The sequence below is a fragment of the Eptesicus fuscus genome, chromosome 5, assembly GCF_027574615.1.
Source record: "Eptesicus fuscus isolate TK198812 chromosome 5, DD_ASM_mEF_20220401, whole genome shotgun sequence".
Taxonomy (NCBI): domain Eukaryota; kingdom Metazoa; phylum Chordata; class Mammalia; order Chiroptera; family Vespertilionidae; genus Eptesicus; species Eptesicus fuscus.
The window spans coordinates 35,491,807-35,635,985 of NC_072477.1; the positions used below are offsets into that span (position 1 = coordinate 35,491,807).

Here is a 144,179-nt window from a genome sequence, read left to right on the forward strand (position 1 = left end):
AATCATCCCCAAAGCTACATCACTGTCACTTTCTCCCAGGGTTAAAGAACTCAGGACATTCAGAAGTTTTGGAATTTGGCACAACAAAAACTAAACCTCCAACACTTTAAGCCACTATGTTCTGAGTAGTCTTTTACATCATTACTCTATTTAGTCTCTTTGAGTGGCTTTGAAAAGTGTGGGAGGATTATTAATTGCCCAGAATTGTTCTCCTTTTGAATGATTAACTTTTCATTGGGTGTTAAGAATGTTTATAATCTTATTTTTGGTATTATCATAATGTCTTGGAGTAATAGAATCATAGACCTATTTTGTTCTTTTGAAGCTGAGAGTAACTATACACATACTGACCCTGTTCCTATTTTTTTAAGCCTCATGAGGTTCTACAGTTTTATAATTCAGCATCCTATCTTTATATGCTTACTTCTGTCATAGATAGCGCTACTAAATTACTCAATATTACCTTATTTTAAAGCCTATTACACATCCTACTAAAGTTACATTCCAAATTCAACTCATATCTTTTATCTTCTTCTCAGTTGAATAAATATCCAAAAACATTAACAATCAATATTGCACTGAATCTAGTAAATGAGAAATAATGTCCTTTCAAAGATTCCTTAAAATGTGAATCTTATTTTCCCAGCTCCTTATAATCAATGGAAATGCCTTTGGTAATTGTGAATAGAAACAATAAAATAATTTTTTTAAAAAGTATAGGAGGGAAGGGTAATTCTATGTTTAACTTTTTGAGACACTGCTAACCTGTTTTCCACAGTGGCTGCTCCGTTTTACATTCATACCAGCAATGTATGAGGATTTCAGTTCTTCACATTCTTGCCAAAACTTGTTAGTTGTCTGTCTTTTTTATTACAAAATGATTTTAATGTTCATTTCCCTGATGACTAATGATAGTGCACATCTTATCTTATGCTTATTGGACATTTGTATATCATCTTTAGAGAAATGTCTACCCAAATCCTTTGCCCATTTTTACTTGGGTTGTCTTTTTGTTGTTCTGATTTCTTTTTATAAGTTTGTCAAGAGTCAGAGTCACATTCTATCAATATTTAAGTTTACAAAAAAACTACCATCATATGTATAATAGGGAGAAAAGAATTCAAATTTTATTTTCTTCCAACATAAAAAAGAAATATTAGGCTTCCTTTTTAAAACACAAGGCAAGCCTCTGAACCAAGATGACAGTATACACCAGTACTTGGGTCCTCCCACACCACATCAAAATTACAACTAAAATACAGAACAGCCATCATTCAGAACCACCTGAAATCTGAATGGAAGCCCTACAACTAGAGAATTAAAGAAGAAAGCACATTGAGACTGGTAGGAGGGGCAGAGGTGCAGAACGTGTGGTGTGTTTTTAATTGGGAGGGATCTCTTGGATGAGGAGGCCTCCCGTGAGGAGCAAGGGGTCCCAGCCCCACACCTGGCCCCCAGCCCAGGGTTCCAGTGCCAGGAAGAGAAGTCCCCATAACTTAGTACAGTTTGGTATATAGTAGACCCTCAATAAATACATGCTAAATGAATTGGTAAAATACCCAGTGGAGTCTCACGAGCATATCTGAGTTCCCTCCCGCTCCTCTTCAGAAAACTTGGAGGGAAGAATAATTACACTAGCAGACCCCTTTGAACTATCTGGAATGAGGTACTGCCAGGGTGTTTCTCAGCATCTAGAAGGGTTCAGGAATTTGGAGAAGGGCTGCGTGTAAATTAATAAAGAGACTAGACATGAAATATAAATTTGGAAGGCATTTTGGGGAGCCAGAGGAGACCTAGCTTCAGTAACCAAGTTCTCTGAATCTCTGAACCCCTAGATTTTTATTAACACAAATTTCTCTAAGACAAAGCAGATATACATATCAAAGGCAAGGTTTGGTACACAGTAGGCATTGTCAGGTAGGGGGAACTGCTTTCAGCTGTTCAGCTGTTTGGCCAGTGGCAGGTAATAACATGTAGATTGAAATGCCCTCAGCTGTCTGGCAGTAGGCAATAATATATGCAGATTTTCAGGTTTGGAAATGCTTTTGGCCATTCCAGCAGGCAGTAATATAATTCTTCAGTCCTTGCTGAAGACTCAAGGTCCACCAACCTTTTGATGAACTTCTTGCATTTATTATGACACTAGGGGCCCGGTGCACGAAATTCGTGCACTGGGGAGGGTGTCCCTCAGCCCAGCTTGCACCCTCTCTAATATGGGACCCCTCGGGGGATGTCCAACTGCAGGATTAGGCCCGATTCCACACAGGAATCGGGCCTAATCCTGCAGTTGGACATTCTTCTCACAATCCGGGACTGCTGGCTCCTAACCGCTCACCTACCTGCCTGATTGACCCCTAACTGCTCCTCTGCGGGCCTGATTGCCCCCAAATACCCTCCCCTGCTGGCCTGATCACCCCCAAGGCTTTTATTAGTATAGATATGACCCTGCACAGAAAATTTTACTAACCCTGCTTTACAATAAGGGCTTGACGATTGAATCATTAGGACCAGACACCAAGATTTCCTTTCTTTGAATAGTGGAGGGAATACTTACCTTGTCTTTAAGTTGCCCGGAAATTAAAATGAGATAATGACTTAGAAAAGTATAAAAGCACCACATAAAGACAACTGTCTTTTTAATGAAGTGGCAAAATGAAAAACACTTTTTATTCTCCCCTTTCTTCCTTTACAGCTTTTATTTAAACTTTGAAATTTATAAAAATTTCACTCCAATTTTCATTTCTTTACATTCAACATTATTTTGTATTGGTTTCAGGTTTTATATTAGTTACAGAATAGTGGTTAGACAATCATATACTTTACAAAGTGTTCCCCGATATTTCTAGTACCCACCTGGCATCATACCATCATTACAACACTATTGACTATATTCCCTATTTAAGTGACAATGGGTTTACAGGTTCCTTTCAGTCTTTCTTTTGTGTTTTTTTGTCCGTCCTTTTCTTTCTCACTTCTTCCCTCATTTTCTTTATATAGTATCTCAATTGGCCATCAAAGCCCAGTGAAGGCACTGGGACAGGCTTCATCCATTTTACAGACCAGGAAACTGAGGCCAATTCCAGTTGGCTGTGGAACTTGACTCAGGAAGCCCTCAGAGCACACAGGAAGCCCTCAGAGCCATGCTCTTTGCGCTTCCTAAGGGGCAGCGGCCCAGCAAACAGAACAAACCTTCCAGTCAGGCTTCCCAGCCTCTTTCTCAAGCACCTCTTCATTGCAGATGCTCCACATTCTTTCCTCTCCCCCCATTCTTTACTGCCCCCCCTTCTCCGAAGCAGGTGGAAGGCGTCCCACTCACTGCCTAGGCATGCTCTGCTATGGGGCAGGGTGTAGCGAGCTTGCTTTTGGGTGAAGGCAGGAGCAGTAGTCACTGCCTCTGAAGTGTGAAGGCCGCCTGAGCGAGGCCCATTAGCACTGGGAGCTTCTCTGAATCACCTCAGTCAGTCCAGTACCCTGCAGTGCAGCACCCCTCCACTGAGGTGGCTCCATCCCTCAACCCCCGCCTCAGGAGTGAGGGTCCTTGCCCCTCTGCCAGGAGTCCTTCCATGCCCCTTGACCCCTGGCTGGGCCCACCCACATCTTGGGGGCACTATAGAACCTCCGTCTCTCTGCAGATGAAGCAGATCCCTGCCCTAGGTCTCTGCAAAGCTATGAATCTGTGGCCAGAGGCCTGGTCTGGGTCTCAGCAACCACATGCCTGCAATGTTCCCAGGGACCCTGGGAGGGGCTGGGCGAGTCCTGCCACGCCCAACCTAGGGTGGCGATGGCCCCCGGATGCCCCAGGAACGCATGGCTCCGCCCGAATCGCCCCCCCAGGGTGGCGATGGCCACCCGGGACACCCGGCAGCGCCTGGCTCGGACAGGACACGCCCCCCGGGTGGCCATGGATGCGGACACCCAGGGAGCACCGGGCTCCGCCTGGACACGCCCCGGGTGGCGATCGCCCTGCTGACACCCGGGGGAGCGCCGGGCTCGGCCCGGACACACCGCCCCCGGTGGCGATAACCATGCGGACACCCCAGGGAGCGCCGGGCTCGGCCCGGACCCGCCCCCCCCCCCCCCCCCCTGGCGATCGCCATGCTGACACCCCGGGGAGCGCCGGGCTCGGCCGGACCCGCCCTCCAGGGTGGCGATCGCCACTCGGCCCGACCCGCCCCCCGGGTGGCGATCGCCATGCTGACACCCCGGGGAGCGCCGGGCTCGGCCCGGACCCGCCCCCCCGGGTGGCGATCGCCATGCTGACACCCCGGGGAGCGCCGGGCTCGGCCCGGACCCGCCCCCCCCGGGTGGCGATCGCCATGCTGACACCCCGGGGAGCGCCGGGCTCGGCCCGGACCCGCCCCCCCCGGGTGGCGATCGCCATGCTGACACCCCGGGGAGCGCCGGGCTCGGCCCGGACCCGCCCCCCCGGGTGGCGATCGCCATGCTGACACCCCGGGGGAGCGCCGGGCTCGGCCCGGACACACCGCCCCCGGTGGCGATCGCCATGCGGACACCCCGGGGAGCGCCGGGCTCGGCCCCGACCCGCCCCCCCGGGTGGCGATCGCCATGCTGACACCCCGGGGAGCCCGGGGCTCTGCCGGACCCGCCCTCCAGGGTGGCGATCGCCACTCGGCCCGACCCGCCCCCCGGGTGGCGATCGCCATGCTGACACCCTGGGGAGCACCGGGCTCGGCCCGGACCCGCCCCCCCCCGGTGGCGATCGCCATTCAGACCCCCGGAACTTACTGGATTGCCCGCAGCCATCTTGGTCTTCCCAACGGCCTGGAGTCCCGCCCCCAGCCTCTGGCAGGCCCAATCATGGGCATAGCGGAGGTGCGGTCAATTTGCATGTTTCTCTATTATAAGGTAAGATGCTGGAATTAGCCTCCAGCAAGGTACGTTATGATGAGTTGTGTCACTTGCCTTTTAAATATATATTTTATTGATTTTTTTTTAGAGAGGAAGGGAGAGGGATAGAAAGCTAGAAACATCGATGAGAGAGAAACATCGATCAGCTGCCTCCTGCACACCATCTACTGGGGATGTGCCCGCAACCAAGGTACATGCCCTTGAGCGGAATCGAACCTGGGACCTTTCAGTCTGCAGGCCAACGCTCTATCCACTGAGCCAAACCGGTTTTGGGGTCACTTGCCTTTTAAATGCTGTGAAATGTATGGAGCCCAGTGATTTAAAGCATGTGAATGCTGAAACTCCACCTGTTTTCAATGACCAATTAGAATTTGAACAATGTTGGAGAGTGTTTGGATTAGGAAAGAGGAAAAAGGCCCTCTAGACCAGTGGTCAGCAAACTCATTAGTCAACAGAGCCAAATATCAACAGTACAATGATTGGAATTTATTTTGAGAGCCAAATTTTTTAAACTTAAACTGTATAGGTAGGTACATTGTTATTAACTAAAGTTAAGCTGGCCTTTGCTAAAAACTCAAGGGGCCAAAGAGCCGCATGTGGCTCTCGAGCTGCAGTTTGCCGACCAGGGCTCTAGACTACAGCATCCTAACTTTGTGACACTGAGTCTCTCGTCAATGCATTTTTTGACTTGATGTTCTGAGTGTCGCTACGCCCTAGAGAGTGGAAAAGCCAACATGCCAGGCCATTCAGGACACTGATGTTGCTTATTTTTTGGAAATGGTTGCAGGGTTACTGTCATAATGGATACTTAATAATTGATACATTGATTGATAATTGAAATTCCAGGTAACCTCTGTCTCACTAGCCACCCATCTAACTAGTTTTATCCTCCAGAAATATTAAGGGAATACTGCATAAATCGGGAAAATTCATTACTCACCCCCTAATATTATTTATGGCCATGCACAGTTCAATACAACTTTAAAATGTCCTGTTTACACATCTTTATAAGTAGTGTTTAACTCTGGACTTGAGGGAGGGAGCTACTTACTGCAAACTGGAAATTTCCTTTTCTGTGATATTAAATTGCTTGTTAGGGGCATGACAGTTTATAATACCTGGAAAGTAGAAATGTCTTACTCATACAATTTAAAGTAATGTAACACAAATAACTGAAGGTACAAATTATAAATCATTAGTTTTTATTTTTAAAATATAGAAAAAAGTAGACATTTTAATTTTTTTAAATACTCTTATAATCAACAAACTTCATGTTGCACTTTTTAAAAGAGAGGCTGATTTTTTTAAAAAGATGTATTTAACATTTCTAAACACTCAATCATAATCTTTGAAACAAAAAGAAAGTTACCTCTTAAAGCTATCTGATGCAGGGAAAGCATTATGAATCTACAAATCTCTTTTAGTTCCAAACCTTAACTGCAGTTAATTCCTTTTCTTGGGGAAAACCAGGCAGAACGGAAAGACCACGATATTCTGATTAATTTGAACTCTCCAAGGTCAATGATTAGGAATACAACCTCCAGCAATGACTGGAGGCTCAACACCTTGAATTGGTGCTAATATAAGACAGTTGTTATCTTACTGAATCTGAAAAGCTGAGTTTCCTTTTAACCTCCAGTATTTCTTAGAGGTGGCTGCCTGTGGTATGATCACCTGGTGGTGAACTTTCAGCCAGCTGTGTGTCTTCACAGGGGTTTGCCTGTCTTGAACATTCAAAGAAAAGGAATGGTTAGTTATATATAAGCAAAAAAAAAAAAAAAAAAACAACCTAATGGAAATATGTCCATTGTGGAGGAAGGGTTAGCAGATGTAATAATATCTGAAAAACCATTAAAATAATGCAATTGAAAAAATTATTTATGAAAACAGGTAAATGGCTGTTTTTGCTAGTGGTCAAATTCTTGGAAAATTGAAGCTATGAAAGATAACTGTGTGGTTTTGCGAGCACTCCATTACTCAGAAACAGCAGAGGGTTTTTGCCTAATAGGCTGCAGGAGCCCAGAGGCAGCGGATGATAGTCATGGAAACACCATCCCTGGGACAACTGGGTGCTAGGAGGGGCAGTCAGGCGGCTAGCGCAAGGCAGAAGCAGGCAAGCATGTTAACATGACCAGTCATGCCCCGGCCTTTAGGTGTAGCTACTTCTAAATTGAATTTTGCTTCTTGAGTATGTTTTTTCACTTGGGAAATTTAAAGAAAGACCAGCAAAAAAACTTATGGTGTTGGCATGTTTTAGATACTATGTGGAATAAATAAGAATCCTGAGGATTCAGGCATTTAAATCAATTCATCTGCTTTATTCCTCAGGGTCTTGATGATTTTTTTAAAGCCTGCTCTAGATTTTATTTCGTGAAGTACTTTGTTCCTCTGAAGTTTTATGTGAATGCTACCCACATAGCCATAAGGACATGACTTCAAGTATATGTGATAAAATTTGTCTCTTGACAGATAGTACTTTTGTAAATAGTATCTTTCCTCTTTTATAATAGATACCTAAGAATCTGGAAAGTTTCCCAAAAACATGTTCTATGTCATGGCTTCCAGCAAGGATGATTATGCTTATTATACTTACAAGAGGCAGAAATGGAAATTGTTGAAACAATTTGTCCAAATGATCTAACAAATTCACGATTGAGCTATAATTTAACCTGACTTGCTAGGGTTCTACCTTAATGATTTTTGCTGCTGTTTGTTCAAATAAAAGAATATTGATTTTAAGGCAATCACAACTGAGATGTAGTTCATATTTCTAATAATTTTCTCAGTAATACTGTTTCATTTCTCACCTGGAAGTAAAAGCATGTGCAAATGTGTTTAAATTATGTATTTTGGTAGTACAGTTTCTAGGTTTTCATAAATTAAAAAAAAAAAAGATGGAGGCTTAGTCAGGAGTCAAAACAAGAAATTTAGGATATTAACATATAAGGTCCTTTTTATACTTTTTATTTCTTAGAGAAATAGTAAGGAGAAGAAATCACAGTCTCAAATAGATAAAATATGATATTGACACTGACTTCAAAAGTTAAACAAATACCTATGTTTCTATCAAATAAATCAAAGCAATGGGGTTTATTTAATTAGCTAATTAAATTTTTAAATTTGAATTTGCAAATTACCTTCTCCATCGACTAGTTCATTTCCTTCAGTTACAGTAATATTTATAGGCATAGATTATTTACAGTGAATAATTATTCACATATTTATTTTCCTGAGATAAAAAGGGGATAAAATAAATTATGCTAGAAAACCTCCTTGGAATACTATAAAATTACTAAGATTATGGTTAGAGTTTCATTTTTGTGGAGCAGGTAAAAACAATTTTTAAAAATTACTAATTGAAATTAATACACTTTTTGAGCAAAAACTGAAAGCAATTGCATAATTAAGCATGTACAAAGAAATAATACCTTTATCAAAAATTCTAATAGAAAAGTTAAATTTTATATTGGTCTTAACATTAATGGCAAATATATGTTTCAATATGCATAGCTTATTATTGTCAAAACCCCCAGAATCACATTATTGACTCTATCTATCTATCTATCTATCTATCTATCTATCTAAAAGCCTAAGCAATTGAAATGCCAGAACGACCCGAATGACCAGTTGTTATGACATGCACTGACCACTAGGGGACAGACGCTCAATGCAGGAGCTGCCCCCTGGTGGCCAGTGCGCTCCCACAGCCAACCTCCTGTGGCCGGCCAACCTCCCCTGGTCCCTCCCTGCACCAGCCAACCTCCTGGCAGGCCCTGGTCAGCAGCCGGCAGCTGGCAGGAAGGCCCCAGCCGGCCCTGATTGCCAGCCAGGCCTAGGGACCCCACCCATGCATGAATTTCATGCACCAGGCCTCTAGTAAATAATAACAAGGCAAGCATCTTGATAAACACAAAATATCATGGAAAAACACTTGGATAAAAAAAGAACATTTGCAGTTTTTTTTTTTTTATCAAAGTGTTTTCATATTTATTATATCACTTTATTCTTGATTTTAAAATAATGACTTATTTTATCCCTCATATGTATTTGCATAATTAAAAATCTCTTTAAAAATACCTTTCTATTGAAGAAAAACCAAACAGCCTCTTCTACTAATTTTTTTAAATTTAAATTGATTATCAGAAGTTGTTTGTTATTCACTCCTGTTTTACAGTCTCTACTTTCCCTTGTTTTATTCTCTGGAAATACTGCTACCTCAGGAAAGCATTTATCCTCATGATCAGAATTATTTTATTTTTTCTTTCCTTTTCCAATTGAATAGGACCACTTAACATCTTCCTTGGTAATTATGGCATATTCTATTACCAAACTTAGTGTTTTATAACAAGATGTAAACTACTCATATTTTCTATAGTTCCCTAATTTGTATTTTTCACTCAGGTCATGGAGCAGAGATAATAAAGATTTAATAAGGAATCAATTTTAAAATCAATTGTGTCTGCTCTATAATAAAGACTGTATCTGTTTGTTCTAATTTCCTTGAGGACATCAGAAATGCTATATTCCATATTTTTATGTTTTATTACAACTGCTCCTTGGTTGAAACAGCTATAAATGTGTGACGATATGTACTAAATAACTATTAGTGTAAGTAAAATATGTTCTTTTCTTTCTTTTCTTTTTTCCGGAACAGGTTTTATTACACAGGGGATGGGGTTCAGCCCTTCTCGGCTGCTGCCTTCTTCATGGCTGCAAGGACATTGCTCAGCTCCTTTCTCTTCCTCTTGGCACAGATGTGTGTCCCCACCCTTTTCTTGATCAACTTCAGGGCCCTCTTGTCCTTAGAGACCTTGAATAGTGCAAGGTCTCTAAGGACAGAGAGGGCAGAGCCACACACTTCTCGGATCATGTCCTGTACAAACTTGATGTACTTGGTGAAGCACCCACAGCGGCGGCTATGCCTCAGCTTTCTCACATTCTTGGTCACCTTGTGGCCCTTGTTGAGGCCCAAGGCCATGGGGTAGTGCTGAGCCATGGCTGCTGCTGCTCAATGGCTGCTGGGGGGAAGGGAAGCAAGCAAAGAATATTCTTAAGCCTTAGGCTCAGTGGATAGAGCGTCAGCCTGCGGACTGAAGAGTCCTAGGTTCGATTCCGGTCAAGGGCATGTTCCTGGGTTGCGGGCACATCCCAGTAGGGGGTGTGCAGGAGGCAGCTGATCAATGTTTCTCTCTCATTGATGTTTCTAACTCTCTATTCCTCTCCCTTCCTCTCTGTAAAAAATCAATAAAAACATATATTTAAAAATATTCTTAAGATACTACCAGATGAATTGTCATTAAATATCTGTATGAAACCAGAGACTTACCAAGATGATAACTTGTCTTATTTTTATGCTTCTTCATTTAATGTTTCCTTTGCCAAAACTAACATCTTGTTTATTTTTGTGATGTTTTTACAGAGGCAGATACTTTGGAGATTTTACTTCTCCAAAAATATTGGTTTTATAAACTCTTAGAACATGTGTTGTGTCTATTGGCTTATGACTGGACAAGTTATATGAATTTATAATCTCATCAGTATTATAATACCTATTGTTCAAGATTTGTGCATTTTGTATTTTATATGTTCAGTTGTCTGGTCATACTCAGAAACTAGATGACTTTATTCCTAAAGTCATCTTGTGTGGGAATTATCCAGTTGTGAATTTTCATAGAAATTATTTGTGGCTAATGATTGCCTTTTGCTTCCATCGCTGCCATTGGTGCCCCATACATGTCTCATGATGGCTGTGATGGTCCATGCTGAAGAACTGTGTGATTAGCCATGATTGAAACAAACACAGTCATTTTTGCCTGTTTCACATTTTCTAATTGGACTCTATGAATGAATTCCTAACCACATGTGGATTACTAAATCTACTGTGACATAGCTATGCTCTTGACCCTTTCACACTATATTTTCTTAGCAAGTTGTGGGACTAATCTATCAGGACACAGTTTAAGAGATAGTAATAGTTGCAAGGGTAGTCATTACAGTACCATAAACTATTTAATGTCTTTATATGCTACAGTCACAGACAATATTTGAACTTAATCCAGTGCCATTTCCATCTTGTTCAAAGGAGAAAATAGCTCTCATGGGAATTCTTTTGACTGTCCACCTGCCACCGGCTATTAGCAGATTAGAGCAAACATTGGGAAGTGGTGTGTCATCTAAGTGAACAATAGCACATTTTTTTGCCTTTCTAACGTCAAGGGTATTTGAAGGTTGAATTTGGAAGGGAGTGTTTTAATGAACGTAAAAATAGACAGATACTTGACTGGAAGAAGGATCTTCCAAGCACATAGCTACAAATAAGATAGAAAGCCTAACATGACAGACCAGTTCGCTTTGTGTCTGCTTTTTCAGTGTCCTGAGGGCATAGACATTTCCCGTTCAGAGAGGCCCTGCTGTAGAGATGCCCAGGATCACATTGGAATTGTGAACAGTGGTCGGCAATCCTATCCTACTAACTGACATAGAAGAAAATCCACAAGAGGGAAGTGGTGAAAGAGGTGTTTTTTCTTTCCACAATTTTATATTCCATATAGTATGGAAAGATGCAGATTTCTTGATGCTGTTCCTGCTTTGATAAATAACAACATAATAGTAGTTAAATCATTTTATAGGTGATTTCTCTGGAATTTTTCACGCCCCCCATTACATAATAGGGATTTGCAGAAATCATGCAACTGGCCTTTATTTCCCTTTCTATTAAAGGGGAAGGATAATGGGTGCGTCTTTCTGATATAACAAGATGTTCTGTACATGTTTAAGAAATGAACCCTATGAGCAGACAGTTCTTAAGATCCATAAGTATCTTATTATTCTTGACATCCATAAAACTAGGTGAAAGAAAATGCTTCCCCCCTCCCATTTAGTTCTTATTGAAGAAAGCAATGATATTTTTTAAAAAGCTGACATACCATAAAAACTGGCAGGAGACACTCAAAAGAGTGGTCTGTGAGGATTAGTATTACAAGTAAACAGTAAATGGATAATTAAGTTTGGGTTGTCAAAGGGTTATGTGGGAGATAAAAGTGCTAATTTTAGAGGCTGTGGCTAATTCCACATGCCTCCAGAAAAAGGAAGCTTGCACTTGGGTTTAGTTATTACAGAAGGAATTATTTTTAACAGTTGTGTCATGCCTCATTTTATAGTTCATTAAAAACGAGCTCAAGCTTCAACTGGGTGAAGCCTGAGGAATAAAATCTCCATATGCATAAGCAGCCACACAGACACAGAAACCAGGGCTTTCAGTGACCAGAGCCCTGCCTTCTTGCCGCGGAGAGTTTTCCAGGGTCCAGAGGAGGAGATGCGGCCAAGCTTGAGCCGGACGCAGGTGCAGCCGCTCTTCCACAGAGAAGGAACAACGTCGGGAGTTCGCCAACCTTGGTTTGGCGTACCCCGCGGTGACTGCCAGTCGTTTGCAGGCTTTTGTCTATTCTTTGTGTACTGCTGGACTCAGCTTGAGCCAAAAGAATCAGCGGCTAACGCTGGAGCCTACCTTTCTGTAGAGAGAGTAACGTTTGATGTTTCTGGACATTTTTGTAGCACGTAACTCCTACCCCGAGCTCCTGCTGCCTTAGCAGCACTTCTCACATGAAAGTACAAGACTCAAAAAAAAGGTACCTTCCACGCACTGTACTCCCATTGAGGAGGCAAGCAGACAAGTCTTTTCTGACAGCTGGCTGTCCATCTGGCGTTTGATGTGGGGCAGAAAAGCACGGTGGGGTAATAAGGGAGACGGATGTTTCTCCAGGTGACAACCCAGCGCTCCTGAGAGCAGGCTCCCTTGGGCTCCCTGCCCTTCTGCCCCGCAGGCTGCCTCTCCCCACAGGATGGCAGCGCGGTCTTAGTGTGGGGCAGCTAAGCTCTCTCTATGTACTTACCTGGCTTTTTATTGATTTGCAATTTCTTGATCACAACAAACATTTCAATCACTTTGTTATGCTGTTGTCAGGCTGTTATGCTGAATGCATTGGAAAAGTTTTGTGTGTGTGTGTGTTTTTTTTTTCTTAACAACGCCCAATCTTTTTCTATTTTTATTTGTGCCTGAAACTCTCCTTTATTTTTATTCATTTGTGAACATTTTCTAGCCTCTCTGTTCCAGAAAACTAGGAGGAATATGTATGCTAGACAAAAAGTGATCACCTGGCAAACTGTTGGGCCAAAGATAGTATTTTAAAACTTTGATAATCTTCAATTTGTTATGTTTGAAATTTATAAATAGTTCAAATATCAGCATAACATTGGTATATTATACAAAACCAGTTTATGAACTGTTCAGACAGAAATCTTCTCAAACAACTACATTTTAAAAAATTGTTCTTGGTGTCTACAAACATATTTTGCACTTTTGACAGACTATTGTTGCCTTACAAGTAATAAAATGTGAATAAGCATGAATTATTCAAATGTTAGAATTGTCTGAATTCTCTTATTACTGTGAAAATGACTACTTTTAAAGCAACGTGAACACCAAACTTACAAAAAAATCAATCATGTATATACTTTAAACATAAAAAATATTTTAAATTTCATTTTCAGTCTTCGCCTGTGATCTGAAGATAAGTGTTACTTAGAATTGATTAAAGAGAAGCACCCAGAGGCTGTGGCTTGAACAAGAACAACTCCTCTGAGCTGTGATTACTCGGAAATTTATTCCAGGAGGAAGGAGAGGGGCAGCGCAGGAGCAGCTCAGCATCTTTGGGATGGATGAGCATTTTGCTGCAAAGATGACGCCAGCCTTCTTTCTCTGTTTCTTTCTATTCCTCCTCACATTCTTTGCCCATTGGCAGTGAGAGCACGGCCATCATTATTAGCCATGGCCTGGCATCTAGTCTCAGAAATCCTTTCGTTCATGAGATGGGAGAAAACAGTCCAGAAATAGCCAAACTCAGCCAGGCCCATTACTCCCCCACCTCCTATATTGAAAACCCAAGTGTTTTTATCCTTTCCCAGTAGATAGAAGGAAACAATGGATTGGATATTCTTGCTGATTGGGAGGCCAAATCGGCTGGATGTTGGGGGATAGCTGAAATGAAAATCTGCTGTGTTTGCTATCAACATGGGAAAATGACTGACAGAATTTAAGGTTTCCAATAAGTGAATTGAGGATACTTCTTGGGTGTCAGGACATGCTGCTTGCTTTATTTAAAATGGAAAAAAAAATCTTGTTTTAGGAGGCACAGTTTTGAGAGGCCTAATGAGGCATCTATAATATGCAAGTAAGTAGTTTGAAAGGTAAATCGAGGAAAGGCATGCAGTGATTCCTGTTCCCAGTGCTCTGGTCAGAAAGCCTGTGTTGTCTGCATCTACTAAGCAGTTCACTAGTTTGTCCCATCATCCAATAAAAGCTGAAAGATAAAGAAGCAAAATCAAAACAAAACAAAAGCTAAAAACAAAACAAAAGAGCAAGAAAGCACAAAACTTACCACCACCAGAATTGTTTTTCTTCACATTTTGAATTCTCTCCTTAAACTGCCTTGGTCTTTTATTGACTTTTCCGAATCCTCAGGTAGTTGCTTTTAATCCTTTGTCCAGAGTTTTTATTTATATTTAGTGGGAGAGATCAAGTTAAACATATAGTGTGATTATATGTATATGTAAAAACATATGATTACATATAATACTTTTTTTTTAAAGACCAGAAGGTCAAAATTATTATCTTGGCTCTTTTGGACTGGTGAGATTATGTGTTTTCCCTCTGTTTTCTATTTTCTAAATGTTTCATAGCACACCTTCCTCAACCCTTCAGATTTAATCATTTTCTTCTGAATCTTTGGTTAGCTGAGTCTTTTCTAAAGGATCATGTTGTTTACAACCATTAAAAACCATTAAACTCTGTACCAGCTAGATTGCTTTCAGCTGCAAGAAACAGAAATTACCAACTCTGTGGCTTAAATAATAATGAAATATATTTCCTCACATAATGAAAAATCCACAGGAAGGTAGCTGCAGGATTGGTTGACTCTGCAGCTCTATCTTATCACCTGCCATCCTGATGTTCGGCTGTGGCCTCCGGCTGGTTTCCTTCATGGTTGCACAATGGCTATGGCAGCTCCAGGAATCACTTCTAGACACAACATGGAGAGCTTAAAATGAGCCATCTCTTTCTTTGAATTAGTTAGTATTTGGTTTGATTGTAAATGACAGAAACTCAAAATAAGAGTAGCTTAAGTGTGGTATATTTTTTTGTTCTTCCATACATGTTCTTCACTCCCAAGGTCATTCATGATCTCACGTGGTTATTTCACCTCCAGCTATCACATCCACATTCCACAGAGCAGAATAAAGAAAAGGAGAAAGAGAAGAAGGTAAAGGGCACTTGTCAGTTGTCTAAGGAGGAAGACTCCCAGGAGTTGATACCCTGCATGTCTGCTTTTCTCCTATTGGTCAGAAGTTATCAGGCCTAAATGGGCTACAAAAGAGGCTGAGAAATGTATTCTTTATTCTGGATTATCCATGTGCACAGGTGAACTTTCTACTACTATGGACTAAGGGGAGCATAGTGGGGAGCAACAAGCGGTCACTGCCACATGCTTGTTCCTCTCAACAAACTTTCTCAGAAGCCACCAACAGATTTTCCTTTATGTTTTATTGGCCAGAAGAGTATTGCATGCTCATGCCTGAGCCAAAATCCTGGCAAAGGAATGGTACCCCCATATTTAGCTTATGTCAGTCAAGATTCACCATCTAGGCTTGGAGTTAGGGCCATCCTTCCAGGAAAAAGGCAGATGGCAAATAGATACCTGAGCAAAGTCAGAATTCTTAGGGAGAAGGACAGGGTGTAGGAAAAGGAGGGCCCAGAGTGGAATTGGTAGGTATACTCTCTGTATGGAGTGCAATAGTGTCCATGTCCCTGATTTCATTTTAGGTGCTATTGAAATGTTTATCTGTTATAGCTCCTGTCACTGTCCCCATTTCTTCACAGCTGCTTATGTTGAGGATGAGAGGAAGGAGTGAAACAAAGCCCAATAAAATTCAGTTATGCTAGTGGCTCCCCCAATATGTATACTCTCCTTCTACCTAAGAGTGCATTTTAATTAAGTTCTGAATGTTGAAGTTATATTTATTCAGAAATACAGATCAGCATCTCTGAAAAAAAAAATGTGTTCCTATCTTTGGTCGACTAGGAGGATCCCTAAAGAGAATAAAACAGAGCATATAAATTGGCATTTAGAATTTAAGACGTTTTGTTAGTCACCTCCACTCTCAAACATTTTTGGGAGGAAAGAAGCCAACATATAAAAAAGGATGAAAAAATTAGATGGAAGAAAATGGTGATGAATGAAATAGGCGAAAGAGAAACACAGGGCATGTATGTGAGAGGGAGGGAAGAAGCTGTGTGATTTTTTTCACTGTTATGTTGCTATGGTAATGAAGCAAAATTAGGCTGATATTACTCTGTTGGTTTTGTTTTGAATGAGGATCCAAATACGTGCAAGCAATGATAAATATAACTGCCAGAAAGATGGTGCATTCCATCTGTACAACCCATATATTCCCTCCTTGTAGTCAAACTACCAAAAGAAAATCAGGTTATTAAAAAATTAAATCAGATAAGATTTAAATGTGCATGCAGCCTGGTCATTCAGGTAGATCACTCTCTTTCCTGGACAGCTCATACAGTCTATTTCCAGTTTTGTTACCATATAAGTTTACTTTCTAAACACACTTTCCAGATTACCTTGATCGGGATTGTGGGGATTCCTAATCGTGGTTGGTTTAAGTCACAGGTGTTTACAAAGTCTTGGTAAACTTACTTCCTCAGAGGATTGTTCATGTTCACTATATGTAGATATCACTAGTTTAACTCTAGGAGTTACTGAACAACTGTATTTTTCGTTCTCACCATATTCATCAATGATCTCTGTTGGGTTGGGCATTTTAGCAGAGAGAATTAAAAGGTTTCAGTCTATTTGTTAAAATACAGAACAGAAATTTAACTTGAAGTTATTATTTGCTGGATAAATATTTATTGAATACTTAGTGGAAAAAAAAAAGTGGAGTAACTCATCAAGTCCAAGAACTCTAGATTTCCTTAACAGTATGGAAGAGCATTTTAAAATTGTGGTAACCTTCACTGGCATCTCCTGATTTTTAAGGGGAGAGGAGAGGCTTTGGCTCAAGAACTCAACCCTGGGCCACTGTAAAACTACTTGCTTTGGGACTGTGCAGAGGTGGTTGTGGGCAAGTCAGCTGAGCATCACCTGAACTGAGACATGTCAGGAAGATGTGAATATTCAGGTCTCAGTCCAAGGAATCACTCAGGAGGGCCATGGCCCACCCTAGGGCTGGTCAGTATCATCTGTGAGTTTCTCATGGTCCTGCACAGACTCAAAATCAGACCAAATATGTGACCCTCGTGGTCCAGACTGGATAGGGAAGGAAGTAAAGTTGCGAGGAGGCTGCTACAATGCAGAAACGAGCAAGGGACTGCAGACTGGAGTCCTGGATGAAGGTGAAGATTAGGTTAAGTGTGTGTAGGAGATTGAGAGTGGTGGAGATAACTGTATGGTGAGAGAAGACTGTGATGGGAGAATGGAGTTTCTGAGGTGGAGGAATTCCAGAAGGATACATTTTCAGGATGTGTTCATGAGAATGAGTTCTTGTTCAGAAGATAATGGATGAAGGGGTGCTAAGGACATTTGTGACTTTGCATCGCACTGTTACATCCTTTGGGACATAATCCTTCCATGAAATGATCCTAGAGGGGCTGCCAATCAATGCAGACCACCCGCTTGGTCACAGAGTTGGGCATATCATCCAAGCCAATCAGAATTCTTCCACAGGATTTTTCAAGACTTTGTTAGGGTGGCAGAGGGAAGAAGGGGGTTCCTCTCTTGGGCACAGAACAGTGAGTATGTGATCCTGGGACATTGCTTCTGTTCACTCCCAAATCTGTGTCTCTGCCTCTAATCTCTCTTTTAGCTTCTAGAATCCCTTTAGACAGTTCCATCTGAATGTCTCATTAACCCACAGCCCAGACAGAATTCTTTTTTCCCAACCCAAATTGATATCCATCCTTTGATGTTATCTGTGGCATCAGCCATCTACACTAGAACATCATACTTAACATCTCCCTCTTCCTCACCCTGAAACCCAATCAATCACTAAAACCTTGATTCAACTTTATGAATATTTACAAATTTCTTCCCTCCTCTCTATTTCTACTGCTATGGCCTTGGTACAGATCTTTATCACAAGCTCTTAACTGGTCTTGCCACCAGTCTTAAAAATCTCCAAGCTGTTTCTTCCTGTTCCCACCCGCCTTCACCCTGAGTAGAATGAGCTTTTTCCTTCAGCACTTCAGGACTTGCTCCTGCTCTCTCTGCAGTCTTTTCTCTGGACACAGCCCTGCTTTCCAGCCACATTGAACAGCTTACGGTTGCCTGAACTGTCCATGTGTTTTTCCCTGCTCTAGGCTTTAGCTCAAAAGCTGCTTACTTTGCCTCAAATACACTTTTTTCTTGGAGAGCTAACTCCTGTTCATGCTTTAAGATGGGACTTGAGTGTTGCCCCTCCGGGCATCCTTTGGTGACATTTTCACCATTGCCTTCCTGGTTGAGATCCTCCTGACATGCTCTCACAGCACTGTGGCAGATCTTAGATGAGGACTCGCTGTTCTGTGTTGTGAAAACAAATCTGTGTGTCTCTCTTCCCCACTAAGCTGCAACTCTTTGAGGGAAAAGCTTGAGTTTTATTCAAGTCTGTATCCCATTTCTTGGCTGGGAGTCTGACACATAGTATACCTTTAATAAATACCTATGGACGAATAAATAAATGAATGAGTGAATCCTGGGAAAATGCATTGCTAGCTTTTTAGTTCTCTGATTCTGCGAACCCATTCTCTTTTTGAGCAATGATGGTTCTATGGAGCACTCCTAAATCACGTCTTGTCTGAACACTGTATCTTCATTAAAATTTATTTTGCCATCGAACTGGGAAAATAGTCCAATGTCTTCATTTTTACAGATGAAGAAACTAAGGCACGGAAAGGAGCAATGCACTCGAAGGCGCACAGCTGGGCCAAGCTGAGAGGCGCCTGGGCCCTGTGTCCTGGACCCAGTACTTTCTTCCCAACAACTAAGCTGACCCACTAGAGCAACTGAAATTTCAAATACTTTGGATCTTGTTTCTTTGAGGAATGTGTTCAGTGCTTCTAGCCTCAGGAAAGGAACACTCCCACCTGCAGACGACTCTCAGTAGATATTTTGCTCCTGTCTAAAAGAATTTTAGTCCCTATTTCAGGCCACGAAGTTACATGGAGTTCCTTACAATTTGGCTGCTCCTGACCTCCTCCACACACTTCAGAAACTCCGAGGAAGGAAACTCAGCTTCTCTGTCTGGGAGTCCGAACGTGGGCGCCGAGATAGGACTGACTTGGTTGGGTAATGCACCTCCCTGCTAGGTTTTTAGAAAAACCATTCACAAGTAAGTCACGAAACAAAAGCATTTGGTGCTGGAGGTGGTGGGATGGGTGTTCAGAAAGAAAAGGGCAAAGCTGAGAGATGTTTCCATGATCATTTTTCATAATAATTTAGGCTCCTTTTTCAAGCCAAATCTGGTTTCAGTGCTTGCTTCAATTTCCTTCTTTCTTCCATTCTCTGTCTCTGCCCCATCTGCTAAAATGATCTCTCCTGATTTTTCTCCAGTTTAGTTCTCTGATCACTGTACTTACTGCTTGTGGAATTTACACACGTTTAGCAAGTCAGCTTGACTGAGGTTTTCTTCAATTATATGACATAACAGTTTAAATATTTGATTCATTTGAATTGCTGGATTCAAAATACTGTTGGGCTTTTTACATTAATTTTTAAATGAAGATGTTTTATAGATGGTTAGTCTGTCAAATTATTGCCTTTTATAATTTCTACGATGTTTCATGTTTCTTCTTGCAAGTGATTTTTTTTGGATATTTGCTCTACCCCCCAAAAAAGAAAATCGACAGAAAAAGCCATAAGCCTGAACACTAAGTGGCAAACTGATGATGAACTTTCCAATTAGCAAGGCTTTTATAGGTTCCACTTTGAACCATAGATTGCATGCTTTGTGTGTGTGTGTGTGTGTGTGTGCGCGCGCGCGCACATATATGTACTCATCCGTACATATTTGTATACAAATGTGTAAGTATAGCCACCATGCATGCTTGTTGGGGTGTCATATCAAAGCACCCTCAGAAACATTCTCGACTAATGACAGGAACAACTTCGAGCTCTGAGGAAATTCCTAGGAAGCTTTTTTTGTGTCAAGTGTTTATCACAGAATTTTAGCTTTTTTAAAAAGAGGACACTTTAAATGTTTCCTAATGAAACCTTTGAAACAATATCCTGTCCACTTATAGTTGAGAAATAATAAAAATTCTAGGTAATGAACCTGAGCTTTATGATTACACAATAGAGAAGAAATGATTCTGGAACTTGAATTCCGCGGCGGCTTTGCCTGCCAGGTGGAGCCTGAGCATCCTCACAGATTCCCGTCCCCAAGCCCATCCTTCCCTGCAGCCTCCGAGAAAGCCTCCCAAGCAGCCGCCAGCTTCCGGTAGGGGCTGCTGTTGTGTAATACAAGGCCCATTGTTCTCCCTAGAATTTGGTTATCGTTTCAGATCATTTCCAACCTTTGCCCTTTCCCAGGATTTAATCTGTTTAAATTGATATTGGTTATTTGCTCTTGAGTTTACTGTGAATTTAATCTTACGTTACTGTTTAATACATTAAAGTACTATTTTGGTTGCTGCCGCTGCACTGATTAGCATTAATTTTCCCCAGAATGTGTTCAGAATATCAGTGAGTTTGTTTTGGAGAATGAATGATAAATTCATTGTTTTAAAAACAGTAAAATATTTAATTACTTTATTAAAATGCATGAAGTGAATTTTGATGAGATCAGTTCTGAAATCAAACTAAGACTTCCAGAGGAACTAAAACACTGGCTTTAATATACAAATTTTGCCTTTAAAATTTTATTTTTTCTGCTGGTAGAGATGCATTATATTTGCATTTTTGAGCCTGAATAATTCTAATTCCATTTTTATTGTACAAACCCAAGAGGAACATTTACTTTGTTTTCACTGATTAGTTATACAATCATTCTTTTCAGATACTGCATGGACCATGAACCATAATATTATATTCCTTGCTAATACATTTTGGCAAAAGTATTTACATGAAAACACAATACATAAATGTAATGACTTTCTCAAATGAGTACATTGTTGCCATGAAGCAATCACCTTTATTTTAATACAAGTAAAATTCATTAAAATTTTCTCAATTAGCAAAGCGACTTTTCCAAATGAACTAGTGAAGGAAAAACATTGTCTGTTTTATCCTAACCCAGCTGATTTGCCTTTATTACCAGATGCCTATTTGTGGAAGAGAAAACAAAGAAAAGAAAAGTGTTTAATTTTAATAAACTTGATGCAATGCTGACTCCTAGGGGATTAGGTATGGTTCTGATATACTTAGTTTCTTTTTGGTTGGTTTCAAAGTAAAAGTTAGATTTGAAAGCAAAATCCTTTGAAGCAAAGATACTACCTTCAAGACTCTCTCATGTTGAAAGGAGGGACTTGGAGACCCAAATGAATAAATCCTTTGAATTGCAAAACTTACTTTTAACAAAAAAATATTTTATTTTTCCCTTTCACTAAAATGCTTAAATCCCATCATAAGTCTAATAACCAGATTCTGATATTTGACATAGACAGTTGAGTCGAGCCTTGTATCTGTAAGTACAAATGTAGCTTTTAGGGGGACAATACAATCACCTTTGAATTCACATTTATGTACTATAGATTTCAGATTAATTTATCTTAACTATCCCTTTCTGAAGCAATTTTTTTTATTTCTAGTGTTGGTTATTCATTTTATGTGTAGAGTGAAAACATATTCTCCCCCATTCCCTTTATATCTGTTTTAAAAATGACACTAGCTATGCACACACTGAATGACTCAGAGTATGGGATTTAAAATCTGTTAGTTATTTATAATAAAAATGCAAAGACTAAGCAAGAGTGCTAACTATCCTATATATTTATGGGATTCCTGCTCTTAAAATACTTAATAGCACTGAATCTCATTTTTGGAAGGAATACCCATTTAGCATTCTTCAGATGGATTATAAAATGTTAGTTAAATAACATTGCTAAGGGGAAAAGGTTAAAACTGAAAATTCTAATTTCTAGTTCTGTTTTTCTAGGATAAGGGACAACTAATATAGTCTCTGTCTAGTAGTAAGGTGTTAAAATAAAGTTTACATTAATCCTGAGGTAATATCTTTCTCTTTCCCTGGTATTAAATAACTTTTAAGTTAGGGGAGGAGGGTAAAGTCCTAAAATAATAACAACGATAAATTAGGGGTATGTGACATTGTCTAATAAAAGGAATCAGGCTCCTTGGGGAAATGGCTGGTTATAGGGCTGAGGCAGAGACTAATGAAGATGAGCCTGGAGCATCCTGTAGTGCCTGAGAGTAAGGAAGTACTCAAAAAACAAAAACACAAAAAATTAGGCATGTTAAAGAGAAATAGGAGTCAACCTAAAAGAACTATCAATGGACAAACCTGGAACACTTTGGGCAACAAAATAAATAAGATAGTCATAGATTATAATCCAAAGTATAAAATAAATAGCCAGGAATCCACAATTGAACAAACAAGTAATATATAGGGAAGAAGAGGTAAATCTTTTCTAAGGAAAAATTCCAAATAATTTATGTAGCTATTCAGCATTCAATTTTAAAATCTGTTAGTTATCCTATATAATAAAAGGCTAATATGCAAATCAACCAAACAGTGGAACGACCGGTCGCTATGATGCACACTGACCACCAGGGGGCAGATGCTCAATGCAGGAGCTGCCCCCTGGTGGTCAGTGCACTCCCACAGGGAGTAATGGAACTTTTCAATGTGGAAAGTCATGTTCATTTAACATTTTCATGAGTGTTTTTCTTGGTGACTTCTACCTTTCCATTTTCCCTGTATTGGATCACCTGTATTTCTCTAATTTTCTTATGATTACTCTATTTGTGTTTTTAAAAAAATCTAATTTCTAGAGAGTTTCTCTTCTAATTCATATATTGAATTTCTAATTTCTATTATTATACTTTTCCAATGATTCTTTTTTAAACCTTTCTGAATGTTCCTTTTTAATAGAACTTCCAGTTTCAGGGATGCAATATTGTCTCATTTCTCTGAATATTTTTTTTTGTTTTTCTGCACCTCTCCTAGGGGCAAGTAGTGATAGTAGTGACACCCTTTCTTTGGTGCCCACATAAGCCAGAAACCTCTCTTTAATTTTACACACAAAAGGGCAGTGGTTTGATTTTGTCTCTGAATACTTTAATGATAACTTTATAAAAGTTTCCATCTTCTTCCATAGTCTTTGTTTCCTCTAAGTTGCAACTCATCTTTTTTTTCTTTTGTTCATCTTGTCTTTTATGTTGGAGATTTTCCTCAGATATCTAAGGATTCTTACCTACTTAGTAATAATTAACAATGGATCACTTGCCCGGTTGGTGTGGCTCAGTGGTTGAGCATTAACCCATGAACCAGGAGATCATGGTTCCATTCCCAGTCAGGGCACAAGCCCAAGTTGCAGGCTCCATCCTCAGTGTGGGACATGCAGGAGGCAGCTGATCAATGATTCTCTCTCATCATTGATGTTTCTATCCTTCTCTCTTTTCCTCTCTCTGAGATAAAAATAAATAAATAAATAAATAAATAAATAAATAAATAAATAAATAAATACAATAGTGGATCGCTTAAAAGCTCAGTGAAAGTTCTTTGTTAGCCTGGGAGGCTTGATAATTATGGCTCTCACTGTAGAGTGGTTGGGTGGCTGTTTATGAGAATTTCCACCTCTCATCAGTATTTCTAGGTCATTTATCTCGGTGGGGTCACATTTCAAAAGAAGAAACTTTTCTGCTCTTGTGTGGGTGGTATGAACCTCACTATCTGCTTTCTTGGAGCCAAGTTGGGGAAGAGCACTGGCAGTGGTTTCAATATTTAGTACGTATACATATTTTACTTAATCCTCTTCTTTTCAATATAGTGTCCATACTATTAACTGTTCCTAGAGCCCCCAGTCCAGAGGGCCCCCCTTTTTTCAGCTTTCTAAGGGAATCAGGCCCCAGTTGTCTGCCAGGTAGAAGATGTGAATGCTGGTTTTTTGCTTTCCCCACCAGTGTCTCTGGTTTATTAGGTAAGATACCTGTTGTCCTGCTTTCCAGCTTCCAACATTTTATTGCTCTCATTTCCTTTGAGACTTGCGCATCTTTTTGTGTTTTTGTTTTTTTTTGTTTTGTTTTGTGTGTGTGTGTTGTGTGGTTTTTTTTTTTTTTTTTTTTGAGTGTGTGTGTGTGTGTTTTGTAAGGGTGTCAGAGGAAATGTGTAGGTTTAATCTGTCATCTTTAGGTGGAAGTTCAACATGCCTTTATTGAGCACCTGCCTGGACTAGATTGGGCTGGAACAGTGGGGAATACACGGATATTCTGTTGGGTAATGTAATTGAATCATTGTCAGGTCTCAGTTATGACCTGAAAATCTAGACTTAACCTTAGGAAGGACTGAATAATTCAAGATGCTGATTTCCCCATGATCGAGAGCCAAATTAAATGTGGAAAGAATGCTGATGGATGCAATAATTATGACAGAATGAGCAAGAAAATTTTTATATAAATACTTTATGTATTCAGATTTCTACCTGCTGTAGTATTTTTTTCCTTCTTTTTTTTCACTGTTAGACCAGAGGAAATTAATGAAGAAGATGGAAAAAAGAATGACTTCCCCACCGCCACCCCTGAGCAATGTCCAAGACAGTTTTGGAAAAATACTTCCCCATGATTCAAATGCATTAAAATGAAAGCCACACAATCAAATGTCCATAGGAGCCACACTGGTACTATATTCAGTCACATCACAGAGAAATAATAGTACATAATAAGAATATATGGCAAGAAGCCTTTGGCCTCAGAGTTGGGGTGACTGTAGGAAGCCTAAGAACTGTAAAGAGAATGCCCTGTGGAAATGAGTCCTTGCTGCAGAACTTCAGCCTGATGTTGCCTTGTGGAAATGAGTAACCCAAGTTTTCTATGGAAGCCAGAAACCTATATTTTAATATAAAATCTGAAAATGAGAAATTAGAAGATGAAAATTAAAATATTAATATGAAATAATCCAATTTAAAGTTTTACTTATTATTATTTTTTAATCCTCACCCAAGGATATTTTTTTCATTGATTTTCAGAAAGAGTGGAAGAGACAGGGAAAGAAAAAAGAAATACTGATGTGAGAGAAGCACATTGATTGGTTGCCTCCTGCCTGGGCCGGCAACCAAGGTACGTGCCCTTGACCAGAATTGAACCCGGGACCCTTCCGTCCACAGGTTGATGCTCTACCCACTAAGAAAAACTGGCTAGGACCCCAATTTAAAGTTTTAAAACATTATCTAATAGTTTTAAAAATGTTTAAATACTGTACAAAGAAAACATATTTGTAACCAAATTGAATTGCAGGTCTTTAATTTACAACCTATGCCAGAGTCTTCATTTGCCCTGGGTTCATTTTGCAAGATCATATAGGGTTATTCATAATTTTCATGGCAAATGTGATCCCAAAGTTTGACGTTAATCTCTGGAGAATTGTTAAAATGGAGAGAGAGAGAGAGAGAGAGAGAGAGAGAGAGAGAGAGAGAGAGAAGAGAGAGATTTACTAAAAAAAAATAAAATAAAAAGGGTCTAGAAATTTTGTATGCTCTTTGCCGTGGAATGAAACTATTTCCTCATAGAGTTAACCCAATTCCTCAAAACTAACCTGCATTTCCAAGGTGCTTCTGATCAAAATGGATCCTGTAATACTATCTAGCTGCTTAAAGGAGTGAAGAAGCTTTCTATCCATTGATAGGAGAAGATTGACAAGGTATACTATTAGATGGAAAAAGCAAGGTGGAAAACAATATGTCTAATGTGATACACTTTGTATTAAAATAGAGGAACGTAGAAATACCATTTTATAGTAGCTTGTATATGCATGAAGAAAATCTTTTTTTAAAAATATATTTTATTGATTTTTTACAGAGAGGAAGAGAGAGGGATAGAGAGTTAGAAACATCGATGAGAGAGATATCGATCAGCTGCCTCCTGCACAACCCCCACTGGGGACGTGCCCGCAACCAAGGTACATGCCCTTGACCAGAATCGAACCTGGGACCTTTCAGTCCGCAGGCCGACGCTCTAACCACTGAGCCAAACCGGTTTCGGCTGCATGAAGAAAATCTTTAAGGTTACATAAAAAATTAAGAATGTTAATCTACAGGGTGGAAACTGGGCAGATGGGACAATCTGGAGAGGAAGCTTTCACGATATAACTTTTATTTCAGGCATGCTATCACTTTTATGAAAAATAAAATTTAAAAATATTTTTTATTTCAATCACAAATTTTTGTCCAATTAGCTTACTGTTGGCTATGTATTGGGAGAGTCCAGGCAAGGTAGCTGGAAAGGCATGGCTGGATAAATCAGAACTTGTTTTTGTTCTCTGTCCCTAACTCTCAGCTCCTTGGTGTTGGCTGCAATCTCTCTTGCAGCAGATGGCTGCCCTGCAAGGTTCAGGAAAAAGGGCCATAAGATGCATGAGTCATAGGCTTATATTATTCTGATAGCTTGCCAAAGAGGAAGAGAAAGCATCTTTCCTTCTCTGGCAGTGAAGTCCCAAGAAGAATTCTGGACTAACTTGGGTCACATATCCTCCTTGATCCCTGAACTTCATTGTGGCCAGGAGGTAGAATACTCTGATTGGCCAGGCCTAGGTCACATAGGGATGGTGAGGTTGCCCTCACTGAATCACATAGAAAGAGGAGGAATATTCCCCCAAGCCAGGGGTGATAAGCAATGAACACATCCTATCTAATAAAGAGGGACTATACTAATTGACTGCCCCACCCTCAAAGATGGCAGCACCCACAGCCACAAGATGGCGGCACCCAGTCCCCTCAGCTCCCTCAGTCCCCCAGCCACCCAGGGCCGGCCCAAGGCACAGGCAAGCCTTGGATGGCGGCTGCTCAGCCGCCCAGGGCCACCCAAGGCTCAGGTAACCAGGGCCGAACGAGGCTTGCGCTGTCAGCAGTGGCAGCAGCAGAGGTGTGATGGTGCGTCACCTTCCCTGATCGCCGGGTTGCCTCCCACCCCTGAGGGCTCCTGGACTGTGAGAGGGGGCAGACCGGGCTGAGGGATCCCCCTCCAGTGCATGAATTTTCATGCACCAGGCCTCTAGTATCTACTATAACTCTAAATGTGTTTAAAACCAGAAGAAACCTAAATTGCTATGGCTCAAACCATTATGTCTAGACTTGCTGAAGAACTCACTGAACCACAAGATGCTAGAGACATTGAAAATGACTGTTAACTATACAACAGTATGTTCTCCATTTATATGAGTTGTGTGTGACGTTGAAACTGGAATATGACCTCTTTCTTCAAGACCCTGCCTAATTAAAGTTGTTGTTACAAACTGGGAAACACATCTAGCTCCTTTCCTTCACAGACTGTTTATTCTCTTCTGGTATTAGTAGTTTTTGAGTCTAAACTTAAAAGATGAGACAAAGGAAAATTTTGGCCAAAGAAGGAGTAATACAGGAAGCTCAGACATCAAAAATGCTGAATTAATCTCCACAAAGCTGCCACATTTTTAGAAAATAAAAACCTCAGCTAAGCTTATTAAAAAGTCATCTAATCTGATGACTGAAGGCAAAAGGGTGTTCAGTTAGCGAGTTACCTAACTCATGCATCTTGCAGCTTTTTCAGAACCTTGGGAGAACACACCTGCTTCAAGAGAGAACGAAGGTACACTCAAAAATAGCTATACACTATGCATTGCGAGAGGAACCAGGTGAGCTAGGCCACTTGATACTCTCGAAATATCAGTTTCCTCATCTATAAATGGAAATGATAAATTTGTTTTTGCAAAATTATTGGGACTTGTGTTAGTGCCCTCTTGCTGTTACAACAAATTACCATAAACTCAGTAGCTTAAAACAACACAAACTTATTTTCTACAGTTCTGGTGGTCAGAAGTTGAAAATGGGTTGGCAGAGGTACATTCTTTTTGGATTCTCTAGAAGGAGAATCTATTTTCTTGCCTTTTCCAGCTTTTAAAGGTTGCCCAGATTCCTTGTCTTACGGCCTCATCACGCTTGACTTCTGCTTCCTTTGCCTTATCTTCTTTTCTGACTCTAACCCTCCTACCTCCTCCTTATAATGACCCCTGTGATTATATTGGCCCACCTAGATAATTAATAATAATCAAAACCCACACCTGCAAGTTCCTCTTTGCTCTATAAATTAACATACGGATTTCAGGGACTAGGACCTGGACATCTTTGGGAGGCCATTATTCTGCCTGTTACAGTAGTATAAAAGGAAGTAATGTCTGTGAAGTTCTTAGCATTGCGCTTGCCACATAAAAGATATTTGACCAATGCCAATTTTCAGTTTGTAAGTTTTAACAATCCAGATACTTAACTATGCATTAAATTCTTAGATGTTAAATATCCTAATGGGGGGTGGAATACATAATGTTACGTTTGCAATTTTTTTTTTTTTTACATTTATGAGCTCTGTGTACTGAACTTAGAAGATAATTTCTGTCCAAAAATAAAGGACAGTCCTCAAATGGAACAATTTTAAACAGTAAAATAGTCAACATGCAAGTTCTCTCCAGGTAATCTTTAATGAAGACCAAATATAACACACAGGTTGTGGAGAGTTTTCAGAGAACATGCAGTGTCCTAAAGAGTGTCACACCTTGTAAAAGATGGGAAAGGGGTTATTTCATTGTTATGTGGTAGGAGGTCAATATTTGGCAATACAGCTGTTGGTGCTTCAACAGATCTCATTTGTATTTCCCAGGTTCCCAGGACGACCCAGTATTCCTCTTTTGGGGAGGGTCCTGCTGGCTCCAACCTGTACTCAGCACAGCCTACTGGCCCTGAGTCAAAAAGGTGGATGCTGAATTTCTATGCTTTTCTCCTGAACTCATTATACCCTAAGGCAGTGGTCAGCAAACTCATTAGTCAACAGAGCCAAATATCAATAGTACGACGATTGAAATTTCTTTTGAGAGCCAAATTTTTTAAACTTAAACTCCTTCTAACACCACTTCTTCAAAATAGACTCGCCCAGGCCGTGGTATTTTGTGGAAGAGCCACACTCAAGGGGCCAAAGAGCCACATGTGGCTCGCGAGCCGCAGTTTGCCGACCACGGCCCTAAGGCCTTCACAATGGCCAAACAAGGCTCCCCATCACTTGGAAGAGAGTGTGTGGTGGCCTTTGAGAGCATCTCCAAAAGGTTCTTGAAGCTCAGTTCCTATCTCAAGAAAGGTAAAGATTAAGGCTCTGCTAATCTTAGTGAAAAAATTAACACCCATGATACCCAGAGGGGTCAATCTTTGCAGTAATGAAGTTTATATTTGGTATGATGGGCCATCCCTGGTACGTGTTCTTTGTGGTTAATAACAGTCTTTGTTTAGTCGTCACTCTCCTAGGAGGGAATGCTAATGTAATACTCACTGGGTTTTCTGCGGCTGGCTGGGAATTATCGATAGGTCATAAATAAACTACCACCACATAGGAAAGACAATAAGATTACATATACTCCTACTACCTCCAATTACAGTAAGAGCAACAATTATAAGGTTGTACTGCTAGAGCCACCCTGGGGAGAAAATGAGAGGAAAATGTTCCATTAGCTTAATGAAGAGAGCACAGCAGAGCCACAGTTGCATTTTCTCACTATTAGTACCTATGGTGTGCCCCAGCACACGAGATGCCGGGGAACAATTAAACTTTCTGACAATTAGCCCCTACAATATACGTTCCCTGAACCTGGAGGAGATATTTCAAAGAATCACATTCACATGTTTTTTTTTCACCTCTTCCCTATGAAGTTTGAGTGAGTCCTTTGCTTGTGGGAACGGAGGGAGCCGGGACCAAAAGTTTATTTTACAGATAACTCTGAAGGATTGTTGGCAGGCTTGCTAGAGAGCACACATGAACTGAATGGCACCGTGTGTACAAGGGAGGGTTAAGAAAGATGCAAGCAGAGGAAAGTTCACACCAGCCTAGTTAGGGAAAAGATGATTTGGATTAATGTGAGTAATCTAGCTTCAGTGTGCCTATGCTAGGAAGGAGATCACAATAGGGAAAAAATAATACTTGTGAGGGCTCTCCAACTGCCGAAGAATGAGGTTTGCTTCCCGGAAGGCCTTGTGTTAGAGGGAGAAGTCCTGAGATTGGGGGCCCGGTGCTCAGATTTTGGCTCCACAGTTCAATCTTGTCACGTTCCAATTCTTCTTCTACACAACGGAGGTTCTGAACCTCCATGGGTTACTGGGAGGATTAAAGAGAAAATGGCCAGGGATTAATTGATGAATGGAAAATGCTTAACAGATGTTAGTTATTATTATCTAAGCTCAGAATTAACCTAGATCTTATGAAGTTGTATGGTGTAAGGAAATATGTGATACATTACACTCTCAAGATTTTCTTCTGAGGACTAGGATTTAAACTTGATTTGGGTGGTAGACAGTGAAAAGTCACTTGGTTTCATTTCCATTTAAGCAGTAGAGATATTTGTGCAATTTGAAGGTGCCTGAATTGTTCTTCAAATTACTGATAAATATTTGGATAAATGTGGACAAATCAAGGGTCTCTCCCCTCCCCATTATTCAGAGCACCGGGGGTTTTGCTTGGATGAGGTCTCCACACACGCAGCCAAATACCACTGATCTTGATCAGGCCAGTTCCCTCCTGTGCACCAGTCAGCCCAGTACCTCTGGACCAGGACTGGTTCAGCCAGGAACCCTCTCTCCCCATCCTTCCCTGGAGTTCACACCTCCAAGAATTGGGCAACTTCTCAGCATAAACCCTCAAAGCACCCTCAGTGGGGTTTCCTGTATTGCAAACTCCCAACCTCTGACTTTCAATACATTACTGATAGAAAGCCAAAAAAGAAAAATGGCAAGTCCAATAGCAGACTGTATCTTATTTTTTAAAAATTTCTTTATTGATTAAGGTATCACATATTTGTCCTCATCCCCCCAATCCTATCCCACCCCCCCCCCCATGCATGCCCCCACCCCCCTGTTGTCGGTGACCACTGGTTAGGCTTATATGCATGCATACAAGTCCTTTGGTTGATCTCTCCCTCTTACCCCCACCCTCCCCTACCTTCCCTCTGAGGTTTGACAGTCTGATTGATGCTTCCCTGTCTCCGGGTCTGATTTTGTTCATCAGTTTATGTTGTTCATTATTTCCCCTAGATGAGTGAGATCATGTGTTACTAGAAATACACTTACAAGAACCGAAAATGAGACAAGCAATAATGGTTATGCTGAGAGGCAAATGAATCAGTCTGTAGTGAGTTTCTTTCTGGGCCAACATTTCTTTTGAGTCCCAATTTCAATGTCCACCAGTTCCTTATGTGTACATGTCAGCAATGATATTTCAGTTCTGGATGGTGGACAAATGGTGGTAGTGCAGGTCCGACCCTCTCTGGTTTGGTCCTGGGCAACCTGCCGTGACGCACAGCTGCTGACTGCTAGTATGGCAAGGCGCAGACTGTATCTTATTGAGAAACAGTATTCTCTAGGATAGAATGTTTCAGGTATTATTTATGCTTAGTGTCTTGATTTTGCTGGTGTGGCAAGAGGTTAGTTGACAACTGCAGTTAGGCTTTAGATGTTTTGTGAAATTACTGCAGTTGTTTTAAAATCACTTACGTTCAGCCTGGCCGCTGTGGCTCAGTTGGTTGGGTGTCATCCCAGGCACCAAGAGGTCACAGGTTCAATTCCCAGACAGGACACATTCGTGCCTGGGTTGTCGGCTTGATACCCAGTGTGGGGTGTGCAGGAGGCAGCCGGTCGATATTTTTCTCTCAAAATTCAATAATAAGAACAACAACATAAAATCATTTTGGTTGTCTCAAGATAAGGAGTTGGAGAAGTACAAGCACTGCTCAGTTACACCGTCACCTGTTCTTGTGACACCTGCTGTCCTTGTGACAGAAAGGACCAGGTCACTTCTCTTTCCTGAGTTGTGTGGGTGCTGCTATTCACAGCACTTGTTGCTGTTTTCCTGGTTGCCAGAAGGTTCCCTCTCGCCTCTGCCACCCCCTTTCTGTGACAGTTATGCATTATGTTATAAAAATTGTACACACTTCCGCCCTCCCAAACTCTTCATCCTTCATCCTTCCATTTCTTCTTTTTTCAAACTCCAAAGACTGTATCCCTGCCTGAAAGACTTTTATTGTTATGACTTAGTTAAATTAGCATTTGTAAGTAGAGGCCTAGGATGTCAGATGGTAAGCTGAAGGCTCAACAAAAGACCAAAAGGGAAAGTGAAATAGAGAAATTTATTACTCACAGGTCGTGGAGGAGGTACACGGAATGCTTTGAGGGGCCACAGGGGTGGGGATGGGGGTGGGGGGGGGTGGGGGGGGGGGAAGCAGGGTACAGGTAGAGCAAGCAGCAGAACCTGGAGCTCATCTTTATTAGGGTCCACAGGTGGAGCGCTTTGGGGTTCCCAGGCTAAGACATGATCAGCCCATTGAAACCAAAAAGAGTAGGGTTTGGGTAAGCTCCATGGGGTCACTGAGAGAGTCATATGAAGAATTTAGATTTACCTTGTGACTCTGAACTGTTCTCTAGGGCAAGCACTTAAAGGAGGGGCTGGTGTCAGTTCAAGTCCCCTGCAGGGCACTTGGCCAGATAAGTGGATGCCATGGCAGCAATGCTATGGAGTAGCTTAGCTGAACACTCAACACCTACCTATTAGGTCTTTTTTTTTTAAATCTCCCTTTACATAGGATGATCTCCATGGGAACAGACGGTTTTGTTTTATTCATTGCTGAATTCCCAGTCCTTAATAATGCCAAACACAGCAGATGCTTAATTGATAGGTTAAATTAAAGAAGAATCTGTGGATAGAATTTATCAAAATCCTTGTGTATGTGTGTGTGACCCAACCAAGAAAATTCTATAAGGGAAAGATTTTTATACTTCCACAACTTTCCTTCCTAACCATGAGCTTTGAAATCACTGTCACACCATAATTTTTTTCTATTACTAATAATTTCTATTCTTTTTTTCCCAAAATTACATGGCTACACATGATAAGATTTAGTTTATGTAACATTTGGTACATCTATCTATCATCTACCTATCAGAAGCAAAGAAGGTGAAAGGGACCTTAGAGATCATCAAGCATCTTGCCTTGCTCCCACATTTTTCAGCTGAGGAAATTGACAATAAACAATGTAGTTGTGCCGGGCCGGTGTGGCTCAGTAGTTGAGCATCGACCATATGAACAGGAGGTCAAGGTTTGATTCCTGGTCAGGGCACATGCCAGGGCTGTGGGCTCGATCCCCAGTGTGGGACGTGCAGGAGGCAGCCAATCAATGATTCCCTCTCATCATTGATGTTTCTCTCTCCTTCTCCCTTCCTCTCCGAAGTCAATAAAAATATATATTAAAAAAATAATGTAGTTGTGATTGCATAGCTACCAATGCTGCCTGAATATTGGGTTTTTTGCTTTAATTTTATGGCAGAAAAATCTCCTGACTTTATAAAAAAGATCTGAAAAGGTGCCCTCATCAGGATAGAAGCTCCCATAAGCTCAGGAGCCCTAACTCCCTGTTTGCAACCATAGGTAGTCGTTTGGGCTAAGTCACTTTATCAGCATGGACCACATGAGTAAGGAGTCCTTGATGTAGTATAATCTGAGAGGTAGTATGGTGGCCCTAACATCCAAAATACAGAATACTCCCAATGTCAGAAATTGCACCACTAGCCTTTGTGCTAAGCTTTATTCACGGCAATTTTACTTGAAAAGCAAATCCTCTGAGTAGTGAGACACACACAGATTCCTACCACTTTAGTGGGGACACAAACTTCAAAGTGATCTCAGAAATCTAGGACTACAGGAGCACTGAGATTCTAGGATTGGGAGGAACAGGGTGAAAAACTAGGAATATGCTCAAAGGTGAAACAAAAAGGCTGATGGTCAATTGCCCACTTACAGCAAGTTCTGAATTTCCTTTCCAATCAAATGTTCTGTTTTGTTTTTTAAAAAGGTCTTTATAGTGTAAATAGTGGGGGTATAGGGCAGAACTAATCATGGTGTGTAATAGCACTGGGTTGCAGGGTCAGGGTTATTTAACAATTGCTAATTTTATTAATGGATAGCACCCTCAGAGCTCCTCACTAAGTGGACATTGATGGATAGGTAAAGTGGGCTTTGAGATCAGTGAGGGACCACTCTGGATACCTGGCACAAAACAAAGCAGGTTTTGTGGGTAGAGATGAAATTGGAGTAGGAAGCCCTGTGTTGAAGGCAGGGTGCTCCTTCCAGATGCACTGTCTGGAGAGAAGCTAAGCAAAAAATGAAATGGACCAAAGAATGAAACGGCAATGTGCCAAGAATTCTAAACAATGTTAGTTATGAAACAATCCTCTTCCAAACGATCTCTTATTAGTCTAAATTCTAATCGATTACTGTGGCTATTGTTGAGTTAAAGTAAAATATGTGGAAGTTTCATATTAGCACATTTTCATAACTTACCCTTTCATAAACCTTGCATCTTGCATGTAAGTTAATTTGGAGAGTTCCCAGTTACACCATTAGCCCTTGCATTGAACTCAGCTGCACCCATTTCTTTTCAGAGTAATAACCACGGCCAATTGTTGACGCTTGCTTGCTTTGAAGCCATTTCTATCTCCAAACTTTTTGGTACTACGTAATTCTATGTTTAAAGGGTATATTTGAAATTAACAATGTAGCACAGTGATGTGAAAGATGAAGAAATAGAATTGAGTAACTTTGGTCATTCTGGACAGATTTGATTACAGTAGTGAAATAGCATGCTAACTTTGAGGTGTGATGTTTCCATTTGAGAAGTGTAAATTTTATTTCAAAGCTCAGATCTTTTACTAAATTTGATGTTTTATTGTTAATTATTTGTTTTAAACTAACAAGTAATATTATGTTTTAAACTAAAGAGAATCTTCAGTCAGGGATATGATTTAATTGTCTAAATTGTACCTTTTGCAGTTGTTTTTGTTTTATTAAAGTTTACTTATCATTTACTGTAATGTTATTATGCATTACTGTGACAGACCAATATATAGGTATAAATTCATCCCCTTTCCAAAATATATTCATGTAATTTAAAAGTATTAGTATATTATTATTTATTTGAGTTACTTTGAAATTATTATTTTATTTTGCATTGTTACTGCATGATTATTATATATCATATGTGTATATATCATATGTGTATATATACATACACACATATGGTATATATATTACATATGTGTATATATCATATGTGTATATATATACACACACATATGGTATATATATTACACACACATATACACATATACATTCAATAAAAGACAATTTTCACCATCTGCACTCCCTTCCTAGTTACCATTCTTATTCGTTTCATGATTATTTTTTAAAATATATTTTATTGATTTTTTACAGAGAGGAAGGGAGAGGGAGAGAGTCAGAAACATGGATGAGAGAGAAACATCAATCAGCTGCCTCCTGCACACCCCCCACTTGGGATGTGCCCACAACCAAGGTATATGCCCTTGACTGGAATCAAACCTGGGACCCTTGAGTCTGCAGGCCGATGCTCTATCCATTGAGCCAAACCGGTTAGGGCCGTTACATGATTATTACTGAACATATTGTCATATGGAGGTGATGGGTCTTAAAAAATAATCCACTCTGGGTGTCAAATACTCTAGGTATGTCATGAACATCCACTACACCGAGATCTTCTCCTAGGATCTGTAATAACTTGTTGCAGCATTGCAAACACACCTGCACTTTGGTTGATTTTTCTAGTGATTACTAAGCCAGCGATAGGCTATATAAAAACAATTTTACTTCCATTTTTAACTGCATCAGCAGATAAGAATTCTTATTATTGTAATTATTTTGCCTTTACTGGTTAAATTAACATTCAGCTTTTGGGGTTGCTGTGCAAAATACGATACTATTTTACCTACTGTGTGTTCAAAGCAGTCTTGTCACAGTAACAGCATGCTAGCATGAAAAGCCTTATACCAAATAGGTAAATACATGTCTCTTATGGATTAAAAGGGGGTAATTATGTCAGCCTTACTGCATTTGTGGGTGAATGGCTAAAAATAATAGAAGTAAAAACGTCAGGAAATATTTAGCATTGAATACAAATAATCACAAGACTGTCATAAGCATGAGAATGTCCTATTAAAAACACAATTTTTAGTTTCTCTTGATAGATTATTCAAATTAGAATATAGAAACACATACACAAATAATCTTTTATTTTTCTTTCATTTTAAGCAATCCCAACCCTGTATACTATAGGTACAATTGCTATAATTTTCTTGTCAAAGTAGATCTTTGCTACAAAGGACTGCCAAATTATTATTTTTATTTAAAAATTTATCTTTATGCTTTATACAAACAGAACCCAAATAAATCCTGATATTGAAAATATTTGGCTTCCTAGAAACATGTAGGATTATGCTGTATGAGGTGTGCTTATTATTGAGAATAATTTGAAAACAAACACACCAGACCTTGCAACTGAGCTTCTAAGTATTCTCTTTGGTTAACCACATACTTACTCCATGACTTGGCATTGTGTCAAATCTCTCTTTGTGAATGACCTACAAGCCATGTGGCATATTCTTCCAAATATTTGATTTCTTAAAATTGAGCTCCATGAACATAAGATGGTTGATTAAGCTAGGTAAAGTAGTTTTTATTTAAAAAGAAAAGGCAATGATAAGGTTCATTTTCTTCTGTAGCTTCTAAGTTAGCTTGGAAGGCTTCGGCAAAGCAAAGTCTCCTAAATATTTTTTAGCTATGACGGCTTCAGAAGTCATCTCTTGTAATTTGAAAGACAATCTATTTGACTACATGAACTGGTAGAATTGTTAATGATGTTAGTGTCATTTACAAAAAATAGTCAAATGGTTCTAATGGCTTTTGATGTAAAGTAATGATTGGTAGAAAAACGAAATTAGTTGTGTTTGAGGAAGAATGAAATGCTTAAAGTTAGAAGTGAAGAATGAAATGCTTAAAGTTAGAAGTCATCAGGGAACTGACAATTGGTTTCAGGATCATAGTAAATTTTCTCCAATCTTTGTCTCTTAAATTTTGCCTAGCCCACTTATCAGTGGTGGACTAATAACACTACTTTGCATATACAATTATTCTTAACCTTATTCCAAAAATAATTTGAGGAAGCTAACAATAAAAGATATTAATAGTATATAACATTAACAAAGATCAATATAAAAGGATAGTATAGTACAATAGGATACAATAGGACAAGAAATTGAAGCAAAGGGAAAATAAAGAGAATAGTAAAATAAATACAATACAAAGATAATAACAAAACATGTATATAAAAATGTTCTGGAAAAGGTCAAATAAAGGTCAAATTTTCACCTCTCAGCTTTTAGTTACCAAAGTAGAGAAGAAAATCACCCATTATCAGAATATACATGTGTGAGTGCATTTTCTCCGTGTGTGTGTGTGTGTGTGTGTGTGTGTGTGTGTGTGTGTGTGTGAGAGAGAGAGAGAGAGAGAGAGAGAGAGAAGCAGGGGGGCTGATTAGTGTAACTAGATAAAAATCTAAATCTGACTTTGCCATTAACACAAACTTTTAGTTTCTCTGTGTTGTAGTAAATGTGGGGATTTAATACTTCTCTTTTCCTCATGTTGCTAGCACATTACAGAAAAATAGTGTAAATAATTGGGACCTATTTCCAGTTCCTAATCTTTTAAGAAAATAGAAACAGCTGATATTGTATTCCAGGGAGAGTCAAAGGGAATGAAGAAGGATCACCTATATTCCATTCACTTTATTTATTTATTTTTTAAAATATATTTTATTGACTTTCTACAGAGAGGAAAGGAGAGGGACAGAGAGCTAGAAACATCGATGAGAGAGAAACATCGACCAGCTGCCTCTTGCACACCCCCTACCGGGGATGTGCCCGCAACCAATATACATGCCCTTGACCGGAATCAAACCTGGGACCTTTCAATCCGCAGACCCACGCTCTATCCACTGAGCCAAACCAGTTTCGGCTTCCATTCACTTTATATATGCAGTGTCAGTTAATTCATATACCAGTCTTATGGAGTCAGATTCCTATTTTACTTACAAATGAGGACCCTGGGTCCAAGGCTTACTTAAACAGAAGTAGCATTTGAACTGTATCTAACCCCAAGTCCAGGGTATATTTTCCACTAATGGCACTGCTTATTAACCCCTCCCAGGGCTTTACTGAAAAACTGTCTTAAGTAGCATAATAAAGTTATCTCTATTTCAGATGCTCTAAGCATCCATCTTTGACTTTCAAAAAGTCCAGTATAACTTTTGTGCACTTATGCAAGTTTCAACCTTTCTGTTAGCAATATAGCACCTGAACTATTTACTATTTTATTTTACATGTATTCATTTTTAAATATAAGGAAACTTTATGTCACTATTAAAAATGTTAATCCAGTGTGTTTGCTAGAAATAAAATGAAGTATAAAGAGAAGTAACTATTAATAGATATGACTCCATGCAGCCCTTAGGAATCTCTCCGGCACCACCAACTGGGCATGTTCAGAACTGGGAAGTTAGTAAGCTCCTCCCCTCCTTGGGTGTAGGGGCATGGTCTTCAACATGAGTTTGCCTAGGGTCAGAGGGGCTCGGCTTTCTGATAGGTGAAGGAATGCCCACTGCTGTTAGAAAACTGCAGTTGCAACTTAGAGTACTTTACTCAATAAAGTTAATTTGGGCAAAAGAGCTGGTAGAATGAAACAAAAACAAAATGTCCCTATTCTATGAGAAGGGAACAAATTATTTTCAGATCTTTTTAGTATTGCTAAGATTTAAGTGCTCTTGTTCTAAAACTTCAGATTTCTAGGAAGCTAATTTGACAATTCAAATAACTTTCATTAAATCAATAAATCAAGTAATCTGACATTTTAAAATGTCAACTAAATCAATATTTTATATTATTCTTAGAAAAAATATTTTAAGAAAACCCAAGGGATCAATGGTAGGACTTAAGGCATTTCTATTATCTTTCATATTATAAATTCTAAAAAAGCAAGCACTTAATCTTTACATTTTTTCCCTAGAACTTAATACAGTATATTACATAGTATATTACATAACAAATGTGTATGTCGGGATATTCTGTATTCATTTCCTTACCAGACATCAAATTCAGGTTTAACCTGGTTTATTTTATGAAGAAATGACTTCCACTCATAGTAATTAGTTATGAATGGCACACACCATATCTTGGACAATATAAAGAAAAGCCTTCCAGAAGTTAATTGAGCTCTATTAATAGTTGGTGGGTTATTACTGCATTTGTTCTATGTTCCTGTGGATGAATTTCAGTTTTGTTCAATCCCATTTTTGGCAGAATATGACTATTTTTTTCAAACCTTATTTGAATTTTGAGTAAATGTCTTTCCATGAATAATGATGAGTTGTTAAACTTGAGCAAACCTTTATAGAACACTCACACCCACTTAATTTTATGGATGTTTTAACTTCAAGCAATAGAGTAGGCATTTTTGCAATATAATGCACAGCTGAACATTGAAAACCAAGGTCAAATGGACAAGTCATATAATTTTGATAATTTGACAGCATATTGCAATTTTACATGCAATTTGAACAGTTGCATGTAAAGGCCATCCTTAAACTTTGATATAGAAGGGAATGAGTATTGATTGACTACCTATGCAGTTAGAACTTGCTACCATTTAATGCTCACAATAACCCTATGAAGCTAGGAGGAAAGTGAGGACCAAAGAGGGTAATTTACCGGGAACCACCCAGCTTGTAAATGGCAGAGCTGGGATTTGAAATCAGGCCTGTATGAGTTGAAAGACTGCATATTTCCTCTATACCATTCTGCCTTTATGGTTAATGAAAATGTACAAAATAATCACAATTCTTGGATACTGGCAATTCTATTTCATCGGTATACAGAAATCACCGAGAAGTTGTGGCGTTATGGGGTGAGGGGAGTCATATCAGGTCATATTATATTGAACAAAACCAGGATTCACTCCGGTGAACAGTGGAGAGCTCACAAAGCCATTGGAGAGTGAGTTCCAGGAGGGAATTTCTAAGATGGGAGGACCAAATGCTTCAAAGTTCACTGAAGCATAACTGCAAAGATGTGACCTATGATGGGCAGCCACTGCAGGCCTTAGCTGCTCCTGGTCTAACAGGCTGAGCCAAAGCTCTGCAGTGTCTGAAGAGCAGTGTCATAGTGCCACATTCTCTGAATAGTGCCAGCGACGGCAATCACAGGGCAGAAATCACCTGTGCTTCCTGTGACCTGAACCACTGTTTGCACAATGGACTTTTTATACATGTGCAAAACAATCATGCATACATCGTTGATTTGCTTTAGGTGGAAAACAACCTACTTTGTTACATATTTAATATTTTGCTACTCTGCTGAATTAAGACTAAGCTTCTTTTGTGTTCTCAGGGCACTGAGAATACAACCATGCAAACATGAATGTCATCCTCAAGTCAAAATATTGGCGTGAGAAGTGTTGAAAAGTTTAATATATATATAGTGTTCTAGAGATTGCATTTTTTTTGTTATATACTCTCACACACACTTGCATGTGTGTGTGTGTGTATATATATATATATATATATATATATATATATATATATACAAACATATATATAATGTCCATATATATATATATATATATATATATATATATGTCTATATTTAACTGATTCAAGGCTAAGAATGTGTTCCAAGGTAGAAATTCTACCACATGTAAACCATCCTAAACAAAAATTTAGCTTATCAATTGATTAAGCATAATATACATTAGGTTAACAGATTATATAACAGTTCATTTATATAGTTTCCTCATAATCCTATTTATACATCATATTTTCTTCACTGGTAATACAGAGGTAAATCTCATACTAGCACATGTGAACATGCATTCATAATTAGAGACCAAGGGAGGCAAAAGGGGGAGACACAGTGGGGAAGTACATTTTGTATGTAGGAGTGCCTCATATTTCTGTGTATACTAGGCTGGAAATTAAATATGGTAATTACTTTCCTTAGACGTTTATTTTTGTAAGTTCCGAAATCTCAAACATTTGGAAGAAAAAATATTCCCTTGCATGCTCTTACCATATAATACTAGAGGCCCGGTGCATGAAAATTCATGCACTGGGGGGGGGGGGGAGGGTCCCTCAGCCCTGCCTGCCCCCCCTCACAGTCCAGGAGCCCTCAGGGGCGGGAGGCAACCTGGTGATCAGGGGAAGGCGACGCCCCATCACACCTCTGCTGCTGCCACTGCCGGCAGCAGAAGCCTCGGCCGGCCCAGGTTACCTGAGCCTCGGGTGGCCCTGGGCGGCTGGGCAGCCACCATCCAAGGCTTGCCTGTGCTTTGGGCCAGCCCTGGGTGGCTGGGCAGCCACCATCTGAGGCTTGCTTGCACCTCGGGCCAGCCCTGGGCGGCCAGGGGGCTGAGGGGACTGGGGGACTCCGGAGGCAGGCACGTGGAGCAGCCAGGCCCATGGGCCTGGCCTTGCCGCGCACCTGCGGCCCTGTCAGGGCTGAGGGGACTGGGAGCTGCCATCTTTGAGGGCGGGGCAGTCAATTAGCATATTCCCTCCTTATTGGCTGTGGGCGCCACCATCTTTGAGGGCAGGGCAATTAGCATATTCCCTTCTTATTGGCTGTGGGGGCGGCCATCTTTGAGGGTGGGGCAATTAGCATATTCCCTCCTTATTGGCTGTGGGCGCCACCATCTTTGAGGACGGGGCAGTCAATTAGCATATTCCCTCTTTATCAGATAGGCTGTTCAGTTTCTGGGATTCTGCTTGTCAGGTAGACTACAGAGAAATATTGACCCTAGGATGCCCTTCTTTCTTTTGTCTGCCTGGAGAACCCCAAGCACCACTTATTTGGACAATTTCTGTATTAGCAATATCTAGAAGAAGTCTCCTGTATTACAATGTTAATACATCTCAGGAGTTAGACCATTCAAAATCAGGTATAATTGTTTTGTCTATCTAGTTCTGGGATAGCATATAATAGAAGCACAATAAAAGTTTAACATTAATTATGAGCTTTTATTGGCCAAACTAGAGGCCCAATGCATGAAATTTGTGAAGAGTAGGCCTTAGCAGCCATAGCACCTGACTCAACCCCTCCCTCGTAGCTGTGACCACTGCCTTGATCCCACGGCTGCAGTCTCAGCTTAGTCCGGAAGGACGTCCAGAAGGTCGTTTGACTGTTTGGTCTAATTAGCATATTACCCTTTTATTATTATAGATTAGGGTTTCCATTTCTTTCTTTTAAAAATATATTTTATTGATTTTTTACAGAGAGAAAGGGAGAGGGAGAGTTAGAAACATCGATGAGAAACATCCATAAGCTGCCTCCAGCACACCCCCTACTGGGGATGTGCCCGAAACTAAGGTACATGCTTGACCGGAATCGAACCTGTGACCTTTCAGTCTGCAGGCTAACGCTTTATCCACTGAGCCAAACCGGTTTTGGCAGGGTTTCCCTTTCTTTTTAAAAATATGTATTTTTATTGATTTTGGAGAGGGAGGGAGATAGAAACATCAATGAGACTCATTGATTGGCTGCCTCTTACACACCCCCTACTAAGGATCGAACCCACAACCCAGGAATGTGCTCTTGACTGGAATTGAACCCAGGACCCTTCAGTCAGCAGGCTGACGCTCCATCCACTGAGCCAAGCAAGCCAGGGCAGGGTTTCCATTTCAACTAGGTTACTCAGCAGTTTTTAATTCCAAGTCATGCCTTGTTTGTGTTTAGGCCTTAAAAATTAAATAAGATGGCATGTGCTATTTTAATATGTATAAGTGAATTACATATTATGGGCACGAAGCCACTGATATTCACATTAGTTAAAAAGTCCTCTTGCTCCGATTAGTTAACAAGTGATAAGCATCACTAGCCACTTCTGGTTACTCCCTTAGCAAAGCAGAATTAGTGGCTTGCCATTTGCTTTATTTTAGATTAAAAAAATTTTTTTACATTACGGACAAAGATTGAAGTTCCTTAGGAAAATATTATATATTTAAATATAAACTGATACACAGGTAATTCATAACTAAAAATAACTTTTATAAATTCTTCTATATTTAATTAATATGACCCTCTGTAAATATATTATTGTAAGGGTTAATAATAAAGTACCTGGCTAAAAGGTTCTCAGGAGCCTATTGCATGGGCTAATAATCTTTGCTGTGATAAGATTTTTAGGCTGAAATATGTAAGATTATGATTTTCCTGTTGGTGAATCTCAAATTAGTTCTTCAAAAATTAGTCCATAAGAGATTACAGAATACTGAATTGTTGTATTCAATAACACCTGCTAAGAGACCAGGTGAAAAAAAAAGAGACCAAGTAAAAATGGTACTTTATAATCTCTGTTAAGTTCTATACTTCTATAACATGAGTAATTTAAATTGTTCATTTTAGATAGGTGGAAGCTTAAATTCTTTCTGAATTTTTAATTAACTTTCCTATTTTATAATACTTATTAAATTTTTAGAAGTCAGATTGGCATGCATGGTTTCAACTGTTGTCTATTCTTAAGTTAGTTTTTATGAAGTAGCTTAAGAAAATTGCTCACAAAAGCTCTCTCAATTATCAAGCTGTTTCTCCAATGAACATATTATATATTCAATTACACACTCACTTCAGTAATTTCACAATTGTTTTCCTATTTGCTTAATTTTCAGCTTATTATTTCTTATGCACTGTAGTTTCTAGGGGAAAGGTTACATAAAACATTTGGAAACCCTTGAATTGCTTCTCTGCCTTTTGTATAAGATGAGGTGTGGAGATAAACAGAAGGTATATTTAATGAGTTTGGTTTTTTTAATAAGATACATTTCCTGGAGAAAGAAATCTTTAAATAAGAAAGTAATAAGTTTGATATTTATGTATTTTGAAGACAATTGACAAAACTTAAGTTGAATGTTACTTATTCTTCTAAAATGTACAAATTATTTTTATTATCACTCATGCAATGTAATAGCAGGGAGAACAGTAGGTTGAAGTTGCAACAAATATTCTTTCAACACTTCAATAAACACAATGTAAACATTCACTTTAATAATGTTTCCTTTGTTAACACCAAACTGCATTTTTTCCTTGCCTCTGGCTGAGCCATGACTAGCTGAGTAGCAACAGCAGAGTGCTGAAAGAATTTTTCAACAGCCAATTTGCTTGTTCTAATTTACTTTTCAAGGTTGATGATCAGGATCACTATGTTCTTGCAAAAAGATCTATTTCTATTAATGTGATCCAACCATTCTTCTTGTTCTCATCATATTTAGTTCCCCTGGCAGCTTTAAGTGAATCAGATGTGCCACTAATGCTCAAGTTCTACAATTTTATATACAAAATGAACGCCTATCTCCTTTAGAAACAAACCTGTTATACCAACTGAGAAAGATGGGTACAGAAATGAGTAATTTAGATGTGAAACCTTTGCACTTTGCTCTTCAAATAGAAATACTCTTTCTAGTCAGTAGACCTATGCAACAATAATGCCAGAACATTATCTACTCAATCCTAATTTTGTTTAAATACGTAAATCCTAAGAAGCTTGTGTTTGTTTTTAGTTTGAACACAATCATCACTCATCAACAAGATTAAGAAATAGAACTTATGTAATTTAAAAATTTTACACATTGCATATTTAAAAAAGTAAAATTTATTTCAAATGTATTAATATTCTAATAATGTAATGGGAAATAATCAAGTTATTCTCTACATCGTCTATAAATTTCAAAATAGCTAAATTTCCCCAATCTCCTTTCTGTGAGGGACTTTGTATTAGTTCCAATGTGTATAGTTCCAATATTCGAAGAGCCCTAGCTAAGTGATTTGTAAAATTCAATGGTATTACTTCACACTAAATAAAATAGGCCAGGAAAAGGAACTCTTCCTTCAATCACCAGAAAATTAACAAAGTTAACAATATAAATAAAATAGATCACATTTATACAGGCTATGCTTCCAAAAGGGAAAAATCACAGGGTTTCAAAATAAATATTGCCATTAATTATCTCTTTATAACCTGCAGAGGGCACTCAAGTCCCTTGAGAGAAAAAGTAAAAAATTTAAGAGGGATAACAATATTTTTTTTACAAAACTATCATTTAAAAAGACATTTAAAGGAAACATACATTTTGACTTTAAATTTTAACGGATTATTAAAATATACAAATTTTCACATATCCTATTCTAGAAACAATTCATCAGGTGGTTTCCATCCCAGGGCACCCATCAATTTGTAAATGCTAAATGCTGTGCATCATACATTAACACTACACTGCCAACAATTATGCAGATTAGCCAGGGCCTTAGAGAAATCAACCTGGACCTCAGAGCAGCCTGCTTACAAGTCAATAAACTAGTCATAGAGATATGACCTTGCACTGCTCCAGGCTATATGTGGACAATATTATCATACCCATAAAATAGTTGACAAAAAAAATTAGAAGCTAGCTGAAGCTAATAAAAGTTTTAATCATTTGTAAGAGTGATCTCATGAGTTCTTTGGAAATTTTTATGTTAATGAACCTCTTCATTACTATTAACAACACTGTGTTTGGAGGCAAGATATTTGAATTATTTCCTGACATGACACTAACATATTTCATAAGAAAACCCACCAAATCATACACACTAACATATGTATTATATACATTACATATACATACATGTACATATGGTTTATATAGATTCTGATACATATTTCAAAATATATTGCAACATTTCATTAACTAAATATATACTGCATAGTGAATTATTAAAAATACCAGTTTCTTAGCACCATAGCCAGGGGATCCTGCCTTTCATCTTATATTTTCTCTGATCCTCAATTTCTGTAATTAAGTAACTGGCTATCAAAAGGTATTTGGAAAGTTTGGTTACTAAATTGAAACAGGAGAGGCTGATACCCAGGGAAGTTAGAGGTACTTCTTTGAGTCATTGTTTCAATTTAGAAATTGGGTCACAGAGACTTTGGACCAAAATAATGTATAATTACATAAATACATAACTTGTATTGCAAAATGCTACTAGAATAATGAACAATTATAAAGCATTTAAAATGCTCTGTCTATAATAACATTAATCACTAATAATAACAGTATTTAAAAACAAATTTTTGTTAAAAATTATTTTCTTTTTTAAGGGTCTTAAACTATATGTGGAATAGATCCGCACACTTGATATCTTGCAAGATAAATTTTAATGATAAGTTTTTAAAGATGAATTTTTTGAGAAACCCTAGCATAAAACACTTCTTAAAATTCTATTCTTAAAATATTGTGGAAGATTCCTAAGAATATTTCAAAGGCTTAAAGTTATGGAAGAAGAGGTACACAGTTAAATGAAAAGGAAGGCAGAAAAATAGTAAACAATGCTGTGGAAAATGGTTAGTTTGATAATATAAAATAATTACTTAGAAGTATTCTTGTAATGGCATCATTTTCCTTTCTTTATGAACAAAAATCTTCATTCTGAAAGTGAACGCAATTATTCTTATGATGGGAACGTAAGTTGTTTTCCTCAAGAAAGGACGAAGTTAACAAATAAAGCCTTGAAATCAGAAGTCTTAAGATGAATACTTGTGTATTACATGTTTCCGCAATTGGATTTACCATGTAGCATGACCTTTTTAAATGGGAGGAGGGTGGGAAGAAACCATGCAATTTAATAAAACTGAAGGATTTTTCAACCTAAATTGTAGCGACTGCTTTGATTTTGGGGCAATCTCAGGGTCAATGAGTATATTCTCTAGTACCTGAAACGAAACTAGAAGATATACTTAGAATGTAGTCTTTCTTCTTTTTCCAAAGTCTATGTTTCCTAAAATCATTGTTAGGCAAAGCAAAAAAGAAATGTTTGTTCTATTACGTAAGAAATAAACTTCATTTGGTATTCAATTGACTTTCTAACTTAGCAGACAGGACTTTACATCTTCAAATAGTGAAAATAAATTGCATTCTTGGCCCTTGCTTTAAAAGGTTAGAGAGAATAAACGCACACCCTGGTAGTGTTCTAGTGATCTCCCTAATCTCAGTTGCACTTTGTCAGAACGAGGTAACTGGTAGTTAAGTGAAATACCCTAGATCAAAGGGGGATTAATCACCAACTGAATCCTTGCTGAATAAACCTGTCATTCAAGAAAATTATTTCCACTGAACTTAGCAGAGGATTGAAGGTATTTGCATAACAGGGACCAACGTACTTCAGCCAGGTTAAAAGGTTCAGAATTTATCCTATGTTTAGCTTTTTGCCTCCTTTTCCTTTCAGCAGCGTGGTACAATGGTTTCTAATCTGATAATACAGCTAACTATCTAAATGATGTCAGAACAGGAAAGTATTGCAAAGTTTGGATGAGGGATGGATCAATTTCACTTTCAGTAACTCCTAAATCTGATTTGTTGGAATTTAAGATGTAATCCTAAAAAAGTCCCTTAAACCTGAGGACTGTTTATTAACATCCCTTTCCTGACCTTTGTCTTAGAAACAACCGTTCTGCTGTGGAAGCCGGCCCTGCAGAGGCTCTGGATGCAAACTCGACCTCTTCCCTCCCAGGGGTGGTGTAGGAGTCTATGAATGGCTAAAAGTGGTTTGAAATACTATAATAAAAAGAAGGAGAATATTAGCTGTTGTTATTGTGTACAAAATTGTGTTTCGAGAGACCTTAAATTATACAATACATAAAATCACAATAATTTCAACTCAAATATTTAGTTGGTGTAAAACACTTAAATTTTATAAGACAGACTAATGTTTAATCAAGAAAACATTTTTAAAGAAATAATTCTCTTAAGAACTCCTGACAAGGCTATTTACTTCAAACCTGACATTTAAATCAATTATTTTACGGTAAGAAAGTTAAAAAAAAAATGCCCACCTCTGTAAGGGTACTGCTGGCTTTAAAAAGTTTAAAAAATATTGTTTAGAAAAGAAGGGTTTCACCAAAATCATGAACCAGCTTTTCTGGAGCACATTTTCAGAAATTTAACACTTTTTGTACCGTTTGGGTCTATTGAAGAATAATTACCTATATGATAACAGATTTTGTAATCATAATTTGCACTAAAAAGGAATTTAGCAATTTTGCATCTAGAGTAGGTCTGATACCATCCAAATCTTTGGAAATAGGTGCTCATATTCACTGCAAACACAAAGCATCTTTCAAGTTAAAAAATGCAAAGAATAGTTATCAAAGAAAATGAATAAAATCCATAGTGAGATAATTTTTTAGAAAATGATTGAAGTTTTAACCCAAGAAAGGACTCTTAAGAGTGTCTTATAGCTTAGAATAAGAACATGTCAATCACGATTAAGCTTCTGGATCGGAATCCCTTTGAAATGCAGCTGTTTCTTCTTTAATTGTGGCAGCGGAGTCTGAAGAAAAGAAAGGTCCAGCCTTAAAGATGAGTAAGGAATACAAAATAGCTCAGGATTAGTTGTGGAGTTCAAAGGTCGCTAATTACACTAAGGAGTTCCCAGACACAGGGAAAACATTAAACAGGTCACCTACCAAACGGGAAGCAGACTTTGTCTTCAGAAATTATCCCGAAGTGACAGGTTTCTAGACAAAATCAAAAGCATCACAATGTGTCCAGCTGATCTCAACGGGAAGAAAACAGGACTTGGTTTTAGTTTTGTAGCATTATGTAGAATGGAATGGCAACAGATGGCCTTAGGTTGCCCATGGCCCCACACTTTTCCAGTCCTCCCTAGATTTTCCTCAGGTTTCTAGAAATGTCAAATCAAAGATTCACTGGTTTTTCTGATTGCTTATAAAGAGTTTTCCCTCGGGGATTATTATACTGAATCTCTGCCTACTCACTAGATAAATGCCTCTTGTCTATCTTAGTGTACTTTGCTAAACATTTATACAATCAAGATGTCCAAATGGCTCCCTTAATATTAACCTAAGTTAAATGATAAGCTTTTCTCGAGTTAAAGAGGGATCAAATGACTACAGGGGAGTCATTTTTTTAAAGGAAGGTTTTTACTACAATGATTAAGCTAGACTAATAAGTTAAAGTCCTGATCAGGGAGTTATTCCATTTCCTGTGTTACTAAGGATAATTTTGAACAGAGAACATTATGCCACGAGAATGCCTTGCAGAAAATATGAGTTTATAATGAGTAGGACTGACCTTAATTAAAAAATCACATTTCAAATCCTAAATTTATATGCAATATCCCTTCAAACTATCATAATTCCCTTTCAAGGAGTTAACAGCTTTTTCTAAGCTTTTCCTTAAGAGACTCATTAAAAAATAGAAACTAAGATATAATTTAATTGTATACTAATCTGTAATGTATATTTTTTCATAACACTTCTAATTCTGTTCCATGAAAAAAAACTTGACATGGATTAAGATTTGAGGATCTTGAGATTTTATCTTTTCTTGAATGGTCACTTAAAGTCCAACTTGACAATGAACTGCTTTGAAAACAGAATGAGACATATAACTGTCAAGACAGGTAAAGATTAAGGAGTATGACTAGATGATTCCTGAGGAAACTAAGATAATGCTAATAAGAGAGTGATAATAACAAATTTAAAGAAAATACGCTATATGAATTTTTACCTGAATTTATTCATTAATGAACTTAATAATAATAAAACATGAAAAAAGCAATATAATACCTAAATTTATCTTTAAAAATTTGGCTGCATACATTAAATGATCACAAAACACTATGCTCATCTTCTGAAGATATACCACCCCTCTTGTTGACAACCTAAAGCAAATTGTTATTGTGGCAGATAATAAGCTTACCTGAAAAGTAACTTTAGAACAGCAATAAACACCTTAACTAGAATTATGCAGATTCTTTATAAGTCAATTGGATAGTTCTGATTAAGAACAGTTTACTATTTAAAGAATTTTGCTTTGTTTTCATTGACTGTTTTGTTTGTTCTTTTCTCAAGAGATTTACAGTTGTTTCTAATGTGATCTCTGGCATTCTGTAACAACACGATGTACTAGAGGCTTGGTACTCAGGTTTGGAGCACCAATCCATCAAGAGTGGCTGCCTGCAGGTCTGAACTGAAGAGGAACCTGAGCCTGTATCCACGAAGCTCAGTGGAGAAAAAGAGCTGTGATTGATTAGCCATGTCTGCCATAGGCACAGGAAGGAACATGTGGCAGGGTAACTCAGGACTAGAATCACTACTGGTTTATGCTCTGAATCATAGTTGAGAAAAATCAAAGGGTAACAAAATTGGAGACATTAGTCTTGAAAGTACTTTTTTGACAAACTATGTCAGACTAAAAACATCAAACAAGAGCATTTTTATAATTAAATCATTTAATGTTTTCTCATTCATAGGTTATATGCATACACATTAAAAATAAGACTATAATTTAATTTAGGCTACGTTACTATTGTATAAGCCTTGTTTAAACATGAAATAATTACAGTAATAATGATCCATATGTTACTGGAGCAGGAGCTTTAGAATTCCAGATGTAATAGTCAGAAGAAATTAGTTTCCGGTCTGAAAAATAAAAGAAATAAATGATAAATGTTAATAAATTATATTAACAAAAATTCAGTAAGAGACAGATATTTTAAAGTTGTGGAATACAATTATTTCAAGGAAGGCAATACTTTGAAATATTCATTTTAATTTGACTTTTTCAAGGCATTATTATAACTTTAACCACTTCAAAAATTTGGTTTCACTAAAACATTTAAATAATCCATGTTTAAGTTTATTTATGTCAAATTTATGCTAAATCAGCCACCCCCCCGCCTCCATTTTCCCTAAATTTTGTTTCTATGGATCATTACTTCAAGTACAAAAACAGTAAAAAAATTTTTATTGGTTTCCCTTTTGTAACCTCTTTACCAAGGTCCTGATTTTGATGTTGCAATTATTCTCTACCCATTCAAAATTTCAGAGATAGAACTTTCTAACAATGTTTTTAAAAGATTGCTTCAGTGGTTTCTTATAGTTCTGATCAAATCTAAGCTTTTTGCTTTAATAGCTTTGTAGCTTTGGACAAATCTTTGTAGCTCTCTTTGAAGTAATGTTTTTTTATATGTAAAATTAAGATAATGCTCATTTGGAGCTAGACACCTGTAAATTCTTATCACACACATCACTAAATATCTAATTCTGCCTTTTCTACCTTTCTTCTTCATGCCCTTCTTCACAGTGAAAAGGATATAGTTAGGATATATTACCCTATCTTTTATTTATTTATTTTTCCCCCAGTTTGGGAACTTAGTGACACTGAGAGGCAACATAGCATATTGGTGAAGCGGCCAGGCTTCAGAGCTAGACTACGTGGGTTTGATTCCTAGATCTGCCATTTACTAGTTATGTGAGTCTAATCTCTGTTCCATCAGCATCCTCATATGTAAAATGGAAATAACACATAACAGGATTATATAAAAATCAATGAGTTAATACATAAAATACTTAGAACTGTTCCTGGCATACAGTAAGCAATACATGTTAGCCATTATTATTTAAATTAACATTTTGCATTCAGTATTCCATAGATACATTCTAAAATAATGGTCTGTTTGAATTTAGACAAAACCACTGGTTTGTCCAAACTGACATAACTATATAATGCCTTTACACACACACACCAAAAAAAGCATTATGAAGACCATTCCACATATATCATCTCTTTAAAAAACATCCCAAAAAAATGGTACAGGAGAAAATAGGAAAAACCTTAAGTACGTAAAGAATATGACAGTCTAATTAAATTACATAGAACTTATTATTGTCCTTAACAAGTAATTGCTTAGAATCCTGGGGTAAATAATACTATTATTTCCATTTTACAGATGCAGAAACTAAAACTTTGAGAAGTTAACTAACTGGCCTAAAATTACAGATAACAAACTATCTGAGCTAGACTTAAACCCTTGTCTATCCAACACCAAAGCCCCTGTGAATAATCCCTGAATAAAAGTGTATATTATAAACAGAGCAAAATAAATCCAATTTTAAAGTCCATCTCTACACCAATTCTTACCCATCCAGATAATTTCATAAACAGAAGAAGGCAGAGGACAGTATGAAGTATACAAACTCTTTCAAAGAATAGGATCAGGCCAGAATTTTATAAATTGGGATTATTCCCTGATCTCTTCCAGTTACATTTTAATTTTACCTTAGGTAATAACTGTATAACATCATTTTAATTCCCTCAAGTTAGTATGAATCTATACAACTTACGTGTGCTTATTTTTGGTTTTCCTGATGCAAAAACTTGAACTGAATGCTGATCCGCATAACACCCAGTAAGTGTGTAATCTAAGATCCTAAAATGAAGCTAGAAAAAGAAGAAAAATGGACCAAATTGAGGTGATTCTTTGGTAAAAATAAAAGGTCACATTTTTTTCCTTGATGCAATTTTGGGAATTTATTTCACAAAGTTCACAAGTTTTAAATCACAAATATTGAAGCTGAATATTGTGTGTGTGTGTGTGCACATGTATACATATACACACACCATTTCCCCTTTGCATTAGGGTCATTTCCTTGTAAGGCTGGCATCATGAAATCCTTCACATATACCAGGCACTTCACTAATATGAACTCTGACCCAAACTGCAAGGTATCCTTATTGTACAAATGAGAGAACTGAAGTTCAGAGATGAAAGCAATTAGAATCCCAGATGTAAGTAGCAGAGCTGGCACTTGAACTCAGACCTGACTGATTACAAAGCTGATGTTCCTTCCCCAATGGTGTCTGTGGTCTGGATATTCTCTTCTACCTCTAAGGATATGTGGTTGTGATATATTTAGATCATAATTCTTCTACAGGCAGAAACATATATATCTTCTACCAAACCACAAAAATATAAACACCAGTTTATTCTGGTGTTCAGAAGAAATGAGATGCTCTACTTAATTTTCCAGAAAAATGATATTTAACTTTTATATAACTAAGCTTAGAAATCACCCCTTCTCTCACCTATAAAACCGTTCTAAAATGTAATCCACAGGTCTCGGATTTAATTGATAATATCGTGTCATCAGTATAAATGTCAATTATTACGTGGGATTCTAATAGCAAGGGCCATTAGTACCTTCCCTGAAAGCATAGCCCTGGGTGCCCAAGTCACAATGATATTCACATTAACTACGAAGGTTCTGTATCTTACAGAGCTCCAGTAGCCTTGGTTCTCTTCATCTTTGCTGCTAAAAGTTCCTGATTTTGCAATACCCTGATAACTTTTCTATACTTTTTTTCTTCTATCTCCCTCCCTTGCAAATTTCTCCCACTTCCTAACTTTCTGATTTTGATTACAAAACTAACTGATCACTTGCATGGAATGTAATTTCCAGATCTTTGCAATGTCTTTCCTGTTGCAACTCATATTATCTCAATAATAAAGGGCTTTTAATTGCTTGTTTAGCATAATTCTGGATGCTGAAAGTTATGACAAGGTTGATTTCCAAAAAGCTAGATATTATAAAAATAAGTCTATTTAGTGAACACAAATATATAGTACATGCTTTCGATTAAACTACATCTGGTTAGGTGATGGAAATGAATAGAAAAGTCATAATCCCTACCTCTGAAAGACATACAATGTAGTAACTAAAATCCCACATTTTTTCTGAAAAATATCTGGAAGCAGGAACTTTTATAATAATCCTTGAAACAAAGCTTGTGGACATAGTTGAAATTAAGACAGAAGAAATGAATGTCACAAGTATACTTGTGACTTCAGAAGTACTAATGCTTTTATGTATGGATTTCAATCTCTCTTCTTTGATAACTATTCTGTTTAGGTTTTCCTGTTACCTTTTTGATCACTTCTTCAATTTTCTTCATTGGTTCTTCCGAATCTTTCTCCTTATTTTCTCTTACCTTTTTTTTTTAATCTTAATCTTATTTTTATAATATCTAGCTTTTTGGAAATCAACCTTGTCATAACTGACTTGACTATTTCTTCTCTATGGATAACTCTTAAATCCTATATATAGTTGAGTTCTCTCTTGAGAATCCTGCTCCAAGTTTTTAGATACTTTCTGAACACTTACACTGGGATACATTGCTATCACCAGCAACATTCATGATATGAAGCCTGCTTCCTCTCAGCTTTCTCCACATCAGTATTTTCTTCTAAGTACTATATTGATCCGTTCATCAAATATTTATTGTGGCAAGTATTGGACTAGATGTTGGTAGTAAAACAATGAATGAATGAGACTCACATGGTCTCCACTCTCTTGGAGCCTCAAGTCTTGTTTAAATTACATGCATTTTTAATAATACCATCTTTGACTTAAAAGTACTTATTGTCTCTATATTTAATTAGTGACCAAGGCTTTATGTTTATTACAACTCCTGCAGCAATCTCTTCCTATATCAGTGATGGGCAACCTTTTGAGCTTGGTGTGTCAAACTTGGCCAAAAAACTGAGCATAACTCGGGTAGTGTGTCACTTTGAGGAAAAAACATTATTTCGCAAATGTTTCATCCTCGGCATGCGGCCGCCTCAGCAGCCGCGTGTCATCAGAAATGGCTACGCGTGTCAGTGCTGACACGCATGTCATAGGTTCGCCATCACTGTCCTATATCTCATCCTTTCTCTTTCTGTGATACTACAGGAGCTCAGCATCATTAACTTATACCTTTCATCTGGAATACTAATAGAGCTAAAAAATAGTTTCTTTGTTAAAAAATAGTTATTTTTTTCCTCTCACCATCTTCACATACATTCTAGCTTAATCTTCATAAAGTATCCCTTTCTGAAAGACCACTTCCCTACTCAAAACAATTATGACATTTTCTAATAAAGGAATAAAAATTAGATTGAAACCCTCTACAATCCACACCTAAATCATGTATCCAGCCTTATGTGCTACTATTGTTCCTGGCCCTGGTTCCTAAGCATGCTTTGTTATTCTTCAATCTTCTATGTTATCCCTTTAATTCATACAAATGTTAGTCTTCATGGCTTCACATTCATGCTTATCTGGGCCTCAGAGTTTTGCTTAAATTCCATTTCTACTGCAATGCTTTCCTTGACCACATTGATCAGAAGTGCTCACTTTGTCCTTGAAATACCAAAAGCTGTTAGCACTGATCAATTGTTGACATGGATTGTTAAAAGTAACTCTAGGGGAAAAGGACTACATTTTACATTTTGGTATACAAATTTCACATGTGATAAGGATAGCTGGGCAGAAATAGATTAAGGTGAGGTGTTTAGGTCATACTTACTTGCATCACCTTAAAAGTTTTACAGTATTAACTGAAATAGAAAGTTACTAACACTAAACAAAAATAATCTCACAAAAATAAAAAAAAACACAGCACAGACAAAAACAACAACAACAACAACAACCCAGAGTTTAAAAAAATGGCTAGAAAACATTAAAAATCAATTAGGTATATGTAATTTAGAAGCAAAGGAAAGGTTTCTAAGGGAGTGAGCCACACAAATATATTTACCTTTAAATATGCTGTACTCCCAATGCAAATGTGGTCAAATGGCTGCTTGTCATGGCTCTTGGCTCCAAAAGTTACAGTTCCAGAAAGACTAATTTCCATTGATTTTGGGAACTTCTGTCCTAAAAACAAAAACATACCAATCAAATATCCTAAATTAAGTAAATTCTAAAGCAAATGAATGAAAAATAATCAATAAACAAAACCTGGCTCACCAATAATCCAGATCAATAAGCTTTTCTCTCGAAATACTTCGAGCTGGCCAAAACTAACTTTGTATTCCACATGTGTGATTGGACCTCTTTAAAAAAGGACACAATACAAAAAAAGAAAAAGAAAAAAAGATCATAGATATAACAATTTTAAGAAATCTAAGTCAAATCTTGCTACTGTTACTTAATACCAGGGTAGCATAAAAGCATTTCTATATTCAAATTGGCAGAATAGAGTAGAACAAATAATATTGTATCTCAAAAAATGCCAGAAGCACAATAAACATTATGGTGATGACATATATTTCATTAATTCTAAAAATAAATGTAAAATAATATAGAATATATTAATAGTCACATAGATTGACATATTAAAACTATAATTTTACTATACACTTTGCAAAGAACTATGCTGTAGAACAAGTTTAAAAGTAGAATTGATGAGGAAGTACAGTTGACCCTTGATTAACATAGGTCCCTACAATAGTTCAAACCTGTGTTGTCCACAGGTCAACCTTTTCAATCTATAGTTGGGAATCCGCAGGTGTGGAGGGTCAAGTGTAGATAAGTTTTTGAGGAGCCGAAAGTTATACATGGGTTTTCCATTGTGCAGGGTTGGTGGCCCAACCCTCAATTGTACAAGAGTCAACTGTAATCTTATGATATGATTGATTTAATTCACCAGATAGTTGATAGCAAGGCTTGACTTATGTAGAGAGAAATTGCTAGAAATAAAGCCAGGAGTGAAACAATCTCTGAGAAAGCTATGCTGGCTTACGTTTATATTTATTAGCATGTTTAACCAGAAAAATAAAGACACATTTAAAGGTAGAGATTATTTCTATCACTATGTTTTGGTTCAGAATCAGCATTTGTTTGAATAGCATTTAAAAAAATCTTAAAAGTAAGGTTAAAAACAAAGACAGTTCACTGTAGGGCAGTGGCAATGTACTAAGGAAGGCAGAAATCATGGCATCATGTTATTTTATTCCTACCTATTATAAAATGGTATATGAGCTTCACAGAATTCAAAATTATTTTTCACACTTTCATGAAGTTTTAAATTAACTGTTATTTTTAGTTGTACTTCTTCCTCTTTTATTTGATAAAAGCCCAAAATTGGTGGGACAGGAACCTGGAAATAAACATATACAAACTTTTATGTAATTGTCAGGTTAATGGGTCTAAAATATCAACGGCAATTGAGAAAAAAGTCTTGCAGTAATATACTCATTATTTAAAGATACATTGTTAATGACTAATGGGTTACTCCAAGTTGTTTGTTTAATAGATGATGGAGCTACATTCATTGTAAAGGCAAAGATTCTTCCTCTCTTTCTGTTTTCAGAGATGAGAAAGGTGCCTGATGAAGGTGTGCAATTCATTTTTACATTCTTTTTCCTACTCTTGCTCATCCAGGTTCCCCTCCTTCTATGACCTGCCATTTAGGACATGCACTGACACTCTGCCCACAGTTCCTGTTGCCCCATCTGTATATTGTGACACTCCACCCCACACCCAGCTCAGCAGTAGCTTACTAAATTGGTTATCAATAATTGATTGAAAGGGAGACAATCTGTAAGCTGGGGTGAGCCCATCAATATTTCTAGTACATCTGAAATAAGAAACAGGAAGGACCTACTTTTACAGTACACGTCCTAGTACTGGAGGACATATGCAAGCTGAGAAAGCTAGGTGGAAGAAGAGACTGAGAAGCAGAGATGAGACCGACAGTGTAGACCTTAAGTATAGAGTGATTTTAATTTTAATTTCTGATTCCAGTTTCAGTAAAGCCTGGGTCTACTTCCTATCCTTGAGTGACAATGAGATTGCCTTTTGTCTTCTCAAAGTAAATTCACTTTACTTAAGCTAGCTTGAGTAGGTTTTTCTGAACCACTGATTCACAATTATAAGAGACAAATGGTAAAGTAGGTTTTGGAATTTGGAAAATTTGGGTTCAAATCTAGGCTCTGCTACTTATCAGTTATATGTCCTTGTACAAGCCATTGAACTTCTCTGAGACTCTCCTCATCTGTAAAGTGGGGATAAAAATACAAGGGTTTTGAAAGTATTAGAGAAAATACATGTAAAGTGCCTAGGACAATATCTGACACAGCAGTTTTTCAATAAGCAATAAACAGCTATTAATGATATTATATATTTAATAACCACAGCTGCCTAAGATTAAAGGCATTTTTACAAGTTCATGGTTCAAACCATAATTATACCAAGATCTTCCCTATGACTATAAACTCCTTATTTGGGAACATTAAAAAAAATTCCATGACTTTGAAAACATTAAGTGCTGTTACGGACACCAGAGATAAGAGGCATCTTATTCAAAGAATTGAATCCAAAGAATTGAATCTTCATTTTCATTCATCTGGTAAATTACTCATGAAAAGTTCTCCTTTGGACCAAATGTATGAATGATCTGCAAAGTCTCAACTTTTTCAAGGTTGTTTACCTGGGAAGTGTAGTAGCATAAGTTGAATGACTCTAAAGGTGGAGTGAATGGAAATTTGTAAGGTCCACTGAATGCAGAATCATCCATTGTATCAATGCTACTGGAAGTCAGAATGGCAGAGTCAAGAGAAGTCACACAAGGATGAACTAGGATATCCTGAAGTGGAGATCCATTGGTAGGGAGACTCAAACTGATGGTAACATTTGGCATGATTCCTTCTAAATCACACTGTAATACAAAAGGAAAATTATTACCAAGATCTTAGAAGCAAACATCTTCTGGGCAAGGCTTTCCTGAATTTATCTGAGTCATTTTCCACAACTTAACTCACTTTTCTCTTAAGACATTGTTCTCTTTGCTGTCTGTTCTCGTTAATAGTTCTATCATGCTCTCAGACACCCAAGCCAGAGACTAGGAGAGCCTTCCTGGAATCCTTTGCTTATATTTTCAACCCTTAAAAAGCTATATTAAACCCAATGACTTCTCTCCATTCTTGTTGCAAACACTTTGGTACAGGACCTTACAATTTTGATCATAGTCTTCTAAATGTATTTAGATTTGTTTTCCTCTAATCAATCCACCCTCCATTAGTGTCATTACCTTAATGAAACATAATTTTAATTATACTGTATCCATGCTCAAAACCTTTCAGTAGTTTCCTCTCAGTTTTGTATTACTTTGAAAGCCTTTCATTGTTTGGCTCCCACCTACATCTTCCATCACTTTCTACCCTGCAACTAATGCTGTAGACATAATGAATTCTTGAATTTTCTTGAATAAATCATAATATTCTATACCTCCATGCTTGTTATGTGCTATTCCATCCAGCTACAATCTTCTTTTCTCTTTGTAACCTCAGTTCATGTGATGCTTTGTGTGAGGCCTTACGTTCTGTATTGTCAGCTCCACAGCCTACCTCTGCGATGTAGAGAAGCCCAAGATCTTTTTTCCTATGTGATCTGGGTTAGTTTGCCAATGAGAGGTAATGAGAGACTTGGAAGGTAGAGGGGAAAGGGAAGTCAGTATTCTAGGAAGGTCATGGAAGCTAGATTCGACAGCTTCACAGACCTGTTTTTCTTCACATCCTTAGTGTCTAGCACATTGCTATGCACAAGAGACACTCAAAAAATATTTGCTGAATGGATATAGTTTTCTAATTATGGAGCCTACTTTTGTTTTCCATTTCATCTGAAATATTTCACCTTTTTCATTTTATCTATTGATTGACATATATATAAATTCAAGAATATATGTTGTTGGAGACCAGGTGTAAGCCCACACAGTGTCCCCTGACTTGTTTCAATCTAACTTGTTTTGATGGCACATTCCTATTGTCAGCAGATGAGTAGAATAAGAGACCATTTATAGCTTATCAAAAGTCTGTAAATATTTACCGAGAACTTGGTCTCCTGACTTCTCTTAGAGATTAAGAAGAACAGAGAGTACATTCCTCTTTGTTGACGTCTTATTCAGTATTTGTGTATAAAAGGCATTGCGTAGTCAATAAAGCTAGCTGCAGTAGCTCGACGGCTTGCAGAGGTGCAGCCGGTGGATGACTACCTGCAGACTCCTCCGGATCCTGCTGTCCTGTCTTTCTTTCTTTTCTCAATTCCCACCTCCCTACCTCAGCCCGGTTCAACCTGTCAGGCTGGCCCTGACAATATGTGCTATAAAATGTAAATACTTAGAGAGTAGGCAGGCATATAAACAGTACCATGTATAACTAGTGTCTTATAACGGTCTTTCAGTGTCAGTTACAATAATATCAATCACATTTGAAAATAAAAATGCCATACACTCTTACCATAACACTTAAAATATTTTAGTGTTTTAACTTCTACACCATCTGTCATTTTATCTCCATATGTGAATTAGCAAGAAAAAAGGTTTTGTTTTATGACAGATATTTATAAAGATAACAAAATATGCAAATATTAATAGCAAATACTATTATAATTTTAAAACAATCAATTTATATTTATTTAATTAGCTTCTAATATTCTTACAGGGATCAGGAAAATGCAGCCATTATGGAAACCACCAACAAATTATCCACTTCCTAAGCATTTAAAATAACAGATCACCATTTACTATAGAATGAGGACATTCATTTTAGAAGAAATCTACGTACTACCCTTTAAACCAATCTGGTATATGTAAATGTGGACTTTTAACTAGAAATTATAAAAACAGAAGGGTCCTAGGAAATTGATTTTAAAAATAAGCAAAAAATTTAAGAAATAAGATTTCTCCAAAGACATGGAAAATTAGCAGTAAAGTGGGGACTAGAACTTTAGTCCACTGGTTTTTGGTTATCTACTAGGGTTAAGATAAAATGAAGATAATTACTTCCATTTACAACAGGCTTCAAAATAAAACTTCTTTGTATACTAAGCTTCTGAAGTACTTAAAAAATGTTTGGCTAACAGATATACTATTTACATACAAGTTTAAAGAAACATTTAATATGTGGATTAAAGTACAGCCATACTCGTTTTACTTTTAGAAGAAAGTTTTTTGAAGAAGAAAGTTTTCCATAATTTGTATCAGACAAAAAAAATAGCAATCAACCCAAAATTCCAATACACAATAAACTAGGGTCAGCTTATTAATGAGTTGAGACATTTAAACACCATAGTATTATTAGTAAATTATATGTAACACTAGAGGCCCAATGTACGAAATTCATGCAAGGGACTCTGCCCTCGTAGCCCTGCCTATTCATCTGGAAGGTCATCCGGAAGGTCATCCAGAAGGTCATCTGGAGGGTTATTCTGTTGTTTGGTCTAATTAGCATATTAGCTCTTTATTATATAGGATATTCCCTACTTATTGTCACAGAAATATAAGAAAAAAGACTTCAACTGTGTTAAGACTTACAAATAACATAACCCACGAACACCTCAACTTTGGAGCTATTTATACTTCTAATAAACTTAATAACTGCTATGTATATTTTTGATCATGATGGAAGTGAGTTTAAACACATACATTCGTAAGTCACTTTAAGGTTAAAAGGGAAAAGGAAGACCCAATTTGTCTCAGGACGGTTCTACCTCTCTGTTCTTGAAATCTACTTTTATTTATAGGATTTGTACATAACCACTCAATATTAAGTTTGATATATAAAAAAGTTTATACTCATAAGTACAGAGAATAAAGGAAGATAGAAAAACAAAGGTACCTGAGAATACTAATATCCACTTGTAAAAATTGTACTTGGAGGTTTTTATTTAGATCATTATTCAAGATGGTACTGATCACTGCTATCTATTATTATTTCTGTTGACTTTTCCTACTTTCTAACCAGAGGAACCCATATTAACTCATTGACTTGTTTAAATAAATCAAGAGCCTTTCAAAATGGCTTTAGATATTAAATCTGAGGTTTGTCAGTTTCACCCCCTCTAGAGAAAATGGAAAACAGATATGGTGGTTTTAAAATATTTTCACAAATGATTTAACTCTTTTTAAAAGGTGAAGCCTAATTCCAGTCCCCTTGAATGCGGACCAGACTTAGTGACCTGTTTCTAAACAACAGAAAATGGTGGGAGTGAAGCTATCTAACCTCTCAGTTTTGGTAATAAAAAATATAGCTCTACTTGTGCCCCATGTCTCTCTTGTCTAACCATTTGATCTACAGAAAACTAGTCACCAAGTTGTGAGGACATTCTTAAGCAGCATGTTGAAAAGTTCACATGGAAAGGAACTAAGACCTCCCACCATAAACCAGTCATGTGAGTGAGATCTTCTAGCCCCAATCAAACCTTCAGGTGATTATTGCTCCAGCTGAAATCTAGACTGTAATCTCATGAGAGACTTCACACCAGAAGTTTCAACTAAGTTGCTCCTGAAATCCTGACCCACAGAAATGATAATAAGTGTTCTTTGTTGGGACAATGGGGCAATTCATTACTGTAGCAAGATATAACTAAGTAAGGAATGCAAAAAGATAATTTTACCAAATTTGATATGAATTTAACATCTAGTGACTGCTGTTTATGATAAAAATCAACAATCTATAATAATCTATAATAATAAAAGTGTAATATGCTAATTAGACCAGACAGCCTAATGACCTTCCTGAAGTCCTTTCGGATGTCCTTCTAGACCAGTGGTCGGCAAACTCATTAGTCAACAGAGCCAAATATCAACAGTACAACGATTGAAATTTCTTTTGAGAGCCAAATTTTTTAAACTTAAACTTCTTCTAACCACTTCTTCAAAACAGACTTGCCCAGGCCGTGATATTTTGTGGAAGAGCCACACAGGGGCCAAAGAGCCGCATGTGGCTCGCAAGCTGCAGTTTGCCAACCGCGGTTCTAGACGAAGCTGGGGATTCGAGGACTGAGATGGCAGCTGCGAAGGCTGAGCCCCTTGCACGAATTCCGTGCATCGGGCCTCTAGTGTCATATAACAATGTAAACTAAAATTAGTAAATTTTACTTTTCTCTATAGGTGTTAAATGGTATGATAAAACAAGTACCAGAGAAAAATCTCACCTTGCAAGTGACAGTTCCAACTACTTGCCATGTATCTGCTATATCCTGTTTATCATATTGCATAGATTTTACTTTTTCAGTGATAGAAATAGAAACTTGTGGTTTTCCTTTGTATGTCCCAGCTTTCCAGGCTGGCTGCTTTTGTGGATGAGTCACAGAAGCAAAATTGATACTATCCAATGAATTCTGTAAGTTGGCATCTAATAAAGTTCCAAAGGGGCAAGCCTGTAGAAGCAAGTCAGGCAATTGGCTCAGTTTTGTATTTAGCTCAGTATCCATTTTTTGACTTGAGTAAAGAAAATCCTGTATCCCAAAAAGAAGTTCAAAGCCTTGTGAAATTGCACTAATGCTAATTAGTGCTGGACGAGGGGATAAAGTTTGTTCAACTAGTGGAACACAAGCATATACTATGCCATTCTTCAGAAAAGCAACAACTGGCCAGAGTTCTTCACCTCCTACTTTAAGTCCATACACAGACGTTTTATTGATGCGAGAACAGCTATCACGACTCTCCATGAAGTCCTTATCTTCATCCAATAATCTAAGCTCGAAGAGTAATGATTTAAGAAAGGGACCATCTTCAGGAATAGGCACATAACTTGTTCCATTGAAGACTTTGGCTCGTTTTTCAACAGTTGGATACCGTCTGCAGTATGGAAACAAAAACATTAAAAATTATTCTTCCAAGTAAAATAAAAATGGAAGAATCCAAAAACAAAAAACAAACTAAAAACTGAAGGTAAATAGTAATAACAAAATACACAGTAACAAATACATACACACCCACGAAAACCATAACCCAAAAAATGTTATATTGCTTGTTAAGTTATGACTATAGTAACTAACTGTTGCATAGTTGGTATATTATCTCAAATGATAAAGTATCATTATCTACTACTAAACATAATTTAATAGTTAATTTTTTTAAATAGGTAGAGAATATGGTTCTAATTTGAAATCCTAGTCCCTTGGCCATTGAGATTCCCACTTAGTAGGCAAGGAATGTGTAACTGGACACATTTTAGGCATCTATAAGCACTTTACTTTCTGATCCCATCTTAGTAGAGTAGGATCAAAGGAAGTGGTTTGATTTAACCCTCTACAATTTTTAGTTCACTAGTTGAGATGATACAATTACAAAAGGAATATTCTATTCTATTTAACCTATAGTGAATAACAGGTACCCCAAGTTTTCTTGCCAACCCCTACAAAAATATATGAACATTTTAGTAATAATGGTTTACCTCTCTGGCCCTCGAAGATAGTATAAGGTAATAAAAAAAAATCTGAATAATCCTTTATGATTTGCATGCTCTAGGCTGAATGGTAAGTTACTAATCCATCCCTTTTTGGGGGGAATCAGAAAAGAAGGTGCTTTTGTTCATTTATAGAAATGTTAGATCATATTTTCTTAGTTCAAAAAATATGTGCTTTCCCTATTCCTTACCTCTCCACAATCCAAACAAAATCAATCTCTTAGCTATTAACTTCTGTGTAAATTACCTAACTTCCCCAAGTCTTTTTTCTTATTAGTAAAATAAAGAGGTGAAAAAAAAAATAAAATAAAAAAATAAAGAGGTGGCTAAAGAACATACCAGTAATTCTCATTAAGGATCAAGAACACACATTGGCCAAAATAATTTTTTTTCACTAATTCTACTAATAAAACATTGATGTTTACTAATATTGTTTAAAAAGAAAAACAATGTATTCAAATTTATCAGTGTGTTGGTGATCCTTATTCATTTACATTCTGATGCATTTTCTTGGTTGAGAAAGGGAAAGATTTAGTTAGCACTCCAGTAATGTAGTTGTAGGTGGATGCCATTTCTTTCTCTGAGTCTCTGGATAAGAATAGTTGAGAACTTTGGACTAAACTCTACTACGAAACGTAATTTAATAGTTAATTAAATTATTAGAACAGTGTATTACAATCTAGTTACTTAAGGGATAATCAAAGTTCTTAAATGCAAGAATCTAATGACTGAATGTAAACTAAGAAGTTAATCTGGGACCTTTTACAATGCTTCAATGTATGCTCAATAAATATTTTTGTTGGATGATTCAACTTGCCATTTTGGATTTATTCTATGCCTTTTCTAAAATGGCCCTACAACTATGAGGTACAATAACAACCTCAGCCAGACTTAACCTGATACTATTACTATTATCTATCCGGGCAGCAAACCTCTAAAATAGAATCTAAATCAAGTTTCTTTTGTGGGGAAAAAGTAGTTAGACACAGGAAAGATCATTTCTCTTTTTAAATATTAAATTATGGCCATTATTGTTTGGCATATATGTGGGTAATATGCTAGAGCATATCTGTTTAGCCCTACCACTAGTCCCAACAAGTCAGAAAACTGAAATAATAAAACTTAACTAATTCATTCAACAATAAAGAATAAGTGACGAATTATTTGAACCAAACCTGCTGCCTCTATAAAGATGTTGAAGCGCTCAACCAAACATATCTGAATTTTTCTTCTGAAATATTCTGAGCTCAGTGGGAAAAAATTCTGAAAACAAGCATGACTTCTTCAAGGAGGTTATTTTTGTAAGCAGGTAAAAATCTTACCTCTATGAGATATTGAGATAAGATACAAAGCCACAGTTACAAATACAGTATGGTATTGGTACAATAACAGACAACTAACAGAACTGAGACAGACCAATGGTTATATGGGAAACATGATAAACTATCAATAGCTCCACAAATCAATGGAGAAAATATGTATTGTTTGGAAGACGATGTTGGAAAACTGGCCCACTGTATAGAGAAAAACAAAATGGGATTCCTATATTAACACCATATCCAAAGATGGACTATGGATAGATTAAAGATGTAAATGTAACAAATAAAATGATAAAGTTAAGAGAAGATAATGTAAGAAGATATCCCTCGAAGTACTAACTACTTTGCTTGCAATAAACTAAGTGATTTCTGTTTAATCAAGGGCAACATTAATTGGCAATAAATGAAGAGAAAATATCTGTAATAGCTAAAAAAATAACATAAGACTAGTATTTCAAGAATACACAATTAACTCCTGCACACTAACAGAAAAAAACCAGCAAGTCTCAAAGAAAAAAAGTGAACAAAGGGTATCTATAGGCAAGCACAGAAGAGGAAATCCAAAGGGTTAACAATCATTGCTACACAGAGAAAATCAAATGAAAATAAAATACTATTGTGGCAAAAACTGATTAGGAAAGAAAGGCGATACAAGAACCCTCACTCACTGCTAGTGAGTGATAGAAATAGAAATACTGGGAGAAAGTATTATGAAGAGTCAATCATTTGGCAATATTTAGTCAAAATCAGCATAGATATGCCCCATACACCTTTTGAGGCTATCTACTACAGCACTGTTCTGATGGCAGAGTTGGAGGCAACCTGGGATACATCACTCCAGAAGAGGATAGGTAAATATCGAAGGTGTAAACCATAGATTACTACAGAGCAAGCAGAAGTAATGACTTAGACCTGCACTGTCCAATATAGTAGCCATTAGCCATATGTGATTAAACATTAAGTTAAACAATATTGAGTTCCTCAGTTGCAATAACCACATTTCAAAAGCTGCATGTGGTTAGTGGCTATAATATTAGCACAATTCAGAACATTTCCCATGTCCATCACTGCGGAAAATTCTATTGAACAGTGCTGCTCAAAATAACATGGAAGTTTCTTTAAAATAATGCTGAGAAATCTGACAAATGAAAGGAAAGGGAATGAAATCGAAGGAACAATGATGCAATTTGAAAAATGAATACACAAACACACAAATACAAAGATAGCAACAAAGATATGTTACCTATGAGGCAAGGAGAATGGCAGAAATAAAGATACCCAAGAGAATATATAAATAAAACGAGGAGTACTTTGGATAGAACTATGAGACTAATAAACTATACTAGACAATATTATTACCACCCTTAAGGTACAACAACAAATATAAGTCTATTCTGGGGGAAAATGGTAAATTCCAACTTGATGCCCTTAGTAACAAAAATTGTTTAGGTTGCAAAGCGGGAATCTTTCATGTCCACATTGCCAACCACTTTTCATTTAAAATCACTCTCATCTTTATTTGCTTCAATCTCAGTTTAGATCTACTACTTCACTACAGAGCTTTCCTCAGAGAAGAATGAATTTGTTGGCAATACATAAACTGTCAATAGCCACTGAGAATAAAAGGTGAAACAGATTATTCAATTGCCACCCACATTTTCTGAAGTTATTATATAGTACTCCTCACAGTTATTTTGATACATGTGGCAAATTCTAGAAATAAAACCAGATCAGCTTACACCATCTAAGAAAAAGTGAATACAATGTAATTTGGTACTTTTTCAATTTTCTTCAACAATTAGGAGAGTTCAACTATCTGAAATTTTCTAGGAATGAAAACATGATAAGATGAAAATTAACAGTCTGATACTGCTCAGCAAGGATTTTCCAGAAGGATGAGTTAAAATGTCATTGACTGATTTTTAGTAGTGCAAGAAAAAATTGTAAACACGTGTTTCCTTCCTTTCATCTCCATCTCAATACTAAGCAGGTGCAGTAATTTTAGACGTAGTACTACTAAATAACACTGTTAGAAAACACACAATACTTAATATGTGCCAGGCATCAACTCATTCACAACCCTATGAGTTAGTATTATTAAAATATTCATTTAACAGGTGAAATAGAGGTGAAGTAACTCGCACTAGGTTTCGGATCAGCGATACCCTGCATCACAAAGCTGCGCTCCATGATCCATTCCTCCGACTGATCATCCCGGAGGATTCAGACTAGCATTTACCTGGAGAATCTGACCGTGCCACAAAGGGGAGTTCCGGGTTCGTGGCTTATGAGCCACACTGCTCGCTGAGCCATGATAAGCCGCTAGTGCATCAGTGCACCCCTAAGGCCGCCACGGAGAAGAGCGCAGACCGGCTTTCTCAGATGGGTTCTTAACAGAAGCCCGAGTTTCATTCATCCGAGCTGCCTTCTGCCCCACCACGAACAGGTGCGGCTCAGCAGAGAAGCTGACGCCTCCAGATGAAGTGACTAAAAGCCTCTGAGTCCGTCCTGGCCAACACAGGCCACAGCAGAGTTCTGCGAACCCGCACCTAGAATCTCCAGAATTTAAGATTCCCCAGCAACCCTAGTACTTGCTTCCTCTAAATCCCACTTCCGGGATGGTGGCCCGCAAGGATCAAGATTCCTCACTCGCCCAGCGACGAGCCTTTCCGCGGTTCGCCGGCTGCGCGCCCCTCCCGACTGCCGAGCCGGCGCGCGCAGCTCCACTTCCGGCGTCGAGGCGGTGACAATGGGAGCGGCGCGGGCGGCGCCGGGAGGCAGCTGACAGGCGTCTGCAGCTTCGCTTCATGGCCGCTCTCCTGCCCCGCCTGGGCTCGGAGGGGAGTTGGGGAGCCCGCGGCGTCCGGGAGCCGGAGCTGGCGAGCGGAGCGGGAACCTGTGCGCGGCGCCGCTGAGGCGCAGCATGTGAAGCCGAGACGGCGTCCAGCGCGAGGCGAGCCTCCCAGCCGGCCGGGATGGCTACGACGGCCGAGCTCTTCGAGGTGGGTCCCGGCGGGTCTTCGGGGAGTGGCAGGCCCGGGGTACAGGCAGCGAGGTAGGCGGGCTGAGGAGCGGGTGTCCCGGGGCCCAGAGCAGCCCTCGGAAGAAAGGTGCACAGCGGAGGGGTGGGGTGGCGGCTCCGGTGTCCGCGCGGGCGGAGCGTGAACTGGGGGAGGGTTGGATGGGGGTTCGGGGTGGGGTGGCCGGCCGGGAGGGGAGCCTGGAGTCCTAAAGGAGGAGAGAGGAAGCCTGGGAGGCTGGGGCGCTGGGAGGCGAATTCGGGATGAGCGGTGGGGAAGGGCTGGCTCGGGCGCGGAAAGAGGAGTCCGGAGCCCCAGGTTGGGCCAGCCCGTCGTGTCGCTGGGACCCTCGAGTCATTTTCTTGGGGCCACCTGAGATCGGGACGCATTAGGGCTTCTCCTTGTTTGTAATCACCCTGTTAGTAAACGGAATGGCGCTCACCTGCCAGCCCGTTTACCCTTACATTGGGGAAGGCCGAAGTGTTGTGTTAGGTGGATAATAAAGGCCTGTGTAGTCCGCTAGGCTGCAGGGGGCCAAACTAAAGTGAACATTCGTGCGCCGGCCTCAGAACTGGTGTGCATTATAAAACCACCTGCCTGCTGGCCAGAGAAGCCTTCACGCGTGAAACCGTGAGCATTCTGATGTGCTCCTTGAGAGTTTTCAGTCTCTAGAACTTGAAATTTAATTTCGTGAAATCCAATGTGAGAAGCTGTGATGTGTGAGATAATAGGATGGGAAAATCCTAGTGGGACCGCAAAACAGTGAAGCGTAAAAAGAACGGATCTCCTTTTGTGAAAGAAATGAAAACGGAGATATGAAGAAAGAGGAAGGAAAGACCCTTTTTGTGTGTGCTTGTGTTTCATATTGAGTAACAAAGTAAGTAATAATTGAGAAGACTGCGGTTGACTAGAGAATTTCTGAGTGAAAATTGGATCCTTTTTCTGCCTAAGATTCAGCAGGTTTTGGTTTTTTTGGTGTTTTTTTTTTTTTTGTTTTTGTTTTGTTTTTGGCTTAAAGTGTAAATGCCACAGTTTTTATAACTAGGAACTTTTCACATTTGTTACTGTTACTGTATTTCGGGTTTCTGTCAGCTTTTGGATAGATAATGCTTTTGAGAGGAATAAGGTGCCATTGTTATAATAAGTTGTAATAAAATAGTAAGTTGTGAGTGAAGGATCTATAGTTACAAGAAAGAATTTGGAAATACTAATTACATTTCTTTAGATTTAAGTGATGAGAGATATAGCACATTAACTATAATTCCGTCTGCTTATTGATTGACATTCTTTTTGCTACAAGCTTTTACTGTGTGTTGTTGGGAAAGGTACTAAAGTAGTTCTGTAGTTCCTTGTTTTATTTTTTACATCTTATAAAGGTAGAAAACTATGTATGAAGTTGAGATCTTTAATTTACTTAATAAAATACTGGACTCGCTAGCTTTTAATAGGAACGTTATTTTGTCATACAGTTCATAAGGCATTAGTCTTTGAGTTAATGAATATTGCTTGACATTCCCAATTATGTTCTTTTTTCTTTAAACATTTGACCATGAGTTCATATATCTTATTTGAAAGTGTATTGTTTTCTGCTCCCATTGGTGGGAAGGGGAGAAAGACGAGAAATACATACTTTGCTTTCTAGGGTCCACCGTTTAGTAAACTAGTTAAACCAAATTAGGGTTTAACTTCACTCAGTGACTCCAGTTATGTGACAGTTGGTAATATTTACTTACTGATAGAGTAATGATTTTCAACCAGTGTACCTCTGATTGTAATAATTTTAAAAATACACATTTTTATTGATTTCAGAGAGAAACGGAGAGGGAGAGACAGAAACATCAATGATGAGAGAGAATCATTGTTTGGCTGCCTCCTGCACACCCTCCACTGGTTATCTAGCCCACAACCCCGCCATGTGGGAATCCTGGTTCATAGGTTGATATGCTCAACCACTGAGCCACACCAGTCGGGCTGCTGCAAAAATTTTTTAAATAAGCAATACTGACCTCTTTTCCCTTAGATTGTCAAATAAAAAAATGACAACAACACAATAGCTGTCCACTGTGAATGAATCAAAATTATACCTACTTTTTGTCAGATCAGTAAAAAATATAACAATTTTTTTGTTTTCCACAGAATTTTAGTAATTAGTTTATGTGTGCTGTGAGATGGAAAAGGTTGAAAACCACTGCTGATAGAGACAGACTAGTTCTCTGGCCAGAGGGTTCATAGAGCAATCTTAAACATGCTTATGGATCTTAACTCATGTGACTTTCTTTTTCCTGATCATATGTAGCTTGTTGTTTCATCAATATGAAAAGCATTATTACATTAATAGTTACAATGAAATGTTAATAGTATGATTAAGAAAAATATTTATCTTTTCAGCCCTACAACAGGCTCTACTCTTGCCTAAGTTCTCATCGCTAAGTGAAAATTGGTCTCTTTGCTTTAGAGGGAGGAGAGGGATTTAAAAAAACACACACACAAACCTTAGTCATTGCTGTTATTTCCTGTTCCTACTTCCATAGGATCTAGGTTGTAGGACAAGTCAGGGAATGTTTTTTTCTCTTGCTTCCCTTTCTTAGTCACAGCTGGGGAACTGTGAGAAGCAGAGGTCAGGACGTAGTCAAGGATATTTTGTTTTTATTCATCCTGGTTTTAATGCACTATTAAGTTGAATTGTGCATTCATTTTCCACGTTGAAAGAGGTCAAATCAATGCAAAATTATGGTTTGAATTCATGAAATTCCATGTGTTAATTGTACTTCTTTTAAAATATTTTTGATCCCATGAGACTGCCTTTTTTTTTTTTTTTACAAAAACACCTTCATACAACAAAATCAACTATAGGATATTACCTTGGTTGACAGAAATGATTAGAAATAGATTATTCAGTTATTTTAATAGTGAGTATCCTGGAAATACTCACTGTTTCCTTCTTAGATTCAGCCCTTGTTGACAAATCTTTCTTAAAGGATCTATATGTGTGTTTCTAAATGATCACCTCAGGATGGACATTCTGACCAGGAATTCCTATGTGGTTTGGAGTAATTATTCCTCCTCATATAAAGAAGTAGCTGGGGGTAGTAAGTTATTTTTCTTCTTTTTTTTTTATAATTACATAAAAACATATTTTAATTTTTTTATTTCCCTATCCCACCTCCCCTTAAAAAAACAGGTTGTAACATTTTAAAAACCAGTTTCACAGAAAACATCTACATAGGAACAGTTTCTGATACTTCAGTTACACTAACGGTATGATACGGTGTCAGTTCAATAATTTTCCACTAACAAACATTTTTTCTACCTATTACAATCCCCTTATTTTTTTTTTGTATAAGACAACTAAGGCTCAGCAGAAATACCCATTAGATTATAAACATCCTTCTCTCCTAAAGTTGCTACACATTTATAGAATTTGTGACTCCCTTAATGCTTTAAGGTTTTGATGCCACATTGTAGATAGCACTTAGTTATGGAGAATAGGAAAAAGCAAAACTAAAATAAGGGGGTATAAGATAAATCTTTAACAGTCTATTTTCTGAATTCTTTAGATGCCGTCAACCAGGATCATACACAGGTTTCAGTCTTTTTTTATTTTTAATACATTTTATTGATTTTTTACAGAGAGGAAAGGAGAGGGATAGTTAGAAACATTGATGAGAAAGAAACATCGATCAGCTGCCTCCTGCACACCTCCTACTGGGGATGTGCCCGCAACCAAGGTACATGCCCTTGACCGGAATTGAACCTGGGACCTTTCAGTCCACAGGCCGACGCTCTATCCACTGAGCCAAACTGGCTAGGGCAGGTTTCAGTCTTTATGGTGTGAAAAGATCTAACGGTCTCATGCATTTTATTTATGCTGACTTCTACATTTTGACTCATCTAAATAAACACTGCAAGACACATTTATAAGAGTACATATACTTCCTTGTTCAGATAGATCTAAAGCTAATTTATGTAGGAAAACAATGATACTAAAAAACTCTAACTTCAGGTTATATTAGACTGAGACTTTCCATAGTAAGGTTCTTTACAGTTAGAAGCAATCCTGGAAAGTTTGCAATGGATGGGAAAGTGCATTAAGTGCTGTACCAGGAAACATACAGACTGAAATACTTTAATCCACTAGCAGTTAGTATAGAAAACATAAATGCTCTCTTAATAATCCTTTCTCTTTGGTCTTTTGGAATGTATTTTATTTCCTCTTGACTAAAGTCTGGGTGCCAAGATGCAGGAAATATATTCCTTATAGAACAGGTGCCTGTTTAATGCCATATGCAGATCTACCCATATAAAAGCTGTGAGATAAATCATATTCCCACCATTTTCTTTTGTCAAGTTATTCAATTTTAATTACCTCCCTAAAAATGAATGTCAGAGAAGAGTATGCTTAGGAAGGTACTGTTGGGAGTAGCTAACCTCCCACTTTCCACAATGGCTGCTGTGAAGGCTGGGTAAGAAAAGAGAGTAGCCTACCCTGTCCTTCCCATTAATCATTAGATACCTAGAGTTAGAGTCTATTCAGTTAGGCAGAGTAAATTGGGGGGAGAACTGAATGTGGAGAATAGTCAATTTATTTTTTGCAGCACTGTCCCTTTTGATGAATTCTCTATTGAAGTTCTTGTTTTATCCACAGGGTCTGTCAAAGTGAGTGCTCACAATGCATACTTTCAGTAGTTGAGTGATGGGCCTCTTGGATAGATATTCTGCTTGTCAGGACAGGACAGTTTGGTTGAGAAGGCATTCCTTTCTCAGCTCTGGGCTGTGTAACTTGTACTACTTTCTCAATCAGAAATATAGGAGGTACCAGAGCAAATGGTGAATCTTTACAGTGATGCAGTTAGGAGTTTGTTAACTGCCTTTTGGAAGTCAGTGTAAGAGTAAGTGGTGTTGATGGGTTCAGTGTGGTTGTTTCCTTAACTGTTTTAGTCAGCCAGCCACAGCAACAACCAGAAACACATGAATCAGGGATCTGTTTTAGGAATTCAGGGATGGGAGTGGCTCTACTCAAGGTTCGACTTAACTGTTTGGTGGCAAATGACAGTGCTCCATTTAGAGCGGCGTGATCTCTGGAAAGTCGCTGGGACATTTCAGTGGCTTTTGAACAGGTGGGACTCCACAAGAAGCCAGAAGTGGCCACTCAGGAATTGGTTCCAGTTTGGGTACACAGTGGGAGCAATGTGAGTCTTAGACCTATCTCTCAAAGTGTATGGACTGGTGTGCTTGGATCTAAGAGTTTAGCACGATATAACCAGGAATTAGGATTTAAAGGTCTCCAAGTAGTTGAATATTTTAAAAGGCGCTTAACCTCCCAGGCAAGACTCTCCAGAGGTGTCAGGTTGGGCACCACAGGGTCCTCTTCTTCAGAGAAATCCCACTCTTCCCCAGAACTCTCATTTAGGTAGTGTTTTCTTCTTCCTCATTTTCTGATAACAATTGAAGCCAGCAAAACACTAACACTGGCAAATAGAACAAAGGATGAAAAATCCTTTCAACAAGATTAACTTGCTTGTTTCTGAGTCCTTTACACATACAGTATGCCTTTGGCTTGCACCACTATGCAGTTCTTCGAGATTATGTTGTATAGTCTTCACTTACAAAGAAGACATCTCGGTTCTCAGGACCAGTTCAGTGTGTAAAAGTTAGTCACTTACCAGCGGCACAGGTCAGAGTCTCTCCTTTAAATCCTGGCTACCCAATAAGAGAAGGGGTCCTCATATAGGCAAGCTGATTTTCTTAGCGTGGTCTCAGTTGGCCGTAATACTGTGAAGAAACACTTGTGTCCTCTGTTTTGTTGTCAGGGATATTATATCTACTTGATAATGAAAAGAAGCTCAGTGGTTGGCTTCATAGTCTGCTGGTGCAGCAAATTTTGTGCAGGGGATGGTGGGATGAGTTGTCAAGGACATCTGGTGTGCACAGGTCCGACGTTTTCCATAAGTGGTGCAAATGCCCTAGGAAACTGGTGACTTAGCTGTTGGACTATCTGGAAAGGTAGCCTTAACCTGTAAATGAGAAGACATAAGTCTTTATTTTATTGAGACAGGAGAAGCTGTTGGCTTTTAATTCTTCTGTTCTCTTATATTTTTATTATTTTTCTTTCAACCAAATTCCATCCAAGGAGAATTTTTTTTTCCGCCTCACACCCTGCTGCACGATCAGGCTAAGCCCAACGCCGCCACTCCGCTCGCCCTCTCCATTGGGTACTCATAAGTTCTTTTTCTGTTGTTGCAAATATTCTTCTCTTCTCTTGCTGCACTACTAAGGATATTATACTCCCTTCTCACTTGCTATTTTTTTCTTGTGTTATTCTGGAGTCTTCTCTTCTCTTTGGGCAAGTTACCTTAATGGGAGAGTTTTTTGTTAACTAGGGTCAATTACCCATTTATTCAACAAATATTTACTGAGGACCTATTAACTTCAAGATAAGGTGCCAAGATTAATGAGGCTGCTCGCCATAGAAATATTAATCTTACGCAGTGCACTGTAAAAAAAAAACACACCCCAAATGGTTCACAGGCCAAATAGGTTTTGGAAAGGGGCATACTTTGTTTCATTAGAGATGTACAGTATAACTTAGTATGTTAGAAATTCTGAGACGTTCATTTTTAAGCTTTTTTGACCATGAGACGTTTATTTTGTAGTGTTTATTAATTTTGTGAATTCCATGTACATACTTTGGAAAATGTTGAATTATATATAGAACCTGCTTTTATTGTTAAGTAGAGGGAGGGGGAAAATAGATATATAACTACACTAGAGGCCCGATGCATGAAATTCGTGCAAGGGCCTTGGCCTTTGCGGCCACCTCTGCCGAGGGCCCTGCCCCAGCCCACTGCAGCTTTGTCCAAAAGGTAGAACGTCCGGAAGGACGTCTGGTCTAATTAGCATTTCACGCTTTTATTATTATAGATACTCTTGAAATAAAGTTATAAACGGTGTCAGAGAGGCCTAGATAAAGTGATAAAGGAGTTGAGAGGGTGGGAAAATTACCTCTAGAAGTGTGAAAGGATTAGGAGGTGTCATTTGAATGATATATAGAGGATAAGTTAGATTTGAATTTGCGGAATGGGGTGGAGGGATTTTCTAATAAAGTAGACAGTAAAATCCAAGCCATAAAGGGAGGTAAGTGTAGACCCTGGGGACAGGAGATGAGTTCATTTTGGCTGGAATGTAACATGCATGAAGAAGTGGAATGACATGCAAGGAAAATTGGGGGTTAATTGTAGAGGTTCTGAATGCCAGAATTAGGAATTAGTTGTTGTTTTTTCTTTATTGTAAATGTTGATGCCTTGGTAATAGTATTTGAGATCATGTAATTTGACTGTGGTGACAATGGCTCTTTGACTTCCAGGTTAGATTTTGAAGAGCCAAGAACACATTTTTCATGCACAAATTTATGTCTCCTAGATTTTCAAACTAAGTAACAAAAACTATTTAAACATATTTATGGAAAGATCCCTTGTTAAAGTGGTAAATATATATTAATGAATGTGAGATATACAAGTAAGGACCACTCCTTTACCTTTAAGGTGCTGAAATGCTACTTGTTTCAGCCATATTAGCTGTTAAATAAATGTTTAAAGGTTTTAAGAGATGTGGCCAGAAGCCGAGTACAGAGACAAACATATGTATTTCTTATATCACATCATCACAGGGAGATATTCGTTAAGAGACAATACAGTGCAGTGGAAGTACAGAATCTTTTCCTTGGATAATTAGGAAAGGTTTCATATAGTAATCACATAAATTGCGTGTTGTTAGATGAGTAGAAACTTTTTGGAAATGGGCATTCCAGAGCAGAGATGGAAGATGACTACAATTTGTAAGGTGAGGTGTATTCAGGAATACTGGGGAGAGAGAGAATCTGTATTTGCATGCTTCAGGTGTGGAAGTGGTGGCTCACAACAAGGCATTGAGACCACAGGGGCAGTTGGGGGAAACTTTGAGAGGGCTTTATAAAGTCCATGTTTAAGGGAGCTGACATGTCTTGTTTTGCGGGGAGAGGGAGTGGAGAGACAGATATAGGTGGTTGTAACACATTGTACTAGATCTATTTTGGTAAAGATGTTCTAAGAAAATACAAAAGTTTAGTTCAGTATCTCAGAAACAATGTTAAATTAAAGATTTATGTTCCTGTTCAAGGGCTTGACGTCTTAATTTTTAACAGAAATTACTACAAGCCCCATTTTTTTCTTACAATTGGTAGCATATATAAGGAGTCTGAAATAAAATCATTTTAATAGAGCCATCAGTAACCAGTTACTTAAAGTTGAATTTAATATGATAGTATCTTAGCCTTTAGTTGTATACTTCAGTTTTTGTTTGGGCAACTTTTACTTTTAATTACTACTATAGTAAAATAGAAGGTGAAGATATACCTTCATCTGGTTTATGAAATTCTAAAAGATTTCTCTTTTGACAATCCTCTGGGGAGGAATTGGTCATTTGGAGGTCTTAGAATTGGTTAAATTTGGCTTTTTCTTATTGTAAATGCCTTTGTAGCAAGGTTGAGTATTAGAAAGCAAATTATAGAGATTCAATTAGTTTTATAAGCAGAAAGATTTTTGTTTCATTTTTTGCTTTTTTGTAACTTCAATTACATTGAGATCAGTTGCTGATTTATCTTAAACTTTTGTAGTAACTAGATTGCCTCTGAAGATAAAACCTGTGCGTTGTTTCCAGGACACTGCTCTCTCCTAATTTTTCCTCTTCCTGCACTTTTCCCTCCTCCTTTGTTTGTTTGTTTTTTTTTGTTGGATCTTTTCCCTCTTTCTTTCTTCAAATGCTGTTAAGTTCCTCTTCTGATCTCATCCAATTCAGAAGTTTTAAATAATGCCTTTAAAATTATATCTAGCTTCAGTTTCATCCCTGTAATAAATACAAACTTATTTTTCTGACTTGTATATCTAACTAGAGGCCCGGTGCACGAAATTCGTGCACTCGGAGGGGGTCCCTCAGCCTGTCCTGCACCCTCTCGCAGTCTGGGAGCCCTCAGGGGATGTCCGACTGACGGCTTAGGCTCATCTAAGCCGTCAGTCGGACATCCTTAGCACTGCTGCGGAGGCGGGAGAGGCTCCCACCACCACCACTGCGCTCGCCAGCCGTAAGCCCAGCTTCTGGCTGAGTGGCACTCCCCTTGTGGAGTGCACTGACCACCAGTGGGCAGCTCCTGCATTGAGCGTCTGCCCTCTGATGGTCAGTGTGTGTCATAGCGACTGGTCATTCTGCCGTTTTGTTGATTTGCATATTAGCCTTTTATTATATAAGACTAGAGGCCCGGTGCACGAAATTTATGCATGGGGGGGTGTCCCTCAGCCTGGCCTCTACCCTCTCCAATTTGGGACTGCTGGCTCCTAACTGCTTGCCTGCCTGCCTGCCTGCCTGCCTGCTCGCTCCTAACCGCCTGCCTGCCTGCCTGCCTGATCACCCCTAATTGCCCTCCCCTGCTGGCCTGATCGCCCCTAACCGCCTCTGCCTCAGCCCCTGCCACCTTGGCTTTGTCCGTAAGGACGTCTGGAAGATGTCTGGTCTAATTAGCATATTACCCTTTTATTAGTATAGATTATCTCTGTACTGGTGCTCCAGCTATGTCTTCCGCAGGCTGTTCCAGTATTTTGTAAGACTGGCAGCTACTGGGTTGTGTGGTTTATAATATGACCAGTGGATCCTATGATCACCTCCTTTGCTGTAAAATGGATCTCTTGGTCTGATGTGATATGCAGGATCTCATGCCAGGGGAACAAACACTCCCTCTGTGAGAGACAAACCCAACTGGGAATGTTTTTAATTTTGGCAGAATGAATTACTTTTTCACACTGCAAAGGGTACAGTGTAGTCAACTTGCCGCCATGAGGCTGATTAGTCTACTTGAAGGATGGGACTCTTTTAGGGCTTAGAGTTGGTCTCTGTTACTGTTAGATCTTTGGCTTTGACAGTAGCTGAATCTGCCTTGGTGAGTAGGACCTCATGCTGTTGGGGTCATGTTGTGTCTGTACTATGTTTGCTCTGTTCAGTGTGTTAATGCTGGGCAGAAGCTGGCTGATGTGAACTGGCAGAGGCATTTTGTCTTCATTGATTAATTCCTTTTCCATGGTGGATGTCTGTGTTTTAGGGGTGTTAACATGTGTCACAAATATCTTATTTCTTCATGCCCACTCCCAAATATCCATCCACATGACTCTGCCCAAGACTTCTTATCTTCATCTACTAGTCTTTGTCCTCTGATAGCCAGGCTCTTTGCTGTTGTCTGTGAGTCCCATGTATATTGTAATCTCAGGTCAGTTCTCTGTCCACTCAGGAGAATGACCAGGTATGTTTCCCTAACCTTTGCCTATTGGGAAGATATTTTTCTTGCCACTGAATTTCATGGCTTCCCCTGAATGAGGTTGTAATTGCAGCTGCTATTCATTTTTAGTAGACATATATGCCTAGCCAACTCTCCTTGAACCAAGCTCAGTGTATTAATGAATATTGTATTTCCATCTCTCAACTACCTACTGAGTTATAACAACTCACTCAGCAATTTTAATACTGAAGTTTGTGCATGTGTTTTTATTTACTTATCACATACTATTGCTTTTTCCTATTTATTAGACTATGAGTTTCTCAGTTTGTATTTATGCATCTTTTTAATCCAAAGCCTAACAGAGTGCTTGATACTGGAAATTGTATTGTTCATTTAATGTTTATCAATGAAAATATTTTTTTAACTATGATTAAAAAATGGAAAATTTTATAGATAAAACAATTTAAACTGGAATGACTAGCAAGTGCTACCAGCTTAAATTATATGTTAAGTGGGGGACAATATATGATATTTATTTGCAAGAGGGTAGTGTGGAAAAAATATAAATAATTGTGTACTAGTCTAAAAAATGCATTATCAGCCGATGGTGAACATTTGAATATTTATTTAAAATATATTTTTATTGATTTCAGAGAGAAATGGAGAGGGAGAGAGAAACATCATTGATGAGAGAGAATCATTGCTCAGCTGCCTCCTGCATGCCCCCTACTGGGTATTGAGCCCACAACCCGGGCATATGCCTTTGACAGAAATCGAACCTGGGACCCTTCAGTCTGTAGGCTGGCACTATATTCACTGAGCCGGCTAGGGCTGAATATTTATTTATTCTTGGATTGGTCCTTCTAATTCTAATATTTTTTTTTGTTGTCTAATTAATGTTTTTTTCCATGAGGAAATTCAGAAAATACTTTTATTTTTTTTTTATCAGATATTGTGGCATTTCCCTCATTTTCCTTAAATTTTTTATAACATGATTTTAATAGGAACATAGTTTTCCATCTTACAAGTTTACCATAACTTTTCAATAATGATTTTGTTGAATATTTATGTAGACAATTTTACTCAGCGAACATTCTGTAAAAAGTTTTTATCTGCTTTTCCCTTAAATTTTTAAAAGGAGAATTACTGGCTTAAAGGGTAAGAACATTTGTAATATTGTTGATATTACCAAAATATTACCTCTTGCCTCCAAAAATATTGTACCTGTTAACATTTATGATAGTAATGAGAGTATGAATTTCAGTTTACCCTCTCCTGCATTACATATTATAATTTTTAAAAACTTGGTCACTTTGTGAGATAAAAAAACGTGAAAGTTTGATTTTTTGTGAAATTGCATATTTTTTATGTTTCTTGACCATTTGTATTTCTTCAATAAATTATTCACTTTTCTGTTGGGATGTTTTAACTGGTATTAGTAATTTAATTTCATTGGAACTTCTCACATAGTAGAACCTGTTTCATTTTTGTAGGTGTTTTTAAGTTATCTTCTATGAAAAAATTTAAAAGAACCTGTATTTTATAAACTAGGAACCTTTTGTGGCAGATGAGTATATTGAACGTCTTGTATGGAGAACCCCAGGAGGAGGCTCTAGAGGGGGATCTGAAGCTTTTGATCCTAAAAGGTGAAGTAAAAATTTTTTTTCATAGACCCAATCTAGTGCAGATTTGTGTTTGAAATAGATGTGACTATTGGAATTTCTTTTAATGTTCATATAAAGGGATTTTAGTTAACAATTGGTCATTAAAAGACACAAGCATTAGAGCTTGGGTTGACTTTTCCCCCCCCCTTTACATTCCTTTTATTTTAGAGCAGGACTTTAACTGGTATGAGGGAAGGGGTTTTGTTACATTATAAGAACTTAATATTTTCTCCAATTAATAAATTAGAGTTGGCAATAAAAACATGTTAAATGTGTTGTTTTAAGTATAGTTGTAAATTGGGGAACAGAAAGTCACTGAACCCTAGAATGCACAATATGATTTTTATGTAGTACATTTACCTTTTGACTGTTTCTTTGAAATTGGTTTCTATTTTGGAGGTTAATGGAGATTTTAGGTGAGGTTTTCTTTCATGTCAGAGATAATCCCTAACAAGGTACTATAGAGAAGATTAACATGATCATCCTTAATTCAATTCAAGTTTATTAATACCTTACAATTCTAAATGAACTGGTTAGTTCCTAAAATTAATCATAGGAGGATTGATACATACTCTTATTTTCCTTTATTAGGTTATTAGAAGAATTTGTAAATCATATTCAGGAACTCCAGATAATGGATGAAAGGATTCAAAGGAAAGTAGAGAAACTAGAGCAACAGTGTCAGAAAGAAGCTAAGGAATTTGCCAAGAAGGTACAAGAGCTTCAGAAAAGCAATCAGGTAAATATTTAGCTAAGCAATGAATAATTAATATATAGACTATAATATCTTTATTTCCTTTCAGCTTTTAGTTCTTAATAAAAATTTATTCAAATGAGATTAACTGTTGAGGCTTCTCTCTTGAGTTCTCCCATATCATGGGATAAAATGTTAATGGATTGTTATCAAACACTCCTGGCAGTGTCTTACTATTGAATGTTGGTTTGGGATCACAGTATTCCCTTCTTAGGATGGGGTGCTGTCCAGTATAGTGTGGCCCTTGCTTCTCCTCTAACAATGCAACCTTTCAAGAATAATGCTTCAGCAGACCTATATCTTTAAGGGCTCATTGTTAGCTTGGATATTCAGGTAGTCACTTGCATTCTCATTTAATCATAAAACAAAGTAATATCAGACTAAGTATTGCCTGGATCAGGTTTTTCCCCAGAGGAAACCTGGTCTGGGAAGTTTCACAAAAGTCATGAGTTATGTGCCCTAATAAGAATTACGATGTAACTGTGGAAAAAGTGGGTGCAGAATTCTTCCTCAGTCCATTTTGGAGTAAAAAAAAATAACTAAACTGGCCTTGGGACTAACTAGGTCAAACTTCTTAGTCATTCTTCGGCTCCAGACTGAATCTGGAACCTCCGAACTCCTTGCACAGCCTGATCTAGACTTGATTGCCCTTTGTGAGTGTGTAAGTTTAAGGAACAATGTTTAGCTCTGCTGCTTCCCAGGGACTATTTGTTTTTTAGCATTAGAGATTAGCAAACTGATCTCTGCTCAGATTTCATTTATTTAAGCATCTATGGCTGTGAGAAAATATTTAAGGAAGTCAATAATTTACGTAAGATAGAAAATATGTTTTTAAGTAGTTAAATTGATAAATTTCAGATACTTCTAATGCAGTTTTCCCTTCATAATAATAATGGTATTAATAGTTTAACAAGTTCTGGAGCCAGTGTTCTCTACAAAATATTAGCTGTGTAACTTTAAGCAACTCAAGCTTTTCTGTGCCTCAGTTTTTTCATCTGCATATAAAATAGATTGTTGTGAGGATTACATAAATAAATACATTAATATGCTTAGAATAGTGTCTAGCATAGAGGATGTCCTTAGTATATGTTTTTAGCTTTTCTCTCTCAATTTAAGGTTAGGACAAAACTGTCATACTAAATTACCAGCAATTTTATTATTGGCAATTCTGAGGCATTCATGGTGCATAATTTTTATCTACCAGAAGATAATCAGTATACCGTGGGAAAGGGATATTCTAGGAAGTAATATACATTTGCCTCAGTAGAACAATTGTAATCTTTTCTGTTTTCAAAGCTGAGCAAAAAAAAAAAAAAAATTACCTTACTTATATTATCATTGCTCTTTAAATATTTAAAATAAATGTTTGTTAAATATTTTTTTTAATCAGTGTCTTTTACTTCTAACATGTTTTTAATTTTTTAGTGTAGTAGCAAGTGAGTTGTTCAGATGACTATTCTCTTTGATACTTAGTTCATTGTTATCAGAACCATTATTTATGAGTTAAGTGGTACTGGGAAACTTTGTTAAACAGAATGAATAGTAACTAGTCTTGCTGTTTTATTGATTAGTAAATGTATTCATAATAAAATATAATTTTAATAGTTACAAGGATAAAATTCTGCAATTTTGTTTAAAAATTTTCAGATTATGTATTTATCTAATAGGCATGAATCGTTTTTATAGATCATCTTTTATGTAACTTTTATGTTATCTTTAATTACCTTAGTTTGAGAGTAGTGATGAGTTAGTAGTTTAGTTTTGATACAAATTATAAGTTAATTGGGCGCTGTCATTCTATTATAAGTAAAAACTGGGTTCTGTCATTGTATTTTATGCTTATGCATATTTTTTTCAGGTTGCCTTCCAACATTTCCAAGAACTGGATGAGCACATTAGCTATGTAGCAACCAAGGTCTGTCACCTTGGAGACCAGTTGGAAGGGGTAAACACACCCAGACAACGGGCAGTAGAGGCTCAGAAATTGATGAAATACTTTAATGAGTTTCTAGATGGAGAATTGAAATCTGATGTTTTTACAAATTCTGAAAAGGTGAGCACTGCTAAAGGATAAAAGCAAATTATAGCATTAATAACAATGTTCTAATTATAAACTACAGTTATTACTTTCCAGAGAAGAACTTCAAATCACTGAGTAGCTGACTTATTGTTCTGATGTGTAAATTAGTACACTAGCTTACAGATTGCTGATGAAGTATTTATATTCTAATTTTTAAATGAATTGCTTGGCATTTTTTTTCATGAAATTATCTATATGTGTGGTTTGGAAATGCTGAGGTGACTATTAATGAGTGTTTCTTTTCTGAAATTAACTTTTAATATTAACAGAATTTCTATAGATTTTGAATAGTTACATTTCATTGGATGAGGGTGGTCTGACCTAATTATTGAAATGTTGAAGTGACATTTTTGTTGTTTTATTCACTTAAAGTGGGATATATGCAGCAGAATAATCGGAATTATTTTCATATATCTTGTTTACCCTTTTTTGGATTGATAAACTCAGAAGAAACTTACAGTTCTGCTTTCAGTAATTAGTTGAATTTTTTCAGAGGAAATGAACTATAGGTTTCATTGGGAAGGTGATTATGGCATTATGAAATGGTAAGATTTCAGTGCTAGAAAGACAGATGTGTATGTTTTATTGACTTATTGGTGATACCCGAAATGCATTCCTGTTGCTCAAAAAGTTTTATTTGTTGAGAATTTTAAAAGAAAATTGTTTAGGTGAGGGTCTGCGGGCATACATAGGGGAATATTACTATTTTCAAATATAAACATGTTTTTGGACATATATATAAGGGTTTTAAAATAATTATTGCTTTTATTTTTTTAATAGATAAAGGAAGCAGCAGACATCATTCAGAAGTTGCACCTAATCGCCCAAGAGTTACCTTTTGATAGGCAAGTTTATTTCTCAAGAGCTAATTTGTATATATGGTGTAATTTATAAAATAAACTTGTATTTTTCCCTCTATGATTTTGCTCATTAATTCAACAAGAGTGTATTTAGTACCTCCTTTGTATAAGGTACAATATACACTAATAAAAAAGAAACATGAAAATTGACCATCACTCCGCTACACCCACCAGCCAGTCAGGAGCGAGTATGTAAATTAACCCAACAAAGATGGTGGCGGCCACAGAGCTGGAGCGAGCAGGAGGCTTGGGGTGCCCCCGGTGATGGAGGAAGCCAAGCTTCCCGTCCGCCCTGGCTGGCCCTGGCCTCCGCTCAAGGCTACAAAGTTTCAATTATAGAAGATAAATAAATCCCAGATACCTGCTTCCAGCCGGCCCTGGCCTCCGCTCAAGGAGGCGCTGAAAAAAAAAAGGAGGGGCTGGGAGCTTGGGTCGCTGCGGGGTATGGCCAGCCTGCAAACAGCCATCAGCCCCTCACCCAGGTTAGCCAGGCACTCCAGCGGGGACCCCCACCCTGAAGGGGGTGTGGCCAGCTTGAAAACAACCCTCATCCCCTCACCCAGGCTGGCCACACCCCCATGGGGTGAGGGTCCCCGCTGGGGGGCTTGGCCAGCCTGCAAACAGCCATCAGCCCCTCACCCTGGCTGGCCAGGCACCCCAGTGGGGGGCCACACCCCCATGGCCCAATCCCTGTAAATGGGCAGTTGAACATCCCTTGAGAGGTCCCAGATTGGAGAGGGTGCAGGCTGGGCTGAGGGACACCCCTCCCCCCATGCACGAATTTCGTGCACTGGGCCTCGAAAAAATATGGTCTCTGTTTCTAAATGTAATAATATACCTTGAAATAATTTCAGTTCTTTGTTATCCTCTGGGGGAAAAATGAAGAAGAATTTTGAAATTTACTGAAGTGAGATTTTGAATTTTTATTTTTTGGACTTTCATAATCAGGATGGGAGAAAACTGAGAGAGTTTAAACATGGGACCACCCAGCTGCTTTTTCCTATCTTTAGATGAGAGTTCTTAAGTTTTTAAAGATCTGAGACAACAATGAAAATCTGATGAAAGCTATAAAGTTTCTTCCAATAAGTCCATTTCACACAGATTGTTGTATACAATTTTATGTAGTTTTTATACTCATTAGCTTATCTGCCATCTCTGGGGAGTTCAGTTTAACCTTTTGCACTTGGATGTCGAGTGTGACTTGACACGGTTAGCATTAGAATAAAGGAATCGAGAAAAAAGCAAGCGAGTGCAAAGGGATAAGAATCCTTGTTTTAGTTGAAAGGCTTAAGGCCATCTAAATCAGGTATTAATAGTTTTATCCCAAAATTAACTTTACTAAGATGGAAATTTTTGCATGATTTCCTTTGTCCTTGGAATGTCAGACACTTTAATAAAATATTGCTAGTAGTAGTTCCTGCATTGTGAATATCTGAAAGAAATATGTCTTCCCATATAACAGACAATATATCTGTTATTCTTTTGGTAATACTTGGAAGATCCTCTGGTACAGATAGAATATAAATGTATTGCTATACTTAAAGCTTGACCATATATCGCAAACATAGAGAGTTCCCTATCCACAAAATATATCTTATTTTACTCTCAACTATGTCCTCATAAAGGATTAGCAGTAATGGTTATCTGTGACTTAAATATTATTAATAATCTCATTCTTGCCCAGCATGAGAGAAATGATTTTTAAAGTGACCCACAAAAATCTCTCTTTTAACTTTATCTCATTTCATACTTGTGCCATTTATTTAAATGGGTTAAAATGTGCTGCTCATGATAGGTGCATAATAATTGTTGGCTACCTCTCCCATCCCTCTCTATCCTCTCTATTATATGTTTCTATAAAACAGGGGTCCTCAAACTTTTTAAACAGGGGGCCAGTTCACTGTCCCTCAAACCGTTGGAGGGCCGGACTATAGTTTAAAAAAAAACTATGAACAAATTCCTATGCACACACTGCACATATCTTATTTTGAAGTAAAAAAACAAAACGGCAAAAACACCCGCATGTGGCCCGCGGGCCGTAGTTTGAGGACGCCTGCTATAAAACATGCATATACTCATCTCTTCAATTTCTCAATTATACAATTGCATACTTTTATTACAGTTTTGTTTTAGCCTCTCTGCCAGTTCTTGGAGTTGAATATATATATTTCATAAAGATTCACAACACCTTTGAAGTGCACTGTGTGATCTGCCATGACTGATACAGTCATGCCTCACATAATGTCGTTTTGGCCTTCCATAGACTGCATATATGATCCCATAAGATAATAATGGAGCTGAAAAATTCCTATCACCTAGAGACATTGTAGCCATTGTGATGTTGTAGTGCAATGCATTACTCATGAGTTTGTGGTGATGCTGATGTAAACAAACCTATTTTGCTGCCAGTCATATAAAAGTGTAGCACATGCAATTATGCAAAGTACGTAATACTTGATAATTATAATAAACAACTATGTTACTGGTTTATGTATTTACTGTACTTTTTATCACTATTGTAGAATGTACTCTTTCTACTTATAAAAACATTTTTCTGTAAAACAGTATGCCTGGTTACACTAGCAATGGCCTCTTGTGTCTCGGGTTTATTTGGTCTCTTGATGGCCTCATTTTCTCTTGTGGTTGATTTAATCTTGTGTTTTGTACAGTAACATGCTATACAGGCTTGTAGTTTAGGAGTAATAGGCTATATACAATATAGCATTGGTGTGTAGTAGGCCATATCATCTATGTTTGTATAAATGTACTGTATGATGTTCACACAACAATGAAATTGCCCAATGACCCATTTTTCAGAACATATTCCTGTTATTGAGTGGCATAGACTGCATATCAATTTTGTATAACTTTAAATTTTTATTACTTTCTTCATCTGTCTTTGGCATCTCTTTTGCCAGTCACTTTCCTCTGTCTTCACACTGATTGTGTAGGAACTTTCAGCATCCATTTTCCATGATGTGTATTTCCCCTGATATTTAAGACTAGTGGCCCGGTGCACGAAATTTGTGCACGGGGCGGGGCGGGGGGGGGGGGTACGTGTTCCTCAGCCCAGCCTGTACCCTCTCCAATCTGGGACCCCTCAAAGGATGTCCTAATGCTGGTTTACAGGGATCAGGCCTAAACCGGCAGTCGGACATCCCTCTCGCAATCCAGGACTGCTGGCTCCTAACCTCTCACTTGCCTGCCTGCCTGTCTGATTGCCCCTAGCCACCTCTGCCTGCTGGCCTGCTCACCCCCAACTGCCCCCCGCCGCCAGCCTGCTCGCCCCCAAATGCCCCTCCCGCCAGCCTGATCACCCCCAACTACCCCCCCCCATGTGCCAGTGTGCTTGCCCCCAACTGCCTCCCTTGCCGGCCTGCTCACCCCCAACTGCCCCCCCTGCTGGCCTGCTCGCCCCCTCCTTCCCTCCCCACTGGCCTGCTCACCCCCAACTGCCCCTCTGCTGGCCTGCTCACTCCAAACTGCCCCTGCCCCCCACAGTCCTGATCACCTCCAACTGACCCCCACTGATGGCCTGCTCGCCCCCAACTGGCCCCCCTGCTGGTCTGCTTACCCCCAACGGTCCCGCCCCCACCAGCCTGATCACCCACAACTGCCGTCCCATCCTGGCCTGATCACCCACAACTGCCCTCCCTTCTTGGCCTCTAACCACCTCTACCTTGGCCCCACCACCATGGCTTTGTCCAGAGGAATGTCCGGAAGGTCTCCTGGAAGGTCTCCCAGTCTAATTAGCATATTACCCTTTTATTAGTATAGATTTTAAAAAAATTCTATTCTATGGTGTGTGTGATATTTTAGTTTCTGAATTTGCAAAGATTGGTTACTCTACTAGGCACATTGCTTGGTCCTTTTTTTGGCTTCTACACTAGTTTTAAAATAACTCATTTGTATATACTTTTTCTTTTTCTTTTAAATAACAATAATTGAACTTTTGAAAAAAAATCCCAATGGAGGGAGGAATATGCAAATATCAAGTGATTTAAAATGCCAGTGAATATGACTAGAGGCAGTAGCTCAGTGATGGGGCTGGCTGGATTGTTAATGCCTCATACAATTCTTCGTTGTTTGACAATTGGTTATTCAATGTGGGTTTCCTAAATGAGAACCAACGACCCCATCTGAAAATCCAAAATTTAGTTTTGTCACCTGGCATGCTTCCGGTCAGTACTGTCTCCCTTTTGGCTTTGTCTTTTTCTTTCTTCCTTATTTTATGATGATATTTAGTACAGGGGATTCGCATCTATTCCCAAACTCAGTTTCCCCTTTTATTAATATTTTACAATAGTACCATTGCTGTGGTATATTTGTCACAACTAATGAACTTCATCGTTGGTTTTTATCTTTCAGATTTTCAGATGTAAAATCCAAAATTGCAAGTAAGTGGGGTTCTATTTATTTAACTGTTTTGAACAAGCAACAAACTACTTGGGTAAAAGAAAAAAATAGTAAGAGGAGAGATAGTGGATCATGTCATCCTTCCATCCTATCCTTGGCTTTGATTGCTTTTCCTTGAAACAAACATTACCAATTTCTTGGGTATTCCTCCAGAGTATTCTATAGATAAATAAGCCTAGGACATAAATCATGTATATATGTGTACAATTTAGTTCTATCATCCTCATTTATTTTAAAATAATTAGTAGCATTCTATATAAATAGTTTTTACCTTCTGTTTTTAATTTAACAATGTATCTTGGAGATTATTCATAAAGATATCTCTAGAGTAGGTTCTTTTTTAAAAAAACACAAACTAAGTTTATAATTCCTTACATAACTAGTTTGATTTTTGCCAATTTTTGAATTATATTTTAGGCAGATCATTCTAGGTTTCTAGAAAAGCCACTATATTTCAGGCTCTTGTGGTAGCCCGATCACTGTTCGTGAGGCCAGTTTGTATAGAAGGTTCAAAGAACTACCTATTTTCCCAAAAGTGTTAGGGTAAGGATGACACAGGTAGTTGGACTTCCTGCCCTGTTTTTGATCACTATAGATTAGTCCAAAGTTCAGTTATTCACTCAGAACTAATAATAATCTCAAGAATATAGTGAATCAAATATCACATATTATCTTAAGGTAAAATTTGGTATTGAATCCACCATTTTGTTCAAGGCAAAGGCATCTGAACTCAAAAATTTCTGTAGTCCTCCTCACTCTTTCTGCACTTTCAAGTTTAAGATTTTTCCTATCTCTTGTTCTCAGAGATACCATCGGGAGGATTTCCCCGTCAGCTGTTTTTAAAGTAATAGTGGTAAATAGCAGTCAGACTGTGGGAGTTCAGCTGTTTTGTTTGGGAAGATAGGGAAGGTGTTTTTGTTTTGAAAATATAGATTTATATACTACAATATAATGTAGTGTCTAGATTCATTGTAATATCTTACTGTTTTTGTAATTTTTCAAAAGAGGGCTAGATCCATAGTCATTATATTTATAAATAGTTCATATGCTAGCAAATAGCTTGCATACCTTGTTTGTCTCATGGACTTTCTTTTTATTTTTAGGTAAATACCATGATTTAGAATGCCAACTGATTCAGGAGTTTACTAGTGCTCAAAAAAAAGGTGAAATCTCCAGAATGAGGGAAGTAGCAGCAGTTTTACTTCATTTTAAGGTAAGTAGTAAAAATTATAAGTGAAAATTAGTCTTCAAGGCTGGAGATTATATAAATTCTATATATTATAGTCTCTGATTTTCTCCTATTATATGACTATCATGACAATTTTTGTTTTGAATAATCTTACTATACATTTTATATCTTTATAAGTTATGTTAAATTTTAGGTGTTTAATATTATTTAAATAGGGATTTTATGTTCTTCTAGAGTTCTGGTGCACAAAATTTGTGCACTGGGGGGGAGGGGTGTTCCTCAGCTCAGCCTGCACCCTCTTGCAGTCCAGGAGCCCTCGGGGGATGTCCAACTGATGGCTTAGGCCCACTCCCTGACAACTTAGCACTGCCGTGGAGGTGGGAGAGGCTCCTGCCACCGCCGCTGCGCTTGCCAGCCACGAGCCTGGCTTCTGGCTGAGCAGTGCTCCCCCTGTGGGAGTGCACTGACCACCAGGGGGCAGCTCCTGCGTTGAGTGTCTGTCCCCTGGTGGGCAGTGAACATCATAGCGACTGGTTGTTCCACCGTTTGGTCAATTTGCATATTATCCTTTTATTATGTTGTATAACAATATTTTATCAAACACCAATATATATATTTGATATCATGTCAAGCTGTATATGAATTTTTATATAGTTTGCCATAGAAAGTCATATTCTTTTGCCTTCTTGATTTATAATGTATTATTCTTTTCAGTCAAGCATGTTATGAAATAGGTCAAAAGCAAGACAACTTGATCTTAAGTATCTAGTGGAATATAGGAACCACAGAGTAGGTGGAATGTGACTAGTAAAAGACAAGTTAAATCCAGAGGATCTCAGGTGATAATACAAAGGAATATTCTGTTATAGAACTGTCTTCTTGGAATTTGAACTACAAAGATAATCTGTATGGGAATGCATTTCTGTAAACATAGTGCTTAAAGAAATAGTGTTTCCTTTAGTATGTTTCTTTATATTTATGTCAGATAAGGGGAGTGGTCGGCAAACTGCGGCTCACAAGCCACATGCGGCTCTTTGGCCCCTTGAGTGTGGCTCTTCCACAAAATACCATGGCCTGGGCGAGTCTATTTTGAAGAAGTGGTGTTAGAAGAAATTTAAGTTTAAAAAATTTGGCTCTCAAAAGAAATTTCAATCTTACTGTTGATATTTGGCTCTGTTGACTAATGAGTTCCCTCTCACAGTCTGGGAGCCCTCAGGTGAGAGGCGACCCAGCGATCAGGGGAAGGCAACGCCCCCATCACACCTCTGCTGCTGCCACTGCTGGCAGCGCAAGGCTCAGCCTGGCCTGGTTACCTGAGCCTTGGGTGGCCCTGGGCGTCTGGGCAGCTGCCATAGGTGGCTTGCCTGTGCCTTGGGCCGGCCCTGGGTGGCTGGGCAGCCGCCATCCGAGGCTTGTCTGCGCCTTGGGCCGGCCCTGAGGGGCTGGAGGGCTGAAGGGACTGGGCAACTCCAGAGGCAGGCATGCAGCGCGGCCGTGCCGCGTGCCTGATGCTCTGGTGGGGCTGAGGGGACTGGGCACCGCCATCTTGTGGCTGTGGGTGCCGCCATCTTTGAGGGCGTGACAGTCAATTAGCATATTCCCTCCTTATTGGCTGTGGGTGCCGCCATCTTTGTGGGGGCGTGATGGTCAATTAGCATATTTCCTCCTTTTTAAAAAATATATTTTATTGATTTTTTACAGAGAGGAAGGGAGAGGGATAGAGAGCTAGAAACATTGATGAGAGAGAAACATCGACCAGCTGCCTCCTGCACACCCCCTACGGGGGATGTGCCCGCAACCAATGTACATGCCCTTGACCGGAATCAAACCTGGGACCTTTCAGTCCACAGACCGACGCTCTATCCACCAAGCCAAACCGGTTTCGGCAGCATATTTCCTCTTTATTAAATAGGATATTGCTTACCTTACTTTTTTTAATGTCTGATTTGTTAATTGGCAAAAATCTCATTGTAATTAGCTTAACATGACAAATTATTTTATTTAAACACATTCTATTTAAATGGATTCAATTTTTAAAGTAAATTTCCAGAATGTCAGTTAAATGCAGCTCTGTCCACATTCTTGCAAGGGAAAGCAAATGCTTTGAATCCAAAAGAGGACAGAAGGAAATATATATTTCTAAAACCTTTTCTCAAGACCTTGAATCTGTTTGTGTGCGTGCACATGTTTTGGAGTTGAAGGAGATGACTAGATGATGATTGGGTAAAATGACTATAAAGAACTCATACCTAAATTTTCTTTGAAGTCCAACAACTATTGGCCATTCATTGGGACACAGACATAGCTTTATTACATTACATAGTTATACTTTTTTTTTATTGAGGTTATTATTATAATTTAATAGAACATTGATAATGTATTTCTTTCTTCTTCATAGGGTTACTCCCATTGCGTTGATGTTTATATAAAGCAGTGCCAGGAGGTAACATAACAGTACACTTTTTGGATTTCATTTTATTATATGCTAATTTGTGTTGTAAAAACCATTTAAAAATTATGTATTCACTATGTAAAATGTCTCTGCTATTTAGGGTGCTTACATGAGAAATGATATATTTGAAGATGCAGCAATACTCTGTCAACGGGTGAACAAACAAGTTGGAGATATCTTTAGTAATCCAGAAACAGTACTAGCTAAACTTATTCAAAACATATTTGAAATCAAACTACAGGTAATTTTAAATAACGACTATGTAGTTCTTAAAGCAATATCTGATTTTTTCTGTGTTTTAAAAGTTTTTTTAAAATACTAGTTTACTGTGTAATGACCATAGGAATAGAAATCTACTTATTCACTGAAGGGGAAAAGGAGTAATAGTGTCATGCTTTTTAAAACATGTTTTGTTGCCCTAGCTGGTTTAGCTCAGTGGATAAAGCACCAGCCTGCGACTGAGGGTTGCAGGTTCGATTCCTGTCAAGGGCACGTACCTCGGTTGCAGACTCCTGGCCCTGGGTTGGGGCGCACATGGGAGGCAACTATCTGATGTGTCTCTCTACATCGATTTTCTCTCTCTCTGTCTCTTCCCCTCCCTTTCACTCTCTAAAAAAATCAATGGAAAAGATCCTTGGGTGAGGATTAACAACAACAAAAACAGAAAAAAACAAAAACATGTTTTGTTGAAAAAAATATGCTAATCACTAAGTGTCATAAAAGCACATGTTTGAATTTTGTTTACCAGTATGTAGTAGTAGTAGTATCAATTGTAGTAACAGGTTATAGTATGGTAGCCTCAAATTTTTATTTTTATTGGTCCTCACCTTGACCAATAGATGGCATTTGTGAAATTGAATAAGAATTACAAATGCAGTCTGTAGAATTTTTTATAATATGGTACTAACATGAAAAGGAAAAAAACATAGGAATTTAATTTATAGCCTATACTCCCATAGCATTATATTTTAAGGCAACATTTCCTAAGCTATGTTTACCACTGGATTAAGATACATTAAATATGTTTGTTTTTAAAACACAATTTAGGACTTTTAAATACCCTTTAAAAGTACTAATATGTATTTCTCTAGAAATGGGGGTGAAATATACAGCATTTCCCAGTTTTAGAGTAATGCCTATTAATGTCTCAAGGGACAGTAATGTTACCAAGACCACAGTTTGGTAAATGCTGCTTTAAGGAAATGCTTATATTCATATAGACTCAGGTTTTGTTTGTTGTTGTTGTTGTTGTAAATGTACTTTATGAGTCAGGATAGGCCATTTTCAAGAAAAAAGATATTTTGAAATTCTTAATGCTTATTCCCATGACTGATGTAGATGGACTAGTAAATATAGCGGTAAAATTTTAAACCTATTTTTTTATTGGTATATTTTCTACACATTTCCTTTTCCATTGAATTGTAAGTCAGAAAAGTTTAAGAATGTGGAGTTAATTTCAGAAAAATACATCTTGAGTATGTAATTTAATATTTACTTAATTGACAAAATGTTGACTTTTTTTTTTTTTTTTAGAGTTTTGTGAAAGACCAGTTAGAAGAATGTAGGAAGTCTGATGCAGAGCAGTATCTCAAAAATCTCTATGACTTATATACAAGGTATATTTTTAATTGTTATAAAATCATAACAGATCTTTGATTTTAATGGTTTTTTTTGAAAATGGGCAAGTATTCAAGTATTTTGGAATAATAGTTTGGCAGATAGCAATGTGTCTTTTAGCATTAAATTCTTGGCTTATAGGTTAGTATTGTACAAGAGTAGTATTCTTAGTACATTAATTTTAAGGGTATTATGCTTTATATTAATGCATTCTAATGAAACAAAGCTTTGTTTACATTGTTTAAACTAAGACTTGAGAATTTTGTTTTTAATTGTAAGCTAATTCACTGTTCTTTAATTTTTTTCTCCAAGAACTAGTATAATTATATTTATCTGCAGTTGAAATTTTAGAAATTGAGGAAGTGACAAATTCTTTTTTTTAAAATCTTTATTGTTGAAAGTATTACATATGTCCCTTCATTTTTCCCATTGACCCCCTTCAGCCCACTTCTGCTGGACAAATTCTTTTAAAAATGACAATTTCAGCTTTAAGTCTAATGTGAGAATCTTTTTTTGTAAAAGACAGTGTTAAACTTAGAAATATTATATCAGAAGTTTCATATGGAGTTTTTACCCAGCCCTATTGCTATTCTTCAGTCATCATTTTGAGAGGAAAGTTTTGAAAAATAACCACAATCCAAAAGTTCTTATAAATAACAACATTATTATGAGCCTGTTTTCAACAATGGGAAACAGAGAATTAGAGAAAAGTCACATGGACAAAGACCAACGAGAATGAACAGAGAGTAAATCCCCTCAGTATTCTGACTTGTGTACCACGTCATGAATGGCATTAGAGCATACTTGAAGACTTTCTGCCACTTGTTGCCATTTCTAGACTGGTTGGTTGCCTCAGTTTCCTCTCCTAAGCCATCACTAGCAGTTTATGGCAGTTTTAAAACCATAATGTTCTAATAAGTACATTATTTCTGCATCCTAATAAGTACATTCCCAAGCTTTAAGAAATGGTGGTTTAACATAAGCTATTAAATTTACATTGTAAAAATATATATTCCTTAGTATTGTTATTATGCCTAAAATATATATTAATCTTTTTTTCCCCTCTTCCATGAAAAGAACCACAAATCTTTCCAGCAAGTTGATGGAGTTTAATTTAGGTACTGATAAACAGACTTTCTTGTCTAAGCTTATCAAATCCATTTTCATTTCCTATTTGGAGAACTATATTGAGGTGGAGACTGGATATTTGAAAAGCAGAAGTGCTATGATCCTACAGCGCTATTATGATTCAAAAAACCATCAAAAGAGATCCATTGGCACAGGAGGGTGAGTGTTTATGATTAATAAGACTAAAGATATTAAGAACTTTATTATATTTGGACAAAGTTGTCCAATATTGAGTCATCAGAATTTTTTATGAAGAACTCTTTTAATCCAATTTGTTTATAACATTGATCAAATCCTGTCCCTTGAACCACATATTACAAATGACCTAACATAATATGATTAAAATGTAAAGCAGAATACCAGTACTATAAAGAGCTCTATAGATTCTTTTTTAGTTTCAAACTCTGTAAAGTATTTCAGGTTATTAATCAGGAAGCAATTTTTTTTTAAATTATTATAGGTGTGAAAAAATACAGCCAATAGACAGTTCACAGTTTAGGTACCCTGAGCTTTTTAATGATTTGTACATAAAATTATTTAATTAATATCTTAAAATTTGTGATTATTCACATACTAGAAGATAGTGATTTGCTGAAAGAATTGGTGGCACCTCAGTAATCCAGATCTCAACTGTCTAGAACCCAGTTGATTCTAGGATGAAGCAGAATGACTTCTGTGCAGCCATATAACCAGGGTCCAGAGTCCACATATGTACACACTCAAGTCAGTATCTTATTTCCCAGTTTGTTGTTTATTAAATAATGATCAGGGGGGAGGTTATAATTAGGAATAAAAATTGACATCTGAAAGGCAGGAGCAAGTAAAGGAAAAGAAAAACTAAAGAACAATCAAACATTTTGAAGTAAATTAGTTCACAGTAGTCTGGAGCTACATATTCTAGGATAAAAAAAAAAAATCTAACCCAATGATACCACCATATAATAAATGTTCAAAGTGACCCTTTAGTTGTTAAGGAAAGCGAAATTATGTTGAACATATCTTGTTTAATAGTGAAGAAATGTTTATTGGGATTTATTATAACCATTATATTTAAATCATTTAATATATTTTAAAAACATCATATTTTAAAGTTTATTTTAAGCAGAACCATTTAGTTATCTGGAATACTAACTTCTTTGGAGTAGCCCACTTCCTACAAAATAGAACAAGGAGTTTTTGGCTATTGAGTCAGAATTGTAGAGCTGAAAGAGCCTTTGGAGATCATAACTCTGAATCTCCTAATTTTTCAGGTGAAAGTCTTCTGTTTAGAGATTTAAGGCTCACTTCTCTTTTCAGAACTAATTATTGGAATTAGAACTTTTAGATCTGGCTATTGGTCCATTTTTTTATTGTTGTTGATGTATACTAACTTTGAGAGTACTTGAAATGAAAATCTATGTATAGTGAAGTGTTCTTTTTTAATTGGTTAATATGATGCTCTAGTATTCAAGATTTGAAAGAGAGAATTAGACAACGTACCAACTTGGGGCCAAGTATCGATACTCATGGGGAAACCTTTCTATCCCAAGAAGTGGTGGTTAATCTTTTACAAGAAACCAAACAAGCCTTTGAAAGATGTCATAGGGTAAGAGTAATTGTAAATTTATTTTACTAATACATAGTTGTGTATTTTAAGTTTTGCCTCATTTATACTAAGATATAAATCTGCTGTCTGGTTAGGAAGAACTATTTTTTTGTAATAAAAATATATAGGATTTTTGTTTTTAGAGAACAAAATTACTTTAAAATTATTTAGAAGTACATTTGTAAAAATGTTACGGTATGACACACCTAGGTGGGTAATGAGTATATTTGGTACAGTAATATATTTAATTTTCTGAATACTGGAAATATGTTAAAATATTTCTAAATATAGTCCAACATATATCTCAGATCGTCCAACATGTAGCTGTCAGCATACAGGGTGGGGCAAAAGTAGGTTTATGGTTGTGAGTAAATGAAACAGTTTATTCTTGTGTTAATATTTATTTATTATTGTATTATTTTTCATACAAACAACTGTAAACCTACTTTTTCCATACCCCATATTTATTGTTTGAATCATAGCAACTCTAAATCACCACCTTCTGCCTGGAAAGTCACAAGATTAAAATTCAGTTCAATTCAGTGCAACCCAATCCAACAAATATTATTATGCATTTACTTTGTGCCAGCTGCTGTGTTAGACATTGAGGTTATAAATATTAGATATATACACTACTTTTGAATAGTATGGAGAAAGAAAGTCGACATGTAAAGAATTGATGTAAAGTATGTCTGCACTGCTGTGACCAAAGAGGAAGCAACCAGTTCTGCCTGGTTAAGGAATTGAGAAAAAGTATATCAGGAAAGGTTTCAAAAAGGAGACATTTGAGACCTGGATCTTCAAAGCTACATAGGTCATCTTTAGGAAGATGCTGCTAGCAGGCTGTTTCAGGCAGAATAATATATGTACAAAAACGTATACAAAGATCAATTATGCAGTATGAAATGCTTGAAATAAAAATGTACATTGGGGAGAGTAATAAGAGAGGAGGTTGAAAAGATAGAGAAGAACTCTTTGTATACCATGCTTACAAATTTGGACTTGACCTTGTAAATGATGATGGCAGCTTTAAAGGATATAAAAAAGGGCAGTGTAATAAGCAAGCAGGTTGATTTTTATTTCCTTTTTAAAAAATAACTTTGAGCCCTAGCCGGTTTGCTCAGTGGATAGAGCGTCGGCTTGTGGACCGAAGGGTCCCCAGTTCGATTCCAGTCAAGGGCAAGTACCTTGGTTGCAGGCTTCTCCTCAGCCTGGGCCCTGGTTGCAGGAGGCAACCAATTGATGTGTTTCTTTCACATCGATGTTTCTGTCTTTTCCTCTCTCTTTCCCTCTCTGAAAATCAATGGAAAAATATCCTTAGGTGAGGATTAAAAAAAACAACAATTTTGACATTCAATAAACTGCATATATTAAAACAATTACATACATTTGATAAATTATGTGTACAGTTTAAAGCTATAACTGTAGTCAAAATAATGAAAATATTTATTACATCAAAAAGTTCACTCTTGCCCTTTTGTCATTTCCTTTTTCTCTACCTCCAATTCTATCGTCAGGCAACCCCTGATCTGTTATGTGTCACTACAGATTAGTTTTCTAAAGAGGGGACATTTGAGGACTAAGTCTTAAAAGCTAAAAAGGATATCTTCAAGAAGTTGATTAATTTTCCAGAATTTTTTATAAATGGAATTATAGTATAGTATATACATAATGTTCCTGTCTTCTTTCACTCAGTATAATTATATTGAGATTCATCCATGTTTTGTGTATGTATTAGTATGTTCCTTTTCATTTCTGGGTAATATTTTATTGCATGAATATACCCAATTTGTTTATTAATTTACCTATTGATGGAAATTTAGATTGGTTTCAGTGTTTGACTATTACGAATGAAGTTGCTATGAATATTCATGTATATGTCTTTATGTGGTCAATGCTTACATTGCTCTTGGGTATATACTTAGTAACGATATGGTAGTAGTCATTAAGATACTGCCTGTTTTCCAGAGTTAATTGTTTCATTTGACATTCCTACCAGCATTTGACATTCCAACACTGGAACCAATCTAAAAAGTTTGAGCCACCAATACTCAAAACAAAAAGCACTCTTTATTTTATTGGGGGATGGGATGGGGAAATCAATAAACTGATGTGCTATAAAATATGAAAGGCTCAAATCCTAGCTTCATTACTTCCTAGTTGAGTGAACTCTTGAGATGTTATTTAACCCTACAAAGCCTCAATTTTCATTTGCAAGGTGGGAATAGTAAGAATCGTACTTACAGCCTAGTCTTGAGGTGAGAATAAAATATGAAAATGCATGTACCATAAAGTACTTTTAACATAATATTTAGCACATAGTAAACCCACAATAATAAATGTTCATTTTGATATTGATGCTGGTGCAGATTAACTATTCAGTAAAAGAATTAGTAGTTATGCTGAGAAAATAAAATCTCTCTTAAAAAGTTAGAAAATTACCTCTCAAATTCAGACAATTTAATTTTTCAAATGTATAAAAATACATCAAAGAATATATACAGGGTTTATATGACCATACCCCCAATAAGAAATGCACTTTACGTGGCAGCTCAGAATATGTATATGTGTGCATGTGTGTGTGTATTTCATGAAATTATATTTGTTTTACTGTGTACATTAAGAGGGATTTTGCCGAAACCGGTTTGGCTCAGTGGATAGAACATCGGCCTACGGACTGAAAGGTCCCAGGTTCGATTCCGGTCAAGGGCACGTACCTTGGTTGCGGGCACATCCCCAGTAGGAGGTGTGCAGGAGGCAGCTGATCGATGTTTCTCTCTCATTGATGTTTCTAACTCTCTATCTCTCTCCCTTCCTCTCTGTAAAAAAATCAATAAAATATATTTTAAAAAAAGATGGATTTTATTATACTTTATTTTCTATTGGTTCTCTCTCCTTTCTCTCCTCTCTTTCTTATCACAATCCACTACTGGGATTGCAATTCAGGTCAGAAGAACATTATTGATCTAGTATAAGCCAGGAGAGTTGTAGGCAAATATGGAGCATTTTATGTATGTGAGAGAGACAGTGGAAGTGGGAAAGAAGAAGTGTAAGTTATTATTTTGATACCTGAATACTGATTACATCTTATACAAAGTTGATTGCTGAAAAAAAGTTGCCTTTTTTAAAGGTAGACTTGAGGAGTGATGTATTTGTTTTTTGTTTTTAAAGCTCTCTGATCCTTCTGATTTACCAAGGAATGCCTTTAGAATTTTTACCATTCTTGTGGAATTTTTATGTATTGAGCATATTGATTATGCTTTGGATACAGGACTTGCTGGTAAGTATATTTGTGCTATAATTTGTATTAAATTTTTTTGATCTGCTACGTTAAATTATATGCATGTTTTACATATATTCAGCTCTATGTCGAATTTAGTTCACTGCAATGAATAATGCTTTTTGAGCTATAATGCAAGGATTTGTTAGATGCTAAAAGCTATACAAAGACACAGTTCTCTCATATTGCTCACTTCAAGCAGGACAGGGTAAAATTACAGAAGTGAAATGATCAAAGTGTGTTACAAATTCTTAAGAATTTTATACATGTAAACTCTTTTCCTAAAGGGTTTTTCTTTCACTAATTTACACTGCTCTGGCATGTATGATCATGCCAGTTTTTCTGCACATCATTGAATACTTTTATTGAAAACTTTAGTGGTTAAAATATGAATACATACCTTAATTTTCATGTCTTTCATGAATAGCAAGGATTATTATTTCCTACTTGTGTATTGATTTTACTTTTTTCTCTTGTAAGTTTGTGTTGGAGCCCTTAATTTTCTTATTTTGTCTTTTGTGGGAAAATAAAGCACCTTTGATTTTCATTTTTAAAACTTTGAAAAAAATCATCATCCTATAAAGAACTCTAGGTATTTTTATATCCTCATTTTCTGTGAATATTTTTCCTCGTCCCTTATGCCTTTTATTTATTTTTCCCCAAAGCTTTATTTGCTCTTAGATAATGCAGTATATTTTGGATTTTACTTTGTTTTTTAATTGAATGTATTGCGGTGACATTGGTTAGTAAAATTATATAGGTTTCAGGTATACAGTTCTATAGTACATCATCTGTATACTAGAGGCCTGGTGCATGAAATTCGTGCACTTGGGGGGGGAGGGGTCCCTCAGCCCAGCGTGTACCCTCTCCAATCTGGGACCCCTTGGAGGATGTCCGACTCACAATCTGGGACTGCTGGCTCCTAACCACTTGCCTGCGTGGCTGCCTGATTGCCCCTAACCACTCTGCCTGCCAGCCTGATAGCCCCCTAACTGCTCCCCTGCTGGCCTGATTGACACCTAACTGCTCCCTGCCGGCATGATTGACACCTAACTGCTCCCCTGCAAGCCCGATCACCCCCAACTGCCCTCCCCAGCAGGTCTGGTTGCCCCAAATGCCCTCCCCTGCAGGTCTGGTCCTCTTCAGCTGTCCTCCTCTGCTGGTCCCATCACTCCAACTTCCTTCCCTGCAGGCCCTGTCACCCCCAACTGCCCTCCTCTGCTGACCTGGTTACCCCTAACTGCCCTCCTCTGCAATCTTGATTGCCCCCAAATGCCCTCCCCTACAGGCTTGGTCCCCCCCAACTGCCCTCTCCTCCCGGCCCGATCACCCCCAACTGCCCTCCCCTGCTGGCCATCTTGTGACAATATGGGGGCGGCCATCTTGTGACGATGTGGGGGCGGCCATCTTGTGACATGAGGCTGTGAGGGTCAATTTTCATATTACCTCTTTATGATATAGGATTGTATTGTGTGTTCACTACCCCAAGTCAGTCTCTGTCCATCATTTATCTCCCCTATAGCCTCTTCTATCCCTCTTCCTTCTCCCACCCCCAACTTCTTCCCCTCTGGTAATCACCATACTACTGTTTGTGTCTGTGAACTTATTTTCGTTTTTTTCTCTTTGCTTAATCCCTTCACCTTTTTCACCCAGCCCCTAATCCCCTTCCCCTCTGGAAGCTGTCAGTCTGTTCCCTAGAAACATAAGTATCTAGGGTTAGAGGGACCTTAGAGTTTATCTATTACTATTACTCTTTTATAAAAAAAGAGGGAATTGAAATTTGGAACAGTTAGCTGTCTTTTGAGGGGCCTGAATGTGGAGTAGCCTGAATACTATGCTGAAAATTAGGAATTTATTTTGGCCCTAGCTGGTTTGGCTCAGTGGATAGAGCGTCAGCCTGAAAGGTCCCAGGTTCAATTCCGGTCAGGAGCACATGCCCAGGTTGTGGGCCTGATCCCCAGTAGGGGGTATGCAGGAGGCAGCCGATCAATGATTCTCTCTCATCATTCTGTTTCTATCTCTCCTTCTCCCTTCCTCTGAAGTCAATAAAAATATATTTTTAAAAGAATTTATTCTGTAAACAGGAGAATAAATTTTTTTTTGAGAATAAATATTTTTGAGGCAGTAGTGGAGAATATGGTGAGTGAAATGAGTAAGTTTAAATATGTTGCTATTGCATAAAAAATAAACAGATTTGAACCATGAATCTAGTTTAAAATTTATTTTAACTGTTATCAGAGAGAAAGAGACCTGGCTATAAGAAAAATGGTAGAAGTGTGTTCATGGCTCAAGTGATTCATTGGGCACAAGAGAGTGGGAAGAGGAAGGAACAGGTATAGTTTAAGATGATGCATTGATTGATTGATTTTTTGGTTTATCTCAGCAAATAATGAAGATTATAGATGGTGAAAATTTGGGCATAAAAACTTTGGATTAATTTTGTTACGGTTATTAACAAGTTTAATTTTACTTTTCTGTAAACAAAAATCATTGTTGATTTATTAAAACAGCAGTTACTTTTATTCATGTTGTATATACAAAAACCACATTCATTTTTCTTTCGCCAAGATGAACTTAAAGTATGATTCTAACATATACACACATGCCTTCCAACTTTAGGAATTCCTTCTTCAGATTCTCGGAATGCAAATCTCTACTTTTTGGATGTTGTGCATCAGGCCAATACTATTTTTCATCTTTTTGACAAGCAGTTTAATGACCACCTTATGCCACTAATAAGGTTAGTCAAATTTTCTTTGGTATTTCAATAAATATAATATTCTACAATTTAAAAAAAATATTAAAAGTAATACATGTTCATAGTAACATCAAACAGGACAGAAAGGTGTGAAATTAAAAGTAAAGGTCCTTTGCCTTCTTCTTTGCCTCCTATTTTCTCTTCTGTGGTATTCATTTTGATTTGTTTGAAAAGACTGAATCTCATATCATAAACATATCTGATGTGAAAGAAGGTCTCTGGCTTGTACTCACTTGTAATATAAAGACATACAACACAAATTTTATTAGAGTAATAGGATCGATTTTGATCAGAGCACGTAAAGTTTGGTTTATATCTTTCTATCAATTTATGTGAATTTTTAAAGCACATGAGGATTAAATTAAATATTGTATATGTTAACATGCTTTATAAAACTATATGTGTACTTTATTATTAAAGAGGAAAACTATTCATATAAAAGATAAAATTCCAGGCATTTTGCTGTAAACATTGATATGCCAAGAAATTAGTTGAGAAACAATCTCAAAGATAAAAAACATTTGTGATCTGTGAATCACACTTTGAAAGGAAATTTACTTATTCTCATAGCCAAGAATTCACATAACTACTAGGGAAGCATATTCCCTATTATTTTGGGTGTTTTTGATATTTAGGTAGCATTGAGAAGGCAAATATTACTGTCAAGTTTTTTGTTTTTGTTTTTAATATAAGAAAGCTAAATATAACTGTTGGTCTCCAAATTTTATTTAGTATAATTTACTATGTTCTTAAGACTCTGGTGATAGTCTGTAACTTTTCTTACTATTATAACAGATAATTAATAAACAAGAAAACCAAATAATTCCAGAATTTCAAAATCACATTTTTATATTCTTTAGGGATGGCTTCTCAGAGCTGAAAGTAACAAATCTAAATCTTCCTTTTCTCTATTAACTTACTAATAACAATGACCTAGAGGTCCGGTGCACGAGATTCGTGCACTGGAGGGGGGTCCCTCAGCCTGGCTTGCACCCTCTCTCAGTCCAGGACCCCTCAGGGGATGTCTGCCTGCCAGCTTAGGCCTAAGCCAATAGTTGGAACGGGCCCAAGCCAACAGTTGGAAATCCCTCTTGCAGTCCGGGACCCCTCACTCCTTACTACCCGCCTGCTCGCTGCTCCTTACCACTTGGCTCGCTGCTCCTTAGCGCTGCCACGGAGGCAGGAGAGGCTCCTGCAACCGCCACTGTGCTCGCCAGCCGTGAGCCCTATCTTTCTGTATAGTTGTCTGTGGGCCAACTGCTCTCTCCCTTATCATTTAGGGCGAGCAGCATGTGAGGGCAGAGTGCACTGTCATGGAACACAGAGGGCTGCCCGGAGCTGAGGGGAGTGGTTGGGCCCATGGGGTGAGAGGTGGACACAGAGGACGCTATCTCACCCAATTGTGGGGTGGGTTGGCCGGCCTTCATCTGTCTGACCCCACACAGGGAGGGACTGAGCAGAGTGGGGCTCCATTCCAGTGCCCTCTCTCTGATTCCCAGCAATAGGACCTGGTCGACAGGACCTGATCTCAGGACGGTGGCCACAGCTGCAGAACATAGATCTGTTTCAAGAAAAGTTGGGAATGCAGACTTTCGTGTGAGCCCCTATTCCAAAAGTTGGCAGTTTATTCACATTGTGGCCAAGACACCTTCAAGAGTAATATAAGTGGGTAAAGTCAGGGCCATTTCCTCATCCAATCTCTCTGAGGCGCGTGGACAGAACCAAGTCTCAGCTCTTCGCAGGACACTTCCGGGTTTTTGGTTGTTTTTTTTTAAGCCTAAAGGACAGTAGTCTGTCTCTATTCTTGTTCTTTGGGATTTTTTCATCGTCGGATAAAAGGATACGGACATTGGGGCAATCCTCTCGAGATACAGTATTACAGTTGCACCCATGTGATGACAACAGTGCCCCTCAGAGGGAGGGAGCCGACAGATGGGGAGCAGGAATTCTGAAAATCAAAGCAATGACAGATATGCTAAGCCTTTCCTTCGTGCGTCTGACATGCCGCCTCAGGTGGCCTGCAGGCCAGGCATCTGCTGGACCTTTACCACGTGATGTTCTGGCAGGCTGCCCTGGGCCCTGCTAGGTGGTGTGCAGGGCTACCTGGGCCCAGGGGGAGTCGCCTCTCCCTCCCCAGCCCCCCGCCCCAGCCACTCCTGGTACAGCTCCTATACATGGGCACTGTCTCGGGGGCCACACCGGGATGGCAGCATAGATGCCTTCTATCTGCCACAGCAGTGCCCTGTCTGCACGCCCGTCCTCGCCTGGGCCTGGCCCTTGCCACTTAGGCATGCCTGGTGCAGGTCACAACCTCCACAAAGTGGCAGGGGAACTTGCCCCTCTACAGCTTCAGGACCACTTCTGGATGTTACGAAAGCCATAAGCAGCCTCAAAGCATAGCAGAACCTCTCCATCCCTTTCAAGGGTGAGGTAGGTGAGCGCCCCCACGTCCTCGTTGAACAGCTCCTTGGCCATGTGCCTGAAGATGTGCGCCAGGTACCTGATGGAGCTGGCACCCTCGTGGAGCCTCACCTCCTCCTCCTTCATGTCTCCAAACAGTGTTCGTGGTGGCATGTTCGAGGCAAGGTCTTGCTGCATTATCTGGACAATTTCACCACAGTCAGCACCCTGGAAACTATGCAAAGCTGTGGGAACATCTTCTCAAAGGGCCTCCAGTTTCTTGTCATAACACGGGGCCACAATGACATGGAAAATTTTGTCAGGGTACAGGTTCTGCCATCTGGCGAAGTAATCCTTCACCAGAGAGCTCATGATCTGCTGGGGAGACTTGGCTGTGCAGAGGTGGGGGGTGATGGGGTGACCCAGCACGTGCTCTGCGTATCGAACCCAGCCGGGGCAGGCAGAGGTCAGCATGGGTTGCCAGGGCCCTTCCTCACAGTGCTGGCAGTACCGACGCACAAATTCCTCCTGACTCTCCAGGATGCTGAAGTCCACAGCTATCTTCATGCCAAAGACAGTGCGCCCCAAGGCTTTTGAGGAAGCCTGCGCCTTCAGGATGCATCAGTGACATGAGGCTGAATTTAGCAGCAAAATAAGGCAGAGACTGAGGACACATGGACACTGCCAGCACCTTGTACTGTGAGGTATCACATTTCTTATTAAGGTTCAGAACACGGAAGAAGTCCTCGGTGTTCTCTTGAGAAACTTGGACTCCTTCCTCTGCGGTCACACAACTGTCACACGCCAGGCAGTCACTCAGAAATATCTTGGTATTGGCCACCTTATAGAATTCTCCCTTCTCTCTGTTCTCCTCAGCCGGACGTTGACTGCGGCATTCTTTTGGTCATCGGTTTTTATTTTTTTACTACATTCCGTCCTTGTGCAGTGTTCACACTTCATCTGGCGCGGGACGGGCGGGGGCCCGGCTCAAGTGACCTGGAGGAAGCACGGGGAGAGCAGTCACCGCTGGTTGCCCCTGGTGCTGCTGGTGGTATCCTTTCTTCCTTGTGGAGTGTCTAGGGAGGGGAAGCGGCTGCAGTGCCTGAGGCCGAGTTCCAGGAGGCGGCAGCACTGTCTGGATCGTGCCGGTGGCGCTGGTTCGTTGGTATCTGGCCTGTCCTCTGGAGATTCAACCTGCAGGACTACTAAGGGAGCCAATCCCCAGTTCTGCCCCGCCTCCACCACCGATTGATTGGAGTCTGAGGGCTGGGAGGAGGGACTAAGCGGTCTGCCTTCTGCCCACCGCTCACCAGTCGCTGCTGCCACAGATTCATCAGAGCCTGAGGGACCCCGGTTCCCCTGTTAGCCATCCCCTGATCAATGGAGCCTACTGTTCAGTCGTCTGTCCGGTCATTTAGGTCGTGACAGCCCCTGGCTTTTTATATATTAGGATACTAAATACAGTTGACCCTTGAACAATGTGGAGGTTAGGGATGGCAACCCCCCTAACTTCTCACAGTAAAAAATCTGTGTATAACTTGACTCCCCGAAAACTTTACTACTAGCCTACTGTTGACTGGAAGCCTTACTTATAAAATAAATAGTAGATTAAAACACATTTTGTACATTATATGTATTATATGCTGTATTCTTATAGTAAGCTAGAGAAAAGAAAATGTTATAAGAAAAAGTTATAAAGGCCTGGCTGGGCATGGCTCAGTGATGAGCATCGACCTATGAACCAAGAGGTCATGGTTCGATTCCCGGTCAGAGCACAAGCCTGGTTGTGGGTTTGATCACCAGTGGGGGGCATGCAGGAGGCAGCCAATCAATGATTGATGTTTCTATCTCTCCATATCCTTTCCTCTCTGAAATCAATAAAAACATATTTGTTTGTTTGGTTTTTTTTTTTTTTAGAAAATACATATACAGTATTTTAAGAGAAAATACATATATGGTATTTATTGAAAAAAAAATCCATGTCTTAGTGCACCCACACAATTCAAACCCATGTTGTTCAAAATCAACTATAATTACTTTACTACTTATGCAATTTTTTGATTTGAGAGCATATTGAAACATGTATGTGTGTAAATGTATGTAATAATACACATATGAATATGAAAAACTTAGAATTATAAGGCTACTAATGTAATTTTTTTTCTTTAAACATTCAATAGCTCTTCTCCTAAGTTATCTGAATGCCTTCAGAAGAAAAAAGAAATAATTGAACAAATGGAGATGAAATTGGACACTGGCATTGATAGGCAAGTTGTTAGTTTTACTTTTTCTCTTACATTTCTAAAAATTACAAAAATACCATTATAGTAGTATAAAAATGGTTTTCAGAAATGAAAAAAGTCTTATCTTAATTTTACCATCCTGCTATACCATTTGACTTTATTTTTACATGTTGATTTTATCCTTCTTAGAATGTTATTTTTATTAGTTCCCTAAGTTTATTATTTCTGGAAGCCAGTATGTTTATATTTACTTTTAAACCAGATTCAGTTAAAAAACTTTTTGTAACCCCCTCCCCCCCCCCACTCGTTCTCTCTCTCACTCCTTCCCTCTTTCTCCAGTGGTATGTAACAGAGGATTTTATTTTCATTTAGAATTTTCAGGCTTATATCTGAAATGCTTTAAATAAATATACTACTAATTTTCTAAAGGTAGCTTCCACTAAGTGAATGCAAATTCTACATTCAAAATATTTTTATAATGTTTATTGTAGTTAATTACCTATTCATAGTATAGTGTAGTACAGTGATGGCGAACCTATGACACACATGTCAGCACTGACACGCGTAGCCATTTGTGATTACACGCGGCCGCTAAGGCGGCCGCATGCTGAGGATGAAACATTTGCTGCTCCTGAGGATGAAACACTTGCGAAATAATGTTTTTTCCTCAAAGTGACACACTACCTGAGTTATGCTCAGTTTTTTGGCGAAGTTTGACACACCAAGCTCAAAAGGTTGCCCATCACTGGTGTAGTGGGTCTTTTTTTTTTTTTTCTTTTGAGATCATGGTGGGCATATGTTTATGGTGATTATAATAGCTACTATGTATCAAGCATTTGCTATGTGCCAGGCACAGTGAAAGAATCTTTGCCTGTATTATTTCATATATTAGGTAGGAAATAGTTTTCTATTTTACCGATGAGGAAGTGGAGGCTTAAATAAATTAAGTAATTTGCTCAAGATTACTCAGTTAATGTTGGTAGAGCTGGGACTCAAATTCTTAAGCCCATTGTACTAGGTCTGGGCATATCTTTCTTTTTTACTGTAATTCTACTCCTCTCCTATTCAGGAAAGCATGTTTGAATACAAGTTTAGTTACTGTGCTGTTATAAAGAAAACCTGGAATCCACTTTATTTTGTTATAAAGTAAATAATTTTTACTTTATTAGTATTAACAAACTTGCATTTCACTTCCCAGTTTTCTTCTAAGATCAGGAACTACCATAGAAATGTGATAATAAGGGGAAAAAATAAAATTGAAGAATAAAACGAAAAATAGGATGTTAAAAAATTAATTACTGAGACCAGTTTACTGAAGAATTAGAAGAATCCTAGAAACTGGTCTCTCCCTTTGTTTTTAGTCAGGACCACATGAGATTATACATACATAAAACTTCTTTTAATAAAATTATAATACACACATTATGTACATGATAATCAGTACTTAAAGAACGTATGTGTTTTTATAATCTAAATCCTTCATACTAACTTGTTTCTTCTTGCTTTGCCTCAGACTACCTGAAAATCATGTTTGAGAGGTGGGGAAGTTGAATATGTTAAGCCTTCAAAAGTATAGGAAGTACAGATTTCCTAGTTGGCTTCTTAATATATATTAGGTCATTTATTTTCATCTTTCCATGTAAGCCTCAGTTTCAGAGTATTTACATTAGTTGTCTAATTGAAGGCAAAGTGGTCTGTGGTGGTCTTTTGAATGTGCACTTCAGTTCTCCTTTACCCATGTATGGTGAGGCCAGGAGGTGAGCTCAGCATTCACCTGCATCCCTGCTGATATTTTCAGACCAATATCTATCTACTGTTAGGCCCTTTGCCTTTGAAGCTCACATCATCTGCCCCCTTCCCCCCACCTTTTTTGTTGTTAATCCTCACTTGAGGATATTTTTTCCATTGATTTTTAAAGTGGGTGAGAGGGAGCGGGTGAGAGAAAGAGAAAAAAACATTGATGTAAGAGAGACACATCAATTTGTTGCCTCCTCTACCCCGACCAGGCCCGGGGATAGAACCTGCAACCCAGGTATGTACCCTGGCCTTGAAATCAAACCCCTTACTCTTTGGCTGACACTCTAACCATTGAGCAACATCAGTCAGGGCTTCCCCCACATCCTTTTTTTTTTTTTTCCTGTTATCAGTTTCCTAAATTTATTGAGGCTTTGGGCATCTGATTCACAATTTTCCTTTAAATCTTAAGTCTTAGGTTATTTCCACTTGCATGTGTGTGACACAGTCCTTTTGTTGAGCATCTCCACTTTAGCTACCCATTTTCATATCCTGTTCAACCTTGTTATCACTGGTAACAAAATCCTTGAAACTGAATAATCCCACAATGCTCACAACCTCCTCTTCTTCCAACCTGCTTTCTGACCTCAGCAGGAACTCTAGCCCTTAATATTGTCATCATTTGCTAATCTCTTCTTCTTTTCCTAGCTTTACTTGATTCATTATTGTGCTTATATTGCTTGATTCATCCTTGAATTACTCTCAAAATTACCCTAAAATTCATTTTATTTAACCATAACTATCTTAAATATTCTAAACTCTGGATCAGTGCAGTCTTTTTATTCTCATAACTAGGTGACTGATTACTATTGGAGAATATCACATAACTCAAACATTATTGAGGTTCTTATAAACCCATGCTAGGTGTTCAATATCACTTGTCCCCAGCCTCCTGCTTGTCTTTAGACTATGAAATTCATGTTCTTCTCACCTGTTCTTCCAAATTTAGCCATTCTTCTTAAGCCCTCTATCTTTCCCCTTTTCTAAGCATTATTTATATATACTTGTTGAGGAAGTATGTATATACAGGCTGCTAAGATTTTAAAGATTTAAATGAAGTATTAGGTGAATGAATCTTTACCCCATTTTGAGCAGGAGCTAATAAAACTGAGAGTTTTTTGACATCAAGATTTTTTTTGAAATCCAGAGCCTACCAATAGTAAAATAGTTATTTGTTTTTTAAAATATATTTTTATTGATTTCATAGAGCAAGGGAGAGAGACAGAAACATCAATGATGAGAGAGAATTACTGATGGGCTGCCTCCTGCATGCCCCCTACTGGGGACCAAGCCCCCAATCCAGGCATTTATCCTACCCGGGAATCAAACTGTGACCTCCTGGTTCTTAGGTCGATGCTCAACCACTGAGCCATGCTGGCTGGGCAGTAAAATAGTTTTCTGGTGATATTAAATTAAGTAACTTTAATTTAGCCCTGGCCAGGGTTCCTCAGTGGTCAGAGTGTCAGCCTGCACACAGAAGAGTATTGGGTTCAATTCCCAGTCAAAGGCTTGTATCTGGGTTGCAGGTTCATCCTCACCTCTAGTCTATATATAAAAGCCTAAGCGACCAGGGGCCACATGTTCAATGCATAGGCATGGAAACATGGAACAGACTGATGAATCTCAGAGGGAAGCGGGGAGGGCGGGAAGAGATTGACCAAAGATCTTATATGCATACTAGAGGCCAAAACCTGCAGTCCGACATCCCCTAAGGGGTCCCAGATTGCAAGAGGGTGCAGGCCAGGCCAAGGGACCCCACTGGTGCACGAATCCATGCACTGGGCCTCTAGTTTATGTATAAAAGAAAAGCAATGGAAAGAATATCCTCAAATTAGGATTAACAACAAAAAAAGGAAATGTTAATTTAACTTAGTACCTACACTAATAAAAGAGAAACATGCAAATTGACCACCACTCCGCTACGCCCACCAGCCAACCAGAACGTGTATGCAAAATAACCCAATTAAGATGGCGGCCGCCATGGAGCTGGAATGAGCAGGAGGCCTGGGTTGCCCCTGGCGATGGAGGAAGCCAAGCTCCCACCTGCTCTGGCCAGCCCTGGCCTCCACTCAAGGCAACAAAGTTTCAATTATAGAAGATAAATAAATCCCAACAAAGATGGCGGCTGCCATGGAGCTGGAGCAAGCCGGAGGCTTGGGTTGCCCCTGGTGATGGAGGAAGCCAAGCTTCCTGCCCGCCCTGGCTTGCCCTGGCCTCCGCTCAAGGCTATAAAGTTTCAATTATAGAAGATAAATAAATCCCCGATACCTGCTTCCAGCCGGGCCTCACCTATGCTTGGGTCACCGGGGGGCCTGGCTGGCCTGCAAACCACCACAGGTCCCTCACCCAGGCCGCCCCACACCCCAAGGGAACCCCCACCCTGATCCAGGACACCCTTCAGGGCAAACCAGCCGGCCCCCACCCGTGCACCAGGCCTCTATCCTATCTAATAAAAGAGTAATATGCAAATTGACTGTCACTCCAACACACAAGATGGCTGCCCCCATGTGGACACAGAATGGCTGCCACAAGATGGCCAGCAGGGGAGGGCAGTTGGGGGGGACCAGGCTGGCAGGGGAGGGCAGTTAGGGGTGACCAGGCTGGCAGGGGAGGACAGTTATGGGTGACCAGGCCGACAGGGGAGGGCAGTTAGGGGCAATCGGGCTGGCAGGGGAGCAGTTAAGCATCAATCAGGCTGGCAGGGGAGTGGTTAGGGGGGTGATCAGGCTGGCAGGCAGAAGCGGTTAGGGGCAATCAGGAAGGCAGGCAGGCGAGCAGTTGGGAGCCAGCAGTCCAGGATTGTGAGAGGGATGTCCGACTGCCCAGATCGGGCCTAAACTGGCAGTCGGATATCCCTCAAGGGGTCCCAGATTGGAGAGGGTGCAGGCTGGGCTGAGGGACACCTCCACCCCCCATGCCCAAATTTCGTGCACCGGGCCTCTAGTAAATAATATAAATAAGTTAAACAGATCAAATACATGCTGTTCTCAATTCTCTAGGACATTAAATTGTATGATTGGACAAATGAAGCATATTTTGGCTGCAGAACAAAAGAAAACAGATTTTAAGCCAGAAGATGAAAACAATGTTTTGATTCAGTATACTAATGTGAGTAAAATTATTTGATATGCTAGTAAGAATATCTGCTTTCTTAATACTTGTTAACTTTTTCATTGGTGTATCTAACTATATTCTATAGTCTGTTTCTTTCTTTTTATACGTAGAGATTAATGAGAAACTATATGTATTTTCTCCTTAGCTAACATGATACACATTTCTGTGTAATAACTGTAGAAAAATTTTACAGGCCTGTGTTAAAGTCTGTGCTTATGTAAGAAAACAAGTAGAGAAGATTAAAAATTCCATGGATGGGAAGAATGTGGATACAGTTTTGATGGAATTTGGAGTACGTTTTCATCGACTTATTTATGAGCATCTTCAACAATATTCCTACAGTTGTATGGGCGGCATGTTAGCAATTTGTGATGTAGCTGAATATAGGAAGTGTGCCAAAGACTTTAAGGTATGTATTCACAAATATCAAACTTGTAAATTGGCTCATGAATATCTGTCAGACCATTAAAAATCTGTACTGACTTATCATTTATGTAAAGCTAATAACTTTTGTTGATACTATAATGACATATAACATTTCCTAACTGAAAAAAGTACTCTAATTATATTTCCAATATTAACACATTTTTTCTTCATGCTTTATTTTAGACAAAGTCGTATTTCTATTCCACAGTCCAAATGACCTTATTGACTTTCATTACTAATGTTGTATATGTCACACATTAGCAAAATATGTTCCTTCTTCATGTACATCTCTCTGAAGTCACTTTTTCTTAAGGTTTAAATTAATAAAAGTGCTAAATAATGATAATTAGTTCTAGTCCACAAAAGTTTAAATGATTGTTACTATTGAAGAAAGTTGACAAAATATGTATCTTTTCAGAAAGATTATAGCTAAGTTTATGTAATGACTGAAATATTTGAGTTTTAACACTTCAGGAGCTTTTAAAAATTCTAATATATTAAACTGTCCCACATTAGTAAGTTCTGACTGACAGTTATATGTGAGAAGAATTTACAGAATAATTGTAAAACTAGAAATTATTTTAATGTTTTTTTCTTATCTCAATTTAGATCCCACTGGTGTTACAGCTCTTTGATACTCTGCATGCACTTTGCAATCTCCTGGTAGTTGCCCCAGATAATTTGAAGCAAGTCTGCTCAGGCGAACAACTTGCTAATCTGGACAAGAACATTCTTCACTCCTTCGTACAACTTCGTGCCGACTATAGATCTGCCCGCCTTGCTCGACATTTCAGCTGAGGTTGAATTTATAAGGGAAACGTGTTGTACTTCAGCAGACCTTGGTTGACAGAAAGAAAGCACAGGAGATTTCTTATGACATAGCCAACACTCTATGGAAAATGACTGTTTGGAAAAACAGCAGCCATACTTACCCTGGAGATTTTTTTTTTTTAATTTGGACTACTAGCCATATCTTATTTTTTCCCCTTAAGTTGATTTTTAGTACTGTTCTTGAACATACAAGTTTCACATCCTGTGATACTACATGTCACAGTTTTTATCCTGGAAAATCTTAGTGTCAGAAGGCAAATGAGATGTTACCAGAGGTCCAGTTCATGTTCTTTAACATATTCCACTGGGAATTCACCATCCTGTTTTATCAGTTGTAATGACCTTTTCCACACTGGTGATTATTAGTCAAGTTATTTTAGGTATTCCTAGAGAACTTTTTGCCTCAAAAGGTTAGCAATTGAGCATAATTTCTGTAATTGATTGATTGGATTTTTCTGAGGTACAACTGTAATACTATTTGAAGGAAAAAGTTTTACACTAAACTAAAACGATGAGATGTTTTATGTAGATATTAGGTATGGATCACAATATATCTGCCTCCTGGGTGAAAAAAACACACCACAACTTAAAGTTTACTATTTCTTATTTGGTAGACAGATTTTAAGTCATTGCTAGTAAGAAATTAATAAAACTACCTTATTTTATATTTCACTTAAGATAAGGTGGAGGACCTTAACATAAGGACCATATTTATTCATCATTTTAATATTATAAGGGAAGTAAAAAAGGTATAATCTAAATGGTGTATATTAGAAATATTGACAATGTTTAGCAACGATGCAATTCTTTAATATTTCGATGTAAATGCTAAACTGGAATAAGATGGGATGGCTAAATATGCAGATAGTCTTCTATTTTAAGAGGAATTGGGAATTGATAGATAACATATATCCTAAGTCTGGAGATGAGCTTTGCAAAAGCTAGTTGCTTTTCAAATCAATAGCTTCTGTTATTATCTTTTTCAAGGCATTTCTGAACCAATTCCTAGTGAATGTAGTTAATTGAATTGGCTTAATATGGTGACTTAATAAATCACTTATAAAATTTTAAACATCCAGTGGAAATTTAGGAAGGCCATTACTCTAAAAACTTGCTCTCTGGGAATGCATTCTTAACCTCGTGTAATTTCAGCTTCCATTGTATTCATAGTCTTATAGGAACAGATAAACTTCAATGTTCAACTCATTCTTGGTATTTTTTTCTCTAAGTAGGCTTTTGGCCTAATTTTGGAAAACTACTTTTCTTATAAGAATGTTTCTGAATGGTCATCCACTTTACCTAAACTTTCAGGTCTAGAGCTAGCTACTGTTTAAGTTACTGTTGACTGAATTTCTTTCTTTTTCTGTTTAGCCCAGTGTTATCAAGGTAAACAAGAAAAATGAAGTATGCCATTTCTTATTAAAGCAGTTAAGAAAATTGTGGCAGCTTTAGAAGGCTGTCTAGTTTTCTGTTCTTTAGCCAAGGGAGAGCCAGAATAGGTTTTGGATACTAGAGAAAGTTATATGCTTGTACTATTGCCATTTTTAGAAAGCTCTGATGTGAATTCAAATTATACCTCTGTTACTTAAAGCCAACAATTTTAAAGCAGTAGCTTTACTGGCCATTTGAACTCTTTGTATACAGTGTCAATTTGTAAAAAATGGGGAGGAGGGACCTCAAATAAAACATGAGAGAACATTTTAAGACTTCCAAGTCAGAGAAGTGCTTCAAATTATTTTGTTTGGATTAATTTTTTAAATGTACAGCATATACTTGTTGCATAGATATTTTGTTTATTATTTCCATGCTTGAGTTCTCTGCAGTATTTTCCTTTATGTCCATTGACAGGGCAGTGACAAAACTCATAAGTGAATACTTAACTTAGAAGTGTTAACATTAATGCTCAATAAACAAATTCCCTGCAATTGTTTTTTTTATTTCACTTCATATTTTACATTTAAGAACTCATACTGAATTTCATAAATTATTTTTATTTAAATTTTTAAGATGTTCCTTAGCATAGGTCTTCTCACTTTCTTTTTTAGTAGAGAAATAACTTCACTATATAATCAAGATTAGAAATTTCACCTGAACAGATTATCTAAGAAAAAGAATTTTTTGTTGTATAAAGCAATGTGCATTCTTCATATTCCAATTTAAAAAATATTTTTTATATTCACAGCCACTATAAAATTTTGCCCAAAATTTATGCTCAAAAGAGATGAGTAAAATGTACATGGTACATAGCAATAATGGAACTTTGTATATTAGTAACTTTAGCCAACATTTGAATAAGGATAATCTTTGCAATTTTCTGCAGTTTCACATGAGTTAACAGGCAATATTTAGGTAATATTTTGAAGTTAAAAATATACTCTAAAATATTGAAAATTAGTTTTCTAAAACTTGAGTATATTATATTTGTAAAAAATGGTACAGAAAGTGAAATACAGAGCACAAGTTTTAAGAAGGAAGTCTAGCCCAGTCAGTGTGACTCCGTTGTTTGAGTGCTGTCCTGTATATCAAGGGGTCAGTGTTCTATTCCCGCTCAGGGCACATGCCCAGATTGCCGGCTTGATCCCCAGTATGGGGTGTGCAGGAGGCAATCAATTGATGTTTTTCTCTCTCTCTCTCCCTTCCTCTCCTAAATCAATAAAAACATATTTAAACCCTAACTGGTTTGGCTCCGTGGATAGAGCATTGGCCTGTGGACTGAAGGGTCCAGGGTTCGATTCCAGTCAAGTGCACATGCCCAGGTTGCAGGCTCAATCCCCAGTAGCGGGCGTGCAGGAGGCAGCTGATCAATGATTTTCTCTCACCACTGATGTTCCTATCTCTCCCCTCTCCCTTCCTCTCTGAAATCAATAAAAATATATTTAAAAATATATATATATTAAAAAACAAACGACCAGACTTTCACCAAAAAGAAAACCTGCTAAGTATCTTAATTTATGATATATTTTAAGCCATTTTCCTTTCTTTTAAATACTTTATTCTCTGGTTCTTAGTGAAATAATTTAATTATCAGCCAGTAGATTGATTCAAAGTGGAGAATGTACTGCTCCCTTAAAATGCCTTTTTCTGATCTGTGATGAATATTTAAATGTATCCAGATAAAGAGATACATGTAATGTATTTTGTTCCTAAATACCACAAAGCCCTAAAGGTGGTCATGTTTATAAGGCAGTGCCTGAGGCATGCTTGAACTGTACGTGAGAGTAATTAATTAAGGTCATTCAGTGCATAATTTGTTAGTGACTTAAAAAGCTCACATCTGGTAGTTACACTTTTTTTAATGCAAAAATATTCGGCATATTTCCCATAAATTGCCCAATTCACTCACAAATGTGAGATGCTTTCTGGTAGCATACTCAGTTCTGATTTCTAATGGAGAATTTCATAACAAACATTCTGTGCTTTCATCCACTTATTTTAATTATATTCTGTTCCTGTAGTATTTTTTTTCTGCTTGAAAAAGTCTGTCCTAAAATACATGTGTGCTTAGTTTGGAGGAAAAGACAAGCCCATATTGTTAGAATAAATAATTCTACATAAAGTAAAAGCAGTTTTTAAATTAATAAAGATAACTACAGCTACATTTATTAAGTCCCATGCACTATACTAAGCCCTTTGCATATAGTATCTTATTTGATTCCAAAGCAGCCCTGTGGGTTGGGTACTTCTATATCCATTTGACAGTTGAAATACCTATGGCACAAAAAGGTTAAGTAGACCTGTTCAAGGTGTATAGCTAGTAATAGGCTAAGGAATAGGCTGAGATTGAAACGTCTTTCTTGCTCACTCTGTTCTGTATACAATTCTCCTTATGTAACATTAAATAGGTCCTTTTTTGTAGGCTCAATCATTTTGGTTAATCTGATTTTCTTTTCATCAAATGTTTATTTCTCATTGTAATGTTTAGATTATGAAGTTGACATACAGTATCCAGTTTGGTATTGTTTTTTTTTTTTAATGCTAGGCAGATAACTGTGGGCTTAACAAAATTGGTCATAGTTTTTAAATTTGTTTTTTAAAATTTTATAAGTGGTCATGAAATTTTAATTGAATATTAATTTTGTACCTAGTAGAAATAGTTCCATAAAAAACTCTCTTTAGTGAGTATTACTTTACATAATCATAATACTGTTTCTGCTTAATAATTTTATACTAGAAAGAGTCCAGGTATTTTGTATCATATCTTGTAACATGGGAGTAAATGACAACTCTTGGGAAGATATGAAGAAATCAGGACTTCTGCCTTCAAAAAACAGACTATTTTAGTGTCATAAGTTTGCCAGTTCTGTTAGTTAGTGCATTGGTAGTTCTTAAATGGCTAATGTTGGAATGAAAATGTAAAGGAAAATGTACTCAGTTTATTAAGAATAGGTAGTCATTTTTATGTATCAAAAATTGCATGTTTAATCTTTTTAAAAATTGCCTTAACTCTTAACTTTTATTTCTGCCACTGATCAGTTCTTATTCTTTTCAAATTTAGGGGAGAAACAGCCCCTCTCGAGCATATGAGAGAGAAACCTGATATATTAGAGTAAGAATTTTAATTGCAGATTTGGAGCAGCTAGGCAGATAACCGTGGGCTAAACTACGTCCTGTATACTTTAACACTGTAATATGGGAGCGAACAGTAAACTTCAGTTCTTGTGATTAATGTTACTTATGGGGGGAGAGACAAATAATTAACCACTCTTGCTCATTTTCTAAGTGGTTTAGAAGGTTGCAGTCAGCCACATCATACAAAGCCAATTTAAATATGAATATATTACATCATACTCGAACAGCAAACAACCTCAGAGGAAAATCATTTATTCAGAAGGCATAGATTTGTGCTAGACAGCCGTGATGCATTACAAATATATAATTATTTGCACTAATATTTGAGCAGGTGGAATGGATTAGAACATGGTCAACATTATGCTGCTGATAACATGTATTTTTCTATATTAATATGTACTGTGCAACATGTATTAAATTTGTCAATAATTCATTTTAGCCAAGATACTAATATTTATATTAGCATGTTAAAGAGACAGTATCCAACTGAGCCATTTTTAATTTAAAAGTCTGAAACTGGAATTAAGTTTACTTTCAAAAACCACTTAAATTATATTATAATCACTGGAAGGTCAGTGCAACAGATTTATCAGTGACTAGTAACTAATAGGAAGGTGCATAGAGGGTTAAGAATAGGAGTAGAAATCTGGAATAAGTTAAGTTTCACTTACAGCTCAGATGAGTGACTTCCTCTTCAGCATTGGCGATTTTAAATATATATATATTTTATTGATTTTTTACAGAGAGGAAGGGAGACAGAGAGTTAGAAACATTGATCAGCTGCCTCCTGCACACCCCCTACTGGGGATGTGCCCACAACCAAGGTACATGCCCTTGACCGGAATCGAACCCGGGACCCTTCAGTCCGCAGGCCGATGCTCTATCCATTGAGCCAAACCGGTTAGGGCAGCATTGGCAATTTTAAGTGAAGGAAAATGTTTATTCATTCCAGAGTATCTTCATATTAATAAACTAAGCCTGAAGATTGGATGGAACCAACACCAAGGAATTAATTTCCAGTGGTGGACTGTCAAATTTTTTAGATTAAACTTGGAGACTTAGGAAGTGTTCTTTTTTTATATATATAGGAAGTGTTCTTGATGTCCCTGTTACATTAAATAGGCTGGTGCTTTTGAAAGACCATCCCTTTTTGCCTGTTTATCATTTTGACCTTTATACTGTGGGTAAATTTGAACTCTTGGTGTTTTATTATGGCAGATCTGTTAAATCTGTAGCCTTTTGCTATAGAGAATATTATCCAAATAGGATCTGGAAAATGCTGACCTAAAGAAAACTGTGAAACTACCTCTAAGTTTATTGTTTGCAAATGCTGTGTGCTATTTAGAGGATTCACATGAAGTGATGTGAAAAACTTTATAAGGAACAATACTAAGTGCCTCTATATTAAGATTCTCCAGTGGGATGTATTTTTAGTTTTTGCCACATGGGGGAGATGTTATTTTTATAGTAATACCTATATTTTTGTTTGATTTTAAAAATAGGACTCACATAGTTTCTCTCTACTGAACAGCACCTATGAACATGTCACTATCCTAACAGGATGTGTGTGTAGGTGTGCACGCTTTTGTGCATGTGCTGATATTTAAATGAGATTCTGAAAGTTATTTGTGAGAAAAATTTTGGGCAACTTAATGACAAAACTAAAACAGTTTTGAAGAACATGTGTGCACAGTGGACATGGGTTGGACAAAGTCCATCATAATTAAAGTTACGTTTTTTTAGAGTTATATATCTCATGAATTCCTTTATCAACTCTAAGAATCTGTGGATTGGTTCTCTGCATTCCGCTCTTTAAAGAAAAAATTTGAAACAGTCTCAAACTTACAGAAAGGTTGTAAATACAATACAAATAAAAATGTTCTACTTTGAGAGTAAGTTGCTGTCATGGTGCCATACACCCTTTGGTACTTTTGTATTCCTAGGAAGAAGGAATTCTATATAACCACAAACAACCATCTAAACCAGGAAGTTAACATTTCTCCCATGTAATCCTGACACCATTCAATTTTCACTAATTGTCCCAATAATGTTTTGTAATGATTCAGTTCAGAATCATGTGTCACCTTAGGTTGTAGGTTCTTTTGTTTCTTTCATTCTGGAACAGTTCCTTGTCTTTCTTTGACTTTGGTTACCCTTGCACTTTTGTAGGCCTGTTATTTTGTAAAATGCCTGTCCCTAAATTTAGATTTACTAATGATGAGAATCCAGTTGTGCCTTTTTTGGCAGGGATATTACAGAAGCAATTTTGTGCTCTCGTTGCATTCTGTCAGGTAGTACACAATTTCAATTCTCCTCATTTCTGATGATGTTCATTTTGACCAGTTGGTTAAGGTACTACCTATCAGGCTCCTTTTCTGTAAATGTAGTTTTTCCCTCTAATTTTTTTTTGGGGGGAGGGGTAGTTTTAAGCCATCTATATATATCTATGTATATATATATAGAGAGAGAAGCCTAAGCGACCGTTAGGACCAAACGACCAGTCGCTATGACACGCACTGACCACTGGGAGGGGCAGACTCTCAATGCTGGATCTGCCCTCTGGTGGTCAGTACACTCCCACAGCCAACCTCCTGTGATCCTCCCCCCAGCCGGCCAACCTCCCGCGGCCCCTTCCCCCAGCTGGCTGGCCCCGATCACCCTGATTGGAACCTCTGTGGCCCCTCCCCTCCCATCGGCCAGCCAACCTCCCGTGGCCTTGATCAGGATTGGGCGAGATGCCCTGATCGACCCGATCACCAGCCAGACTGAGGGACCTCACCCGTGCACGAATTCGTGCACTGGGCCTCTAGTATATATATCCTCCTATATAATAAAAGGCTAATATGCAAATAGATCGAACGGCAGAACAACTGGTCGCTATGACGTGTGCTGACCACCAGAGGGCGTGTGCGGAACATGGTGAGTGTTGGGTGTGGTGGGATGGTGGAGCAGGTGAGCAGGGATGCCAGACCAAGGCGGGGCGCCGGTCGCTGTTGTTGGGGTGAGCCTCTGATGGTTACTGAAAATTCTTCGCTCCTACACTCCACGGTCCCACCTGGCACTTGCACCTGCTGCTGACACTGTCCCAGCCCTGCTCGTACCCGTAGCTGGCACCGGAGTCACTGCTCGCACCCGCTGCCGGCGCCCAGCGCTGGTCCCAATCATCGGCGCCATCAGTGGGTGCAAGCGGTGGCTGCCAGCCCTGATCGCCCCTGAGGGCTTCTCCACCTCCCCCTGCTCCTGAGGGGTGATCGGGGCAGCAGCCACATCTCACACCCACTGATGGTGCCGGCCCCGCTCGTACCCACTGCTGGCACTGGCCCCAGCCGCTTTGTGCTGTCAGCAGGTGTGAGCGGAGCCAGCGCCATCAGTGCGTGGGAGTGGCGGCGGCAGGAGCGAGGCTGCTGGCCGACAGAGGACCAGGGGCTGCGGCGGGAGGGACTGGCTGCGGCCTGGAGGATGGGCTGAAACCCGCCCCTGTGCCTACCGCAGTCTTGAGGCTCACAGTTCCTTTTAAGGTGCATGAATTCATGCACTGGGCCCCTAATATGTGTGTGTGTGTATACACACATTAGAGGCCCGGTGCACGAAATTTGTGCATGGGGGTGGGGGGTTGTCCCTCAGCCTGGCCTGCACCCTCTCCAAACTGGGACCCCTTGGGGGATGTCCAACTACCTGTTTAGGCCCGATCCCGTTGGACACCCCCTCACAATCCGGGACTGCTGGCTCCTAACTGCTCGCCTGCCTGCCTGTCTGATCGCCCCTAACCACCTCTGCCTGCCGGCCTGATTGGCGCCTAACCGCTCCCCTGCCGGCCTGATTGCCACCTAACTGCTCTTCCCTGCCAGCCTGATCACCCCAACTGCCCTCCCCTGCCGGCCTGATCACCCCCTAACTACTTGCTCCCCCACACCAGCCTGATCTTGCCCCTAACTGCTTGCTCCCCCACGCCGGCCTGATCTCACCCCTAACTGCTTGCTCACCTGACGTCCTGATCACCCCTAACCGCCTCTGCTTCGGCCCCCACCACCGTGGCTTTGTCTGGAAGAAAGTCGGATGTCCAGAAGATGTCCGGTCGACCTGTTCTAATTAGCATATTACCCTTTTGTGTGTGTGTGTGTGTGTGTGTGTGTGTGTGTGTGTGTGTGTGTATCTTGCTCCTAATCAAAATTTAATTTATTAACATTAGCAGAGATTTGTGGTTTTCTAGTCATTGGATTATCTATTATTTCTTTTGACTCTTAAATTGTCCCACATGTGGCCAGTGGGAGCTCCTTCAAGTTGGCTTCTGTGTCATTTTGACATGTTGTCAACATTTTATTAAGCTCTTTCTTTTGTGCACACAGGATTTTGAAACTCATCTTGTACTTGCCTTGTCCAGCTCTGGAATCAGCCATTTTTACACATTTTAATGAAAATTGCTATTTAGAAGCCACGATTTGTGCATGAGATGTGCTTATTATGATTGGGATGTCACTGCCCTCCTCCTCAGTGGACAGTGCTAGAGGGCTTTGTGTGTGTGTACAGCACAAACGTATATATTTTAAATGTACACATACACACACTCCTTTCTTTGTGTGGTACCTTTCTCACCCCACTTAAACTCCCATTGGGTTTTTCTCCTCTCCACTCAAGGAGGGTTTCCTCACCCCATTCAGCCACCAAAGCTTTGGCTTTAGGATAAAGTTAGAATGAAAAGAGTCATTACAGAAAACATAAAGGTTTTAAAATTCTGAATAAAAATTACTCACAATTCCATTATTCAAAAACAACTATTTTTGGTGTATTTTTCTTTTACTGTGGTGAGCAAATTAGTAAAGCTGAATTGAGAAGGTTAAAGTGAAAAAATAAATAAAAAGAGAAGGTTAAAGTGTTCATGCTCAAAACATGGAATTTATATTTTGAAGGAATTAAATTTCAAATGCGTACAATATGTTGTTCAATAATGTATCTTTTTGTTACTATGAGTAGTTGCTAATTAATGATAGAGAAATCAGAGAAACTGATTGTGTGAATGGAAATCTGACCATTAAGGATTGAATACCAAGAGGATATTTTTACTAATAAAGTTCAAAGAAAATACCATTATTCAGTTGTTTTATAAGCCAAAAGATAAAAATACACTTAAGATCGACTTTATGTGAGAAAGGGGTCTATATCTGGATTGTATTTAATGCATGTAAACTTTTTATGAACCAGAAGTCTACATACATGGGCAAATTACTCAACTCTCGGTTTCCTTATTAGGTCTCGATGATCATTGCTAGGACTAAAATTCTATAATTCTAAATGCAAGAAAATGCAGGCTTTCTATTAAGAACTTATAGTGATGTCAGAAATAGATTAAATGAAGAAGTCATATTTGAACCAACTGAAACTATCTTGAGAGTCAAATCCTCCCACAATGCTACCAGCCTGCAGTGACCATATACCATTGTGATGAAGAGCTAAGCCTCTTGAATCAAAGAAATGGCAGATATATGCATCTTGGCTTTGTTACTTACTAATTATATGACTTTGTGCAACTATTGTAAAGTGAGGAAAAAAGACATTTGTGGTCATTTATCATCCTTACCACTTTTACTGTTTTTTGAAGGTGCTTCTATTCCCATGTGAGATCACTTCATTCAGTCATTCTTCATCTAACAAACATTGAAATTTTTATTTTTTTGTCAGACACTGAATTAGAAGGTAGGGATATTAAGGTAAATAGAAAGATCCTGCCTTCGAGAATCTAGCCTAGTGAGAGAGTTAATGTATGCAACAGATTATAATACTCTTTAATAAGTGCTATAATAGTAGCATGGAACCAGGTGCTGTAAGAGGCCAGAGAGTTATTAAATTTGTGGGCTAGTTAGGGTTGGGGTAGGTAAAGCTGTTAAAGTTAAACAACTTTATTAAACAACTACTAAGTGTCAGGCATCTTGCTAAGAACATATTACACTTAATTCTCCCACTGGGACTTAGGTACTATTATTCCCATTTTGCAATTGAGGGAACTGAGGCACAGAGACATTAGATAACCATAGATTTAGGGGGAATATCAGTGAGTGAGGGAAGATCATCTATTTTCTTACCAGGAGAAGTTGGTTAAGGTCATGTAAAAAATTTTAAACTATTTTGCCTGGCTGGTGTGGCTCTGGTTGAGTGTCGACCTATGAACCAGGACATCACGGTTCCATTCCCAGTTAGGGCACATGCCCGGGTTGTGGGCTCAATCCCTAATAGGGGCCATGCAGGAGGCAGCAGCTGATCAATGATTCTCGCATTATTGATGTTTCTATCTCTCTCTCTCCCTGGCCCTTCCTCTCTGAAATCAATAAAAATATGTTTTTAAAAAGTTTAATTTTAATCTGCATTTTTCTCAGTAATACTAGAAATGTGACAGAAGAAAAAATCTATGTCCCAATCCATGTCTTTGGGACATAGGGGAGTGGTTTTGAAATTTAAATAATACATTATTTGATAGATGTATAAAAATTGAGTTTTTTTAAAGCACAAAAGAAAAAGACTTTCTAGCATTTTAGTGTATGGATATAATGTGTAGACTCAAAAGGAATGACAGCTGGAGTCAGTCCTTCAGAAAGTTTAAATTGGGAAGTGTATAGATGACTTCCTATAGTTGGACTGTTTACAAGTTAGGAATGCTTTACATTTTGATTCCCACTTCGGAGCCAGAATTTTCCACTTAATTCTGAGGATGTCAGGTAGCTACTTCTTGGAAGACACTGTAGATCTTGAGATACTGGAGATCTGTAACATAGTTCTTAGCTATTATACTTAACTGTAATCCCAAAGAAAACACGTTTATCTCAGCAAGGTTAATAAAAATGACTCCTTGACAATGGTAGTGGAAAAGTGTAATTACAAATTATGGATATACCACAACTAATTTTCTTATATTTGATGGATCTCAGGTGTTTGAAAGCATAGTTTTGGGTCTTTCAGAAGTTTGACATAACTGGGGTGTCTAAAGCAGGCTACCAGTTAACCAAAGGGTTAGCAAAATTCTCTAGAGGTAATTTATTTCTAAATCTGAAAGGAAAAAAACACACATGTTGTCATTCTTATATTTCAGCTGCTTTTATTCTGCTTCAGCAATTTTATTAACAATGAAATAAAATTATTTTTTGATCAAAAGAACATTTATACAATATTGAATATTAGAAATTTATGGATACAAATGTCATTAAAATTCTGAAAAATTTTAATACAAATTTTACTTTCATCAGTAAAGAGGTCTTTAAAATATATTTTAATAATTTGATTTTTCTGTAAAGATTATATCAAAGTAAATGGTAGTCACACATAACCCCAGGATGCATGTTTACTTAAAGTGCACATAGAAATTTACAAAATTATTATGTACTAGACTGTAATGTCTTAACAGTTCTAAAAAATTTGAAATTAAAGTATGTGCTTTTATTACAGTGGAAGTATGCTAGAAATAAAAGTTTACTAATACATTTTCTTATGCTTGGAAATGAAATAATTTCTAAATAACTCAGCAGTAAAAAAATTACTGTAAAAATTAGAAAATATTTGAACTGAATGGTAAAAATACAGCTTATCAGAACTTGTGGGAGCCAGCTAAATAATGCATAGAGAAAAATTTAAAGCTTAAATGGGTATATTGGAAAAGAAACAAAGGTGAAAACAATTATTTAAGTATCCATTTTAAAAGCTTAGAATAAAGTGTCAAAATAAACACACATAGGAAAGAAGGAAAATATAGTAAAATATAAAACATATAGGAGAAAGGATTAGTAAAAACTTGTATATCCCACATATGGTGGTTATAAGGGTCTTGACTTTTTCTCTCTGAATTAGCTTGCTTAGCACCATATTTTCAAGATCCATCCATGAGTTGCAAATGGCATTTTTATTTTTTCAACAAATGAATAATTGACAAAACTCATAGACACAGACAACAGTATGGTGGTTACCAGTGGAAAGGGGAGGGGAGGGTAGTAAAGAGTAAAGAGGGTCAAATATATGGTGACCGAAGATTTTATTTTGGGTGGTAAGCACAATGCAATATACAAATGATGTACTATACATAGAGTTGTACACTGACAACCTATATAATTTTATTAACAAATGCCACCCCAACAAATTAAATAATTAAAAAGTTGGTTTTCTGAAAAGATGAATGAAACTGATAAACCTCTGCAAGAGGTGACCAGAAAAAAAGAGAAAGCACAAACAACCAATATCAGAAAAGAGGGAAACTTATGTACATGTTCTTCAGACATTTAAAGGAAAGCAAAAGGTTAATATGACCAGAGCTCTTTGCCAATAAACTTTAAAAATTAGATTAAGTGGTTATACTTCAAAAAAATTTTTTAAAAATGGAATAACAATCATAAAATAGAAAACATTAATAATTTTATGTATATTAAAATCGTGAATCCTTAAAGACTTTGCTGTGAAGAAAACTTAGGCTCAGGTGACTTTCTTGATTCCTGTAAGCATTAAAGGAAGAAGTAATACCAATTTTTTTACAAACCATAGAAAAGAAGGAAGAAATTCCCAACACTTTTAGGTGCCAACATAACCTTGATGGTAAAACAAAGATATAAGGAAGGAAAATTATAGAGTAATCTCTCATAAGCCTAGATGCTACAGTCCTAAATATTAAAAATCCAAACTCAGTGATATATATATATATATATATATATGAAGGGAACTATATCACAACCATATTAGGTTTATATTAAGAATGCAAAGTTGATCAAATATTTGAAAATCAATGCAATTTACCATATAAACAGAATTAAGGGAAAAATCTCAAGCAGAAAAACATTAAATTCAATATCCATTGTTAATATCACTTTGCAAATTAGGAATCAAAATTAATCTGATAATATCTATAAAAAATTATACAGGTGGGCAAAACTAGATTTACAGTTGTAATATAACTAATGAAATAATAAACTCGTGTACTCACAACTGTAACCTACTTTTGCCCTCCCCTGTATATAACAAACGTAAAATAAAGCAATATTCCTGAGATCAGAAATGAGGGAAAGATGCTTGCTATCACCACTTCTATTTAATATTGTAATGGAGATTCTAGTCAATACAATAATGCAAGAAAAAGAATTGTTAAGGCAAATAGGAAGAAATAAAACTCATTAGCAGATGATGTGATTATGTACATAGAAAGTCTAAAGATTCTACAGATAAGTATCATAAGTAACTTTAGCAAGGTTGTTGGGATTCAAAAATTAATATACTACAAATTATACAAATTAGACTTTATAGCAATAAATTTGAAAATATTTTAAATGATACCTATTACAAAAACATCAAATACCTAAGAATAAAGCTAGTGAAAGACATGCAAGACATCTATGAATAAGACTAAAACATTGAGAGAAAGGTATTGAAATGCTATATTTATGGATCAGAAGACTCAATATCATAAATCAATTTTCCACAAAGTAATCTACAAATTTAATAAAATCCTAATCAAAATTTCAGCTGACTTGTGGAAATTGACAGACTGATTCTAAAATTTATATTAAAATGCCGACGTCCAATAACAGTCAAGATATTCTTAGAGAAGAAAAAGTTGGAGAACTTGCATCACTAGATACCAACACTTATTACAAAGTTACCATAATTAAGACAGTGTAATATTGACAAAAGAATAGAGAAATAGACCAATTGAGCAGAATAGATGGTTTAGAAATAGACTGACACATACATGGATACTTGATTTATGGTAATATTAGTGCTAAGGAGTATCCTATCCTATCTAGTAAAGAGGGAATATGCTAATTGACCCTCACGCCATTGCAAAAGATGACAGGCCCACAGCCAATAAGGAGGGAATATGCTAATTGACTGTCCCACCCTCAAAGATGGCAGCACCCACAGCCAATAAGGAGGGGATATGCTAATTGACTGCCTCACCCTCAAAGATGGTGGCACCCACAGCCACAAGATGGCAGTGCCCAGTCCCCTCAGCCCTGCCAGGGTGGCAGGCCTGCGGCAAGGCCAGACCCACCCCCAGGCAGGCCCAGCCGCTCCATGCGCCTGCCTCCTGAGTCCCCCAGTCCCCTCAACCCCCAGCCACCCAGGCCAGCCTGAGACATAGGCAAGCCTCGGATGGCGGCTGCCCAGCCACCCAGGGCCGGCCCGAGGCGCAGGCAAGCCTTGGATGGCAGCTGCCCAGCTGCTCAGGGCCTCTTAAGGCTCAGGTAACAAGGGCTGGCCGAGGCTTGCACTGCCGGTAGTGGCAGCAGCAGAGGTGTGATGGGCCATCACCTTCCCCTGATCACCGGGTCGCCTCCCACCCCTGAGGGCTCCCAGACTGTGAGAGGGGGCAGGCTGGGCTGAGGGAACCCCCTCCAGTGCATGAATTTTCATGCACCAAGCCTCTAGTATAATAAAAGGGTAATATGCAAATTGACCCTAACAGTGGAATGACTGGTCACTATGATACGCACTGACCACCAGGGGCCAGATGCTCAGTGCAGGAGCTGCCCCCTGGTGGTCAGTGTGCTCCCACAGGAGGAGCTCCACTTAGCCACAAGCCCGGCTGATGGGTGTGAGCACAGTGGCGGTGGCAAGAGCCTCTCCCACCTCAGCAGCACTGGGGGAAGTGGGCCTAAGCCATTAATTGGACATCCCCCAAGGGCTCCTGGATTGCCAGAGGGATGTCTGACTGCCATCTTAGCCCCGATCCTCCAAGGAGAGGGCCTAAACTGGCAGGTGGACATCCCCTGAGTGGTCCCGGACTGCGAGAGGGTGCAGGCTGGGCTGAGGGACCACCCCACCCCTGAGTGCACAAATTTTCGTGCACTGGGCCTCTAGTATATATATATGAATCTTGATTCCCCCTACTTAATACAATACACAAAAATAAATTCCAAAAGGATTATGCAGCCAAATGTGAAAGATAAAGCTCTTAGAAAATAGTAGGCAAATATCTTCATGATTGTACAGGCAAAAATATCTTTGCAAATAACAAAAAGAATTAACTCTAAATTGGATTACATTAAAATTAGAAACTTCCAATCATACTAAGGCATGAAAATGAATGGACTTTGCAATTAGGAGTGAGAGAGTTAGAATAGAAAGCCTCTGAATCTCTGGGGTCTAGAGGTTTGAGAACTAGATTTAAAGAGATGAAGATTCTTGAAGAAATTGTGGTGGGAGTTTAATTGAAAAGGCAAGAGTAAGAAAAATATTTGCGCAATGTAGAAATTTATAAGATTCATATTTAAAATATATGAGAAACATCTACAACCTTAAGAAAAAGACATTCCAGTAGGAAAATGGGCAGGAAATTTGAAACATAGTTTACAAAAGAGGTTACCCAATGCTCAGTAGGAATATGAAAAGGTCTTCAACCATATTGGTTATCAGGGAATTGCAAATTAAAACCACAGTAAGACACCATTTCACATTCCCCAGAATGGCAAAAATTAGGAAGCTTTGATAATTCCATGTGTTGGCAAAAGTGAGGCAGGTGGAATTTATATACACTTTTAGTGGGAACAGAAATATTGCTCTTTGGATAATTATTTGCTATTTTATACTGCATATGCATACCCAGTGATTCCACTCTTCTCCTTTGAGGAGAATGAGAGGAGGGTAGTATCTCAAGAGCGTAGCTTCTGGGGTGCTGTTTACTTTCCTGGCTACAGGTACGTGAGCGTGTTCACTTTTTAATAATTTATAGAGAAGTACATTTATAATTTGTGCAGTTTTCTGAATTTAAGTTATATTTTAATAAAGAGGGTATTTGAAAGAAAATAATTGAATGTAACAGGGCTACTTCAGTTTTATATTCATAGCCTTTAATGGTGCTGTTAAAAAGTACTGTAGAATTCAGAGGCACATTTTCTAGAACTTTCTGAATTGTGCTATTGGTTGAATATTTAACATCATTTGACCTCAAAGGATAGGACCCCACTATAGTAATTTTTGTGTAGATGGATTAAAACGTGTATATATGATATTTTTTCTCTTTTCTCATTTCTAAAGTAATGTATACATGTTATAAATACTTCAAACATTACAGAACTATGCAATGTGGTATAACTAGAAGTATGTAGTGTTGTGTACTCCTGCTTTACTGGCTTGGTCTACGAAAGGTCAATTTTAAAAAAATATTAAAATGTTACATCTCCAGTATAATATCTTGAATTCCCCCCAATTAAGGTCCTAGTGGTTAATAAAGCTTTACTGCATGCTTGGGGATAACCAAAGAACAGCTCCAAAAGTGATTTAGTCTGCCATTGGCCGTGATTTTTCTCAGGTTCAAGAGCCTGAAATTCAATATCAGGATCCCTGTGGAGTTTCTATCAGGCTCCCAGACACCGAGGCCAATTTAACGCCCATGAACAAAACTCTCCAAGAACTTTCATGCTCCAAATCCAGACTCAGAGGCTCTTTCTGCCCCGCCCCCACACTCCTGATTCCAAAGCTCATTGAGTTTTCTGCTTTAAAATGTCTGAGAGAGGGAGTGGAAGGCTAGTTACAGTAGAGTGGATTTCTCAAAGCCCAAATTAGTTTATTTTAATAACACCACATGGGAACACTGAGAGTCCTATCTAAATCTACATTTAGGAAAAGCATTTCTCCAGTGCTTCTTGAGCTCAGCACAGTCGACACCATATCTAGTTACTAAGCAGAACTGGTGATGATAATTAACACTCACGGAGCTTTTACTTTGTGCTGGATGTTATTTTAATAATACACTCAATCTACACAAAAACTCTATGAGGTATAGTAAATTGTCATCACCTTTTATGGATGAAAGAGTTGAGTCATGGAGAAACCCAATGTAAATCCACCCAGGTAGGGGCAAGTAGAGACAGGATTGAGCTTGGGCAGTCAGACATTAGTACCTGTACTCTTAACCACCATGTTACATTTCTTGCAAAATCAGCTGCTCAGATCATATATAACATCTGGATTTGGACTTATGATGACTTCTCATGTTTCTCTAAGATCAACTGATGAACTCTTAATGCTGTGTAACAAAAGATCCTATTCAGGAAAATTTCCCCCAAAGGGTGCACCTCAGAATATAATGGATTTATCTACCACCAGAAATCCAAACTACCCAGCAACACCTCCCACCCCCAAGCCAGATCATTTCACAAAACAAGCCAGAACACTGAAAAAGTGAAAAATCCCAATACTGCTTAGAGCTCAACTCTGTTAAAAGTCATACCATGGATTTTGATTGGTGTAGCTTCTCAAACTTGTGCTTACACTTAAAGAAATCCATACTTTTCATACTTTAATATGCAGCAAGTTGATATTGATGTGGCTCTTCATAGCATGAGCAGAGGTTGGAAGTACCTGAGCCAGCATATAGAACTGAGGGAGTGAGCTTTTCCTTTGTTATTTAGAGCCAGTGGGTAAGAATTAGTAAGCCAGTTGGTAATGTTGCCTAAGTGTGGGGCAAGGCCACACCCAAAGCTTAGTTCAGGTTCAAAGATGGGCAATATAGACAACTTGGGCCCATTTTAAGGTTATTTTTACCCAACTAATCTGCAAATGAGCAGCAATACAAGCATGTGAGTGGAGGGGCGCAATGCCTCCCTTGCTCTTCATGGAGGGGTGCCCAACATTCAGAAGTCAATGCAGCACATGACCAGTGAGGAATCACCACAAAATTCTACCTCAGCCATTTTCAACCTTTTTCATCTCGTGGCACACACAAACTAATTACTGACATTCTGCTGCACATCAAAAAATATATTTTTTGTTGATCTGACAAAAAAATAGGTATAATTTTGATTCATTCATTACAAATTGCTATTGTATTGAGTGTTGTCATTTTTTAAAACTTGACAATCTAAGGGAAAAGAAGGAAATAGGTATTGCATATTTTCAAAATTCTTGCAGCACACAGCTTGAAAATCACTGCTCTACCTCACAGAGTTTTATTAGTCTAGGATAGAGGCCCTATCAGCACTTGAGGGTCCAGTTTATCATCCAATTCAATAAATATTTACCGAACACCTACAATGTTACAGGCACTGTTAGAGGCACATGGGATGATACATCAGTGAACAAAGTCCCAGTCGGTGTTGAACTTACATTCTAGCAGCAGAAGCCAATCAATATAATTAGCAAATAAATTCTACAGTACATGAGAAAATAACTGCTTTGGAGGGTGGGGGGGAGATCAGGATGTAGTGAAAAAGAAGAGATGGCAGGGATCATTTTCATTTTAAATATGGAGATGGGGATGGTGGGGTTGGCCTGTAGGGGAGGGCAGTTGGGGGCAACTAGGCCTGTAGGGGAGGGCAGTTAGGGGTGACTGGGCCTGCAGGAGAGGGCAGTTTGGGGCAACTAGGCCTGCAGGGAAGGGCAGTTAGGGGTGACCAGGCCTGCAGGGGAGGTCAGTTGGGGGCAACAGGGCCGTCAGGTGAAGGCAGTTAGGAGTGACCAGGCTGGCAGGGGAGGGCACTTGGGGGTGACTGGGTCTGCAGGGGAGGGCAGTTAGGGGTTGACCAGGCCTACACGGAAAAGCAGTTAGGGGCAATCAGGCCAGCAGGGGATGGCAGTTAGGGGCAACCAGGCCATTAGGGGAGGGCAGTTAGGGGAGACCAGGCCTGCAGAGGAAGGCAGTTAGGGGCAACCGGGCTGGCAGGGGAGGGCAGTTGGGAGTGACCAGGCTGGCAGGGGAGAGCAGTTGGGGGTGACCAGGCCTGCAGGGGAGGGCAGTTGGGGGCAATCGGGCCAGCAGGGGAGGGAAATTGGGGGCAATCAGGCCAGCAGGGGAGCAGTTGGGCATCGATCAGGCTGGCAGGGGAGTGGTTAGGGGCTGATCAGGCTGGCAGGCAGGCGAGCGGTTGGGCGCCAGCAGTCCCAGATTGTGAGAGGGATGTCCCAGATTGGAGAGGTTGCAGGCTGGGCTGAGGGACAACATGCCCCCCCCCCCCCCCCGTGCACGAATTTCGTGTACCGGACCTCTAGTAAATAATAATACAAGAATAAACTTTCATGTACTCACAACTGTAAACCTTACTTTTGCCTACCCTGTAGATATTTTCTATTTAGGGTATTTTCTTATTTATTTGAATTTAAATTATATTTGAATTTATTCTTAGGACTTTTCTGGAGGCACAGCAAGGCATATTTTTTTTCATATTACTTTTTGTCCTTTGACTTTTTATCAGGTAATTGAAAAAGTTTTGGAGAAACATACGACTACAAACAAAATAGTTTATTGTTTTCTGGCACACTGTATTTCTAGCTGTCTTTTGCTTGCGAGTGTATTCTTCTCAGTTAAACCCAATGAAATAGGATAAATAATCCCTTTCAGGGGAAAACAGAGAGATCAGTGAGTCTCCAAGTCAGTGTAGTAGTGGATAAGACAAGGCCCGCCCTGGCCATGAGAACAGGCTGCTCTGTGTGGTTACTTGTTGGGATAGCCATGGTTGTCAACAAGACCAAAGAGAAGTAGCTCGAAAGGTCAATGACCCCATGGCCTCTTGGGCGGGGTCTACATATTTACCTTTGTCACCGATGGTCAATGAGGACTGAATGCAAAGATCAGCACAAGCAGGGACCACAGGGTGTGATGTGATGTGTGGCCCAGGCCTGATTTGTGCAGACCAGGGGAAATGGAGCTCATCCCACATCAATAAGGCTGTAAGTCTTATTGTAAACCACAACAGACACATTTAGTCAGCAGAAACATTTTTCACCAGCCGTGTAGAATGTGCAAATGCACAGAGATTTTTACCTAGCAGCTAGGTAAAAATTAAGAGCAAAGTCTGAAAAACAGCAACAGCATCATGGCAGAAATAAGAGGGCATTCTAGACTACAATTAAGGGGACACAGATCATTGGTATGCTGCCATAGCCCGACAGCATATTCCTGGAAACACTGTAACTCACAGAAGGCAATCAGCCCAGCAAGACAAGCATGGATCCCAGAGGAGACAAGGCAGAGAGGAGGTACAAGACTAGGTCTGAGACTGCTTCTATCCTCTTTGGACTATAGGAAAATACCTAGCCTTAGGGAAAATGTATGGAATATAGTGAATTAGTGGTGCTCAAACGAACCAGTTTAGTGGACCCACATGCCATTTACTCATATAGATGTAGTTTTAGCAATTCATCCCTTTGTTTATAATGGCCAAGGAGATCATTTAGGTATTAAGACACAATAGAAACAAATAAATCTTCTGCACATTTCAACAGCTACATTTCAAGCCATGATATTGGGTTCTACCAGAACATTTCATTGTCAGTCCCCTGTTTCGTACACCCCTGCAATTTTGAGGTTACCAGAAAGTAGAATGGAAGCTGTTGCTTGGCCCAAGAATGGCAACACTATAATTCTTGAGCATTCATTTTCCCACTGAGCACTGTGTGAACCAGAGGCAGGGAAAGAGTTAAGTATGTCAAACTGTGTATATGAAATAAGAAAGAGGGAGAAAGAAACGTTACTAGCATATTTTAAAACAAAAGACATGAAAATGGCAGCTCTTTTGAGTAGGAAAAAAAATTTCCTTTTCATACATACTGACAGCCAGAGGGGGTTATTATTGAGAATATGAGTCAAGTTACTGCCAGCTTCTGCTGGTACTCATGTTTAAAAAGAAACTATGGAAACCAGGAGAAGGAATATTAATTAAGTTCAAATTTGGAATGTCTTTGCCAGGAGTGGATGAATAAATTCATGAAGCAACCTGTTGGGTTGTAATTCAGTGTTTTGTTAGCAATTTAATAAAATGCTGAACTTTTCATAAATTAATACTTTGTTCTAATAATCTTATTAAAAGGTTATTTCTTGATAAGATTAGTGCTGGAATGTGATTTTTGTTTTAAATTTAAAGAACTAGTATATATTTTATTTTTTACAATTTTAAATAACCACACGAGTGATCATTACTAAAACATGTTTAATACATTTACATGTTAAAAATAAAAGGCACAAAATAATATAGATTAATAAATGGCTTTCCCATTTTAGACTCTCAGTATCCCCTCACCCTTAAATGGAGAAACCTGTTATTAGTTTCTTCTGTAGACTTTAGAGATCATTATTTGGACATCTCTTTCATACAAATTCACAAAATCTGTTACTTGTTAGACCTGTTATAACTCTTTTTAAAAGTTCCCTTTTATAAATTTATATATAAATATATATTTTTATTTTTTAAAATATTTTTATTGAATTCAGAGAGGAAGGGAGAGAGAGAGAGCGAGAGAGAGAGAGAGGGAGAGAGAGAGAGAGAGAGAAACAATGACTGGCTGCCTCCTTCACGCCCCACATTGGGGATTGATACTGCAACCCAGCCATATGCCCTGACCGGGAATAGAACTGTGACCTCCTGGTTCATAGGTCGATGCTCAACCGCTAAGCCATGCCGGCCAGGCTATAAATATATATTTTTAATTGAATATATATATATATATATATATATATATATATATACACACACACACACACACACACACACATATATGTGTATACACACACACACACACACACACATCTATACATACACATATATATACATATATACATATATATTCAAGGCCCTTTGGTGATTACATCTTTGGGCTATTATTCACTAAGAACACATGCCTTAGAAAAGAATATTTTCTAATAGTGAAAGTAATATGGATGTCTAGAGAGGGTAATGCTAATGAGAGAATACAAAATGGAAAATTATTCACCTGAGTAAACCTGGAGAGGTTACAAGTAAAGCTTCACTGGTCATTGCAGGATTTAAAGGGAGTTTCCACTTTACAATGTGAATACGCTTTGGTCGTCTTAGTTCTGAGACTAATTTCCTTCTTTCTGGTGGGGAGGATAGCAGTGTTGAGAAAACACTGACTAAACCGAAAATCAGCTCCATTAAAATGTGAAGCTGCGTTCTAAACACAAGCATAGTCTGTGAAGGCTCTGAACCCTAAGCTGCATGCCTTGCTGAGTTTATTCCAAACAGTCAACAGCAGATGGTAACAATGCACTTCTCATCGATGGTAGGAGGGAGGCAGTCTTGTTTCAAGTAATACTATTTCTGGGCGATAATCCAAAGTGCACAGTAGTCAGAAGTTAAAAGGAAGCTCTTGCTTTTAGGTTTTTAAAATATATCCCTTAATCCTGGGTGATGATTGACAATGGTGATTTATGAGGGGCCTCTCTTTAATCTGGCAAGTTGGATATTATTTGCGTATCTAGTAGGGCTTTTATTCAACTAAAACCAAGTGGAAGTCTGTGCAATTGATGCCGCATTTCAGAATTGATTCCTGGCCTGGTACTCTATTTACAGATTAGTAAGTACTCAGGATCTGTCCTCCTCCTCATCTTTTCAAAATGTAAAGGCCCTAAAAGGCACATTTACAATTAAAATGTTTCTTACTGTGTAAGACTATGACCAGGAGATGACTTTTTTCCTCTATAATAATTTAGTTTATTGATGAAAGGAGGAGTTTATAAAATTATAATTGTCCTGATTTGATTCTTAAAATATAATGTTAGCTATTGGTATTTGCTAATCAAAATGTCAGTTCTGGCTTCATGTGGGTCATTATAATTTTAGTGAATCACCTCCAAGCCCCCTCCTCCTGTTACAAGTTTTCTAGTGAAGCTTTGGTAAGAAATAGATCAGTAATTCAGCCATTGTATGCCTGTTGTTTTACCAGCTGTGACAACAAATTGATTTAAAAGCATGCATTATTAAAATATAATTAATTAAATCATAAACTCTAAAACAAGATGCAACTAAGAAAAGAAAATGCACAGGAATGGAAGTTATCAGATGCATTTTACAATAGTCAGAGTTGTGTTTTTCATGAAGGCACTTATGCACTGGCATTAATGTCACTGGCACAGTTGCAATTAAACAGCAAAATGGGCTTATGAGAGGTGACAAAGAGCTATATGTGAAGAGCAAGTAATTTAGTGTTTGACCTATGTTCTCATTATTATGTATTTAACTAGAGGCCCAGTGCACAAATTCATGCATGGGTCCTGCCGACGTGGCCCCAATCATGGTGGATCAGGGCCGGGCCTGTTGGGAGGAGAAGATAGCAGCAGGTTGGCTGGCTGGCCTGCCACGATCGGGCCCGATCAGGGTCAGGCTGGCTGTGGGGAGGGGCTGTGGGTGATTGGCCGATGGGCCCCACCCCCAATTGGGGTGAGTGGGGCTGATTGGGGGTCAGCAGCTAGGGGAGGGGCCATGAGAGGTTGGCCGGCCAGCCCCACCCCTGATTGGTGTGGGGGGGACAATCGAGGGCAGAGCTGGGGGGAGGGGCCTCGGACCTATCGGGGGTGGGGCCGGCTGGGGGGAAGGGCTGCAGGTGGTTGGCTGGCCGGCCCTTCCCCTGATCTCAGTGGGGAGCTGATCTGGGGTGGGGCTGGGTGTGTGTGTGGGGGAGGGCTGCAGGAGGTTGGCCAGCCAGCTCTGCCTCCTATTGGGGTGGGAGGGTGATCGGAGAGGACAGCATGGGGGAGGGGCTGTGAGCCAATCGGGGTGGTGGGGGCCCATCGGGGGTGGGGCTGGCAAGGGGACGGGGTTGAAGGAGGTTGTCTGGATGGCCCTGCCTCCTATTGGGGTGGGGGGGGGCAATCAGGGGTGGGGCCGGCTGGGGGGAGGGGATGCAGGAGGTTGGCTGGGTGGCCCCGCCCCCTATTGGAGTGGGGGGGATGATAAGGGGTGGGGCTGGCCGGGGAGAGGGGCTGCAGGCCAATCAGGGGTGGGCTGGCCTGGGGGAAGGGCCATGGGGGCAGGTTGGCCAGCCGGCCCCACCCCTTGATTGGGCCTGTTCGTTGGCTGCAGTGGGTGTCATAGTGACCGGTTGTTCTGGTCGTTATGGTGTTCTGGTCACTGGCTTTTTATATATATAGATTATCTAACTTTGGGAAATATCTTAAGAAGTAAAACATTCATTTAACAATTTTGGAAAATCCCAGTTTTATAGACAATCACAGTCGAGTACAGTTGTCAGTCCCCCTTCCACCCTTATCTTATTGGATTGCAAAGATCTGAGGGCTAAAATATACTTCCCAGGAGACTGGCTGCTGGGAGCATGAAGCACTGAGACTTTCTTGCAGCCTCTGCAGTGGGGGCAAGTGGCACAAAGTGCTACAGGTTAGGTCTGTGTTTTGTAGCTGCATCCTCAGAGCTTTCTTCTTATAGAAACCCCAGTGATGAAATCCTGTGTGTTTAGAATATAATCTAACCTAATAAGGGAATGCTGATAATACCTCTTCCTGTTAATATTTCAAAAGCCCATTTTTGCTGCAGAATCATGTGTTTGATATTTAAAGGCTAATAAAAAAACAGTATGCAAATTCATATTGGAATATCCATTGCAAACAGCTATTAAACCCAAATTTCCTTTTTGCCTTTGGACTTGCAGTTTCTTGCCAGTGAATGAGTGATTGCGAAAATGGAAACACTACTTTCCTTCAGCTTTGCTGAATTGGTAAGAATTGCATAGGTAACTCATCCAGTCTTAATGAAGATTTTCTGAGAAGGAGAGTAGGTAAACCTAAGTCTACAGGCTCAAATATTAAATACCAACCCTTCAGAATGCCAAATCCATGGAAAAGTCAAGGGCCTTGCTCTCCCATCAGTGATGGCCACGATCCCAGAAACCTATCCTGTCATGGAGCTTTCCCTCTGCCTGGCATGCCCGTGCCCTCCCTACCTCCCACCCTCATGTCGCTGGCTGCACTCTTCCTTCGAGATGCTGCTCGAATGTCTCTTGTGCCATGAAACTCTTGCCTCTCTCTGCACTGCCAGGGTGCTTCCCATACACACCTTCACAGCAGCTCTCATCGCTAATTATTTATTGTCTATCTTCCCTTACCTGTGAGCTCCCACAACCTAGCACAGCATTAAAAAATGATGTGTTGACTGATTGAACTACTAAATAGATGAATAAACAACAATGATGGGTGAATTTGCTCATGAGATAAAGGTGTCCAGCACTCAGCCTACCAGCTAGTTAGTACACCTCGTAGCAAAAAGTCTCTGATGTTCATTCCTCTTACTGAATAGTTATTGTGTTCAGCACTTTAATGAGTTACTCATTTATGGTGATATGCTTATCTGTATTTTACAGAGGAGAAAACTCTGAGGCTTAAAAGGAATAAATCACTTGTTCAAAGGCATACAACCAGTAGCTCGCAACGTGGGGGCTCACATTCATGTTATCCTTCTAAAGCCTCTGTGCTTACCCTTATCAATACTGTCTTTTTCTGCAATGGGCAGTCAATACTTGTTGAGTGAATGAATGCATGGATGAATGAATGAATGAATGAATGAGTATCTTTGTATGGGAGGAGTTTTGGTAAGAAGTAAAAAGTTATAATAAGACTCAGTGCCAGAAATATAATTAAGTGCTCAATAAATGGCAGTGCTATTGGCTTTGTTATTTATCATACAGAATACATGGAAACAACCAACCCAAATAGCATCAGTGGAATCTGACATGGAATGAGGGCTGGGTTCACATATGTGAGCAATGTGGATGTTGGAAATATTTGTTCAACATTTGTGTAGTCAGGAGGGGTCAACACTGGCAAACAATGCTTTTCTTCCTTTTACTTTCTTCTGAAAGGTCACCTACTTCAGTAGAAATGGAGCTATGCTACATTTTGCCTTTAAATTAGGAGGTATGCATAGAGACCTGAGTTCCCTGGCAGGACATTCTGTGGTATTGTTATCACTTCCAATGTAATGATACCACAGGCACTTGTCTGGTTGGTTCACCCCATAATCTGGCTCTGTATAAAGATGGAAGTTATTGTGACAAGTGCCAAAAGAGATCACAGGTTCCAGGTGATCTACCTGGATCAGAAATTCTCAGCCTTAGTTTTGAATCAGCTCATTTGTGGAGTTTTAAAGATCTTAGAATTTCTGATTAAGGAGACCTGGAGAGAGATGTGGTTGGCATGTATATTTTTAGGAACTCAGCTTATGTTCAGAACTAATGAGGCATATATGGAAACAGTGTCTGGCATATAAATGTAAATGTAAATATAAGTATAAATATAAATATAAGTATAACTATAAATCCTATATAACAAAAGCCCAGTGACTGAATGGCAGAACGACCAGAACAACCGGTTGACCAGTCACTATGATGTGCACTGACTACCAGGGGGCAAATGCTCAACGCAGAAGCTGCCCCTTGGTGGTCAGTGTGCTCCCGCAGGGGGAGCGCCGCTCAGCTGATCAGGATGAGTGGAGCTCCCATAGCTGGCTGATCCCTGCAGGCCACGCCCCCCACCAGTGCACAAATCCTGTGCACCAGGCCTCTAGTAAATATAAATATAAATATAAATATAAATATAAATATAAATATAAATATAAATATAAATATAAATATAAATATAAATATAAATATAAATGTAAATGTAAATGTAAACGTAAACGTAAATGTAAATGTAAATGTAAACGTAAACGTAAATATAAATGTAAATGTAAATGTAAATATAAACTTTCCTTACCCTGAACAGGATTGCAGACAGAAAAAGGGAGCAGAGGTTTATTTCCAGCCTTATTTGAGGGAGAAAGAAATCTGACTGTGGCTATGCTAATCAGTTACATAGATAGAGTTCTGTAGTTCACACATTTGGCTTTTCTTTGGAATCACCTCAGGGGAGTTAAAAAAAAAAACAAAAAACCTGAGTTCATTGGCAACACATTTCTGTGGTATTATTAGAGCTCCTAATATGTTGATGCCCTGGGCTCCCATCCCTAGGGGCACTGATTTGATTGCTCCAGGGTGTGGCCTAGGTATCAGGATTTTTTAAAGGTCCCACATAATCTAATGTGCAGAAGACTTGAAAACCATGGGTCTAATTGAAGAGACTACTGCAGATGTCTGACTCTCTGGCAATGTCCTATCTACAAAGGTATCCTTTTGGGCGGATTCTTCTGCCACTATCAAAGTCTAACTCTTAGAAAGCAGGTCTTTGTTTCAAAGGCAAAGAGACAAAGAGGCAGTGAGTAGGGCTAAAATGTAGGAATCTAGTTTTCTAGAATTTCTAGGTAGGATCTCAGGGAGCATTTTGTGGAGACCCTTCTTCGTTTTATACTGCTGCTCTCCCTTTATTCTCACTAGGAAAGCCCTTGCCCTGAATTTGATTTTCTAAGCTAAGGTAGAGGCTGGCCAACAGGCATAGTCCATTTGGCAATCAAAGATCTCAATAAAAATGGTTACATTGGGCCCTAACTGGTTTGGCTCAGTGGATAGAGCGTCGGCCTTCGGACTGAAAGGTCTCAGGTTCAATTCCGGTCAAGGGCATGTACCTTGGTTGTGGGCACATCCCCAGTAGGGGGTGTGCAGGAGGCAGCTGATTGATGTTTCTAACTCTCTATCCTTCCCCCTTCCTCTCTGTAAAAAATCAATAAAATATATATTTTTAAAAAATGGTTACATTGGGTTATGACTTGTGTGGTAGGTTGGTATATGAGCCACCTCATAAAGGTCCAATTATTCACAAGTGCAATGATAAAACTGTGGTGCAGAGCCCACAAAGCTGAGAACCAGACCCTGCTTTCTCCATGATCCTACCAAACTGCCAGCCTATGAGCCCTGTCCAGAAAGAGTCAGCTAGTTTTAATCCACCTCTTCATAGGAAGACCCAGAGACCATCATCACAGCACATACCATGCTAACTAACACGGGGCTCCTTACTCCCTTAGCTGATGGAAATCCTGGGCAGATATTTGAATCAGGCCTGAGAGGAAAAGAAACTGACAGCGTGGAGAAAAATAGAAATGACTAAAGGATCTAAGTGTAGGAACATGAGCACCAGTCGAAGTGTGTTGTGTCTAAGAGGCAAACAATGAGATAGAATAATCCTAAGCCAAAGGCACGTCTGCAGGATGCTCCAGTTACTAGTCCCACAAAGCTGACAGTGGAGATGAAAACCATAAGCTATCCACCCAAACAGGGGCGATTTCAGCACAGGGTTCCTCTCTTCTCCCTCCACTTCTCCCTGTGCTCTGCGTGTCTCATGGCCTGCTTGAAAAATCCATTATTAAGGCTTCGTTATGATATAAATTACAAATATCTCCAGAAAGGGTACTATAATGAACCTTTTCATGAATGGATATGCCATGGGTCTCACCCTGGCTACATGTTAGAATCACATGATGAATTTTTTTAAACAATGAAGCCAGAGTTCCATTGTCAAAGATTCTGTTTCAATTGGTTTAGGAAAGAGCCCAGGCATTAGTATAAATATGTTTAATAATATAAAACGTGATTTTAATGTGTAGCTAATGTTGGAAACCATTGGTCCAGAATGTGAGAATTTTGATCACATCCTTTCTGGAGGGCAGGTTTTGATTGGGAAGGAGAAAAAACGGAATCTTTGAGTGAAGGGAGGTAGGAGAAGTACCAGGGGTTTTTATAGGATGATGGGGAGAGTGGGGATTAGGGTTGAGGAGGTGGTGCTGAAAATAAACTTCTATTTGTCAGTTTTGCCTAGGGCTGGCTCTGACCCAGGACATGAGCGAGATAAGAAGCGAGGAGGAGAATGAGCTTACGAGAAAAGTGCATCTTCATGAATACTTATTTAAAAACCGTCTCAACAAGCATTCTCAACATCACTGGGTTTCGGAAATTGACCGCCTCTAACAAAGCACTTTTAGTTCCTGTAGTACCGATTCTTCCTGGAAAATCCTAAAATAAAAACTAGTGCAAAATTGAGTATTAAAATACGCCTATGGGAGTAGTGGTGAGTGAGGTGCCTGCTTAAGGATCCTCGGAATAGTTTATGTAAGAACTTTGAAGTGGGCCCTCAGGGAAATGTCTTATTTTGTTATTGTGAAACTGCTGTGTAAAAGTCTTGAAAAAAATTCCAAACTTTATCTTGCTTTTGTTTGCCTCTCTATCATTTGCTGGCCAAACAGCTTGCCCCTTGTCTGTTCACTTGTCACTTTGCTTGGCATGAAGAATTTTAATTAGTTTTGTTGGTTGTCCTACTCGTTTTGTTTGGAACGTTTTCCGGGGCTGCTGCTGTACGTGTGTTCCATGGCCTCTGAGAGGCAGTGTGGTATCATGCATTGAGCTTGAGTGGCCTGGGTTTGAATCTCAGGCCTTTGACCTTATTGATTTCCATCTCCTCACCTGTAAAATGGGAATGATGCTAATACTTCCTCTTGTAGAATGATAAGAACCAAATGACAATACGTGTGGAAATTAATTTGTAAACAATAACATGCTGTGCAAAGGATCTCCCCCCGCCCCCACTCCCCGTACCCCCTTCCTAAGTCCATTCCACAGGGAAGGCTTGTTAAAGCTCTTCAGTGTAGTATAAACAGGCTGGATTATTTGGGGCTATTTTAAAGTCATGTGCTCTTGGTCTATGAATTATTTAAGAACAAATGTGCTGAGGCCATCCTCTGGCCTGTCTGAAGCCTTGGCTCAAGAGTTATCATCATTGCCTCTGGGTACATCACTCATCGAGTTCTCTGCCCCAGAATCTGGCACCAGAGAGATGTTCAGGGACTGCTGGTTTGTGGATCTGACCTTGGGTAAGGCTCTAGATTAAGCCACTTCAGTTTGTGATAATCAGAGTGAGCCATGTGGCTTTGAGGATATTGGACTTGAATTTCCTCTGAAGATCACCATTTTAGCTTTGGGTCCACCAGTCTCTCAGTTGTGAAAGGCCCCTTTCTTGGTCCGTAATTCCCTGGGCATATGAGAGTCTCCTAAAACATCAATCCAAGGCAATCTCTGAGTAGAACCTGTGGCTGTTCATCAATAGTGTATGATGGAATCTGCTGTGCAAATACAATCAATAGGAAACATAGGTGTTTGTTTATCCTTTCCTGGCCTAAGACTGTCCTTGATTCTCCAAGTGTTATCCCCAGACCAGCAGCTGCAGCATCACCAAGGGGACCCGTTAAAATGCAAACAAATCATCAGCTCCACCCCAGGCCTTCTGAATTAGAAACCTGGGGGTGGGCCCAGCAATCTGGGTCTTAACAAGCCGTCTGGGTGATTCTGATGCTCACTAAAGTTTAAGAACCACTGATCTGAAAGAACGTGGATGCGTCTATGCATAACCCATGGACACAGATAATAGTGTGGTGAAGGCCTGGGCTGGGGGCTGGGGAGAGCTAAAAGGGTCAATGGGAGAAAAAGGGAACAAATGTAATACTTTCAACAATAAGGATTAAAAAAAAAAAAAAAAAAAAAGAACCACGGATCTGGAAATCAGCTACCTAGGAAGCTGGGACCACCTGTGTTCTCTCCTGGGTTCGTTACCAGTAGGAGTGGCGATCTTCAGGAGCTCCTCTTAGGAACCCTCTTTGTAGTCACCCAGTGAAGGAGCCGTTATGAATGGCCCTCACCGGCTGCCGTTGGGTTCCCCATCCAGCTGGCTGCACTCTCAGACCTTGGCTTCATCGTCTTCCTGGGTTCAGGGGCTTTTACTTTCAGATCTAACAATTTTGGGAAGCGAAGCCTATAATTTCTCTTCCTGGGTAAGTGTGCATTTTGTTAT

The 144,179-nt window shown here is 38.5% G+C and overlaps 3 protein-coding genes, 1 long non-coding RNA gene and 1 pseudogene across 7 annotated transcripts; 2 read left to right on the forward strand and 3 right to left on the reverse strand.

The window, feature by feature from the left end:
* Nucleotides 1-9,547: 9,547 nt before the first annotated feature.
* LOC103283923 (60S ribosomal protein L36-like) lies at nt 9,548-9,865 on the reverse strand. Its single transcript, XM_054715405.1, has one exon. The coding sequence runs from the start codon at nt 9,863-9,865 to the stop codon at nt 9,548-9,550; it is 318 nt and encodes a 105-aa protein (XP_054571380.1).
* Nucleotides 9,866-20,315: 10,450 nt separating this feature from the next.
* Nucleotides 20,316-47,666, forward strand: LOC129148979 (uncharacterized). The gene is made up of 3 exons (XR_008555966.1): nt 20,316-20,415; nt 25,118-25,208; nt 47,532-47,666. It is a non-coding gene; the product is annotated as an uncharacterized LOC129148979 (long non-coding RNA).
* Nucleotides 47,667-50,418: 2,752 nt separating this feature from the next.
* AP5M1 (adaptor related protein complex 5 subunit mu 1) lies at nt 50,419-67,952 on the reverse strand. 3 transcript variants are annotated; one of them, XM_008139007.3, is made up of 8 exons: nt 67,469-67,923; nt 62,655-63,300; nt 58,153-58,380; nt 56,681-56,820; nt 55,689-55,774; nt 55,477-55,595; nt 52,242-52,338; nt 50,419-50,537 (listed from the first exon to the last, which is right to left on the reverse strand). In XM_008139007.3, the coding sequence occupies exons 1-8, from the start codon at nt 67,540-67,542 to the stop codon at nt 50,455-50,457; spliced, it is 1,473 nt and encodes a 490-aa protein (XP_008137229.1). In that variant the 5' UTR covers nt 67,543-67,923; the 3' UTR covers nt 50,419-50,454. The 3 variants fall into 3 exon arrangements, with proteins under 3 accessions (XP_008137229.1, XP_027997475.1, XP_054572010.1); XM_028141674.2 differs by lacking the exon at nt 52,242-52,338 and having other exon boundaries at nt 67,469-67,952; XM_054716035.1 differs by lacking the exons at nt 50,419-50,537; nt 52,242-52,338 and having other exon boundaries at nt 55,483-55,590; nt 67,469-67,952.
* Nucleotides 67,953-67,968: 16 nt separating this feature from the next.
* EXOC5 (exocyst complex component 5) lies at nt 67,969-114,850 on the forward strand. Of its 2 annotated transcripts, XM_008139008.3 has the most exons (18): nt 67,969-68,231; nt 80,098-80,192; nt 80,802-80,949; nt 82,823-83,017; nt 83,825-83,889; nt 88,273-88,301; nt 89,424-89,533; nt 91,908-91,952; nt 92,062-92,202; nt 93,495-93,577; nt 94,656-94,865; nt 96,150-96,291; nt 99,463-99,571; nt 102,191-102,311; nt 106,910-106,996; nt 111,766-111,874; nt 112,074-112,289; nt 112,916-114,850. In XM_008139008.3, exons 1-18 carry the CDS (start codon nt 68,205-68,207, stop codon nt 113,102-113,104), a joined length of 2,121 nt encoding a protein of 706 aa, XP_008137230.1. In that variant the 5' UTR covers nt 67,969-68,204; the 3' UTR covers nt 113,105-114,850. The 2 variants fall into 2 exon arrangements, with proteins under 2 accessions (XP_008137230.1, XP_054572008.1); XM_054716033.1 differs by lacking the exons at nt 91,908-91,952; nt 92,062-92,202.
* Nucleotides 73,085-73,867, reverse strand: LOC114230557 (DDB1- and CUL4-associated factor 16-like; annotated as a pseudogene).
* Nucleotides 114,851-144,179: the final 29,329 nt, after the last annotated feature.

Bases quoted from the DNA above. Each gene is read 5' to 3' on its own strand.
- LOC103283923 (XM_054715405.1), bottom strand. From the start codon at position 9,865: ATGGCTCAGCACTACCCCATGGCCTTGGGCCTCAACAAGGGCCACAAG.
- AP5M1 (XM_008139007.3), bottom strand. From the start codon at position 67,542: ATGGCTCAGCGAGCAGTGTGGCTCATAAGCCACGAACCCGGAACTCCC. The intron at 55,775-56,680 runs GTAGGAATAAAA...CCTTTTTTAAAG, and splicing joins CATATACCATTTTATAATAG to AGGTCCAATCACACATGTGG. The intron at 50,538-52,241 runs GTAAGTTGTATA...TTTATTTTTCAG, and splicing joins AAAACCAAAAATAAGCACAC to ACCGGAAACTAATTTCTTCT.
- EXOC5 (XM_008139008.3), top strand. From the start codon at position 68,205: ATGGCTACGACGGCCGAGCTCTTCGAG. The intron at 88,302-89,423 runs GTAAGTGGGGTT...TTTTATTTTTAG, and splicing joins TGTAAAATCCAAAATTGCAA to GTAAATACCATGATTTAGAA. The intron at 91,953-92,061 runs GTAACATAACAG...TCTGCTATTTAG, and splicing joins ATATAAAGCAGTGCCAGGAG to GGTGCTTACATGAGAAATGA.